General features: G+C 41.2%; 3 protein-coding genes and 1 pseudogene across 19 annotated transcripts; 3 read left to right on the top strand and 1 right to left on the bottom strand.

Annotated features, from left to right (window-relative positions):
* Positions 1 to 41,907: 41,907 nt before the first annotated feature.
* ZNF337 (zinc finger protein 337) lies at positions 41,908 to 79,923 on the top strand. Of its 13 annotated transcripts, none has more exons than XM_077951033.1 (6): positions 41,908 to 42,035; positions 54,686 to 54,761; positions 57,425 to 57,551; positions 57,887 to 57,982; positions 75,513 to 75,677; positions 77,105 to 79,923. In XM_077951033.1, exons 2-6 carry the CDS (start codon positions 54,714 to 54,716, stop codon positions 79,108 to 79,110), a joined length of 2,442 nt encoding a protein of 813 aa, XP_077807159.1. In that variant the 5' UTR covers positions 41,908 to 42,035; positions 54,686 to 54,713; the 3' UTR covers positions 79,111 to 79,923. The 13 variants fall into 13 exon arrangements, with proteins under 13 accessions (XP_077807159.1, XP_077807166.1, XP_077807160.1 ...); XM_077951040.1 differs by having other exon boundaries at positions 75,513 to 75,621; XM_077951034.1 differs by having other exon boundaries at positions 41,908 to 41,980.
* LOC114670419 (uncharacterized) lies at positions 74,619 to 108,106 on the bottom strand. Of its 5 annotated transcripts, none has more exons than XR_013399698.1 (4): positions 103,653 to 108,106; positions 94,025 to 94,129; positions 93,351 to 93,449; positions 74,619 to 74,737 (listed from the first exon to the last, which is right to left on the bottom strand). XR_013399698.1 is itself a non-coding variant. In XM_077951047.1 (3 exons), exons 1-2 carry the CDS (start codon positions 104,040 to 104,042, stop codon positions 94,046 to 94,048), a joined length of 474 nt encoding a protein of 157 aa, XP_077807173.1. In that variant the 5' UTR covers positions 104,043 to 108,106; the 3' UTR covers positions 85,495 to 85,525; positions 94,025 to 94,045. The 5 variants fall into 5 exon arrangements, 1 of the variants encoding a protein (XP_077807173.1); XR_013399697.1 differs by lacking the exon at positions 74,619 to 74,737 and adding an exon at positions 83,642 to 85,525; XR_013399699.1 differs by lacking the exons at positions 74,619 to 74,737; positions 103,653 to 108,106 and adding exons at positions 85,395 to 85,525; positions 98,428 to 98,555.
* LOC107000524 (mediator of RNA polymerase II transcription subunit 28 pseudogene) lies at positions 83,781 to 84,599 on the top strand (annotated as a pseudogene).
* On the top strand, positions 103,460 to 111,728 carry NANP (N-acetylneuraminic acid phosphatase). The gene is given in 2 exon segments (NM_001266157.1): positions 103,460 to 103,584; positions 110,726 to 111,728. Coding segments are annotated over 2 exon segments (747 nt in total). The 5' UTR covers positions 103,460 to 103,494; the 3' UTR covers positions 111,383 to 111,728.
* Positions 111,729 to 121,896: the final 10,168 nt, after the last annotated feature.

The raw sequence follows: 121,896 nt of genomic DNA on the forward strand, positions 1-121,896 counted from the left end.
CAAAACAACAACAAACAACCCCATTAAAAAGTGGGCAAAGGATAAAACAGACATTTTTCAAAAGAGTACCTACAAGCAGTCAACAAACATGAAAAATGCTCAATATTTCTAATCAGAGAAATAAAAATTAAAATAGTACAACATAATCTTATACCAGTCAGAATGGCTATTATTAAAAAGTAAAAAAAAAAAACCAGATGTTGGTGAGGATGTGAAGAAAAGGGAATGCTTATATACTGTTGGTAAAAATGTAAATAAGTACAACCTCAATGGAAGACAATATGGAGATTTCTCAAAGAACTAAAAACAGAACTACCATTTGACCCAATTCCATCACTGGGTATATACCCAAAGGAAAAGAAATCCGTATATCAAAAATATACCTGCACTCATGTTTATCACAGCACTATTCACAATTGCAAAAAAAGAAATAAACCTAAATGTCCATCATTGGAGAACTGGATATAGGAAATACTACTCAGCCATAAAATCACGTCTTTTGCAGCAATACTGGTGGTACTGAAGGCCATTATTGTAAGTGAAAAACTCAGAAACAGAAAGTCAAATACTACATGCTCTCACTTATAAATGAGAGCTAAACAATGGATACATATGGACAAACAGAGTGAAATAATATACATTGGAGACTACAAAAGATAGGAGGGTTGGAGAGAGGTGATAGTTGAAAATTTACCTATTGGGTACGGTGTTCACTATTAAGGTGATGGGCACACTAAAAGCCCAGTCTACCCAACAGTACGTAATATATGCATGTAAGAAATCTGCACTTGTACTACAGAAATGAAAAATAAAAATTAAAACATATAACACGTACAATTATGTAAGGTACATAATCTTTTATGGCGATTGGAGGCTCCCATTGAAAAAAACCATACGCCAGGATTCTCTTGCAAGATGGCCAAATAGGAACATGCTCAGGTCTGCAGCTCCCAGCATGAGCAACACAGAAGATGGCGATTTCTGCATTTCCAACAGACGTACCTGGTTCATCTCATTGGGACTAGAGAGACAATGGGTGCAGCCCATGGAGGGTGAGCCAAAGCAGGGTGGGGCATTACCTCACCTGGGAAGCATAAGGGGTCAGGGGATTTCCCTTTCCCAGCCAAGGGAAGCCAAGACAGACTGAACCTGGAAAATCAGGACACTCCCACCCAAATACTGTGCCTTTCCTACAGTCTTAGCAAATGGCACACCAGGAGATTATATCCCGCTTGGCAGGTCCCACGCCTATGGAGCCTTGCTCACTGCTAGCGCAGCAGTCTGCAATCGACCTGTGAGGCAGCAGCCTGGCAGGGGGAGAGGTGTCCACCATTGCTGAGGCATGAGTAGGTAAACAAAGCGGCCTGGGAAGCTTGAACGGGCAGAGCCCATCACAGCTCTGCAATGCCTGCTGCCTCTGTAGACTCCACCTCTGGGGGCAGGGCTTAGCTAAACAAAAGACAGCAGAAACTTCTACAGACTTAAATGTCCCTGTCTGACAGCTCTGGAGAGAGCAGTCGTTCTCCCAGCACAGTGTTTTAGCTCTGAGGATGGATAGATAGACTGCCTCCTCAAGTGGGTCCCTGACACGCATGTAGCCTAACTTGGAGACACCTCCCAGTAGGGGCCGACTGACACCTCCTACAGGCAGATGCCCCTCTGGGATGAAGCTTCCAGAGGAAAGATCAGGTAGCAATATTTGCTGTTCTGCTGGTGATACCCAGGCAAACAGGGTCTGGGGTGGACCTCCAGCAAACTCCAACAGACCTGCAGCTGAGGGACCTAACTCTGAGAAGGAAAACTGACAAACAGAAAGGAATAGCATCAACATCAACAAAAAGGACATTCACACCAAAACCCCATCTGTCAGTCACCAGCGTCAAAGACCAAAGGTAGATAAAACCACAAAGATGGGGAGAAACCAGAGCAGAAAAGCTGAAAATTCTAAAAACCAGAGCACCTCTTCTCCTCCAAAGGATTGTAGCTCCTTGCCAGCAATGGAACAAAACTGGATGGATAATGACTTCGACGAGCTGACAGAAGTAGGCTTCACAAGGTTGGTAATAACTTCTCCAAGCTAAAGGAGGATGTTTGAACCCATCACAAGGAAGCTAAAAACCTTGAAAAAAAGATTAGATGAATGGCTAACTACAATAAACAGTGTAGAGAAGACATTAAATGACCTGATGGAGCTGAACACCATGGCAGAAGAACTACATGATGCATGCACAAACTTCAATAGCCAATTGGATCAAGTGGAAGAAAGGGTATCAGTGATTGAAGATCAAATGAATGAAATAAAGCGAGAGGAGAAGTTTAGAGAAAAAAGTAAAAAGAAACGAACAAAGCCTCCAAGAAATATGGGACTATATGAAAAGACCAAATCTATATTAGATTGGTGTACCTGAAAGTGACGGAGAGAATGGAACCAAGTTGGAAAACACTCTTCAGGATATTATTCAGGAGAACTTACCCAACCTAGCAAGGCAGGCCAACATTCAAATTCAGAAAATACAAAGAACACCACAGATACTCTTCGAGAAAAGCAACCCCAAGACACATAATTATCAGATTCACCAAAGTTGAAATGAAGGAAAAAATGTTAAGGGCAGCCACAGACAAATGTAGGGTTACCACAAAGGGAAACCCATCAGACTAACAGTGGATCCATCAGCAGAAACTCTACAAGCCAGAAGAGAGTGGGGGCCAATATTCAACATTCTTAAAGAAAAGAATTTTCAACCCAGAATTTCATATCCTGCCAACCAAAGCTTCATAAGTGAAGGAGAAATACAATCCTTTACAAACAAGCAAATGCTGAGAGATTTCATCACCACCAGGCCTGCCTTACAAGGGCTCCTGAAGGAAGCACTAAACATGGAAAGGAACAATCAGTACCAACCACTGCAAAAACATGCCAAATTGTAAAGACCATTGATGCTAAGAAGAAACTGCATCAACTAACAAGCAAAATAACCAGCTAACATCATAATGACAGGATCAAATTCACACATAACAATATTAACCTTAAATGTAAATGGGCTAAATGCCCCGACTAAAAGACACAGACTGGCAAATTGGATAGAGTTAAGAACCATCAGTGTGCTGTATTCAGGAGATCCATCTCATGTGCAGAGACACACAGGCTCAAAATAAGGAGAAGGAGGAAGATCTACCAAGCAAATGGAAATCAAAAATAAACAGAAACAGACAAATCAGGGGTTGCAATCCTAGTCTCTGATGAAACAGACTTTAAACCAATAAGATCAAAAGAGACAAAGACGGCCATTACATAATGGTAAAGGGATCAATTCAACAAGAAGAGCTAAGTATCCTAAACATATATGTACCCAATACAGGAGCACCCAGATTCATAAGGCAAGTCCTTAGAGACCTACAAAGAGACTTAGACTCCCACACAATAGTAATGGGAGACTTTAACACACCACTGTCAATATTAGATCAACAAGACAGTAGGTTAACAAGGATATCCAGGACTTCAACTCAGCTCTGCACCAAGCCGACCTAATAGACATCTACAGAATTCTCCACCCCAAATCAACAGAATATACATTCTTCTCAGCACCACATCACACTTATTCCAAAATTGACCGTATAGTTGAAAGTAAAGCAATTCTCAGCAAATATAAAAGAATACAAATCACAACAAACTGTCTCTAAGACCACAGAGCAATCAAATTAGAACTCAGGATTAAGAAACTCACTTAAAACTGCACAACTACATAGAATCTGAACAACCTGCTCCTGAATGACTACTGGGTAAATAGTGAAATGAAGTCAGAAATAAAGATGTTCTTTGAAACCAACAAGAACAAAGACAGAACGTACCAGACTCCCTGGGATACTTTAAAGGAGTGTGTAGAGGGAAATTTATAGCATTAAATGTCCAGAAGAGAAAGCAGGAAAGAACTAAAATCAACACCTTAACATCACAATTAAAAGAACTAGAGAAGAAAGACCAAACAAATTCAAAAGTTAGCAGAAGGGAAGAAATAACTAAGATCAGAACAGAACTGAAAGAGACAGACACACACACAAAAAAATCCTTTAAAAAATCAATGAATCCAGGAGCCAGTTTTTTGAAAAGATCAACAGAATTGAAAGACCACTAGCAAGACTAATAAAGAAGAAAAGGGAGAAGAATCAAATAGACGCAATAAAAAATGATAAAGGGGATATCACCACTGATCCCACAGAAACACAAACTACCATCAGAGAATACTATAAACATCTCTATGCAAATAAACTAGAAAATCTACAAGAAATGGATAAATTCCTGAACACATACATCCTCCCAAGACTAAACCAGGAAGAAGTTGAATCTCTAAATAGACCAATAACAGGCTCTAAAATTGAGGCAATAATTAATAACCTACCAACCAAAAACACTCCAGGACCAGAGGGATTCACAGCCGAATTCTACCACAGGTACAAAATGAAGCTGGTACTATTCCTTCTGAAACTACTTCAACCAATAAAAAAAGAGGGAATCCTCCCTAACTCGTTATATGAAGCCAGTATCATCCTGATACTAAAGCCTGCCAGAGACACAACAAAAAAAGAGAATTTTATACCAATATCCCTGATGAACATCAACGTAAAAATTCTCAATAAAATACTGACAAACCGAATCCAGCAGCACATCAAAAAGCTTATTCACCACAATCAAGTCCGCTTCATTCCTGGGATGCAAAGTTGATTCAACATACACAAATCAATAAACATAATCCATCACATAAACAGAACCAACGACAAAAACCACATGATTATCTCAATAGATGCAGAAAAAGCCTTTGACAAAACTCAACAGCCCTTCATGCTAAAAACTCTCAATAAACTAGGTATTGATGGAACGTATCTCAAAACAATAAGAATTATTTATCACAAACCCACAGGCAATATCATACTGAATGGGCAAAAACTGGAAGCATTCGCTTTGAAAACTGGCACAAGACAGGGATGCCCTCTCTCACCACTCCTATTCAACATAGTGTTGGAAGTTCTGGTCAGGGCAATCAGGCAACAGAAAGAAATAAAGGGTATTCAGTTAGGAAAAGAGGAAGTCAAATTGTCCCTGTTTGCAGATGACATGATTGTATATTTAGAAAACCCCATCATCTCAGCCCAAAATCTCCTTAAGCTGACAAGCAACTTCAGCAAAATCTCAGGATACAAAATCAAGGTGCAAAAATCACAAGCATTCCTATACACCAATAGCAGACAAACAGAGAGCCAAATCATGAGTGAACTCCCATTCACAGTTGCTACAAAGAGAATAAAATAACTGGGAATCCAACTTACAAGGAATGTGAAGGACCTCTTCAAGGAGAACTACAAACCACTGCTCAAGAAATAAGAGAGGACACAAATGGAAGAACATTCCATGCTTATGGATAGGAAGAATCAGTATCATGAAAATAACCATACTGCCCAAGGTAATTTATAGATTCAATGCCATCCCCATCAAGCTACCAATGACTTTCTTCACAGAATTGGAAAAATCTACTTTAAAGTTCATATGGAACCAAAAAAGAATCCTCATTGCCAAGACAATCCTAAGCAAAAAGAACAAACCTGGAGGTATAATGCTACCTGACTTCAAACTATACTACAAGGCTACAGTAATCAAAACAGCATGGTACTGGTACCAAAACAGAGAGATAGACCAATGGAACAGAACAGAGCCCTCAGAAATAACACCACACATCTACAGCCATCTGATCTTTGATAATCCTGACAAAAACAATAAATGGGAAAAGAATTCCCTATTTAATAAATGGTGCTGGGAAAGCTGACTAGCCAAATGTAGAAGGCTGAAACTGGATCCCTTCCTTACACCTTATACAAAAATTAATTCAAGATGGATTGGAGACTTAAACGTTAGACCTAAAACCATAAAAACTCTAGAAGAAAACCTAGGCAATACCATTCAGGACATAGGCATGGGCAAGGACTTCATGACTAAAACACCAAAAGCAATGGCAACAAAAGCCAAAATAGACAAATGGGATCTAATTAAACTTAAGAGCTTCTGCACAGCAAAAGAAACTACCATCAGAGTAAACAGGCGGCCTACAGAATGGGAGAAAATTATTGCAATCTACCCATCTGACAAAGGGCTAATATCCAGAATCTACAAAGAACTCAAACAAATTTACAAGAAAAAAACAACCCCATCAAAAAGTGGGCAAAGGATATGAACAGACACTTCTCAAAAGAATACATTTATGCAGCCAACAAACATGAAAAAAAAAAGCTCACCATCACTGGTCATTAGAGAAATGCAAATCAAAACCACAATGAGATACCATCTCATACCAGTTAGAATGGTAATTATTAAAAAGTCAGGAAACAACAGATGCTGGAGAGGCTGTGGAGAAACAGGAATGCTTTTACACTGCTGGCGGGAGTGTAAACTAGTTCAACCATTGTGGAAGACGGTGTGGCGATCCCTCAAGGATCTAGAACTAGAAACACTATTTGACCCAGTGATCACATTACTGGGTATATACCCAAAGGATTATAAATCATGCTACTATAAAGACACATGCACATGTATGTTTATTGTGGCACTATTCACAATAGCAAAAACTTGGAACCAACCCAAATGTCCATCAATGATAGACTGGATTAAGAAAATGTGGCACATACACACCATGGAATACTATGCAGCCATAAAAGAGGATGAGTTCATGTCCTTTGCAGGGACATGTATGAAGTGGGAAACCATCATACTGAGCAAACTATCACAAGTACAGAAAACTAAACACCGCATGTTCTCACTCATAGGTGAGAATTGAACAATAAGAACACTTGGACACAGAGTGGGAAACATCACACACGGGGGCTTGTCATGGGGTGGGGGTGGGGGGAGGGATAGCATTAGGAGAAATACCTAATGTAAATGATGAGTTAATGGGTGCAGCAAACCAACATGGCACATGTACCTGCACACTGTACCCTAGAACTTAAAGTATAATAAAAATAAAAAAAGAAAAGAGAAAAACCATAAGCCTGTGAATCCTTCACCAGCAACCAAGGTACCCAGGTTCTCTCTTCAAAGTTGACTAGAAGGCTGGCGCGACTCAGGGAGAGAAAGAATAGGCAGTGTTCCAACCTGAGAGCCAGCCACACAGTGAAGGGGAACCCCCTCCACCCAGCCAAAGGAGGTAGTGAGTGAGCTTGCTACCAGCAGGGGAAACTGTACTGTTTCCACAGAACTGTGCAACTCACAGATTGGAATATCCCACTCACAAACCCATGCCATTGGTGCCTAGCATCTCAACCCTGAAAAGTACAGACTCTTACAGCCTCTTAGCTGGAATCTGCTTAAGCCCACCAAACTCCCGGCGGGAGGGGCAACCAGCACTGACTGCAGCTTCCTACTGTCTAAGCCATTTGAGCTCCTTGGGGGAGCGGCAGCACTGGGACTCACAAAGGCCTAACAGGCTAAGTTCCCTGGGTGTGGGAAGGGCTGCAAACATTTCTATAGCTCCAGGCTGCACTTTTCCCATGCTGGAGCCAGGGAGGCTGGATGGCTTGATCCCAAGAGTTGTCCTCACAGCCCAACACACCTGTGTGGCAATCTGCAGCCAGAATGCCTCTTCAGGCCTAACCCTGACCAATCCTTCCTCATCGGGTGGGCCTTCCCTGCAGGATCTCCAATAACTCCAGCCAGAGGCTCAGAGACAGAATTCAGATCTCCCTAGGCCTGAGCCTCTAGGGGCAGGAGTGGCTGTAGTCTCGGCAGATCAGCAGACTTACCCTCTCCTCCTGGTAGTTCTGAGGAATGCAGGTAGCCCAGATGAGTGGGTTTCCCCCAGTGAAGCACACCCTCTCCACCAAGGGACAAAGTGCTTTACTAAATGGTTTCTGCTTCCCAGGGTGAGCTGCAGAAACCCTGGGTGAGATCACTCAGAACTGGGTGAGACCCATTCAGAAGATGGGAAATAAAAAACTGCACTGAGCTAAAGGAGCATGTTCTAACCCGATGCAAACAAGCTAAGAACTTTGATAAAAGGTTAGAGTTGTCAGACACCCTATACAGGAGCAATCCTACTGGCATCAGGTTGGTGCCCCTCAAGGTCAGAGGTCCTGGAAGCAGGAGCAGGCATCCATCTTTGCTGTTCTCCAGCCTCCTTGAGTGACATCTCCAGGCACAGAAGCAAATCAGATGAATAGGGCCTGAAGTGACCCCCCAGCAAACTGCAGCAGCCCTACAGAAGAGGGACCTAACTACTGAAAGAAAAACAAAGAAGTAGAGAGTGACAACAACAGCATCAACAGCAACAAAAAAGGCCCCCACAAAAACCCCATCCAAGGGTCACCACCCACAAAGACTGAAACTAGATAAACTCATGAAGATGAGAAAGAATCAACAAAAAAATGCTGAAAACCCAAATGGCCAGACTGCCTCTTCTTGTCCAATGATTGCAACGTCTCTCCATCAAGGGTGTAGAACTAGACAGAGGATCAGATAGACAAATTGACAGATGTAGGATTCAGAAGATGGGAAATAAAAAACTACACTGAGCTAAAGGAGCATGTTCTAACCAGATGCAAAGAAGCTAAGAACTTTGATAAAAGGTTAGAGGAATTGCTAACTAGAATAACCAGTTTAGAGAGGAACAGAAATGACCTGATGGAGCTGAGAAATACAGCACAAGAACTTCATGAAGCATATACAAGTATCAACAGCCAAATCGACCAAGTGGAAGAAAGGATATCAGAGTTTGAAGACCACCTTACTGAAATAAGACATGCAGACAAGAATAGAGAAAAAAAAGGATGAAAAGGAATGAACAAAGTCTCCAAGAAATATGAGACTTTATAAAAAGACTGAACCAGCGATTGATTAGAGTACCAGAAGGAGATAAGGAGAACAGAAACAAGCTGGAAAACACACTTCAGGATATTATCCAGGAGAACTTCCCCAACCTAACAAAGACAGAACAACAAGCAAATTCAGGAAATACAGAGAACACCATTAAGATACTCCACTAGATCACCTCCAAGACACATAATCATCAAATTCTCCAAGGTTGAAATGAAGGAAAAAATGTTAAGGGCAGATAGAAAGGCCAGGTCACCTACAAAGGGAAGGCCATCAGACTAACAGCAGACCTCTCAGCAGAAATTCTACAAGCCAGAAGAGACTGGGGACGAATATTCAACATTTTTGAAGAAAAGAATTTTCAACCCAGAATTTCATATCCACCCAAATTAGGCTTCATAAACGAAAAAGAAATAATTCTTTCCAGAAAAGCAAATGCTGAGGGATTTCATTACCACCAGGCCTGCCCTGCAAGAGTTCCTGAAAGAAACACTAAATATGGAGGTGAAAAAAAAGGTACCGGCCACTGCAAAAACACACCGAAATATAAAGACCATGACACTATGAAGAAACGGCATCAACTAGGGTGCAAAATAACCAAACAGCATCATGATGAAAGGATCAAATTCATACATACCAATGCTAACCTTAAATGTAAATGGAATAAATGCCCCAATTAAAAGACACAGACAGGCAAATTGGATAGTCAAGACCTATTGGTGTACTGTATTCAGGAGACCCATCTTACGTGCAAAGATACACACAAGCTCAAAATAAAGAGATGGAGGAAAATTTACCAAGCAAATGGAAAGCAAAAATAAAGCAGGGATTACAGTCCTAGTCTCTGATAAAACAGACTTTAAAACAACAAACATCAAAAAAGACAAAGAAGGGCATTACATAATGGCCAAGGGAACAATTCAACAAGAGGAGCTAACTATTCTAAATACATGTGCACCCAATATAGGAGAACCCAGATTCACAAAATAAGTTCTTAGGGACTTACAAAGAGACTTAGACTCCCTCACAATAATAGTGGGAGACATTAACACTCCACTGTCAGTGTTAGACAGATCAATGAGACAGAAAATTAACAAGGATATTCAGAATTTGAACTCAGCTCTGTATCAAGTGCATCCAGTAGACATCTACAGAACTCACCACCCCATATCAACAGAATATACATTCTTCTCAGTGCCACATGGCACATATTGTAACTGGAAGTAAAATGCTCCTCAGCAAATGCAAAATAACTGAAATTATAACAAGCAGTCTCTCAGACCACAGAGCAATCAAATTAGAACCAGGATTAAGAAACTCACTCAAAACCACATAAGTTCATGGAAATTAAACAACTTGCTCCTGAATGACTACTGGGTAAATAATGAATTAAGGCAGAAATCAAGAAGTTCTTTGAAACCAATGAGAACAAAGAGACAGTGTACCAGGATCTCTGGGACACAGCTAAAGCAGTGCTAAGAAGGAAATTTTATAGCACTAAATGCCCACATCAGAAAGCTAGAAAGATCTGAAACTGACACCCTAACGTAACAGTTAAAAGAGGTAGAGAGACAAGAACAAACTAATCCAAAAGCTAGCAGAAGACAAGAAATAATTAAGATCAGAAAAGAATTGAAGATAGAAACACAAAAAACCCTCCAAAAAATCAATGACCCCAGGAGCTAATTTTTTGAAAAAAATAACAAAATAGACAGACAGCTAGCTGAACTAATAAAGAAGAAGAGAAAGAATAATCAAATAGACACAATAAAAAATGATAAAGAGGATATCACCAAAGGCCCCACAGAAATGCAAACTACCATTAGAGAATACTATAAATGCCTCTATGCAAATAAACTAGAAAATCTAGAAGAAATGGATAAATTCTTAGATGCATATACCCAACCAAGACTAAACCAGGACGAAGTTGAATCCATGAATAGACCATTAACAAGCTCTGAAATTTAGGCAGTAATTAATAGCCTATGAACAAAGAAAAGCCCAAAACCAGATGAATTCACAGCTGAATTCTACCAGAAATACAAAGCTGGTACCATTCCTTCTGAAACTATTCCAAACATTTAAAAAGGAGGGACTCTCTCATAGCTCATTTTATGAAGCCAGCATCATCCTTATACCAAAACCTGGAAGAGACATAACAGAAAAAAGAAAATTTTAGGCCGATATCCCTGATGAACATCAATGCAAAAATCTTCAATAAAATACTGGCAAACCAAATCCAGCAGCTCATCAAAAAATTTATCCACCATGATCAAGTTGGTTACATCCCTGGGATGCGAGGCTGGTTCAACATATGCCAATAATAAACGTAATCCATCACATAAACAGAACCGAAGACAAAAACCACATGGTTATTTGAATAAATGAGGAAAAGGTCTTTGATAAAATTCAACATCCCTTCTTCATGTTAAAAACTCTCACTAAACTAGGTATTGATGGAACATATCTCACAGTAATAAGAGTTATTTATGACAAACCCACAGCCAATATCGTATTGAATGAAAAGCACTCCCTCTGAAAACCAGTACAAGACAAGGATGCCCTCTCTCACCATTCCTATCCAACATGGTATTGGAAGTTCTGGCCAGGGCAATCAGGCAAGAGAAAGAAATAAAGGCCCAAAAACTTCTTGAACTGATAAGCAACTTCAGCAAAGTCTCAGGATACAGAATCAGTGTGCAAAAATCACAAGCATTCCTTTACACCAACCACAGACAATCAGAGAGCCAAATCACGAATGAACTCCCATTCACAATCATTACAAACAGAATAAAATACCTAGGAATACCGCTACCAAGGGATGTAAAGGACCTCTTCAAGGAGAACTATAAACCATTGCTCATGGAAATAAGAGAGGACACAAACAAATGGAGAAACATTCCATACTCATGGATAGGAAGAATCAATATTGTGAAAATGACCACACTGCCTAAAGTAATTTATACATTCAATGCTATTTCCATCAAACTACCATTGACATTCCTCACACAATTAGAAAAAATTAGTTTAAGTTTCATATGGAATCAAAGAAGATCCATATAGCCAAGACAATCCTAAGCAAAAAGAACAAAGCTGGAGGCATCACACTACCTGACTTCAAACTATACTACAAGGTTACAGTAACCAAAACAACATGATACTGGTACCAAAACAGACATATAGACTAATAGAGCAGAACAGAGACCTCAGAAGTAACACCACACATCTACAGCCATCTGATCTTCAACAAACCTGACAAAAACAAGCAATAAAGAATGGATCTCCTATTCAATACACGGTGCTGGGCAAACTGGCTAGCCATATGCAGAAAACTGAAACTGGACCCCTTTTTTTTATACCTTACACAAAAATTAACTCAAGATGGATCAAATACTTAAATGTAAATTCCAAAACCATGAAAACCCTAGAAGAAAATCTAGGCAATACCATTTAGGACATAGGCATGGGCAAAGACTTCATGACAAAAACCCCAAAAGCAATTGCAACAGAGGCCAAAATTGACAAATGGGATCTAATTAAACTAAAGACCTTCTGCAGAGCAAAAGAAACTAGCATCAGACTGAACAGGTAACACACAGAATGGGAGAAAATTTTTGCAATCTACCCATCTGACAAAGGTCTAATATCCAGAATTTACATGGAACTTAAACATATTTACAAGAAAAAAACAAACAAACCTATCAAAAGGTGGACAAAGGATATAAACAGACACTTCTCAAAAGAAGACATTTATGTGGCCAACAAAGATATGAAAGAAAGCTCAACATCACTGATCATCAGAGAAACACAAATCAAGACCATAATGAGATACCATCTCATGCCAGTCAGAATGGCAATTATTAAAAAGTCAGGAAACAATAGGTGCTGACGAGGCTGTGGAGAAATAGGAACGCTTTTACACTGTTGGTGGGAATTTAAATTAGTTCAACAATTGTGGAAGACAGTGTGGTGATTCCTCAAGGATCTACAACCAGAAATACCATTTGACCCAGTAATCCCATTACTGGGTATATACCAGAAGAATAAAAATCATTCTGCTGTAAAGACACATGCACACATATGTTTACTGCAGCACTATATACAATAGCAAAGACATAGAACCAACCCAAATGCCCATCAATGATAGACTAGATAAAGAGAATGTGGTACATATACACCAAGGAATACTATGCAGACATAAAAAGGAATGAGATCATGTCTTTTGTAGGAACATGGATGAAACTGGGAGCCATCATCATCATCAAACAAATACAGGAATAGAAAACCAAATACTGCATGTTCTCACTCATAAGTGGGAGTTGAACATTGAGAACACACAGACACAGAGAGGGGAACAACACACAACAGGGCCTGTTGGGTGGCGAGGAGTGAGGGGAGGGAACTTAGAAGACAGATCAATAGGTGCAGCAAACTACCATGGCAAGTGTATACCTATGGAACAAACCTGCACGTTCTCCACAGGTATCCCCCCGACTTTTTTTAGAAGAGATAAAAAAATAAAATAAAATAAGTAAGTTACTATGTTACTGGTTGGTGTCTTTACTTTGCTATAATAAAGTGTGCCCCTCTTACTTATAAAAATAAGTTAACTCTAAAACAGCCTCAGGTCCCCCAGAAGGTATTCTTGAATAAGACATTGTTATCATAGACGATGACGGCCCCATTCATGTTATTGCCCTTGAAGAACTTCCAGTGGGACAAGATGTGGAGGTAGAAGACAATGATGTTGATGATCCTGACCCTGGGTAGGCCTAGGCTAATGTTTGTCTTGTGTGCCTCAGTTTTTAAGAAAAAAGTTTAGAATGTAAGAAATATAAATATGAAATGTTTTAAATAGAAAAAACCTTTAAGAATATAAAGAAAATATTTTTAACAGTTGTATAGTATGTTTGTATTTTAAGCTAAATATTATTACAAAAGTCAAAAAAGTTTAAAATAATTAAAATGCTTATAGAGTTAAAAAGTTACAGTAAGCTAACATTATTTAAAAAAGAAAAAATTAAAGTAATTACAGTGTTACATAAGTGAAGAATGTTTATGAATTCTATAGTAGTGTCCTAGGCCTTCCCATTCCCTCACCACTCACCAACCTACTCAAAGCTGCATGACTCACTTTCAGTCTTGCCAGTTCTATTCATTGTAAGTGACCTGTATGGGTATATCGTTTTTAAATGTTATACCATGTTTTTACTGTACCTCTTCTATGTTTACATATGCAAATACTCACTATTGTGTTACAATTGCCTATTCAGTAGAGTAACATGCTATATAGGTTTTCAGCCTAGCAGGAATAGGCTATACCCTATAGCCTAGGTGTATAGTAAGCTATACCATCTTGGTTTCTGTAAGTACACTCTACGATGTTTGCACAATGACAAAATTACCTAACGACAAATTTGACAGAACGTATGCTCATCATTAATCAAAGTATGGCTGTATTTGGATTTATTTCTGGATTCTCTATTCTCTTCCATTAGTCTATGCATCTGATTTTATGTTAGTATTATTCTGTTTTGACTACTATAACTTTCTAGTATATTCTGAAGTCATGGAATGTGATGCCTATACCATTGTTCCTTTTGTTCATAACTGGTTTAGCTATTCAGAGTCTTTTTGGGTTCCCTATGAATTTGGGAATTTTTTCTATATTTCTATGAAGAATTTCATTAATATTTTGAAAGGGATGGCACTGAATCTATAGCTTGGTTTGGGCAGTATGGTCGCTTTAACAATATTAATTTTTTCAATCTATAAACATGAAATGTCTTGCCATTTTTTGTGTGTCCTCTTCAACTATTTTCATCACAGTTTTATAATTTTTATTTTACAGATTGTTCACAACCTTGGTTCAATTTATTCCTACGTCTGTTTTTGTGTGGCTATAGTAAATAAGATTGCTTTCTGGATTTCTTTTTCAGACAGTTCATTATTGGCATATAGAAACTATACTGATTTTTGTGGGTTTATTTTGTATCCTGAGACTTTATTGAATTCACTGATCCATTCTAAGGTTTTTTGGTGGACTCTGCAGGTCTTCCTACATACAAGATTATGTCTCCTGCAAAGAGGGACAATTTAATGCCTCCTTTCCAGTTTAGTTGCACTTTATTTCTTCCCTTGTGTGACTGCTATGGTGAGGATTTCCAGTAATATGCTGAATAAGAATGGTGAAGGTGGGGATCTTTATTTTTTTTTTCTCAGGTAAACTCTCAACTTTTCCCCATTCAGTAAGACATTAGTTGCGGGTTTTTCACATACGGCTTTTATTCTATTGGAATATATTCCTTCTATATTTATTTGGTTAAAGTTTTTATTGTGAGAGGATGTTGAATATTTTTTCCTACTTGCAAGCTAACAAGTTAATTTTCATTTTCCTTTCTTTTCTTTTTTTTTCACCCAGGCTGTAGTTCAATGGCATGATGATAGCTCACCACAACCTCAAACTCCTGGGCTCAAGCAATCCTCCCACCTCAGCTTCTTGAATAGCTGGGACTACAAGTGCATGCCACATGCCTAATTTTTTTTTTAAAAGACAGGGTCTCACTATGTTACCCAGGCTGGGATGTTGAATTTTATTAAATGCTTTTTCTGCATCATTTGAGACAATCATATGGTTTTGTCCTTAATTCTGTTCATGTGATATATCATATTTATTGATTTGTATATGTGGAACCATCCTTTCATTCCACTTGATCATGGTGTATTACCTTTTATGTGCTTTTGAATTTGGTTTCCAAGTATTTTGTTGAATATTTTTGTATCTGTGTTTATCAGGGGTATTGACCTGCAGTTTTCTTTTTTTGTTGTTGTGTCCTTGTCAGGTTTTGGAATGAGAGTAACGTTGGCCTCATAGAATGTGTTTGGAGGAGTTCCCTCCCCTTCAACTTTTTGGAATAATTTGAGAAGAAATGGTGTTAGAAATATTTGGTAGAATTCAACAGTAGTCATCTGGTCCTTGGCTTTTCATTGTTGGGAGATGTTTTTATTACTCCTTCAATCTTATTACTTGTTGGTCTGTTGAAGTTTTCTATTTCTTCCTGGTTCAATATTTGTAGGTTGTATGTTTCTAGGAATTTATCCCTTTCCTCTAGGTTTTCCAATTTCTTAGCATAAAGTTGTTCATAATAGTCTTAATGATCCTTTACATTCTGTGGTACCAGTTGTAAAGTCTACTTTTTTCAATGCTGTTTTTATTTATTTGGTTCTTTCTAACTATAATTTTGTGCACATTAAACAACCTTTCTCTCCCTCACCCTCCCCCTTATCCCCAGGCTCTGGTAACTACTCTTCTACTCTCTAATTTATGAGATTAACTTTTTAAACTTCCACATATGAGAATATGCAGTATTTGTCTTTCTGTACCTGGCTTATTTCACTTGATACAGTGTCTTCTAGGTTCATCCACATTGCAATAAATGACAGGATTTCATTCTTCTTTATGCCTAATAAGCAATTGTGTATGTATATCGCATGTTCTTTTTTTTCCTTTTATGTAGAGACAGGGTCTCACCATGTTGCCCAGGCTGTACTTAAACCCCTGGGCTCAAGTGATCCTCCCACCTCAGCCTCCCAAAGTACTGGAATTGCAGGCATGAACCATCAAGCCCAACCTATAGACCACATTTTCTTTATCTGTTCATCTGTTGGTTGATTCTATAGCTTGGTTATTGTGAATAGTGCTGTAATAAAGTGGGAGTGCAGATATATCTTTGGTATACTTACTAATTTCCACTCCCCTTGGCGAAATACCCAGTAGTGGTATGGCTGGACCACATGGCAGTTCTAATTTTAGTTTTTGAGAAGACTCCATACTGTTTCCCATAACAGCTATATTAATTTACCTTACCAAAGAGACTGTGTAAGTTACTATTTCTGTGTATCATTGTCAGAGTATGTTTTGTTTTGTCCTTTTTATAAGTGTCACTTTTATTGGGGTGAGATATGTCATTGTGGTTTTGATTTGCATCTCCCTGATGATTAGTGATGTTGAACATTTTTTCAGATACCTGTTGGCTATTTTCATGTCTTCTTTTGAGAAATGTTATTCAGAGTCTTTACAGATTTTTAAATTGAATTTTTTTTACTGTTGAGTCACTTGAGATTCTTATATATTTCAGGTATTATTCCCTCATTGGATGTACTGGAAGCTTGTTTTATATTTAATTAATTCTAGAAGATTCATCAGGAACCCTTCCAAGAAGTGTCTACAGTTACATGTTCCATGAGTGCTTGATTGAATTCTCCATCATTCTTTCAAGACTGGTGGCAGGTAGGAGTTATTAGATAGCATAAGGAAGAACTGTAATAGCATTGTTTGAAAATGAAATGGGCTGGCTTGGGAAGCTGTAAATTATCTGTTCCTGGGAAAAGAAAGCAAGGATTTGGAAGGAATGTACATGCCAGACAGGGGTTGAGTAAGATGAGCTCCTTCTAACTCACAGCTTCTGTGACTATGTGCACTGTCCATGTCTCCAGGATCCATCCAGGATGCTTCTAATTGCAGACATGTGGTCTCTGCATGGCCCAGCATTGATCCACATGTTCTCCTTCTGACACCTGGGAAAAAAGGTTGTGCCCCAGAAAGATGCCTGGTGTGGGATTCAGGACACCTGGGCTGCAGTACTGTCTCTGACACATGCCATGCAACACTATCCTCATTCTCCCTCTGATCTCAGCATTCTCTCCAGCAAAATGAGAGACCTGGATACTCCTAAGTGGTCTTCACTGTCCTGTGTTTCTCCGACAGTCTTTGGGCCCTCAACAAAGTAAGCAGATGCCAAGACAAAGATGTGTGAGGTGCCCAAGCCAGTATAGCACTTATACAGTGTGAGGTCCCTGAGTCAGTGTGGCACTTACATGGTGTGAGAGACCTGAGCAGCTTGTGGAAACCTGGCCAAAGCTCCATCACTGCAGACATAGAGGGGAGAACAAATATATTGCAACAGCTGTAGGTGTGACTATCCTTCTGTCAGTCCCAAAAGGGTGGCTGTCTTCTTTCTTTTTTATTTATTTATTTATTTATTTATTTATTTATTTATTCCATCAGTGACAGATTGGATTAAGAAAATGTGGCACATATACACCATGGAATACTATGCAGCCATAAAAAAGGATGAGTTTGTGTCCTTTGTAGGGACATGGATGCGGCTGTCTTCTTTCTAACCATCTCCAACTCACAGGCCAGCAGGCCAGGTGATAAGTTAGCAAAGACTGCCCTCCTCCCTCTTCAGCCTGTCCGAACACCTGTGTGATCTGTACCTATAACCTGCATGAAGTTATATGCTCAAGTTCACATCTCTCTTCCCCTCTCCACCCTTCACACTGCTCTTGGAGTCCTTCAAAGGCAAGACTCAAACTATGCTGTCTGTGTCACTGGGCCTTGCACATTCCTGGTAGACAATAGTGCTCAGTGGACTAGTAAGGAGTGAATGAGAGGAAAAATATGAGCCCAATGAACAAGACAGTAAATGGTTCTGCAGCAAAGATGGGTAGACAGGGTAGGGCTCCATCTTACAAGTAAAGGAATGGTCACCTACCAAATACAACAAACAGGTGTTTATTGAATGAAACACTCAAAAAACCCTAAAGGAGTCATGCAAGGGCAACCACAGTCCCCATTCAGCAGACAAGCAGTGAGCACTCTCTGACCCCCACATCCATCCCTGACTTCATGAAGCTTACTTTTCTATGTGAATGTGTGTGTATACACACACATATATATGTATACAAAAAATAATTTTTCATGTGGATCAATAATTTGCATGAAATGGGTCATGTTGTTGAAATAGAGGATGGCATAGAGATGGGGTACAAATCACACTGGGTATAAGGTGATGTGTATACTGACTGTGGAGAGGTGGAGGCTCAGGTAGTGGAAAGGGTAAAATTAATGCAGTTGTCCCAAGTTATTCCACATGTTAATGAATCACAGTTGATCCAATTATAGTATTACATAAAATGCTTCCTTTCATGTCAATCTAAAAATCAGACCAGCTCTTTGCTGTATCCTCCATAATTTTCTTTGAATCTTTTGCATAGAATTCTGGTGTGAGATTAGGTTGGACAATCCTAACTTGCATCTGTTACAAATGTTTACTCCAGTGATTTCAATTATAGCCTGTGCTTGGATAATAATTTATAGACATTCATTCAATACCTATTTATTGAAATTCTTTATAAGTTATGTTCCATTTTATACACAGAGTTTAAAAAATCAGTTACGATCTCCATGTTATTTCTATAACATCATCCCTAATATTTGGGAACATCTGGAGTTCACAATTTAAAATTTTTTCTCAGTTATTTGACATGGTATGTTGACATCCTTACTCTTTCAGTTAGTATTTAAAATCTTTCTAAGGATACTGTCTTGTTCTTTACTCCTGATAGTAACAAAATTAGATTGAATCAGACAAAAAGGCACACAATGTTTTTGCATTGGAAATCTCAATATTACTTGAAATGTCAATTTTCATAAATTTATAATTTTAGAGTCCAACAAAAATTCCAATAAATTTCTTTCTCTTGTTTTGAAACCATACAAGTTAATTATAACGTCCATATAGAAAAACGAAACATCAAAAGGGTAGAGCAAGGTAGCCAAATAGAACCCTCCAGCAACCATCTCCTCTCAGAAACACAAAACTGAACTATCCATGCAAGAAAACACCTTCATAAAAACAAAAAAAAAATTCAGGTCACTAATCACCGTACCTGGTTTTAACATAATATCAAGAAAAATGGCATTTATGGGTCATAGGAAAAATATTCTTTCACTGTCTGCACCACCCCTCCCTTATCCTGTGGCAGAGCAGTGCAGACAGAAAAATCTGTGTGCTTGCAGGAGAAAAAGCAAAGTGAGTGTGAGACTTTGCATTGGAACTCAGTACTGCTTTGTCACAATGGAACACAATTCAGGGAGGAATTCTGCTGGTACCCATGGAGGAAGCATTTTGACCAGTCCTGGACAGAAGAAAATCCTCAGCTCCAGTGGGAGGAACATGAGTCCGGCTGGATCCATGTCCAGTTGACTAAAGTAGCCTTGGGCCCCATACATTTGCGTAGCAGTCAGATTACAAGGACTATAGTCCTTGGGCAAGACTTGGGGCTGCACTGGTCTCAGAGGAGTGGACTTAGGGTGCATGTGACTTAGTGCAACACCAGCTGTCACAGATAAAAGAATGCTGCCTTATCTCTCTAATTCCAGGCAATGCAGCTCTGGGATAAAGATACTTTCCACTTGGGGAAAGGAGAGGAAAGTGTACAGAGAACTTTGTCTTATAACTTAGGTATTAACTCAGTCATAGGAAAACATAGCACCAGGTAGAGTCCTGAAGCTACTGATTCCATGCCTTTGCTCCTGGATGGCATTTCCAGATACACTCAGGGCAAGAAGAGAATCCACTGCCTTGGTGGAACAGACCTAACTCTGCTGACTACAGTGCTTTTGAGCCTTAAACATCAGTGGTAGCCAAGCATTGGTCAGCACAGGCCTTGGGCAAGACCCAGTACTGTACTAGTTTGTAAGGCTTCAGATGCAACCCAGCACAGTGCCAGCTGTGGTGGTCACAGAAGTGCTCATATCACCCTTCCCCCAACTCCAGGAAGGCTAGCATGTAGAAAGACTCCTGATTCAAAGAAAAGGAGGGAACAGACCTAGAGACTTTGCCTGGTAACCCAAGGAATTTTCTCTTATCTTACCTAAACCCACAAAGGCAGTGCATCTAAGAGTCAGCAAGAGTCACAGTGTTCATGGGCTTAGGGAACCCCACAGTGCTGATATGACTGCAGTGACCACAGGCTTAGGTCACAGCACTCAATGCCCTTTGAATATGTGGAAAGCCTTCTCAAAAAGGATGGATACAAACAAACCTACACTGTGAAGGTTGGAATAAATACCTAACTCTTCATCTACTGATATGCAGAAATTGATGAACATCCACAAGCATCCAGAAAACAAGACCCCATCAAACAAACCAAATAAGGCAATCCAGGAATGACAGAGATGCAGAAGTGATGGAGATATGTGACCTCTCAGACAGGGAATTCAAAATAGCTGTCTTGAGGAAGCTCAACAAACTTCAAGATAACACAGAGAAGGAATTCAGAATTCTATCAGATAAATTTTAAAAGGAGATTGAAATACTTTTAAAAAATAGAAATTCTGGAGCTGAAAAATTCAATTGCCAAATATACATTAATCGGCTGAAAAATACACCAGTCTCTCAAGAGCAAAACTGATCAAGCAGAAAACTTAGTGAGCATGAAGACAGGTTATATAAAAATACACAGAGAAGAAAAAAAGGATTAAAAACAGCATGCCTATAAGAACCAGACAATAGCCTCAAAAGGGCAAATCTGAAAGTTATTAGCCTTAAAGAGGATGCAGAGAAAGAGATAGCAAGATAGAAAGGTTATTCAAAGAAATAATAACAGACGGCTTACCAAATGTAGACAGAAAGATGAATATCCAGGTATAAGAAGGTCATGAGAAACAGCAAATGACTCAACCCAAATTAGACTATCTCAAGGCATAAAATAAACTTTCAAACTTCAAAGATAAAGAAGGGATTTTAAAAGCAGCATGGGAAAAGAAGCAAATAACATATAAAGCAGTTCCCATACATCTGGCAGCAGACTTCTCAGTGGAAATCTTACAGCCCAGGAAAGAGTGGGATGACATATTCAAAAACCTGAAGAAAAAAATATTCAATCTAGAATATTATATCCTACAAAAATATCCTTCAAACCTGAAGGACAAATAAAGACTTTCACAAATAAAAGTTGAAGGATTTTGTCAACATCAGACTTGTCTTACAAAAAATACTAAAGATAGTTCTTCATTCTAAAATAAAAAGATGTTAACAAACATCAAAAATCATCTGAATATATAAAACTCATTAGCAATAGTAACTAGACAGACAAATACAGAATACTCTAACACTGTAATTGCAATGTGTAAACCACTCACATATTTAGTAGGAAGACTAAGATACAAATTTATAATACAAAAAATAATAACTACAACATCTTTTTAAGAGATAGGCATACAAAGATAAAGGTAGACGCATCAAAAAGTGAAAATGCAAGGGGATGGAGTTAAAGTGTAAATTTTAAAATTGTTTTTACTTGTTTGTCATTTAATTTTCTTTGTAATTAGAGTTAAGTGGTCGTCAGTTTAAAATAATTGGTTATATTTGCAAGCCTCATGGTAACCACAAAACAATCAACCTATAAAAGATACATTAAAGGCCTGGCGCGGTGGCTCACGCCTGTAATCCCAGCACTCTGGGAGGCCGAGACCGGCGGATCACGAGGTCCAGAGATCGAGACCATCCTGGCTAACACGGTGAAACCCCGTCACTACTAAAAATACAAAAATTAGCCGGGCGCGGTGGCAGGCGCCTGTAGTACCAGCTACACGGGAGGCTGAGGCAGGAGAATGGCATGAACCCAGGAAGTGGAGCTTGCAGTGAGTGGAGATCGCAACACTGCACTCCAGCCTGGGCGACAGAGGGAGACTCCGTCTCAAAAAAAAAAAAGGATACATTAAAAATAAATCATGATTCCCAGGCAAGATGGCCAAATAGGAACAGCTCCGGTGTGCAGCCCCCAGCAAGACCAACGCAGAAGGCGGGTGATTTCTGCATTTCAAAATGAGATACCTGGTTCTTCTCACTGGGACTGGTTAGACAGTAGGTGCCGCCCAAGAGGGTGAGCAGAAGCAGGGTGGGCCATTGCCTCACCCGGGAAATGCAAGGGGTTGGGAACTGCCTCCCATAGCCAAGGGAAGCTGTGAGGGACCGTGCCATGAGGGATGGTGCTATCTGGCCCAGATACTACACTTTTCCCATGGTATTCACAACCTGCAGACCAGGAGATTCCCTTGGTTCCCTACAGCACAGGGCCCTGGGTTTCAAGCACAAAACTGGGCAGCTATTTAGGTAGACACTGAGCCAGCTGCAAGAGTTTTTTGGGTTTTTGTTTTTTGTTTTTTGTTTTTTTCATACCTCAGTAGCCCCTGGAATGCCAGCAAGACAGAACCAATCACTCCCCTGGAAAGGGGGCTGAAGCCAGGGAGCTAAGTGGTCTTGCTCAGCAGATCCCACCCCCACAGAGCCCAGCAAGCTAAAATCCAGTGGCTTGAAATTCTTGCTGCCAGCACAGCAGTCTGAATTCAAAATGGGGACACTTGAGCTTGGTGGCGGGAGGGGCATCTGCCATTACTGAGGCTTGAGTAGGCGGTTTTCCCCTCACAGTGTAAACAAACTCCCCGGGAAGTTCGAAGTGGGTGAAGCCCACCGAAGCACCACAAAGCCGTTATAGTCAGACTGCCTCTCTAGATTCCTCCCCTCTGGGGAGAGCATCTCTGAAAGAAAGGAAGGAACCTCAGTAGGGGCTTATAGATAAAACTCCCATCTCCCTGGGACATAGCACCTGGGGTAAGAGGCAGCTGTGGGTGCAGCTTCAGCAGACTTAAAAGTTCCTGCCTGCCAGCTCTGAAGACAACAGCAGATATCTCAGCACAGTGCTCAAGCACTGGTAGGGGAAATACAGCCTCCTCAAGTAGGTCCCTGACTCCCACCATGCCTCCTGACAGGAAGACATCTCCCAGCAGGGGTCGACAGACACATCATACAGGAGAGCTCTGGTTGGCATCTGGCAGGTGACCCTCTGGGACGAAGCTTCCAGAGGAAGCTGTAGGCAATAATCTTTGTTGTTCTGCAGCCTCCGCTGTGATACCCAGGCAAACAGGGTCTGGAGTGGACTCCCAGCAAACTCCAGCAGACCTGCAGAAGAGAGGCCTGACTGTTAGAAGAAAACTAACAAACAGAAAGCAATACCATCAACATCAACAAAAAGGACGACCATGCAAAAACTCCATCCAAGGTCACCAACAGCAAAGACCAAACGTAGATAAATCCACGAAGATGAGAAAAAAATCAGTGCAAAAAGGCTGAAAATTCCAAAAACCAGAATGCCTCTCTTCCTCCAAAGGATCACAGCTCCTCACCATCAAGGGAACAAAAATGAATGGAAAATGAGTTTGACAAATTGACAGAAGTAGGCTTCAGAAGATGGGTAACAACAAACTCCTCTGAGCTACAGGAGCATGTTGTAACCCAATGCAAGGAAGCTAAGAACCTTGATAAAAGGTTAAAGGAATTGCTAACAAGAATAACCAGTTTGGAGAAAAACATAAAAGATCTGATGGAGCTGAAAAACATAGTATGAGAACTTCATGAAGCATACACAAGTATCAGTGGCCAAATTGATCAAGCAGAAGAAAGGAGGTCAGAGGTTGAAGATCAACTCAATGAAATAAAGCATGAAGACAAGATTAGAGAAAAAAGAATGAAAAGGAATGAACAAAGCCTCCAAGAAATTGGGAATATGTGAAAAGACCAAACTCATGTTTGATTGTTGTACTTGAAAGTGACGGGGAGAATGGAACCAAGTTGCAAAACACACTTCAGGATATTATCCAGGAGAACATCCCCAATCTACCAAGACAGGCCAACATTCAAATTCAGAAAATACAGAGAACACCATAAAGATACTCTTCAAGAAGAGCAACCCCAAAACACATAATCGTCAGATTCACCAAGGTTGAAATGAAGGAAAAAATGTTAATGGCAGCTAGAAAGACAGCTTGGGCTACTCACAAAGGGAAGTCCATTAGACTAATAGCAGATCTCTCTGCAGAAAGCCTGGAAGCCAGAAGAGAGTGGGGGACAATATTCAACATCCCTAAAAAAAATTTTTTTCAACCCAGAATATCATATCCCACCAAACTAAGCTTCATAAATGAAGGAGAAATAAAATCCTTTCAAGACAAGCAAATGCTGAGAGATTTTGTCACTACCAGGCCTGCCTTACAAGAGCTCCTGAAGGAAGCACTAAACATGGAAAGGAACAACCAGTACTACCCACTGCAGAAACAAAATAAAATGTAAAACCATAGACACTATGAAGAAACGGCATCAACTAATGGGCAAAATAACCAGCTAGCAGCTGGGCATGGTGGCTTACGCCTATAATCCCAGCACTTTGGGAGGCTGAGGTGGGCAGATCACAAGGTCAGGAGATTGAGACCATCCCGGCTAACATGGTGAAACTCCATCTCTACTAAAAAAAATACAAAAAATTAGCCAGGTGTGGTGGTGGGCACCTGTAGTCCCAGCTACACAGGAGGCTGAGGCAGGAGAATGGCGTGAACCCAGAAGGCGGAGTTTGCAGTGAGCCAAGATCACGCCACTGCACTCTAGCCTGGTCAACAGAGCAAGACTCCGTCTCAAAAATAAATAAATAACCAGCTAGCATCATAATGACAGAATCAAATTCACACATAACAATATTAACCTTAAATGTAAATGAGCTAAATACCCCAAGTGAAAAACAGAGAATGGCAAATTTGATAAAGAGTCAAAACCCATCAGTGTGCTGTATTAAGGAGACCCATCTCATGTGCAAAGACAAACATAGGCTCAAAATAAAGGGATAGAGGAAGATTTACCAAGCAAATGGAAAGCAAAACAAACAAACAAACAAACAAAAAGCAGGGGTTGCAATCTTAGTCTCTGTTAGAACAGACTTTAAACCAACAAACATCAAAAAAGACAAAGAAGGGCATTACATACTGGTAAAAAGATCAAGGCAACAAGAAGAGCTAACTATTGTAAATATATATGCACCCAATACAGGAGAATCCAGATTCATAAAATAAGTTCTTAGAGACCTACAAAGAGACTTAAGACTCCCACATGATAATAGTGGGAGACTTTAACACTCTCCTGTCAATATTAGACAGATCGATGAGACAAAAACTTAAGAAGAATATTCAGGACTTGAACACAGCTCTGGACCAAGTGGAACTAATAGATATCTACAGAACTCTCCACCCCAAATCAACAGAATATACATTCTTTTCAGCACCACATAGCACTTATTCTATAATTGACCACATAATTGGAAATAAAACACTCTTCAGCAAATGCAAAAGAATAGAAATCATAACAAACATTCTCTCAGACCACAGTGCAATCAAATTAGAACTCAGAAATAAGAAACTCACCCAAAGTTGCACAATTACATGGAGACTGAACAACCTGCTCCTGAATGACTGCTGGGTAAGTAACGAGACTAAGGCAGAAATAAATAACTTCTTTGAAACCAATGAGAACAAAGACACAACGTACCAGAATCTCAGCTAAAGCAGCGTTTAGAGGGAAATTTATAGCATTAAATGCCTTCAAAAGAGATTGGGAAAGATCTACAATTGAAACTCTAACACCACAATTAAAAGAACTAGAGAAGCAGGAGCAAACAAATTTACAAGCTAGCAGAAGACAAAAAATAACTAAGATGAGAGCAGAACTGGAGATAGAGACACAAAAACTCCTTCAAAAAATCAATGAATCGAGGAGCTATTTTTTTTGTAAATATTAACAAAACAAATAGCTAGCCAGACTAATTAAAAAAGAGAAGAGAGAAGAATCAAATAGACACAATAAAAAATGATAAATGGGAGATCACCTCTGATCCCACAGAAATACAAACTACCATCAGAGAATACTATAAACACTTCTACACAAATAACCTAGAAAACCTAGAAGAAATTGATAAATTCCTGGACACACACACCCTCCTAAGACTAAACCAGGAAGAAGTCAAATTCATGAATAAACCAACAAGAAGTTCTGAAATTGAGGCACTAATTAATAGCCTACCAACCAAAAAAAGCTCAGGACCAGACGGATTCACAGCCAAAATCTACCAGAGGTACAAAGAGGACCTGGTACCATTCCTTCTGAAACTATTGCAAACAATAGAAAAAGAGGGAATCCTCCCTAACTCATTTTATAAGGCCAGCATCATCCTGATACCAAAACCTGGCAGAGACACAACAACAAAAAGAAAATTTCAGGCCAATATCCCTGATGAACATCAATGCAAAAATCCTCAATAAAATACTGGCAAATCGAATCCAGCAGCACATTAAAAAGCTTATCCACCATGATCAAGTCAGCTTCATCCCTGGGATGCAAGACTGGTTCAATCTACACAAATCAATAAATGTAATCCATCACATAAACAGAACCAATGACAAAAACCAAATGATTATCTCAGTAGATGCAGAATATGCCTTTGATAAAGTTCAACACCCCTTCATGCTATAAACACTCATAAACTAGGTATTGATGGACTACATCTCAAAATAATAACAGCTGTTTATGACAAACTCACCACCACTATCATACTGAATGGGCAAAAGCTAGAAGCATTCCCTATGAAAACCAGCACAAGACAAAAATGCCCTCTCTCACCATTCCTTTTAAACATAGTATTTGAATTTCTGGCCAGGGCAATCAGGCAAGAGAAAGAAATAAAGGGTACTCAAATAGGAAGACAGGAAGTCAAACTGTCTATTTGCAGATGACCTCATTGTATATTTAGAAAACTCTATCGTCTCAGCCCCAAAACTCCTTAAGCTGATAAGCAACTTCAGCAAAGTCTCAGAATACAAAATCAATGTGCAAAAATCACAAGCATTCCTATACATCAGTAATAGACAAACAGAGAGCTAAATCATGAGCGAACTCCCATTCACAATTGCTACAAAGAGAATAAAATACCTAGAAATACAACTTAAAAGGGATGTGAAGGATCTGTTCAAAGAGAACTACAAACCATTGCTCAAGGAAAAAAGAGAGGACACAAACAAACGGAAAAACATTCCATGCCCATGGATAGGAAGACTCAGTATCGTGAAAATGGCCATACTGCCCAAAGTAATTTATAGATTCAATGGTATTCCCATCAAGCTACAATTGACTTTCTTCAGGAAATTGGAAAAAACTACTTTAAACTTCACATGGAACCAAAACAGAGCTCATATAGACAAGACAATCCTAAGCAAAAAGAACAAAGCTGCAGGCATTACACTACCTGACTTCAAGCAATACTACATGGCTACAGTAACAAAAACAGCATGGTACTGGTAACAAAACAGATATATAGACCAATAGAACAGAACAGAGGCCTCAGAAATAACACTACATATGTACAAACATCTGATCTTTGACAAACTTGACAAAAACAAGCAGTGGGGAAAGGATTCCATATTTAATAAATGATGTTGTGAAAACTGGCTAGCCACAGGCAGAAAACTGAGACTGAACCCCTTCCTTATACTTTATATGAAAATTAACTCAAGATGGATTAAAGATTTAAACATACAACCTAAAACCATAAAAACCCTAGGAGAAAACCTAGGCAATACCATTCAGGACATAAGCATGGGCAAAGACTTCATGACTAAAACACCAAAAGTAATTACAAAAAGCCAAAATTGACAAATGGGATCTAATTAAAGAGCTTCTGCACAGAAAAGGAAACTATCATCCGAGTGAAGAGGCAACCTACAGAATGGGAGAAAATTTTTGCAATGTATCCATTTATCCACACACAAGGCTAATATCCAGAATCTACAAGGAACTTAAACAAATTTACGAGAAAAAGAAAACCCATCAAAATGTGGGTGAAGATATGAACAGACAGTTTACAAAAGAAGACAGTTATGTGGCCAGCAAACATACGAAAAAAAGCTCATCATCACTGGTAATTAGAGAAATGTAAATCAAAACCACAATGAGATACCATCTCATGCCATTTAGAATGGTGATCATTAATAAGTCAGGAAGCAACAGATGTGGGAGAGGATGTGAATAAACAGAAACACTTTTACACTTGGTAGGAGTGTAAATTAGTTCAACCATTGTGGAAGACAGTGTGGCAATTCCTCAAGGATCTAGAACTAGAAATACCATTTGATCCAGCAATCCTATTACTGAGTATACACTCAAAGGAGTATAAATCATTCTACTATAAAGACACCTGCACACCTATGTTTATTGCAGCACTATTCACAATAGCAAAGACTTGAAAACAATCCAAATGCCCATCAATGTTAGACTGGATAAAGAAAATGTGACACATACACACCATGGAATATTATGCAGCAATAAAAAAGGATGAGTTCATGTCCTTTCCAGAAACAAGGATGAAGCTGGAAACCATTATTCTCAGCAAACTAACACAGGAACAGAAAACCAAATACCACATGTTCTCACTCATAAGTGGAAGCTGAACAATGAGAACATATGGGCACAGGGAGAGGAACATCACACACTGGGGCCTATCAGAGGTTGGGGGGCAAGGGGAGGGATGTCATTAGGAGGAATACCTAATGTAGATGATGAGTTGATGGGTGCAGCAAACCAGCATGGCACGTGTATACTTATGTAACAAACCTGCACGTTCTGCACATGTATCCCAGAACTTAAAGTAAAATAAAAATAAATAAATAAATAAGAAATTGAAAAAAGTCAAGGCAATAAAAACCTCAAAACATAAAAACAAAAAAATAAATCACAAGGAAATTAAAACATACCACCAGAGAAAACCACTTTGACACAAAGGAAGACAGGAAGTAAGGAAGAAAAGAAGACAGGATTGATAAAGCAACTAGTAAATAAATAACAAAATGGCAGTATTGAGTTCTTACCTATAAATGCCAACATTGAATGTAAATGGACTAACTTCTGCAATCAAAAGACATAGAGTCCTTGAGTGGTAATAAAACAAGACCCAACTATATGCTCCTACAAGAAACTCGCTTCATCTATAAAGGCATGCAAAGACTGGAAATAAAGGGATGGAAAAAGATAATCCATGCAAAGGCAAGCAAAAAAAGAACAGGAGTAGCTATATTTATATCAGAGAAATAAATTTCAAGACAAAAATGGCAAAAAAAAAAGAGGCAAAGAATGTGTTGTATAATGATAAAGAGGTCAATTCAGCAAAAGGATATAAAAATTATAAATACATGTACAATCCATACCAGTGGACTGAGATATACAAAGCAAATGTTATTAGAGCTAAAAAGAGAGTGAAACCCTAACAATAATAGCTGAGGACTTTAACACCCCACTTTCAGTATTGGACAGACTATTTAACAGAAAATCAACGAAGAACATCAGACTTTATTGGCACTATAGAACAAATTAATCTAATAGACATTTAAAGAACATCTCATCTTTAAGCCCAACAGACCTGAAAGGTAAAAACAAACGTTTTTAAAGAGAATTTCATCAAACAGCTTCAAAATACACATTCTTCTCAGTACATGGAATATTCTCCAGGAAAGACCATGTGTTAGGCCACAAAACATGTCTCAAAAAAGTAAAAAATTGAATGGTATCAAGTATCTTTTCTGACCACAATGGAAAACTGAAAATCAGTAACAAGAGGAACTTTGGAAACTATACAAACTTGTGGAAAATACATCATATGCACCTATAAAATGACTTGGTCAATTAAAAACTAAGAACATTTTAAAATTTTGAAATAATGAAAATGGAAACACAACATCCCAAAACCTATGAGATAAAGCAAAAACAGTACTAAGAAAGAAGTTTATAGCAATAGATGCCTCCATCAAAAAAGCTATTAAAAACTTTAAATAACCTAATGATGCACCTTAAAAAGAACTAGAAAAGCAAATGCGAATGAAGCCTAAAATTAGTAGAAGAAAAGAAATACTATAGACAAGAGCAGAAATCAATGACTGAGACAAAAAAAAAAAAGACCAGTGAAACAACAAAAATGGTTTTTTGAAAAGAGAAACAGGTCGCTGGCAAGACGGCCGAATAGGAACAGCTCCAGTCTGTAGGTCCCAGCGAGATAGACACAGAAGACGGGGTGATTTCTGCATCTCCAACTGAGGTACCCAGTTCATCTCACGGGACTGGTTGAACAATGGGTGCAGGCCACGGAGGGTGAGCTGAAGCAGGGTGGGGCATCACCTCACCCAGGAAGTGCAAGCATTCAGGGCATTGCCCACCCCTAGCCAAGGGAAGCTATGAGAGACTGCACCGGGATGAATAGTGCACTCCATCCCAGATACTGTGATTTTTCCATGGTCTTCACAACCAGCAGACCAGAGATTCCCTCTGGTACCTACACCACCAGGACCCTGGGTTTCAAGCATAAAACTGGGAAGCCGTTTGGGCAGACACCGAGCTAGCTGCATGAGCTTTTTTTTTTTTTTTCATACCCCAGTGGCACCTGGAATGCCAGTGAGACAGAACCATTCACTCCCCTGGAAAGGGGGCTGAAGCCAGGGAGTCAAGTGGTCTGGCTTGGCAGTCCCACACACACGGAGCCCAGGAAGCTAAGATCCACTAACTTGAAATTCCCACTGCCAGCACAGCAGTCTGAGGTCAACCTGGGATGCTTGAGCTTGGTGGGGATTGGGGCGTCTGCCATTGCTGAGGCTTGAGTAGGTGGCTTTACCCTCACAGTGTAAACAAAGTCACGGGGAAGTTCAAACTGGAGGGAGCCCACTACAGCTCAGCAAGGTCCCTGTGACCAGACTGTCTCTCTAGATTCCTCCTCTCTTGGCAGGGCATCTCTGACAAAAAGGCAGCAGCCTCAGTCAGGGACTTAGAGATAAAACTCCCATCTCCCTGGGACACAGCACTTGGGAGAAAGGGTGACTGTGGGCACAGCTCCAGCAGACTTAAACATCCCTGCCTGACAGCTCAGAAGAGAGCAGCGGATCTCCCAGCACAGCATTCAAGCTCGGATAAGGGAGAGACTGCCTCCTCAAATAGGTACCTGACCCCTGTGTATCCTGAATGTGAGACATCTCCCAGTAGGGACCAACAGACATCTCATACAGGAGACCTCTGGCTGGCATCTGGTAGGTGGCCCTCTAGGACAAAGCTTCCAGAGGAATAAACAAGCAGCAATCTTTGCTGTTCTGCAGACTCCACTGGTGATACCCAGACAAACAGGGTCTTGAGTGAACCGCCAGCAAACTCCAGGGAACCTGCAGCAGAGGAGCCTGACTGTTAGAAGGAAAACTAACAAACAGAAGGCAATACCATCAACATCAACAAAAAGGACAACCATGCAAAAACTCCATCCAAAGGTCACCAGCGGCAAAGACCAAAGGTAGATAAATCCACGAAGATGGGGAGAAACCAGTGCAAAAAGGCTGAAAATTCCAAAAAACAGAATGCCTCTTTTCCTCCAAAGCATCACAACTCCTCACCAGCAAGGGAACAAAACTGGGTGGAGAATGAGTTTGACCAATTGACAAAAGGAGGCTTCAGAAGGTGGGTAATAACAAACGTCTCTGAGCTAAAGGAGCATGTTCTAATCCAATGCAAGGGAGCTAAGAACCTTGAAAAAAGCTTAGATGAGTTACTAATTAGAATAACCAGTTTAGAGAAGAACATAAATGACCTGATGGAGCTGAAAAACATAGCATGAGAACTTCAGGAAGCATACACAAGTATCAATAGCTGAATTGATCAAGTGGAAGAAAGGATATCAGAGATTGAAGATCAACTCAATGAAATAAAGTGAGAAGACAAGATTAGAGGGAAAAAAGAGTGAAAAGAAATGAATAAAGCCTCAAAGAAATATGGGACTATGTGAAAGGACCAAATAAATCTGTGTTTGACTGGTGTGCATGAAAGTGATGGGAAAAATGGAACCAAGTAGGAAAATATTCTTCAGGATATTATCCAGGAGAACTTCCACAACCTAACAAGGCAGGCCAACACTCAAATTCAGGAAATATAGACAACACCACAAAGATACTCCTTGCGAAGAGCAATCCCAAGACACAAAATCGTCAGACTCACCAAGGTTGAAATGAAGGAAAAAATGTTAAGGGCAGCCAGAGAGAAAGGTTGGGTTACCCACAAAGGGAAGCCCATCAGACTAAGAGCAGATCTACCAGCAGAAACCCTACAAGCCAGAAGAGAGTGGGGGCCAATATTCAACATTCTTAAAGAAAATAATTTTCAATCCAGAATTTCACATCCAGCCAAACTAAGCTTCATGAGCAGAGGAGAGCGAAGGAGAAATAAAATCCTTTACAGACAAGCAAATGCTTAGAGATTTTGTTACTACCAGGCCTGCCTTACAAGGGCTCCTGAAGGAAGCACTAAACATGGAAAGGAACAACCGGTACCAACCACTGCAAAAACATGCCAAACTGTAAAGACCACTGATGCTAAGAAGAAACTGCATCAACTAACAAGCAAAATAATCAGCTAACATCATAATGACAGGATGAAATTCACACATGACAATATTAACCTTTTATAAATGGGCTAAATGCCCCAATTAAGAGACACAGACTGGCAAACTGTATAAAGAGTCAAGACCCATCAGTGTGCTGTATTCAGGAGACCCATCTCATGTGCAAAGACACATATAGGCTCAAAATAAAGGGATGGAGGAATATTTACCAAGCAAATGGAAAGAAAGAAAAAAAAAAAAGCAGGGGTTGCAATCCTAGTGTCTCACAAAACAGACTTTAAACCAACAAAGATCAAAAGAGACAAAGAAGGGCATTACATAATGGTAACGGGATCAATGCATCAAGAAGAGCTAACTATCCTAAATATATACGCACCCAATACAGGAGCACCCAGATTCATAAAGTAAGTTCTTAGAGACCTACAAAGAGACTTAGACTCCCACACAATAATATGGGAGACTTTAACACACCATCGTCAATATTAGACAGATCAACAAAACAGAAAATTAACAAGGATATCCAGGACTTGAACTCAGCCCTGGAACAAGTGGAACTAATAGACATCTACAGAACTCTCCACCTCAAATCAACAGAATATACATTCTTCTCAGCACCACATCGCACTTATTCCAAAACTGACCACATAGTTGGAAGTAAAGCACTCCTCAGCAAATGTAAAAGAACAGAAATTATAACAAACTGTCTCTCAGACCACAGTGCAATCAAACTAGAACTCAGGATTAAGAAACTCACTCAAAACCGCTCAACTACATGGAAACTGAACAACCTGCTCCTGAATGACGACTGGGTACATAACGAAATAAAGGCAGAAATAAAGATGTTTTTTGAAACTAATAAGAACAAAGACACAACATACCAGAAGCCGTGGGACACATTTAAAGCAGTGTATAGAGGGAAATTTACAGCACTAAATGCCCAAAGAGAAAGCAAGAAAGATCTAAAATTGACACCCTAACATCAAAACTAAAAGAACTAGAGCAGCAAGAGCAAACAAATTCAAAAGCTAGCAGAAGGCAAAAAATAACAAAGATCAGAGCAGAACTGAAGGAAACGGAGACATAAAAAACCTTCAAAAAATCAATGAATCCAGGAGCTAGTTTTTTGAAAAGATCAAGAAGATAGATAGACCACTAGCCAGACTAATAAAGAAGAAAAGAGAAAAGAATCAAATAGACACAATAAAAAATGATAAAGGGGATATCACTACTGATCCCACAGAAATACAAACTATCATCAGAGAATACTATAAACACCTCTATGCAAATAAACTAGAAAATCTACAAAAAATGGATAAATTCCTGGACATACACACCCTCCCAAGACTAAACCAGGAAGAAGTCAAATCCCTGAATAAACCAGTAACAACTTCTGAAATTGAGGCAGTAATCAATAGCCTACCAACATAAAAAAGTCCAGGACCAGAAGGATTCACAGCCAAATTCTACCAAAAGTACAAAGAGGACTTGGTACCATTCCTTCTGAAACTATTGCAAACAATAGAAAAAGAGGGAATCCTCCCTACCTCATTTTATGAGGCCAGCATCATCCTGATACTAAAACCTGGCAGAGACACAACAAAAAAAGAAAATTGCAGGCCAATATCCCTGATGAACATCAATGTGAAAATCCTCAATAAAATACTGGCAAACCAAATCCAGCAGGACATTAAAAAACTTATCCACCACACTCAAGTCAGCTTCATCCCTAGGATGCAAGGCTGGTTCAATACATGCAAATCAATAAACATAATCCATCACATAAACAGAACCAATGACAAAAACCACATGATGATCTCAAAAGACTTTCAACAAAATTCAACAGCCCTTCATGCTAAAAATTCTCAATAAACTAGGTATTGATTGAATATACCTCAAAATAATAAGAACTATTTATCACAAACCCACAGCCAATATCATACTGAATGGGCAAAAGCTGGAAGCATTCCCTTTGAAAACTGGCATAAGACAAGGATGCCCTCTTTCACCTCTCCTATTAAACATAGGATTTGAATTTCTGGTCAGGGCAATCAGTTAAGAGAAAGAAATAAAGGGTATTCAATAAGGAAAAAAGGAAGTCAAATTGTCTCTGTTTGCAGATGACATGATTGAATATTTGGAAAACCCCATCATCTCAGCCCAAAATGTCCTTAAGCTGATAAGCAACTTCAGCAAAGTCTCAGGATACAAAATCAATGTGCAAAAATCATAAGCATTCCTATACACCAATAACAGACAGATAGCCAAATCATGAGTGAACTACCATTCACAATTGCTACAAAGAGAATTAAATACCTAGGAATACAACTTACAAGGGACGTAAAGGATCTCTTCAAGGAGAGCTACAAATCACTGCTCAGGGAAATAAGAGAGGACACAAACAAATGGAAGAACACTCCGTGCTCATGGATAGGAAGGATCAGTATCGTGAAAATGGCCATACTGCCCAAAGTAATTTATAGATTCAATGCTATCCCCATCAAGCTACCATTGATTTCTTCACGGAATTGGAAAAAACTACTTTAAATTTCATATGGAACCAAAAAAGTGCCCACAGAGCCAAGACAATCCTAAGAAAAAAGGACAAAGGTATCATGCTGACTTCAAAGTATACTACAATGCTACAGTAACAAAAACAGCATGGTACTGGTACCAAAACAGAGAGATAGACCAATGGAACAGAACAGAGGCCTCAGAAATAACATCACACATCTACAACTGTTGCGGGAAGTCAGGGACCCCAAACAGTGGGACTGGCTGAAGCTGCAGCAGAAGAACATAAATTGTGAAGATTTCATGGACATTTATTAGTTCCCCACATTAATACTTTTATAATTTCTTACGCCTATCTTTACTGCAATCTCTGAACATAAATTGTGAAGATTTCATGGACACTTATCACTTCCAATCAATACCCTTGTGATTTCCTATGCCTGTCTTTAATCTGTTAATCCCATCATCTTCTTAAGCTGAGAAGGATGAATGTCACCTCAGGACCCTGTGATGATTGTGTTAACTGCACAAATTGTTTGTAGATCATGTGTGCTTGAACAATATGAAATCTGGGAACCTTGAAAAAAGGAACAGGGTAACAGCAATGTTCAGGGAACAAGGGAGATGGCCTTGAACTCTGACTGCTGGTGAGCTACGTGGAACAGAGTCATATTTCTCCTCTTTCAAAAGCAAATAGGAGAAATATCGCTGAATTATTTTTCTCAGCAAGGAACATCCCTGAGAGAATGTGCCCTGAGGGTAGGTCTATAGATGGCCCCCTTGAGATGGCCGCCTTTTACGTTGAAGCCGAAGGGATGAAATAAGCCCCGGTCTCCTGTAGCGCTCCCAGGCTTATTAGGATGAGGAAATTCCCGCCTAATAAATTTTGGTCAGACAGGTTGTCTGCTCTCAAACCCTGTTTCCTGATAAGATGTTATCAATGACAATGCATGCTCGAAACTTCATTAGCAATTTTAATTTCGCCCCATCCTGTGGTCCTGTGATCTCACCCTGCCTCCACTTGCTTTGTGATATTCTATTACCTTGTGAAGTATGTGATCTCTGTGACCACACCCTATTCATTCACTCCCTCCCCTTTTGAAAATCGCTAATAAAAACTTGCTGATTTTAAAGCTCCGGGAGCATCACAGAACCTGCCGATGTGTGATGTCTCCCCCGGACAACCAACTTTAAAATTTCTCTCTCTTGTACTCTTTCCCTTTATTTCTCAAACCAGCCGAGATGCTTAGGGAAATAGAAAAGAACCCACAGTAAATATTGGGGGTGGGGTTTCCCCCAATATACAACCATCTGATCTTTGATAATCCTGACAAAAACAAGCAATGCGGAAAGGAATCCGTATTTAATAAATGGTATTGGGAAAACTGGCTATCCATATGCAGAAAGCTGAAACTAAATCCCTTCCTTAAACCTGATACAAAAATTAACTCAAGTTGGATTAAAGACTTAAACATAAGATGTAAAACCATAAAAACCCTAGAAGAAAACCTAAGCAATACCATTCAGGACATAGGCATGGGCAAAGACTTCATGACAAAAATCCCAAAAGCAATGGCAACAAAAGCCAAAATTGACAAATAGGATCTAATTAAACATAAGAGCTTCTGCACGCAAAAGAAACTATCATTAGAGTGAACAGGCAACCTACCAAATGGGAGAAAATTTTTGCAATCTATCTATTGACAAAGGACCAATATCCAGAATCTACAAAGAAGGTAAACAAATTTTTTAAAAAACCAAAAATTGGGTGAAGGATATGAACAGAAACTTCTCAAAAGAAGACATTTATGCAGCCAACAAACTTATGAAAAAAAAGCTAATCATCACTGGTTATTACAGAAATGCAAATCAAAACCACCATGAGATATCATCTCATGCCACTTAGAATGATGATCATTAAAAAGTCAGGAAACAACAGATGCTGGAGAGGATGTGGAGAAATAGGAACACTTTCACACTGATGGTGGGAGTGTAAATTAGTTCAACCATTGTGGAAGATAGCATGGTGATTCCTCAATGATCTAGAACTAGAAATACCATTTGACTCAGCAATCCCATTACTGGCTATATACCCAAAGGATTATAAATCATTCTACTATAAAGATACATGCACTTGTATGTTTATTGCGGCAATGTTCACAATAGCAAAGACTTCAACCAAACCAAATGCCCATCAATGTTGGACTGGATAAAGAAAATGTGGCACATATTCACCATGGAATACTATGCAGCAATAAAAAAGGATGAGTTCATGTCCTTTGCAGGGACATGGATGAAGCTGGAAACCATCATTCTCAGCCAACTAACACAAGAACAGAAAACCAAACACCACATGTTCTCACTCATAAGTGGGAGTTGAACTATGAGAACACATGGACACAGGGAGAGGAACATCACACACTGGGGCCTGTTGGAGGGTGGGGGTCTGGGGGAGGGATAGCATTAGGAGAAATACCTAATGTATATGATGGGTTTATGGCTGCAGCAAACCAGCATGGCACGTGTATACTTATGTAACAAACCTGTACATTCTGCACATGTACCCCAGAACTTATAGTATAATTTTAAAAAAGATAAAATTCACAAACCTTTAGCCAGACTAAGAAAAAAGAGAAGACCAAAACAAATGAAATCAAAAATGAAAAAAAGAGACATTACAATTGATACCATAGAAATTTGAAGGATCATTAGAAATGATTATGAGCTACTATATGTTATTAATCTGGAAAATCTAGGAGAAACTGATACATTCCTAGATACATAAAACTTAAGACTGAACCATGAAAATATCCAAAACATGAGTAGACTAATAACAAATGAGATAGAAGCAGTAACAAAAAGTCTCCCATCAAAGAACAGCCCAGGACCTGATGGTTTCATTGCTGAATTCTACCAAACATTTTAAAAAGAACTAACATCTATTCAAACTATTTCAAAAAAAAAAGAAGGATACTTCCAAACTCATCCTATAATGTCAGTATTATCCTAACACCAAAACCATACAAAGATGTAACAAAAAAAGAAAACTATAAAGCAATATCTCCAATAAACAGAGACACAAAAATCTTTAACAAAATGCTTGCAAACCAAATTCAACAACACATTAAAGAGATTACTCATCATGACCAAGTGGAATTCATCCCAGGAATGCAAGGATGGCTCAACATATGTAATTCAGTAAATGTTGTCACATCAGAAAAATAAAAGACAAAAACTATATGATCATCTCAATGGACTCCAAAAAAGCATTTAGTAAAATTCAACATCCCTTCATAATAAACCAAAAAAAAAAAACCTCGGTGTAAAAGGAATATACCTCAATATGATAAAAACCATATATGACAAACCCACAACTGAAAAATTGAAAGTCTTTTCTCTAAGATCTAGAAGAAGACAAGGATTCCCACATTCCCCACTTTTATTCAATGTAGTACTAGGAAATCTTAGCTAGAGGAATTACTGAAGACAAAGAAAAGGTATTCAAATTGGAAAGGAAGAAGTGAAGTTATCCTTGTTTGCAGATGATATGATCCTATATTTAGTTAAACCTAAAGACTTCAGCCAAAAAACATTAGAATTGATTAAGAAATTCAGTAAAGTTTCAGGATACAAAATCAACATACAAAAATTGGTGGCATTTCTATATGCCAACAATAAACAATCTGAAAAAGAAATCAAGAAAGTAACCTATTTATAACAGTTGCAAATAAAATACCTAGGAATAAAATCAACCAAAGATGTGAACGATCCCTACAACAGAAACTATAAAACATTGATGAAAGAAATTGAAAAGGATAGAAAAAATGGAAAGACAGTCCATGTTTATGGACTAGAAGAACTAATCTTACTAAAATGTCCATTCCACCCAGTCTACAGATTCAGTGCAATCCCAATCAAAATATCAATGACATTCTTCACAGAAATAGATAAATTAATCCTAAAATTTATATGGGACCATGGAAGATCCAAAATAGCCAAAGCCACCCTGAACAAAAGTAATAAAGCTGGAGGAATCACATTATCTGGCTTCAAATTACACAAACTATAGTAATCCACACAGCAAAACTGGCATTAAAAATAGGCACACAGACCAATGGAACAGAGTGGAGAGCCCAGAAATAAGTCCACGCATTTATAGTTCAACTCATATCCCACAAAGGTGCAAAGAACTTACATTGGGGAAAGACAGTCATTTCAATAAATGGCACTGCGAAACTGGATATCCATTTGCTGAAGAATGAAACTAAATCCCTATCTAAAGTAAACCCCTAACCACATATAAAAATCAAATCAAAATGCATTAAAGGTAAATCTAAGACCTGAAACTATAAAACTACTAGAAGAAAACATTGGGGAAACACTCCAGGACATTGGGGTGGACAAAGGTTTCTTGGTAAGACTGCAAAAGCACAAGCACCCAAAGCAAAAGTGGACAAATGAGACCACATCAAACTAAAAATCTTCTGCACAGCAAAGGAAACAATCAACAAAGTGAAGTGACAATCCACAGAATGGGAGAAAATATTTGCAAACTATCCATCTGAAAAGAAAGTAATTGCCAGAATATATAAGGAGCTAAAACAATTCAATAGGAAAAAGACAAATAACCTGGTATTTTAAATGGGCAAAAGATCTGAACAGATCTCTCTCAAAATAAGACATACGAACAGCCAAGTGTATGAAAAAAATGCTCAATATCACTAATCAGCAGAGAAATGTACATCAAAACCGCAATGAGATATCATGTCACCCCAGTCAAGATGGCTTTTATTCAAGAGACAGGCAATAATTAATACTGGTGAGGGTGTGGATAAAGGGGAACCAGCATGCACTGTTGTTAGGAATGTAAATTAGTATTACCACTATGGAGAGCAGTATGGAGGTTCCTCAAAAGAATTAACAAATATATACGATCCCGCAATCCCACTGCTATCCCACTGCTGAGTATATATCCAAAAGAAAGGAAATCAGTATTTCAAGAATATATCTGCACTCTCATGTTTACTACAGCACTATTCAAAATAGTAAAGATATAGAATCAAAGTGTCTATCAACAGATGAATGGAAAAGGAAAGTGTGGTACAAAAACACAATGGGATATTAGCCAGTCATTAAAAGAATGAAATTCTGTCATTTTCAATAGCATGTATGAAAATGGAGGACATTATGTTAAGTGAAATAAGGCACAGCATGACAAATATCACATGTGCTCACTCACTTGTGGGAGCTAAAAACATGAACTCATGGAGACGGAAAGTAGAATGAGATGGTTAATAAAGGTTGGGAAGGATGGTGGGTAGAGGGGATAAATAGGGACTCGTTAATGGGTACAAAAATACAGTTAGAATGAATAAGTTCTAGTAGTTGGTAGCACTATACAGTGACTATAGTTAAGAACAATTTTATTATATATTTAAAAATAAAAGAGAGAACTGGAAAGTTCCTAAAACAAAGAAATGCTAAATGCTTGAGGGGATGGATACCCCAATCACCCTAATTTGACCATTAAACACTGTATGCCTGTATCAAAATATAACATGTAACCTATAAATATGTACAACTAATATTTATCCTGAATAATTAAAAATTTAAAAACCAAAAGAGAAAAAGCAAACAGAAAGTATACCTAGTAAAGGCCTGAAATATAAAGTCTAGGTGGTTTGGCAAGCCACAAAAGATATCGGCATATTATACACACCACATAATGAAAGAATTGTGGCACTGATGCATAATTAGATATATGGGGGAAAATTAGAAATTGAAATGCAAATGTAAATTGTGAGTATACTCAGTGATGTAGCTGAAACCTTAAATTATGTGGTAAAAGACTATATTTTTAATAAATTTAATGGGAAAATAAAATACTGGAAAATTTTAAAAATAAGTATATATTCACAGTGTATACCTGGAGAAAAACCATTGAGAGATCTAAATGCGAATGATAAAACCACAAAATCCGTAGGAAAATCTCTCAGAGATCAAAAGGACTACATAGCAAAAAAAAAAAAAAAGAAAAAAGAAAAGAAAAAAAGATATAACCATAATCAAAAGACAGTGGGAAAATTATTTACCTATATCATAGAAATGGACAAATATTCTTATTGTATGTACAGGGCTACATAAATAAAAGAAATCGCCGGTTCTGAAAGGATCCCTCCGCGTCCAAAAGACCACAGGGTCGCGGCGCCTGTCAGGGGAGTCCTTCCAAGGATTCCGGGTCGCGCAGTCCCCTGTGGACGGCTTTGACCAACATTCTGGGGCGTGTACCTGGACGACTCGCCGAGGACTCTGGGGAGCGTAGTCCACTGTGGGGATGCGAAGCGGAGGGTCGCAGAGCCACGGGTCGCGCCGAGGATTCTGGGTAGCGTAGTCCCGGCCGCGCAGAGGCTTCTGCGTAGCGCAGCCCGGGCGGCGCCGAGCGGTCCAGATCCCTGGGCGTCACCGAGCCGTGAGGTGGGTAGTCCACCGTCGGTGACCTCACCTCCTCGGTTCGCCGTCAGCCGCCTTGGTGAGTCGCGCTCCTGCGGGTCCCTCTCTCCAGCGCGCCCTTCCTGCGCAGGAAGAAGGGCCGGGAAGGCCTGGGACGCCAGGGCGCTGCTGGGGCCGTAGCGCGCCCTCCCTCAGGCCCGGCGTCTCCATGTTCTGGGGAGGGGCGGAGACCCAGGCCGCGCCTTGGAGTGGGCTGTGGTGCTGCGGCTCGCCGAGCGCCTCGGGTCTGGGCCGCTACTCCGTCTCCGTCCCCGGTTGCGTGTAGTGGCGGTTAGGCAGCCAGGATTTCACAGGGGCGCCGAGCAACCCAGGTCTCCGTGTGCCAGGGTCGCCGCTCCTCGAGTGGGGACGGGCCAGCGGCCTAGGTAGCTGCCACGGGGGTCGTTTGGCTGGAGGTGGTGGGGGACTCGGCCACAGACTGGGTCCACCAGTTGGGTGGGGGTTACAGCCCAGAGACTGATGGACTAGGTCCGACTCGGGTTCCCTCCGACTCTTGATGCTCCAGACTTTGTTGTGGGAGGCGGGACCGGGGAGGACTTCGCCCGCGTGTTTTGGGGAAGGGTCGCTGCTTTGGGTTGGGGGCAGCCCGCCTTGGGACTATCTTCCTTGGGTGGGAGGGTAGGCCGGGACCAGATGTCCTGGCACGGGCACTTCTAGACGTGTGTGGGGGGCTCTGCGTGGGGCAGCGTCCGCGGGAGGTGAGGTAGCTGTGGGGACCCAGGTGGCCTCTTCCCTGGAGCCCTGCTAATGATGGCAAAATATATTTAAAGAGGTTTATTCTGAGTCAGTGTGAGTGACTGTGGCCCAGGTTATTCAGTCTCAAGAGGTCCTGAGAAAGTGTCCGAGGTGGTCGGCTTGCAGGTTAATTTTATACAATCCAGGGAGACAGGAATTTCAGGTAAAATCATAAATCAGGCTGAGCACTGTGGGAGGTCAGGAGTTCCAGAGCAGCCTGGGCGGCACAGCGAGACACCCTGTCTCTACGTGAAATTAGAAAAATAAAAAATTAGCAGAGCGTGGTGTCCCATGCCTGTGGTCTCAGCTACTTCGGTGGCCCAGTCAGTTGAGTCCGGGAGGTGGAGGCTGTAACGAGCTATGTTGGCTGCACTGCATGCCAGCCTGGGCAACACAGCGAGATCCTGCCTCAGAAAATCATAAATCAATATGAGAAAGATACACGTGGGTTCCTCCCAAAAATCCAGTATCTCCAAACGGGTTTACACCTCATGGGGGCACTTAGGTATTCTTTAGTGGACAATTGGTTGAGAGACTTAAGCTGTTGCCTAAAGACTGGAATCAGAAGTATGCCAGAGTTAAGGGGATTGCATAGATCAAAGTTCTTGTTATGTAGATGAAGCCTCTTAGTTGGCAGCCCACAGAATAGATGGTAAATGTATGTTTTCAGTTATTTTTGTTTCTTTCTTTGTTTTTGTTTTTTTGAGAGAGAGTCTTGCTCTGTCGCCCAGGCTAGAGTGCAGTGGCGTGATCTCAGCTCACTGCCACTACCACCTCCCCGGTTTGAGCAGTTCTCCTGCCTCAGCCTCCTGAGTAGCTGGGACTACAGGTGCCCACCACCACGCCTGGCTGATTTTTGTATTTTTAGTAGAGATGGGGTTTCACCATGTTGCTCAGGCTGGTCTTGACCTCGTGACCTCAGGTGATCCACCTGCCTCGGCCTCCCAGAGTGCTGGGATTGCAGGTGTGAGCCACCATGCGTCAAACTGGCTGTCTCTTCCAGACCTAGGAAAGGCTTAGAACGAAGGAGATCTGGCTACATTAGTGGAGATTTGCTACAGATGCAAATTTTCCCACTAAAGGCAGCTTTGCGGGGCTATCCATTTCAGTATGTTGCGCCTGTGGCAGCCACTTCAAAACTTGTCAAAGAAGTATATTTTGGGCTAAAATAACTTCCTTCAGCATCTGCTGTCATGTGATGCTGTACCAGAGTCAGGTTGGAAAGTGAGCCACATTATATAAGAGTAATAAAACTCGTCTGATTAGATGTTATGGTTTCTAGGGCAGGACTCCCCAAGCCCCATATATACGCATTTGGGCAAGGGAAAAAAGGTGAGTTTCATCCTCACCAGGTTGGTAGGGCTTCCTTGGTTATTGGAGTGGGAGTAACAGCAACCATTGGGCCCAGCAGTTTTTTTAAATGCCTCTGGGGCTGTGGACTGGCCAAATAACTGATTTTAATCATTTCATTATGGAAAAATTGTAAGCAGAACCCCAAGGTAGAGAGACCCATCAGTCAAGATATACCTCATGACCTTGCAAGCTAATCTAGCTTGACCCAGATCCCCTTCTAACCTGTGCAGATTCATTGAGAAATGTCAGAGCCCTGCCTACTGGTTAAGACATAACCCTTTACAGTGAGAACTGAAACCCAGGCTCTATCACTTTCTTGGCTGTGTTGCTTTGAGAAAGGTATTTAAATGTTTTGTGCCTGTTTCATCATCTGAAATTGGTGGGTAATAGTCACTTCATAGGACATTTGTGAAGATTGAATGCAGAAAAATTTGTGCCATGCCTGGAACCGTCCCTGGCATATATTAAATTCTCAATGTGTTAAATATTATAATGAATATCAACACTTCCTTATTCTGGAAGCACCGACAGGATAAGCTGTGTTTAGTGTAAGCATCGTTTCAGGACAGGCTCTGTTGTGATGCCCACACTCGGGATCTGTTCCCAGGAACCTGCCTACAATGGTTTTCTTCTCTGGAAGACTTTGGGTCCTTTTTTTTAACAAGGAGAGGCTCTACCCTGGTACTGAGGATTTCCAAGGCCACCTTTGAGGATCACAGAGCTAATTTTAGAACTATTTTAGTCCCCAGCTCCTCTTCCTCCACTCCCATGTTACCCATGAGAGGACTGCCTGCAGGGTAAGGGAGGACAGCCCAACCCCAGGTGGGGACTTCTTATGTATTGCCTTCCTGCAGTGCCTTCTCTGCCCTAAACCATCGTGGGTTTCCTTTGCTAATGTCTGACATCTTGTGCCCTACACTGTCCCGTCTGAGGCTCAGAACCTCTCAGCTGGTTCTCCTCGTGGGGAACGTTCCCCAGATCTGATGCCCTCATTCAGGGCACTTCCATCATTGTCCCTACATTTCTTCTCTCAGTGCTTTATTCAGGCTGCTGCATTCATGGTGCAGACCAGGTCTTGTAAAAAATTATTCTGTCAGCATGTGCTGAGCCATTGTCCTGTCCCAGGGACAGGGCTTTATAGTCATTGCCATATTCATCTCTTCAACCAGTGTGGAATCCCCATTTCCCAGACTAAGAAGTAGTGTGTTAATCAGTTGAAATAATTTTCACGACTGAGCATGGTGGCTCACACCTGTAATCCCAGCACTTTGGGAGGCTAAGGTCGGCAGGTCACCTGAGCTCAGGAGTTCGAGACCTGCCTGGCCAACATGGTGAAACCTTGTCTCTACTAAAAATACAGAAATTAGCCAGGCATGGTGGCTCACGCCGGTAATCCCAACTACTCTGGAGCCTGAAGCAAGAGAATTGCTTGAATCCAGGAGATGGAGGTTGCAGTGAGCAGAGAACATGCCACTGTACTACAGCCTGGGGGACACTGAGACTCTGTCTCAAAAAATAATAATTTTTACTTTATGTAACATATCTGGGATCAAGTGGACTGGGTTGTGGAGCAAGCTGGGATTTTGGGGGTTTCTGTTAAGAATTAGCTTCACTGAGGTATAATTGAGACAAAATTTCTCACATTTTAAGTTCTAGTTAATGAGTTTTAAGAAATGTATATAGTGAAGTCTTGATCATCAAATCAACATATGAACATTTTTCATCCCCAAAAATGTAGGAGCTGTTTTTTTATCTTAGGAAAATTTTAATGAAATGTACGTGGAGGAGCTAAATGTTTCAAGTTTGCCTTATGTTCATATCTAATTTATTGGTAACTAATTTAAACCACTTTCTTCTGGCTCTCAGTTTCTGTTCCTACAGGATATTAAGTCCCACAGATGTCAACAGATGGCAGGAGTGAGACCAAACAGTTTGCAGTGTTCTCCACTCACACCCTGGAAATGAAAGTTTTCTCTGTTTTTCCTCTCCAAATTATCTTGGAAGGGATATTCAATTTTTTTTCAAATTTACAATGAAAAATATTGAAGAAGGAACTAAAGTAGAGAGAATATATAACAAATCTCTCTGTTCCCTACTTGCACCTTAACACTTTGCTCTTCTTATTTCATCCAACCCCCTCCCCACCCCACGCTTTCTGTTTTCAGGATAGAGCATCTTGAAGCCAATCCAAGACACCATTTTATCTGTAAATTTACTGCAGCTGCTTCTCTGAGGACTATTTTTGTTGTTATTGTTTTGCTTTTTAACATAACTAGAGTACCAGAATCACACTCAACAAAATTAGCAATTTATTAATTTCACCCATTACCCAGTTTATGCGGAAATTGTCCAGGTCTCAAAAATTTCTCCTCACAATTCAGATTTCACACTCAGGTTCATTAAGATGGGAAGCATGAGAGAAGAAACATCTAGAAACCAGCTCAGTAGTGCCCCCTGTCTGTTTTACTTCTCTCTTTGTGATCTAGGTAAAGGAAGTTTCCCTACCTTGGCAAACTTCCCATCTGCTTGCTTAGGTGCTGAGGCTTGTTCATGCTTTCCTTGTCATGGCTTTTTCCTCCGCTTCCTCCTTCTAGAATTAGGCTCATCTCCTAATTCTACTTCTCCACTGTCTTTTGCCTCTCTGCCCATGAGGACAAATAATGATCACAGCCACTTACCTAATTGCCTGGCCCTAGTTCTGGTTCCAACTATAATCAGAAATGTGGATTCTGGAATGGCAGTGAGGAGCTATGTGGACTATATCTCCAGTAAACACCATAACTTGTAATTTAGAAAACCAAAAACAACCATTTAAACTACACAGAATTTGTCTTAAGACCACTCAGGAATTTAGAGAAACATTTATTCAGAAAAATCAACCGAGCCTTTCTGAGAACAGTGAGAGTCTGTAACATTTGACACACAAACTTGCTACCCTCCCCACCCCCATTTTGGTCCGCTCTGAGAGAAACTCCACTATGGGCTGTGAAAATGACAAGATGGAACCCTCTCCCTCTCCAGTTCTCAGTCTATTGTGACAGTTTTTCCCTGAGAGAGGCATGATGCCACTATTCTTAACTTCTCTCCCCCCGCCAGTCCTGTGTTCCTGAAGCTGGTTTCATGTAAGCGTAGTTGAGAAGTGTGGGTAGGGACCTCCTTGAATTTATTCTTGGAGTTTGTTGAGTGTGCTGGCCTTGTAGATTCATGTCTGTCTTCAAATTTTGAAGTGTTGGCCATTATTTCTTCAGTAATCTATCAGCATCTTCTCCTAGACACCCATATATATGTCCAGTTAATGGTGCCTTATAACTCTCTTGGCTCTGTTTACTTTATGTCATTGTTTTCTCTTCCTGCTTCTCTGTCTCTGTAATTTCTTCTCTGTATGTTTACTGATTTTTTTTTTTTTTTTTTTGCCTGCTCATCTGCTGTTAAACCCCTCTACTGAATTTTTCAGTTACTATGTTTTCAGGTCCAGAATTTTCGTTTGCTTCCTTTTTGTAATCTCTGTTGATATTTTTATTTTGTTCATATATATTCTCCTGATTTCCTTTTCTCTATATGTGTTTACATGAGTTTTTGAGAATATTTTAGACAGTCTAAAATCTGTCTAGTATGCCTGAAGCTTATGTTTCTCCAGGGAAGGTTTGCATCACTTTATTTTCTTCCACTATTTGTCCATGTTTTCTGAGTTTTTGTTGTTGTTGTTGTTGTTGTCTGAGGAGAAGGTTTAAGATTTTCTCAGGCCTTTTTTGAGCATGGATCTTACCTTTGCTTGTGGCTTTTTCCATTTGCTCATAGGCAACTGCTTTTAAAGAGTCTCTCCTCTGGGCCCTTGATGGTCTGTTGTATGTCTCTACCCATAATATCTTGCCCCAGGCATCTGCTCTTCAGTCTGTCTCTGCATCTTTGCCAAGCATGATCCAGTGCTTTTCCTCCCTAAGGTGTGAGATCCTCAAAACAGAGAGAGCAGTCCCTCAGGCAGCCTCCAACAGCTTAGAACCTTGTAAGAAAGGTCTACTCTGCTTTCTCGGGTTTGAGGGAAGGAAGTGGAAACTGGGATGCTGCTTTAGAAGCTCTGTTGTATTCTGCACCTGTAATTTTTTGCCCCAGGGATCTATAGGCAAGTTCACCATGAGATTTTTCCGTTAGGCAGCACTTGGACAGGATAGAACACTGGGAATAAGGAGTATTGGGATGCAAATATGACTGTCTCCTGTTTTGTTTTTGTTGTTGTTGTTGTTGTTTTGTTTTGTTTTCCTGAGACTATGTCTTGCTCTGTTGCCCAGGCTGGAGTGACAAAGCTCATTGCAGTCTCAACCTCTTGGGCTCAAGCCAGGAGTAGCTAGGACTACAGGCACGTGCCACCACACATGGCTAATATTTATATTTTTTGTAGAGACAAGCCTTTGCCATGTTGCCCAGGCTGGTCTTGAACTCCTGGGATCAAGCGATCCACATGCATCAGCCTCCCAAAGTGCTGGGATTACAGGAAAGCCACTGTGCCCAGCCAACTGCCTCCAGTTTCTAATGTGGCTTTTTCTTGATTGGGCAGTTTCTTGAATGCTGGGGACTTTTGAGTATTTTCAAATGAAGTTTGTTCCTATAAGATTATTTTAGGCAATTTTTTGGTAAGCATAGAATTAGCAATATGATTAATGCTTTTTCTGTAAACTAGTATTATGAAAAATCTCAAATGGGTAGCAAAATTGGGAGAATGGTAATATGAATCCCCATGTTGCCTTCATCCAGATTCGATAAATTTTAAAACCATAGATAGTTTTGTTAGATTTATCCCTTCCCCCTGTTTATGTGCCAAAGTATTTTAAACAAATCCAGATGTCTTGTTATTTTACCCATATATATTTGGTCTCTGAGAGGATTTTTAATCAATGTTGAGGTGTAACTTGGGTACCATAAGAAGCACTGCTTTTAACTGTATACTTTAATGAGTTTTGACACAGGTCACTTATCACCTCAATCAAGATACAGAACATTTCAACAGAGTTCTCATGTGCCCTTATATGTAATCACTCTAGAGGAAAATAGTCAAGAATTCTCACCATAATATGGACAAGTAGTATCCAGCAATGCATGAAAAGGATGATATATTCTAGCCAAATGGAGTTTGTTCCTAAAAAACCAACGATAGGGTGTGAACATAGAGTAAGCTACCTGTGGAGATATTTAACTTTTTTTTTTTTTTTTTTGAGACGGAGTCTTGCTCTGTCCCCAGGCTGGAGTGCGGTGGCGCGATCTCCACTCACTGCAAGCTCCACCTCGTGGGTTCACACCATTCTCCTGCCCCAGACTCCCGAGTAGCTGGGTCTACAGGCACCTGCCACCATGCCCTGCTAATTTTTTTTTTTTTCTTTGAGACTGAGTCTCTGTCGCCCAGGCTGGAGTGCAGTGGCACAATCTCTGCTGACTGCAAGCTCCGCCTCCCAGGTTCACACCATTCTCCTGCCTTAGCCTCCTGAGTAGCTGTGACTACAGGCTCCCGCCACCACTCCCGGCTATTTTTTGTTTTTTGTTTTTTGTTTTTTTTTTTTGAGACGGAGTCTCGCTCTGTCACCCAGGCTGGAGTGCAGTGGCGCGATCTCCGCTCACTGCAAGCCCCGCCTGCTCCCGGGTTCACGCCGTTCTCCTGCCTCAGCCTCCCTAGAAGCTGGGACTACAGGTGCCTGCCACCACGCCCAGCTAATTTTTTTGTATTTTTAGTAGAGAGGGGGTTTCACCGTGTTAGCCAGGATGGTCAGGATGGTGACCTCGTGATCCACCCGCCTCCGCCTCCCAAAGTTCTAGGATTATAGGCGTGAGCCACCGAGCCCGGCGGAGATATTTTACCTTTTATCTGTGGTTCTCAGCTCAGGAAGGAAAGGAAAGGCAGCTTCTTGCATGAATCAGCTTTCAGCTTAATATTTTTCTTTTGGCAGAGTGGTTTGAGTTCCCACGTTTTTATTTTCCTTTCACTGCTTTCAGGGAGCAAAAGAGAAAAACCTACATGACTATCTTAATGCAGAAAAATATTTGATAACATTTCACACCTATTCAGGGTAAAAATTCTCAGCAGATGAGGAATAGAAAGAATTTCCCTTAATAAAACAAGGTTATGTGTGACAGCCTGGCTGCAATCATCATATTTAATGGTGAAGTGTGTTCACACTAAGATCAGGAACAAGCATTAATGTTGATTTTCATCACTCTTTAGCATTATCCTAGAATATCAAGGTAATTTGTTAAGGTATTAAAAAGGAATAAAAGGCATAAACATTGAAATAGAACAAGAAAAACTTTTTATTCACAGAAGATGTGAGTGTGTACATGGAAGAATCTGTAGTTAAACAACTACATACTAGTAACACACAGTTTAGGAACTTGAGAAAATAAGGTCAGTATTTTTAAAGAGCACTTGTATTTCTGTAACCTAGCAGCAAACAGTTAAAAAATGAAATACATATTTATACTACCACCAAAAACAAAATGTTTAAACTTCTAAGACTGAATGTAGGAGAATATCTTTGTGACTTTGGAATAGGTAAAGATAGCACAGATGAGACATGCAAGGATGTAAACTATTTAAGTGTACAGAAATAACAAAAATAAATGTTATAAATCGCCTTTCAACTGCCGTCAGAAGAAGAAATTTCACTGCTTTTCTTCTCTAACTGCGTGTAAACCAAAAAGTATCAGAATCAAGTACCAATTTAGATGGGTTTTTTTTATTATTATTATACTTTAAGTTCTAGGGTACATGTGCATAATGTGCAGTTTTGTTACATATGTATACTTGTGCCATGTTGGTGTGCTGTACCCATCAACTCGTCATTTACATCAGGTATAACTCCCAATGCAATCTCTCCCCCCTCCCCATTATAGGCCCCTGTGTGTGATGTTCCCCTTCCCGAGTCCAAGTGATCTCATTGTTCAGTTCCCACCTATGAGTGAGAACATGCGGTGTTTGCTTTTCTGTTCTTGCAATAGTTTGCTGAGAATGATGGTTTCCAGCTGCATCCATGTCCCTACAAAGGACACGAACTCATCCTTTTTTATGGCTGCATAGTATTCCATGGTGTATATGTGCCACATTTTCTTAATCCAATCTGTCACTGATGGACATTTGGGTTGATTCCAAGTCTTTGCTATTGTGAATAGTGCCACAATGAACTACATGTGCATGTGTCTTTATAGCAGCATGATTTATAATCCTTTGGGTATATACCCAGTAATGGGATGGCTGGGTCATATGGTACTTCTAGTTCTAGATCCTTGAGGAATCACCATACTGTTTTCCATAATGGTTGAACTAGTTTACAATCCCACCAACAGTGTAAAAGTGTTCCTATTTCTCCACATCCTCTCCAGCACCTGTTGTTTCCTGACTTTTTAATGATTGCCATTCTAACTGGTATGAGATGGTATCTCATTGTGGTTTTGATTTGCATTTCTCTGATGACCAGTGATGATGAGCATTTTTTCATGTGTCTGTTGGCTGTATGCATGTCTTCTTTTGAGAAATGTCTGTTCATATCCCTTGCCCACTTTTTGATGGGGTTGTTTGTTTTTTTCTTGTAAATTTGTTTGAGTTCTTTGTAGGTTCTGGATATTAGCCCTTTGACAGATGAGTAGATTGCAAAAATTTTCTCCCATTCTGTAGGTTGCCTGTTCACTCTGATGGTAGCTTCTTTTGCTGTGCAGAAGCTCTTTAGTTTAATATAGATCCCATTTGTCAATTTTGGCTTTTGTTGCCGTTGCTTTTGGTGTTTTAGACATGAAGTCCTTGCCCATGCCTATGTCCTGAATGGTACTACGTAGGTTTTCTTCTAGGGTTTTTATGGTATTAGGTCTAACATTTAAGTCTCTAATCCATTTTGAATTAATTTCGTTTAAGGAGTAAGGAAAGGATCCAGTTTCAGCTTTCTACTTATGGCTAGCCAATTTTCCCAGCACTGTTTATTAAATAGGGAATCCTTTCCCCATTTCTTGTTTTTCTCGGGTTTGTCAAAGATCAGATGGCTGTAGATGTGTGGTATTATTTCTGAGGACTCTGTTCTGTTCCATTGGTCTATATCTCTGTTTTGGTACCAGTACCATGCTGTTTTGGTTACTGTAGACTGGTAGTATAGTTTGAAGTCAGGTAGCGTGATGCCTCCAGCTTTGTTCTTTTGACTTAGGATTGTCTTGGCAATGTGGACTCTTTTTTGGTTCCATATGAACTTTAAAGCAGTTTTTTCCAATTCTGTGAAGAAAGTCATTGGTAGCTTAATGGGGATGGCATTGAATCTACAAATTACCTTGGGCAGTATGGCCATTTTCACGATATTGATTCTTCCTATCCATGAGCATGGTATGTTCTTCCATTTGTTTGTGTCCTCGTTTATTTCACTGAGCAGCGGTTTGTAGTTCTCCTTGAAGAGGTCCTTTACATCCCTTGTAAGTTGGATTCCTAGGTATTTGATTCTCTTTGAAGCAATTGTCAATGGAAGTTCATTCATGATTTGACTCTCTGTTTGTCTGTTACTGGTATATAAGAATGCTTGTGATTTTTGCACATTGATTTTGTATCCTGAGACTTTGCTGAAGTTGCTTATCAGCTTAAGGAGATTTTGGGCTGAGACGATGGGGTTTTCTAAATATGCAATCATGTCATCTGCAAACAGGGACAATTTGACTTCTTCTTTTCCTAACTGAATACCCTTGATTTCTTTCTCTTGCCTGATTGCCCTAGCCAGAACTTCCAGCACTATGTTGAATAGGAGTGGTGAGAGAGGGCATCCCTGTCCTGTGCCAGTTTTCAAAGGGAATGCTTCTAGTTTTTGCCCATTCAGTATGATATTGGCTGTGGGTTTGTCATAAATAGCTCTTATTATTTTGAGATACATTCCATCAATACCGAATTTATTGAGAGTTTTTAGCATGAGGGGCTGTTGAATTTTGTCAAAGGCCTTTTCTGCATCTATTGAGATAATCATGTGGTTTTTGTCTTTGGTTCTGTTTATATGTTGGATTACATGTATTGATTTGCATATGTTGAACCAGCCTTTCATCTTAGGGATGAAGCCCACTTGATTATGGTGGATAAGCTTTTTGATGTGCTAATAGATGTTTATTTTGCCAAGGTTGAGCACATGCCCCAGAGAGAGGTCAGTAGCTTTCCCCAAAGATGAGTTTGAGAGCTTCATTGTTTAAAAGGGAAAAGTAGGCTGGAGGGGAAAGAGGGAGGGTGTGGTAATCCACCTGTGGCAAGAGAAAAGGAGCAGGTAGGAGAATAGTCAGTTATGTATTCATCTTACACTCAGTAAATCAGCACTTTATGTAAGATAAGGTGTGCATAGAGCAGCTACTATGGAGATACTTAACCTTTTATCTGTAGCTATCTCCTTTGGAACAAAAGAAAAGGCAGCTTCTTACATGTTTTCCTTTTGGCATAGTGGACTGGGGTCCCTAGTTTTATTTTCCTTTCATAACACCGTAGTATTTGTTCACGTCTTCTGTCTCAAAGTTGCTGGCCAGTGGATGTATGCTGTGTTCATCATAATCACCACGATAGCATCTTTGTTCCTTCACATTTCCGTCTTTTCACCCCTGTATGTCTGTTTTTACTTTTACTTTTTTTTATCAAAACATTCACTTAAAAGTATAGTGAGTACTCTAATGAAATCATTGTACCCACCACTTTAATTTACAATTCTTTTCCTGTATTTCTACTGGAATTATTTTCCAAAAATTCAGAGAAAATAGTACAATGAACCCAGTACACATTATTCAGTTCTAAGATATCAAGTGTGGCCAATAATGCTCAATTGACTTTTGAGGGTGAGAAGGGGTGTTTAAGCACATCCAGACATCATTTTCACTCATGAATGTTCTGAAAGTTTGTATACAAGGAAGGGCTCATGCTTTTAAAACCCAAAATATTTTTATAATAACAAAATCAATGTTTGATAATCTAATATCCAATTCGTGTTCAGATTTCACTGGCTGCTAAAACTCCTCACGTATTCTTTGTTGCAATCAGGATCCAAATTGCATTGGATCACTCACTGCCTTAGATTGACCACATGTCTGAGGACTTTTATTCTTGAAGGCTCACACTCCCCATGCTATTAATTTGTTACAGGCTTTGGTGTTGTACAGTACTTAATAACTGCCAGTGCCATCTGCCTGTGGCCTTCTTAAGTTTGTCTGCCCCTGTGATTATCCTGACTTTAAACCCAGGTAGACGGAGGCTAGAAGAGGCAGACAGCTTTTGTGTGTTCTGTCCAATGCAAAGAACACCTGCAACTCTGAGCCCTAACCTTAAACTCAAGACCTCATCTGCAGGTGTTGCACATCCTTTTAGCCCCTCAGTGATGTAAGCAACAAACCTCACCCAGCTTCTGGGACACAGGGTCTTCACTCCCAGATGAGCTTGTCCTGGATTTGCAGGGAGCCTGGCTCCCTAGACCTTTTGGCCAGACCCCCACAGGGGGATTGTGCAGATGTGCTCTCCCCAGATCCCCAGTTGGTATTGGAATCAGGCCTGTGTCACATGTGGGGAGGGCAGCTGCACCCAGCCACCCTCTGACTTCTCTCCTCCCACAGATCAGCCATCTGCAAGCTTCCCTTCTCCATGGAGAGCAGGAAGACAGTCATGGGACCCCAGGGAGCCAGGAGACAGGTGAGACTTCCCAGAACTGTCCTCCTTGCTGTCACAGGATGGGCCCATTTCCTTCACTGGCCCTAGCAGTCACATTGTTAGCACAGGACCAAGGCCAGCACCACTCCTGGGGAGTGATCTGTCTTTCCTGGCGTCCTCCAGCAGGTGACTGGCCTGTGGGTGTCACTTATCAAGTAGTGATCTGTGTACAACACCCAGGGAGCATTTACAGCCAAAGACGGGAATCTCCACACTCAGGTGTCCAGTGATGATGTTGGGTTGGTGTCAATGAAGGGTAGGGCAGAGAGGGAGGTCACAAAGGCCTCCAGTGGGAGGGGCTCCCTGGGCAGTTGCGAGAGATGTGGCAAGTACAGGAGATGGGGAAGAGGCAGAAGTGTGCTCAATCTCAGGCCGCCACTGGGCAGACCGCTCAACTGCAGGGACGAAGGGTTTTAGCAGTCAGCGTTCTCACAGACGGCTGGTGGATGAATCCAGGTCCTAGGAGAAGCAGATCCCAAGATGCAATGAGATGGGCTGGGCTCATGTTAGAGGAAAGGCCTGCAAGAGAGAAAAGGGGATGACTGGAGCCTCATCAGACTCCAGTGAGGAGAGAGGGATAAAATTGCGTGGAAGTGTCAGAGACCAAGTACAGCCTTGGGAGGCTCAGCCAGGCCAGCAGGTCTTCAAGCCATAGTGGGCCATCAGAGGAGCGCCTGGATCGGAAGGGGCTTGCCTTGATGTCCTTAAAATGCATGGCCACTGCCTGGAACAGCTGCGAGAAGCATGGCCTAGATGTGGGTGCAGGAGTGGACTGTGGTCCCTTAGGCTCCCAACTCAGAAGTCTGCCAGGTGCTGGCTTGGGGTGGCCACAGCTGATTTTCTGTGTGTTCTAGTGGAGGTGCAGAGTCACACAGGGCACCTGAATATCTCTGGTTTGGCAGACAGCATGTTGGATGGTTAGATGGGCTTTCAGCATTACCAAACTGGGAGATTGCACCTACAGCCCTGGATCGGCCACGTCTCTGAGGAGCAGTCACTGCCCTGTGCCGAGCCTGCATTGTCAGTTGGCCACAGATGCCCAAGCTTACCAGGGTCCTCACGGTTTGACAGTGTAGGATTGCCACCTCCCATAGCTCTGCCACTTCCTGCAGACTCCTCACAGCGTGGCCTAAACTGCTGAGATAGCTCCCACCTACCTCCCTCATTGGCCCCTGTCATCTGATTATTCCTAAAGACTGCTGGCTACCTCTGACCCTCCTGAGGACAGAGGCCTGGATGCCAGCCTGAGGAGCCCAACTTGGTCTTTAAGCTGTCTGGGGTTTTCTTGGTTTTTCTTTTGGGTTTTTTGGGGGGATGGTGGTCAGGGTCTCACTGTTGCCCAGGCTAAGTGCAGTGGCACAATAATAGCTCACTGCAGCCTTGACCTCCCAGGCTCAAACAGTGCTCACACCTCAGCCTCCCAACTAGCTGGGACTACAGGCACTTGCCACCATGCTCAACTAATTTTTTATTTTTGTGTATGTGGAGTTGGGGTCTCGCTATTTTGCCCAGGTTGGTCTCAAACTCCTGGATGCAAGCAATCCTGCATCAGCCTCCCAAAGTGCTAGGATTATAGGCATGAGCCAGCATGCCCAGCCTGCCTGGATTTTGAGGATCTTTACAGTAGGTGTGACATGATAGATCAGTGCTGGGGGAAATAGGGATTGACAGTTAAGGGTCAAAGGAGAGGCTTTCTGACTCATGAGTCTAGTAGTCTGATGAGCTTCGTGAATTGATTATTTATTTATGAGACAGAGTCTTGCTCTGTCGCCTGGGCTGGAGTGCTGTGGCACAATCTCAGTTCACTGTAACCTCCTCCCAGGTTCAAGCGATTCTCCTGCCTCAGCCTCCCAAGCACCTGAGATTACAGCCATGCACCACCACACCTGGCTAATTTTTATATTTTTAGTAGAGACAGGGTTTCACCGTGTTGGCCAGGCTGGTCTCAAACTCCTGACCTCAAGTCATCCGCCCGCCTCAGCCTCTCAGAGTGCTGGGATTACAGGCACAAGCCACCGTGCCTGGCCACAAATGGAATTTAAATTCATCAGGCACCTACAGAGATGCCAAACTGGTCACGTGCGTAGTTGCAGAACAGATGTACTGTGAGAAGGGCTCTTTCAAAAGTGCTCCATCCACTAATTCAGATGTGCTCAGACTGCCCTATACAGCACTGGATTTTTGGTAGAAATCAGATCTAACCTGGATCTGAATTCTGGGATCCTGCAGTGGAGATTTACATTTTCCAGCGCAGGTCCCAAATGATGGGTTGTCATTTTATCAGAAGATCCATGAGAGCTGTGTCTTGCTCATTTAGAAATTCATGGAGTATCTAACTCAGAACATGGCTCGGGGTACCGTAAAACTTTAGTAATGTGTTATTTACTGTTCATATGTTTGTAGGAAACACTGTTACTTAATTTTTTGAGTTTTCCTCTTCTCCCTGCCTAGGTTTAAAGCTCCACGCAGTTGAAACTCTCTGTGCTTCTAGGAAGCCCCATTAAGACTACCTAGCACCATAAATACTGGGGCCAGGCAGAGACGGAGGTCTTGGAACTCCAGGCACAGGTGGCAGAACCTGGAATCCTCCAACTGCCTGAGTGCAACACTGTCCCTGGTGAGCATGCCTGGGTTTTGTGTTACAGGCTTTCTTGGCATTTGGGGATGTCACTGTGGATTTCACCCAGAAGGAATGGAGGCTGCTGAATCCTGCTCAGAGAGCCCTGTACAGGGAGGTGACACTGGAGAACTACAGCCACCTGGTCTCACTAGGTAAGCGTGGCTTCCCTCGAGCCTAACATTTGACCTGTGGCGCCTCTGATGTTGCCATAGGGTTAGGTTCAGAGACAAGAATGTTGTTTTCTCTATTCCCCTGAGGAAGGTCTACCTTTGGTAAAGTTTCATACTGACTGCCACTGGGCACCTGCAGGCCTCTTTCCCCACCCTGCGGCTCCCCCTGGGGGTTTGTACTCTGAGCATGGTAGACAGGGTCCTCCTGAGCCTTCCCCCTCTGAGTCTCCCTCCCTTCCTGCCCTGGGTGGTTCCAGCAAATGGCCCCTGGAGCCTACAACCAGGAGTCACCTTATGGTTTTTTTCCCTGTGAGCAGGAATTCTCCATTCTAAACCAGAACTCATCAGGCGGCTAGAGCAAGGGGAAGCGCCCTGGGGAGAAGAGAGAAGATGCCGGCCAGGCCCCCGTGCAGGTGAGGGGATAGACAGGGCAGACAGAGCACAAGGCACTCAGCCTTTCAGGAGGGAGGAGGCTTCTCTGAGGCCAGGGGACCTGGAAGCTGTTCTGGCCTCCTTGGCTGCTCTTCAGACCACCTGGCCCTGCCTTCCTTTCAGTCCTTGCTGAGTGAGGGGTTCTCTTGGGGCCCCTGGACTCCTTCTCCCGGGAAGCCTCCTTTCCCCCTACTTGCTAGGCTTCTTTCTCCCACTCAGTCTCCTCATTTGTGACTTTCCTCGTGACTGCCCGACTGCAAGCCTAAGTCTGTCGCCCCTTCCTGATACTGTCAGGGTATTCCTATGTTAGCTTCTTTTTGTTTTGTTTTGTTTTTTATTTATTTTTCCGTATAAGTAAATATAAATTTTTTGACATAATTTGGATCTCATTCTTCTATATACTGATTTTCTTTTTTTTTTTAATTTAAGTTCTGGGGTACATGTGCACAACATGCAGGTTTCTTACATAGGTATACATGTGCCATATTGGTTTGCTACACCCATCAACTCATCATTTACATTAGGTATTTCTCCTAATGCTATCCCTCCCCCTGCCCCCCAACCCCCAACATTCCCCAGTGTATAATGTTCCCATGCCTGTGTCCATGTGTTCTCATGGTTCAACTCCCACTTATGAGTGGGAACATACAGTGTTTGATTTTTCTCTTCTTGTGTGACTCTGCTGAGAAAGATGGTTTCCAGTTTCATCCATGTTCCTGCAAAGAACATGAACTCATCCTTTTTTATAGCCACATAGTATTCCATGGTATATATGTGCCACATTTTCTTTATCTGGTCTATCATTGATAGGCATTTGGGTTAGTTCCAATACTTAGCTATTGTGAACAGTGCTGCAATAAACATACATGTGCCTGTGTCTTTATACTAGAATGATTTATAATCCTTTGGGTATATACCCAGTAACGGGATTGCTGGGTCAAATGATATTTCTAGTTCTAGATCCTTGAGGAATCGCCACACTGTCTTCCACAATGGTTGAACTAATTTACACTCCCACTGACAGTGTAAAAGCGTTCCTATTTCTCCACATCCTCTCCAGCACCTGTTGTTTCCTGACTTTTTAATGATTGCCATTCTAACTGGCATGAGATGGTATCTCATTATGGTTTTGATTTGCATTTCTCTAATGACCAGTGATGATGAGCATTTTTTCTAAGTTTGTTGGCTGCATAAATGTCTTCTTTTGAGAAGTGTCTGTTCATATCCTTTGCCCATTTTTTGATGGGGGTTTTTTTTTTTTTAATTTGTTTAAGTTCTATTTTAGCTTCTTAAAACCTCTGTCCATTATGCTTCTTCAATTCCCATAGCTTTTTTCCTTGTCTTTTAATGTTTTAAGCAGTACTACTGTTGCCAGAGGTCACTTCACCTTCCTCCTTCCCCCATTTCCCCCAGAAGTACTGCATGAGTGGGGCTGTGGTCTAGAATTGTGCAGCCTGTTAAGTCCCAGTAGTCACTGCAGTGGTTCATCAGGACTCATGATGATGATGATGATGATGATGATGATGATCAGGACTCATGATGATGATGATGATGATCAGGACTCGATGATGATGATGATGATGATGATGATGATCAGGACTCATGATGATCAGGACTCATGATGATGATGATGATCAGGACTCGATGATGATGATGATCAGGACTCATGATGATGATGATGATGATCAGGACTCATGATGATGATGATCACGATGATCAGGACTCATGATGATGATGATCACGATCAGGACTCATGATGATGATGATCACGATGATCAGGACTCATGATGATGATGATGATCAGGACTCATGATGATGATGATGATCAGGACTCGATGATGATGATGATCAGGACTCATGATGATGATGATGATCAGGACTCATGATGATGATGATCACGATGATCAGGACTCATGATGATGATGATCACGATCAGGACTCATGATGATGATGATCACGATGATCAGGACTCATGATGATGATGATGATCAGGACTCATGATGATGATGATGATCAGGACTCGATGATGATGATGATGATGATGATCAGGACTCATGATGATGATGATGATGACTCATGATGATGATCAGGACTCATGATGATGATGATGATGATCAGGACTCATGATGATAATGATGATGATCAGGACTCATGATGATAATGATGATCAGGACTGATGATGATGATGATCAGAACTCATGATGATGATGATCAGGACTCATGATGATGATGATGATCAGGACTCATGATGATGATGATGATCAGGACTCATGATGATGATGATCAGGACTCATGATGATGATGATGATTATCAGGACTCGATGATGATGATCAGGACTCCTGATGATGATGATGATGATGATCAGGACTCCTGATGATGATGATGATGATGATCAGGACTCATGATGATGATGATGATCAGGACTCATGATGATGATGATCAGGACTCATGATGATGATGATCAGGACTCATGATGATGATCATCAGGACTCATGATTATGATGATGATGATCAGAACTCATGATGATGATGATCAGGACTCATGATGATGATAATGATCAGGACTCATGATGATGATGATCAGGACTCGATGATGATGATGATGATGATCAGTACTCATGATGATCAGGACTCATGATGATGATGATCAGGACTCGATGATGATGATGATCAGGACTCATGATGATGATCAGGACTCATGATGATGATGATGATCAGGACTCATGATAATGATGATGATCAGGACTCATGATGATGATGATGATGATCAGGACTCATGATGATGATGATGATAATCAGGACTCATGATGATGATGATGATCAGGACTCATGATGATGATCAGGACTCATGATGATGATGATGATCAGGACTCATGATGATGATCAGGACTCATGATGATGATGATCAGGACTCATGATGATGATGATGATCAGGACTCATGATGATGATGATCAGGACTCATGATGATGATGATGATGATCAGGACTCATGAAGATGATGAGGACTCATGATGATGATCAGGACTCATGATGATGATGATCAGGCCTCATGATGATGATGATGATGATCAGGACTCATGATGATGATGATAATCAGGACTCATGATGATAATGATGATCAGGACTCCTGATGATGATGATGATCAGGACTCATGATGATGATAATGATGATCAGGACTGATGATGATCATCATCAGGACTCATGATGATGATGATCAGGACTCATCATGATGATGATGATGATGAGGACTCATGATGATGATCAAGACTCATGTGATGATGATCAGGACTCATGATGATGATGATGATGATCAGGACTCGATGATGATGATGATCAGGACTCATGATGATAATGATGATCAGGACTGATGATGATGCTGTTCAGGACTCATGATGATGATGATCAGGACTCGATGATGATGATCAGGACTCATGATGATGATGATCAGGACTCATGATGATGATGATCAGGACTCATGATGATGATGATGATCAGGACTCATGATGATGATCAGGACTCATGATGATGATGATGATCAGGACTCATGATGATGATCATCAGGACTCATGATGATGATGATGAACAGGACTCATGATGATGATGATGATCAGGACTCATGATGATGATGATCAGGACTCGATGATGATGATCAGGACTGTTGATGATCATGATCAGGACTCGATGATGATGATGATCAGGACTCGATGATGATGATCAGGACTGTTGATGATGATCAGGACTCATAATGATGATGATGATCAGGACTCTTGATGATGATCAGGACTCATGATGATGATGATGATGATCAGCACTCATGATGATGATGATGATCCGGACCCATGATGATGATGATGATCAGGACTCATGATGATGATGATGATGATCAGGACTCATGATGATGATGATGATCATCAGGACTCATGATGATGATGATAATCAGGATTCATGATGATGATGATGATGATGATCAGGACTCCTGATGATGATGATGATGATGATCAGGACTCATGATGATGATGATGATGATGATCAGGACTCATGATGATGATGATGATGATGATGAATATCAGGACTCATGATGATGATGATGATGATCAGGACTCATGATGATGATGATGATGATGATGATGATCAGGACTCATGATGATGATGATGATCCGGACTCATGATGATGATGATGATGATAATTATCAGGACTCATGATGATGATGATGATGATGATCAGGACTCATGATTATGATGATGATCAGGACTCATGATGATGATCAGGACTCATGATGATGATGATGATGATCAGGACTCATGATGATGATGATGATGATGATGATGATCAGGACTCGATGATGATGATCAGGACTCATGATGATGATGATGATAATTATGAGGACTCATGATGATGATGATGATGATCAGGACTCATGATGATGATGATGATCAGGACTCATGATGATGATCAGGACTCATGATAATGATGATGATGATCAGGACTCATGATGATGATGATGATCAGGACTCATGATGATGATGATGATGATGATCAGGACTCATGATGATGATGAGGACTCGATGATGATCAGGACTCATGATGATGATGATGATAATCAGGACTCATGATGATGACGATGATGATCAGGACTCCTGATGATGATGATGATCAGGACTCATGATGATGATAATGATGATCAGGACTGATGATGATGATGATGATCAGGACTCATGATGATGATAATGATGATCAGGACTGATGATGATGATGATCATCAGGACTCATGATGACGATGATCAGGACTCATGATGATGATGATAATCAGGACTCATGATGATGATGATGATGATCAGGACTCGATGATGATCAGGACTCATGATGATAATGATGATCAGGACTGATGATGATGTTCAGGACTCATGATGATGATGATCAGGATTCATGATGATGATGATCAGGACTCATGATGATGATCAGGACTCATGATGATGATGATCAGGACTCATGATGATGATGATGATGATCAGGACTCGATGATGATCATCAGGACTCGATGATGATGATGATCAGGACTCATGATGATGATGATCAGGACTCATGATGATGATGATGATCAGGACTCATGATGATGATGATGATGATCAGGACTCATGATGATGATGATGATCAGGACTCATGATGATGATAATGATGATCAGGACTCCTGATGATGATGATGATGATGATCAGGACTCCTGATGATGATGATGATGATGATCAGGACTCATGATGATGATGATAATTATGAGGACTCATGATGATGATGATGATCAGGACTCATGATGATGATGATCAGGACTCATGATGATGATGATGATCAGGACTCATGATGATGATGATCAGGACTCATGATGATGATGAGGACTCCATGATGATCAGGACTCATGATGATGATGATGATAATCAGGACTCATGATGATGATGACGATGATCAGGACTCATGATGATGATGATGATCAGGACTCATGATAATGATGATCAGGACTGATGATGATGATCATCAGGACTCATGATGACGATGATCAGGACTCATGATGATGATGATAATCAGGACTCATGATGATGATGATGATGATCAGGACTCGATGATGATCAGGACTCATGATGATAATGATGATCAGGACTCATGATGATGATGATCAGGATTCATGATGATGATGATCAGGACTCATGATGATGATGATCAGGACTCATGATGATGATGATGATGATCAGGACTCGATGATGATGATGATCATCAGGACTCGATGATGATGATCAGGACTCATGATGATGATGATCAGGACTCGATGATGATGATGATCAGGACTCATGATGATGATGATGATCAGGACTCATGATGATGATGATGATGATCAGGACTCATGATGATGATGATGATGATGATCAGGACTCGATGATGATGATCAGGACTCATCATGATGATGATGATGATGATCAGGACTCATGATGATGATGATGATCAGGACTCATGATGATGATGATGGTGATCAGGACTCGATGATGATGATGGTGATCAGGACTCATGATGATGATGATGGTGATCAGGACTCATGATGATGATGATGATCAGGACTCATGATGATGATGATGATGATGGGGACTCATGATGATGATGATGATGATCGGGACTCGATGATGATGATGATGATCAGAACTCATGATGATGATGATGATAATTATGAGGACTCATGATGATGATGATTATGATCAGGACTCGATGATGATGATCAGGACTCATGATGATGACGATGATGATCAGGACTCATGATGATGATTATGATCAGGACTCATGATGATGATGATGATGATGATCAGGACTCATGATGATGATGATCAGGACTCATGATGATGATCAGGACTCATGATGATGATGATGATAATCAGGACTCATGATGATGATGATGATAATCAGGACTCATGATGATGATGATGATGATCAGGACTCCTGATGATGATGATGATCAGGACTCATGATGATGATAATGATGATCAGGACTGATGATGATGATCATCATCAGGACTGATGATGACGATGATCAGGACTCATGATGATGATAATGATGATCAGGACTGATGATGATGATCATCATCAGGACTCATGATGATGATGATCAGGACTCATGATGATGATGATAATGATCAGGACTCGATGATCAGGACTCATGATGATAATGATGATCAGCACTGATGATGATGTTCAGGACTCATGATGATGATGATCAGGATTCATGATGATGATGATGATCAGGACTCATGATGATGAGGAGGACTCATGATGATGATGATCAGGACTCATGATGATGATGATGATCAGGACTCGATGATGATGATGATGATGATCAGGACTCATGATGATGATGATGATCAGGACTCATGATGATGATGATGATGATCAGGACTCATGATGATGATGATGATGATGATCAGGACTCGATGATGATGATGATGATCACGACTCATGATGATGATGATGATCAGGACTCATGATGATGATGATGGTGATGGTGATCAGGACTCGATGATGATGATGGTGATCAGGACTCATGATGATGATGATGATCAGGACTCATGATGATGATGATGATGATGGGGACTCATGATGATGATGATGATCAGGACTCATGATGATGATGATCAGGACTCATGATGATGATGATCCGGACTCGATGATGATGATGATGATCACGACTCATGATGATGATGATGATCAGGACTCATGATGATGATGATGGTGATGGTGATCAGGACTCGATGATGATGGTGATCAGGACTGATGATGATGATGATGATCAGGACTCATGATGATGATGATCAGGACTCATGATGATGATGATGATGATGGGGACTCATGATGATGATGATGATGATCGGGACTCGATGATGATGATGATGATCAGAACTCATGATGATGATGATGATAATTATGAGGACTCATGATCATGATGATTATGATCAGGACTCATGATGATGATGATGATCAGGACTCATGATGATGATGACGATGATGATCAGGACTCATGATGATGATTATGATCAAGACTCATGATGATGATGATGATGATCAGGACTCATGATGATGATGATGATGATGATCAGGACTCATGATGATGATCAGGACTCATGATGATGATGAGGACTCGATGATGATCAGGACTCATGATGATGATGATGATAATCAGGACTCATGATGATGATGATGATGATGATCAGGACTCCTGATGATGATGATGATCAGGACTCATGATGATGATAAGGATGATCAGGACTGATGATGATGATGATCATCAGGACTCATGATGACGATGATCAGGACTCATGATGATGATGATAATCAGGACTCATGATGATGATGATGATGATGATCAGGACTTGATGATGATGATCAGGACTCATGATGATAATGATGATCAGGACTGATGATGATGTTCAGGACTCATGATGATGATGATCAGGACTCATGATGATGATGATGATCAGGACTCATGATGATGATCAGGACTCATGATGATGATGATGATGATCAGGACTCATGATGATGATGATCAGGACTCATGATGATGATGATGATCAGGACTCATGATGATGATGATGATGATGATCAGGACTCATGATGATGATAATGATGATCAGGACTCGATGATGATGATGATCAGCACTCATGATGATGATGATAATTATCAGGTCTCATGATGATGATGAATGTGATCAGGACTCATGATGATGATGATCAGGACTCATGATGATGATGATGATGATGATGATCAGGACTCATGATGATGATGATGATGATCAGGACTCATGATGATGATGATGATGATCAGGACTCATGATGATGATGAGGACTCATGATAATGATGAACAGGACTCATGATGATGAACAGGACTCATGATGATGATGATGATGATGATGATGATCAGGACTCATGATGATGATGATGATCCGGACTCATGATGATGATGATGATGATAATTATCAGGACTCATGATGATGATGATGATGATCAGGACTCATGATGATGATTATGATGATGATCAGGACTCATGATGATGATCAGGACTCATGATGATGATGATGATGATCAGGACTCATGATGATGATGATGATGATGATCAGGACTCGATGATGATGATCAGGACTCATGATGATGATGATGATAATTATGAGGACTCATGATGATGATGATGATGATCAGGACTCATGATGATGATGATGATCAGGACTCATGATAATGATGATGATGATCAGGACTCATGATAATGATGATGATGATCAGGACTCATGATGATGATGATCAGGACTCATGATGATGATGATGATGATGATCAGGACTCATGATGATGATGAGGACTCGATGATGATCAGGACTCATGATGATGATGATGATAATCAGGACTCATGATGATGACGATGATGATCAGGACTCCTGATGATGATGATGATCAGGACTCATGATGATGATAATGATCAGGACTGATGATGATGATGATCATCAGGACTCATGATGACGATGATCAGGACTCATGATGATGATGATAATCAGGACTCATGATGATGATGATGATGATCAGGACTCGATGATGATCAGGACTCATGATGATAATGATGATCAGGACTGATGATGATGTTCAGGACTCATGATGATGATGATCAGGATTCATGATGATGATGATCAGGACTCATGATGATGATCAGGACTCATGATGATGATGATCAGGACTCATGATGATGATGATGATGATCAGGACTCGATGATCATCAGGACTCGATGATGATGATGATCAGGACTCATGATGATGATGATGATCAGGACTCATGATGATGATAATGATGATCAGGACTCATGATGATGATGATGATCAGGACTCATGATGATGATGATGATGATCAGGACTCATGATGATGATGATGATTATGAGGACTCATGATGATGATGATGATCAGGACTCATGATGATGATGATCAGGACTCATGATGATGATGATGATCAGGACTCATGATGATGATGATGATGATCAGGACTCATGATGATGATGAGGACTCGATGATGATCAGGACTCATGATGATGATGATGATAATCAGGACTCATGATGATGATGACGATGATCAGGACTCATGATGATGATGATGATCAGGACTCATGATGATGATAATGATGATCAGGACTGATGATGATGATCATCATCAGGACTCATGATGACGATGATCAGGACTCATGATGATGATGATAATCAGGACTCATGATGATGATGATGATGATCAGGACTCAATGATGATCAGGACTCATGATGATAATGATGATCAGGACTCATGATGATGATGATCAGGATTCATGATGATGATGATCAGGACTCATGATGATGAGAATCAGGACTCATGATGATGATGATCAGGACTCATGATGATGATGATGATGATCAGGACTCGATGATGATGATGATCATCAGGACTCGATGATGATGATGATGATGATCAGGACTCATGATGATGATGATGATGATGATGATCAGGACTCATGATGACGATGATGATGATTAGGACTCGATGATGATGATGATCAGGACCCGATGATGATGATCAGGACTGATGATGATGATCAGGACTCATCATGATGATGAACAGGACTCTTGATGATGATCAGGACTCGTGATGATGATGATGATGATGATCAGGACTCATGATGATGATGATGATGATCAGGACTCATGATGATGATGATGATCAGGACTCATGAGTCCTGATCATGAGGATGATGATGATGATCAGGACTCATGATGATGATGATGATGATGATGATGATCCGCACTCATGATGATGATGATGATGATCAGGACTCATGATGATGATGATGATGATGATCAGGACTCCTGATGATGATGATGATGATGATCAGGACTCCTGATGATGATGATGATGATGATGATCAGGACTCATGATGATGATGATGATGATCAGGAACCATGAGTCCTGATCATGAGGATGATGATGATGATCAGGACTGATGATGATGATGATGATCAGGACTCATGATGATGATGATGATCAGGACTCATGATGATGATGATGATCAATACTCATGATGATGATGATGATGATCAGGACTCATGATGATGATGATGATCAGGACTCATGATGATGATGATCAGGACTCATGATGATGATGAGGACTCGATGATGATCAGGACTCATGATGATGATGATGATCAGGACTCATGATGATGATCAGGACTCATGATGATGATGATCAGGACTCATGATGATGATGATGATGATGATCAGGACTCGATGATGATGATGATGATGATCAGGACTCATGATGATGATGATGATCAGGACTCGATGATGATGATGATCAGGACTCATGATGATGATGAGGACTCATGATGATGATGATGATGATCAGGACTCATGATGATGATGATGATGATCAGGACTCCTGATGATGATGATGATAATTATCAGGACTCATGATGATGATGAATATGATCAGGACTCATGATGATGATGATGATGATCAGGACTCATGATGATGATGATGATGAGGACTCATGATGATGATCAAGACTCATGATGATGATCAGGACTCATGATGATGATGATGATGATCAGGACTCGATGATGATGATGATCAGGACTCATGATGATAATGATGATTAGGACTGATGATGATGATCAGGACTCATGATGATGATGATCAGGACTCATGATTATGATGATGATGATCAGGACTCATGATGATGATGATGATGATGATCAGGACTCCTGATGATGATGATGATGATGATCAGGACTCCTGATGATGATGATGATGATGATCAGGACTCCTGATGATGATGATGATGATGATCAGGACTCCTGATGATGATGATGATGATGATCAGGACTCGATGATGATGATGATCAGGACTCATGATGATGATGATCAGGACTCATGATGATCATGATGATCAGGACTCATGTGTCCTGATCATGAGGATGATGATGATGATCGGGACTCATGATGATGATGATGATGATGATGATCATGACTCATGATGATGATGATGATGATCAGGACTCATGATGAAGATGATGATGATGATCAGGACTCATGATGATGATGATCAGGACTCATGATGATGATGATGATGATCAGGACTCAATGATCATGATGATGATGATGATGATCAGGCCTCATGATGATGATGATGATGATGATGATGATCAGGACTCATGATGATGATAATGATGATCAGGACTCGATGATGATGATGATCAGCACTCATGATGATGATGAGGACTCATGATAATGATGATGATGATCAGGACTCATGATGATGATGATGATGATGATCAGGACTCATGATGATGATGAGGACTCGATGATGATCAGGACTCATGATGATGATGATGATAATCAGGACTCATGATGATGATGATGATCAGGACTCCTGATGATGATGATGATCAGGACTCATGATGATGATAATGATGATCAGGACTGATGATGATGATGATCATCAGGACTCATGATGACGATGATCAGGACTCATGATGATGATGATAATCAGGACTCATGATGATGATGATGATGATCAGGACTCGATGATGATCAGGACTCATGATGATAATGATGATCAGGACTGATGATGATGTTCAGGACTCATGATGATGATGATCAGGATTCATGATGATGATGATCAGGACTCATGATGATGATCAGGACTCATGATGATGATGATCAGGACTCATGATGATGATGATGATGATCAGGACTCGATGATGATCATCAGGACTCGATGATGATGATGATCAGGACTCATGATGATGATGATGATCAGGACTCATGATGATGATGATGATGATGATCAGGACTCCTGATGATGATGATGATGATGATCAGGACTCCTGATGATGATGATGATGATGATCAGGACTCATGATGATGATAATGATGATCAGGACTGATGATGATGATCATCATCAGGACTCATGATGATGATGATCAGGACTCATGATGATGATGATCATCAGGACTCATGATGATGATGATGATCAGGACTCATGATGATGATGATGATGATGATCAGGACTCCTGATGATGATGATGATGATGATCAGGACTCCTGATGATGATGATGATGATGATGATGATGATCAGGACTCATGATGATGATGATGATCAGGACTCATGAGTCCTGATCATGATGATGATGATGATCGGGACTCATGATGATGATGATGATGATGATCAGGACTCATGATGATGATGATGATGATCAGGACTCATGATGATGATGATCAGGACTCATGATGATGATGATGATGATCAGGACTCATGATGATGATTATGGTGATCAGGACTCATGATGTAGATGATGATGATGATGATGATCCGGACTCATGATGATGATGATGATGATGATGATGATGATCAGGACTCATGATGATGATAATGATGATCAGGACTCATGATGATGATGATGATGATCAGCACTCATGATGATGATGATGATAATTATCAGGACTCATGATGATGATGAATATGATCAGGACTCATGATGATGATGATGATGATCAGGACTCATGATGATGATGATGATGATCAGGACTCATGATGATGATGATGATGATCCGGACTCATGATGATGATGATGATGATGGTGATCTGGACTCATGATGATGATGATGATGATGATCAGGACTCATGATGATGATAATGATGATCAGGACTCATGATGATGATGATGATGATGATCAGCACTCATGATGATGATGATGATGATAATTATCAGGACTCATGATGATGATGAATATGATCAAGACTCATGATGATGATGATGATGATCAGGACTCATGATGATGATGATGATGATCAGGACTCATGATGATGATGATGATGATGATCAGGACTCATGATGATGATGATGATGATTAGGACTCATGATGATGATGATCAGGACTCATGATGATGATGATGATCAGGACTCATGATGATGATGATGATCATCAGGACTCATGATGATGATGATGATGATCATCAGGACTCATGATGATGATGATCAGGACTCATGATGATGATGATGATCAGGACTCATGATGATGATGATGATGATGATCAGGACTCATGATGATGATGATGATGATCAGGACTCATGATGATGATGATGATGAGGACTCATGATGATGATGATGATGATCAGGACTCATGATGATGATGATGATCAGGACTCATCATGATGATGATGATGATCAGGACTCATCATGATGATGATGATCAGGACTCATGATGATGATGATGATGATGATGATCAGGACTCATGATGATGATGTTGATTAGAACTCATGATGATGATGATGATCAGGACTCGATGATGATGATCAAGACTCATGATGATGATGATGATGATGATGATCAGGACTCATGATGATGATGATCAGGACTCATGATGATGATGATCAGGACTCATGATGATGATGATCAGGACTGATGATGATGATGATGGTCAGGACTCATGATGATGATGATCAGGACTCATGATGATGATGATGATCAGGACTCATGAGTCCTGATCATGAGGATGATGATGATGATGATGATCAGGACTCATGATGATGATGATGATCAGGACTCATGATGATGATGATGATGATGATCAGGACTCATGATGATGATGATCAGGACTCGATGATGATGATGATCAGGACTCGATGATGATGATGATGATCAGGCCTCATGATGATGATGATGATGATGATCAGGACTCATGATGATGATAATGATGATCAGGACTCGATGATGATGATGATCAGCACTCATGATGATGATGATAATTATCAGGTCTCATGATGATGATGAATGTGATCAGGACTCATGATGATGATGATGATCAGGACTCATGATGATGATGATGATGATGATGATCAGGACTCATGATGATGATGATGATCAGGACTCATGATGATGATGATGATGATCAGGACTCATGATGATGATGAGGACTCATGATAATGATGAACAGGACTCATGATGATGAACAGGACTCATGATGATGATCAGGACCCATGATGATGATCAGGACTCATGATGATGATGATGATCAGGACTCATGATGATGATAATGATGATCAGGACTGATGATGATGATGATCATCAGGACTCATGATGATGATGATCAGGACTCATGATGATGATGATCATCAGGACTCATGATGATGATCATCAGGACTCATGATGATGATGATGATCAGGACTCATGATGATGATGATGATGATGATCAGGACTCCTGATGATGATGATGATGATGATGATGATGATGATCAGGACTCATGATGATGATGATGATGATCGGGACTCATGATGATGATGATGATGATGATCAGGACTCATGATGATGATGATGATGATCAGGACTCATGATGATGATGATCAGGACTCATAATGATGATGATGATGATCAGGACTCATGATGATGATTATGATGATCAGGACTCATGATGTAGATGATGATGATGATGATGATCCGGACTCATGATGATGATGATGATGATGATGATCAGGACTCATGATGATGATGATGATGATGATCAGGACTCATGATGATGATAATGATGATCAGGACTCATGATGATGATGATGATGATCAGCACTCATGATGATGATGATGATAATTATCAGGACTCATGATGATGATGAATATGATCAGGACTCATGATGATGATGATGATGATCAGAACTCATGATGATGATTATGATGATCAGGACTCATGATGATGATGATGATGATCCGGGCTCATGATGATGATGATGATGATGGTGATCAGGACTCATGATGATGATGATGATGATGATCAGGACTCATGATGATGATAATGATGATCAGGACTCATGATGATGATGATGATGATGATCAGCACTCATGATGATGATGATGATGATGATCAGGACTCATGATGATGATGATCATGATGATGATCAGGACTCATGATAATGATGATGATGATGATGATCAGGACTCAGGATGATGATGATGATCGGGACTCATGATGATGATGATGATGATCAGGACTTGATGATGATGATCAGGACTCATGATAATGATGATGATGATCACGACTCATGATGATGTTGATGATGATCAGGACTCATGATGATGATGATGATGATTATCAGGACTCATGATGATGATGATGATGATTCTTGCCTCGACGACGATGATGATGATGATTCTTTCCTCTAGGGTGGACTTGTTCTCTCTTGGAGCAGTTTTAGTTCACAGTTAGGCCCTGTGTTCCTCTCTTCTCTTTTCATGCTATTTTACTGGCTTCCCTCACTCCTCACAGTGGGACCACAGGAGACTGCTAAAAAGTGATGTTAGGTTTTCTGCTTATGACAACGATAAATTTAGTTTTCTCTGTCTTGTTTTGTGTCAGTTTCAGGGTCATCTGTTTCTATTGATCTTTATATCCTATTTAGTGAATGTGTGGACAGATTTAGCCTTACTTAGCTGCAGTTCTCCTCAAGTACTTAGAAGTCTCTTTTATGTCTTGTTTAAGAAACTCTTCGTAGATCAAGTTTATAAAGATACAAAGATTTAAAGATATAAAGTTTTGTTTTGTTTTGTTTTGAGACGGAGTTTCACTCTTGTAACCCAGACTGGAGTGCAGTGACGCGATCTTGGCTCCCTGGAACCTCCGCCTCCCAGGTTCAAGCAATTCTCTTGTCTTAGCTTTCTGAGTAGCTGGGATTACATGTGCTCACCACCACCCCTGGTTAATTTTTTTTGTGTTTTTACTAGAGATGGGTTTCATCATGTTGGCCAGGCTGGTTTTGAACTCCTTACCTCAGGTGATCCACCCGCCTCGTCCTCCCAAAGTGCTGGGATTACAGACGTGAGCCACCATGCTTGGCCAATTATACATAAAGATTTTTGTTGTTGTTGCTTAACTCTTCTGTGTCTTTACAGATTTTTTTTAGGGAGGGCAGTTTGAACTATCCAATACTTGAAAAGATGGTTTTTACATCTTCTATATTCATAGTGGATTGTTCTATATCTACTAAGTTTTGTAGGACTTACTTTATATATTTTAGTCTACTATTAAATACATGCAAGGTTAGAATTATTATAATTTTATTGGCTTACAGGGAATCTTGTGTCCTCTGTACTTTCACCCTCATCTCCCATTCCTGGATTATTTTGAAGCAAATCCTGGTCATCATATTTCATCTGTAAAACATAATAATAGTTACTATATTATTATCTATTTCATTTAATGTTAATATTAGTTCTTAAGATTTTTTGGTGACTGTAATGCTCATTTAACTTTCCTTATTTCATGGCATGTATATTTTGAGTTTACATCCTATAATACTTTCTTTCTTCCAGCATTTTTTTGTGAAGCAAATGTTAAACAATTATATTTTGGTGGATACTAAAAAGTTGAAAGGCTTATAGAATGAACACCTGTCAGTCTACCACCTACAGTCAGCATTTAGCTCTGTGCTCCATATTCTTTATCACTTACTTATCCAGCTGTACATTGCTCTCTCCATCCATAAGTCCATCTTCCTTTTGATGCTCTTTAATATTGGAGACATCATTATCCTTTACTGATAAACACTTCAGCATGCATATCAATAAGTAATATTACAATGTTTCTTTGTGGTTCTTCTTAGGACTTATGTAAGATGCATAAATCTTAAGTGTAACATTCAGTGAGCTTTGACATATGCATAACTTTATGTAATCTGGACCCCTATGACAACACATAACAATTACTTTCACCCCAGAAGTACTCTTATGCCTTTTTCCAGTCATTTCCTGCCCCCACATCCACCAGAGAAAATCACTATTTGGATTTTGTTCAATATGCCTTAATTTCACCTATCTTAGAACTTCTTGTAAGTGGAATTACACAGTATACTCTCTGTCAGAAAATTAGCAGGTTGATTTTTTTTTATGGTTATTGTTGTTGACTTTGTCCTGTTGTTTCCCAAAAAAGCAGGTTCATACAGACTGTGGAGTTCTTTCCCATTCCTTGCTTCCCACCACCCCATAAAAAATGTGGGGGCATCCACTGAGAAATTTGGAGCCGGTGTGAGTTTTCATGGGTATGAGGTCTCTGCTTTTGGATTTATGATCGGTGCCACTCCCTCAGTTTGCATAGGTGGGAAGAGACTCCTTTCTTAGTCATCTCAAATATCATAGACATGACAAAATATCATAGACTGGGAGGCTTAAACAACAGACATTTATTTCTTACAGTTCTAGAATCTGGGAATTCCAAGATGAAGGTGCTGGCACCTTTGCTTCATTGTGAGGGTCCCCATCCTGGCTCGCAGGCTGCCACCTTCTTGCTGTGTCCTCTCATAGTCACCCCATGATCTCAACTAAACCTGTTTATCTCCCAACAACTCCACCTCCAAATACCATCACATTGGAGGTTAAGGCATCAACATATGAATTTAGGGGGGATGCTAATGTTCAGTCCATTATCAACTCCCTTCTCTCGCCCCCATATTAATTGCTTGCTGATTTGTCTGTCAGTTAATTAAAATAAAAGGCTTCTTGTCTACCACTGACTTCTGAAAGTGTGAATGTTTAATGTAATGGGAGTACATGTTAGGATTTTATTTAACTCATAAGTGAGGTTACTGGCAGAATGACAAAGCTGGTTCAGTGCAGGTATGAGAAGATGGGGTGTATGTGGGTAGTGCCAAAATAACACCATTGTAAGTTACCCTGTAACTTTACAGAATCAGCAAACTTAACTCTCATTATCTGAGTGATCAGAAAAATTAGAAATTATACAGATGATGTAGGAAAGCTCATGTAATCATATATCCGACAAGTTTTGGAGTACTTTTCCTGGACAACATGGCGAAATCCCCTCTCTACAAAAAATACAAAAATTAACCAGGCAGTGGCGCCTATGGCTTGACTACAGGCAGGCACCTGGAGTTCAGCTATTCGGGAAGTTAAGGTGAGAGGATCGTGTAAGCCTGGGAGGTCGAGGCTGCAGTGAACCATGATCATGCCACTGTACTCCAGCCTGGGCAACAGAGTGAGACCCTGTCTCAAAAAAACAAAAGTATTTATCATAATGGGATTTTGAATTATATCAAATCCTTTTCTGTATCTGTTGAGATGATCATGTGTCTTTTGGTCCTTCACTCTGTTGATGTGATGTATCACAAGTATTGATTTGTGTATGTTGAATCATGATTGCATACCTGGGATAAATCTCATTTGGTCATGGTGTATTATCTTTTCTGTGTTACTGGATTGGGTTTGCTAGTATTTTGTTGAGGATTTTTCCATTTAGCGTCATCAGGGATATTGGCCTGTAGTTCTCTGTTTTTGTTGTGTTCTTGTCTGTTTTTGGTATCAGGATAATGCTGGTCTTGTAGAATGAGTTAGGAAGAATTCCTCCCTGCCCCGCTTCAGGTTTTTGGAATAGTTTGAGAAGAATTGATGTTTGTTGTTCTTTATGAGTTTACTAGAATTAAGCAGTAAAGCAATTGGGTCCTAGGTTTTTCTTTGATAGAAGACCTTTCATTACTGATTCAGTCTCATTGTTGGTCTGTTCTCCAGGAATATATGCAGAACATGTCCTGCGGCCCAAGAATCTTGGACTTGCACATCAGAGGCAACAGCAACTACAATTTTCTGATCAAAGCTTCCAGAGTGACACAGCTGAAGGTCAAGAGAAAGAAAAAAGCTCTAAGCCCATGGCATTTTCCAGCCCACCCCTAAGACATGCAGTAAGCTCAAGGAGGAGGAACAGCGTAGTGGAAATAGAGTCTAGTCAAGGCCAGAGGGAAAATCCTACAGAAATAGACAAAGTATTGAAAGGAATAGAAAATTCAAGATGGGGAGCATTCAGGTGTACAGAGCGTGGGCAAGACTTAAGCCAGAAGACGATAGTAATCATACACAAAAAAGCACATTCCAGGCAGAAACTTTTTACATGCAGGGAGTGTCACCAGGGCTTTAGAAATGAGTCAGCATTGCTCTTGCACCAGAAGACACACACAGGAGAGAAGTCCTATGTATGCAGTGAGTGTGGGCGAGGCTTCAGCCTCAAGGCAAATCTCCTCAGACACCAGAGGACACACTCAGGAGAGAAGCCTTTTCTGTGCAAGGTGTGTGGACGAGGCTACACCAGTAAGTCATACCTCACTGTGCATGAGAGAACACACACAGGAGAGAAGCCTTATGAATGCCAGGAGTGTGGGCGAAGGTTTAATGATAAGTCCTCATACAACAAGCACTTGAAGGCACATTCAGGGGAGAAGCCTTTTGTGTGCAAGGAGTGTGGGCGAGGCTATACTAATAAGTCATACTTCGTTGTGCACAAGAGAATACACTCAGGAGAGAAGCCTTACAGATGCCAGGAGTGTGGCCGAGGCTTTAGCAATAAGTCACACCTCATCACACACCAGAGGACACACTCAGGGGAGAAGCCCTTCGCGTGCAGGCAGTGTGAGCAAAGTTTTAGCGTGAAAGGAAGTCTCCTCAGACACCAGAGAACACACTCAGGGGAGAAGCCTTTTGTGTGCAAGGATTGTGAGCGAAGCTTTAGCCAAAAGTCAACTCTCATCTACCACCAGAGAACACACTCAGGGGAGAAACCTTTCGTTTGTAGAGAATGTGGGCAAGGGTTTATTCAGAAGTCAACTCTCGTGAAACATCAGATCACACACTCAGAGGAGAAGCCTTTTGTGTGCAAGGACTGTGGACGAGGCTTTATCCAAAAGTCAACCTTCACATTACACCAGAGGACACACTCAGAGGAGAAGCCTTATGGATGTCGGGAGTGTGGGCGAAGGTTTCGGGATAAGTCCTCGTATAACAAGCACCTGAGGGCACACTTGGGAGAGAAACGTTTTTTCTGCAGGGATTGTGGGCGAGGCTTTACCTTGAAGCCAAATCTCACCATACATCAGAGGACACACTCAGGAGAGAAACCCTTCATGTGCAAGCAGTGTGAGAAAAGTTTTAGTTTGAAGGCAAATCTTCTTAGACATCAGTGGACACACTCAGGGGAAAGGCCATTTAATTGCAAGGATTGTGGGCGAGGCTTCATCCTAAAGTCAACTCTCCTCTTCCACCAGAAGACACACTCGGGGGAGAAGCCTTTCATCTGTAGTGAATGTGGGCAAGGATTTATCTGGAAGTCAAACCTTGTGAAACACCAGCTTGCACATTCTGGCAAGCAGCCTTTTGTATGCAAGGAGTGTGGGCGAGGCTTCAACTGGAAGGGAAATCTCCTCACACACCAGAGGACACACTCAGGGGAGAAGCCCTTCGTGTGTAATGTGTGTGGACAAGGCTTCAGCTGGAAGAGAAGTCTCACCAGACACCACTGGCGGATACACTCAAAGGAGAAGCCTTTTGTGTGCCAGGAGTGTAAGCGAGGCTATACCAGTAAGTCAGACCTCACTGTGCATGAAAGAATACACACAGGAGAGAGGCCTTATGAATGCCAAGAGTGTGGACGAAAGTTTAGCAATAAGTCATACTACAGTAAGCACTTAAAGAGACACTTACGTGAGAAGGGTTTTTGTACAGGGAGTGTGGGTGAGGCTTCATCTTGAAGCCATATCTCACCAGCCATCAAGAGGACACACACAGGAGAGTAACTTTGCTTTGTTACAAGCTTCAGTTGAGGCTGCATAACTTGTTTGTGAAGATATAACAAAGGCAGACAGAATCCAGAGGGCCACAGAGAACCTGAATTCAACTCATGTGTCCCCAAGAGATTCGGAGAAAAGAGGTCAATGTTTAAGGAACAGAGATGCCAGTTGAGGGGAGGGCATTATCTGGGCTATTGGGGAAATACGGTCTCTTTCCTACTGAGCACATGTTCTTGTATTTGTGCCAGGCTGTGCTTTCTAAGGACTGCTCTTAGCCAGTGACTGCAGAGCAGGGATACCAAGGGAGGTCTGTTACTGACAATCTCCCCAACCTCCTTGGACTGCAGGCAATCTAGGACACCTCCACCAAACCTCTTCTTGCACTTTCCTTCCCTCTGGCTGCCCTCCCAGCCTTCCTTGGTTTGAATGTCCTTAATTTATGTTGAAACGCTACATAAACTGTTTACTGTTGAAATAGTGTGACAGTATTAGGAAGTGGGACCTTTGGGAAGTGATTAAGTCAAGTCATGAAGATAGAGTTTTTGTGAATGGGATCAGGTGCCCTTATGAAAAGGCTTGATAGAGGGAGTTTGTCCTGTGGCCCTTCTATTTTCTGCTCTGTGAGGACACAATGCTCCTCCCTTCCAAAAGATGCAGCATGAAGGCATCATCTTAGAAACAGACATGAGCCCTCAACAGACAATTGAACCTACTGATATTTTGATGATGAACTTCGCCTCCAGAACTCTGGGAAAATAAAGTCCTCTTTATACATTTCCTAGCCAGTGGTATTTTGTTATAACAGCTCAAATAGACTAAGTAACTGCTCCCCTCATCATTCTCTCACAATCATATCTTGAAATAAAATCTCTGTACGTGCACTCCCATCTTGGTCTTTGCAGAGAACTCCCTCCAACATAGCGATACCAAGAACAGTCTGACAAAACAGGTGGTAAAATAGGGATCTGGGGACCACTCACCTGCCTGGCAGGAGTAAAGCAGGTTGGCTAGTGGGGCACAGGTAGGTGGTTAGCTGCAAAATATTTCACAGGTGATTTCCTGAGAAAATGCTTCAATGATAGAGAATGCTGTGGCATGTGTGATGATGCGGGCCTTGGAAAATGTAGGGAAAGTGCCTACAAAGAGCGGAGTAGACTGATTATCGCTGATCTGCATTACCACCTGCAGAAGGACCTTGAGAAATTGAAGACGTCATTCAGCCATTAGCAAACAGTGGTTAAGTAAACCAGGACTCCTTGGTGAGTGCTTACGAGGCCTTTATCTTCTTGGATAGAAGGCAGAATCATTGCCCAAATATGTGGGCTGAAGGCCTTGTGGCAGAGCTCTACAGATGTTGGAATGCTTAGCCAATGCATGTCTATTTTGTAGAGGTCAGACCCTTTGTGAGGAAAATCTGGGATCCTGAAAAATGATACAGGAACATCTCCATGGATGCCCAAGATTGCCTCTGCCATGCTCCCAGCCACAGACCATCTGAGTGTGTAGAAATGGCCCATCCTTCCTTATGAATAGCATTTCCACCATTCATTACCACAGAACCTTCACAATTAAGGCCAGCTTAATGCACATGTGCCCTACATAGCTGTACACAACCCCTGTCCAGCACAGGGAAGATACATGCAATATGCCTATCCTTTTGTAAACGGTATTTGTGATGCTTGTCCTTCAACTTCCATAACTTTCCTCATACTCATTTTGAGTTTCACTATACATTGTGGGTTCACCAGAATTCTGTGCTTCTCTTCCATATTAAACACATTTACATCTGAGTAATCAGGGACACTGACAGCCCCAAGAGACACCACTGTCCATTTGGACCCAGAATTTGATTTGAATTCAGAAGACAACATCTTAGCATAAACAGCCAAGGAACCTGGTCAACGCATTTCCTGCTCAAGTTCCTTTTGAGCAGGAAAATGATCACACAGATGGGATTGGAAACATAAGGCAACTCATAGCTACTTTTTCCCTGTTTCTTACTCAACATGAAGTTAGTGCACTGGTAGAATGTGCATATGGAGAAGTGAAGTAAAACAGTTGAATTAGAGATTAGACACAGTGGTTCATGCCTATAATCCCAACACTTTCTGATGCCAAGTTGAGTGGATCGCTTGAGTGCAGGAGTTCAAGACCAGCCTGGCTAAAGTGGCAAAATCCCATCTCTACAAAAAACTAGCCAGGTGTGGTGGCACATGCCTGTAGTCCAAGCTACTTGGGAGGCTTAGATGGGAGGATCACCTGAGGCTGGGAAGTTGAGGCTGCAGTGAGCTGTGACCACACCACTGCACTCAAGTCTGGGCAACAGAGTGAGACCTTGTCTAAAAAAGCAAAAAAAAAAAAAAAAAAAAAAAAAAAGGTTGAATTAGTTTCTGCAACATTTCTAACATTCTAAAAAAAAAACACACATCCTAATAGGAGCAACAAAGTAGAAACTGTCATTTCACTGATTGTGCTGATTAAATGGGCAATGCACAATATAATGATGAACAGGAAAGCTCGACAAATACATATGCACACACACACACACATATATATATAATATAATTATATAAACACATAATTATATTTGGGATTACACTTGTAACCCCAGCACTTTGGGAGGCCGAGGCAAGTGGATCACGAGATCAGGAGATCAAGACCATCCTGGCTAACACGGTGAAACCTAGTCTCTACTAAAAATACAAAAAATTAGCCGGGTGTGGTGGCAGGTGCCTGTAGTCACAGCTACTCGGGAAGCTGAGGCAGGAGAATGGTGTGAACCCGGGAGGCAGAGCTTGCAGTGAGCCAAGATCGCGCCACTGCACTCCAGCCTGGGTGACAGAGCGAGACTCCATCTAAAAAAAAAAAAAAAAATTGCCAAGAACTACCCAGCAGAAAGTTGAGTCCCTAATATGACAGTATTCCTCAAGAAAATAAACTATTTACCTGGGGACAAACTGACTACATCAGCCACCTGCCAGCCTCTAAAAAACAGTGATTCAGCCTCACAGGGATAAATACCTGGATTTATTCCAAACATGGATTTGCCTTTCTAGTGCTGTAAGGCTCAGCCAGCACTATTGCTCATGCCTGATCCAAAGACATGAAATACCAAGTAATATAACATCCAACCCAGGAGATTCACTTCATAGCAAAAATGCTATCGGAGTGTAAGAGTAGATAACAACTCTAAATATATATGTATCCAACAACAGAGCACTCAGATACATAAAGCAAATACTATAAAAAATAAAGATTCCAAGACAATAACTATTGAGAACTTCACTCCACTGTCAGCATTGGATCATCTAAACAGAAAAAATCAACAAACATTGGATTTAAACTGCACTTTAGACCAAATGGACCTAACAGATATTTCAGAATCTTTTATCCAACAGCTGTAGAACACACATTCTTCTCATCAGCACATGGAACATTCTCCAGGGTAAACCTAATACATTAGGCCACAAAACAAGTCTCAACATTTTTTTTTTTTTTTAAAGACAGGGTCTCGCTCTGTCATCCAGGCAGGAGTGCAGTGCTGTTATCATAGCTCACTGCAGCCTTGAACTCTTGAGCTCAAATGATCCCCTCTTCAGCCTCCCAAGTAATAAGGACTACAGGTGCATACCACAATGCCTAGTTAATTTTCAACGTTTTGTAGAGACAGTGTCTCACTATGTTGCCCAGTCTTGTCTCAAACTCTGGGCCTCAAACAATCCTCCCACTTGAGGAGCTTCAGATTCCCAAAACACCAGGATTACAGGCGTGAGCCACCAAGCCTGGCCTCAACAAATTTTTAAAAATTGAGGCCTGTAATCCCAGAACTTTGGGACGCTGAGGCGGGCAGATCACAAGGTCAGGAGTTCAAGACCGTCCTGGCTAATATGGTGAAACCCCGTCTCTAGTAAAAATACAAAAAATTAGCTGGGCGTGGTGGCGGGCACCTGTAGTCCCAGCTACTCAGGAGGCTGAGGCAGGAGAATGGCATGAACCCACGAGGTGGAGCTTGCAGTGAGCCAAGATCCGCCACTGCACTCCAGTGTGGGCGATAGAGCGAGACTCCATCTCAAAAAAAAAAAAAAAAAATTTAAATCACATCTAGTATCTTCTCAGGCAACAATGGAATAAAACTAGGTATCAATAACAAGAGGAACTTTAGAAACTACAAATACATGGAAATTAACATATTCCTGAATGATGGTCAATGAAGAAATTAAGAAGGAAATAAAAACATTTCTTCAAGTAAAAAGTGTTGGAAACACACATCTCAAAACCTATGGGATACAACAAAAGCATTGCCATGAGGGAAATTTGTAACAATAACTAGAGTCAAAAAGCAGAAAGACTTCAAATAACCTAATGAGACACCTCAGGGAAAGAAAAACCAAACCCCAAATTAGTAAAAGGAAGACAGAATAAAGATCAGAGCAGAATAAAACAAAATAGAGACAAAATCTACAAGGAAACAATCACAGGGAAAGTTGTGTGGTTTTTTTGTTTGTTTGTTTTATTTTTTTTTAAGATAAAATCAATAAACCAGTAGCCAGACTAACCAACAATACAAAGAGGAAGCTCAAATAAATAAAATTAGAAATGAAAAAGAAAACATTACAACTGATTCCACAAAAATGCAAAGGATCATTAGAGACTCTTATAAGCAACTACACACTAACAAAGTGGAAAACCTAGAGGAAACGAATAAATTCCTAGATGCATTTTATATAACAAGATTGAATCATAAAGAAATACAGGCTATTCAAGACATGGTGGCTCCACTAGGTGATATGTTCTCTTAGCAGCTACCAGGGATCCCACCACCCACACTGGAGCTCCGGGGCCAGGCTTCACTTCTTCAGGCAGCACCAGATACTCTGAGACCTTCTAACAGTACCGGGTGAATGAGTTGGAGTCATCTTTCAAGGCTTGCTTAGCTTCTCTGGTGAGTGAGGACTATGTCAATGGCATTGATCAGGAAAACATTTAAACTGGTGTTGATCAGTATATCTAGGAGTTTCTGGATATTGCAACACAGGCAGAATGTTTTCCTACAGAAAACGATTGCAATTATTTGTCCAGACACCAGAGCAAGTTACCAAAGAGGATGTCTCAGAACTAAGGAATGAATTACAACAGAAACACACACTGTCCAGAAGCACTTGACAAAGCTGAGGCATTGGCAACGGGGGCTGAAGGGCATCAAATGTGCAGCACAGAACACCAGCCAGCAGCCCTCAGGGCTCCTCCGTGTACCTCAAGCAGGCATCTGCCAACATCCCTGCACCCCAGAAGCTGACCTGAGCACAAAGGTCAAGGCCATCAGCCCAAGATTGGGCTGGTGTCTGAGGCCGCCCTGTGCAGACAGTTTGTCACAAATCCCTTCTCGTGAACTTGGGATTTTGAATGAAGGAGTTAGTTTTATGCTCCCACCTAAATTTTTTTCACTATTTTTATAAGCTGTTAATGTCTTAAGTACTTTACAAAATGCCCAGAGCTTGAGTAAACCAAATTCTTTTTCTCTTTAGCACAGTTAAGACTGTCAGTGTGGTGACACTTATAGATTCTGTGTTTTTATGTTTGTATGACTTTTCATTTTTTTGTGTGTATTTCCTATTATTTGATCTGAGGGAAAAAAAAAATTGCAATAGCCTGAGAATCAGGGGATTAGGATTTTGGTTGTAGGCCTTTTATGATAATTACCCTTCAGTGGTAGTATAGAAAAATATGTAAATTTGCTGTTTCAAGACTTCAGAATACTTCAGAAGAGGAATCTAATGCAACCATGTTTGTAATGCTTCCAAAGCTCTTAGAATGGGGATTTTTTGTGTGAATAGGTCAGAATAGGATTAAGGTTTCCTGGGTTAGGGTAGTCACATTACAGTAGGATCCTTAGGTTGAGGCTGACTTTTATTCAGGGTAAGGTTATATTTTGTGTGGTGTTGGTTTACTTTTTTTTTTTTTTTTTTTTTATAGGGAGGGACATAGTAGGATCAGTGATATGCTAAATTTTGTCATGTTCTGCAATAAGGAATCCATTTAAGTAATGGGGCAGACCCTGTTCTCAGTAACATGGCAGTTGGGGCATAGGTGAAGTATGAGAGGCTAAAGCTTGCTCTGATTATCTTTTTTTGTTTTCAGTTTTGTTTGCTTATATTGTTTTTATTTTACATTTTGGGAAGAGAGAGATTTTCCATTAAGGAAGATTTTTGCTGTGGATTTGATTCCAAGGGACTGGGCTCTCAGGGTGGAGGTGGGCTTGCGGGTGCGATCCTTGGCTACTTAACCTCCACCAAGAGCATGCGGCGCCTCTGCCTTTGGGAAGATATTTTACTCTCTCGTTCGTTCCACAGGCCACCTCAGATACTCTGTTGAATTGCTGTTAAGAAATACAAGCATTGTTTCAGGCTCTCATTGCGTGAGGTTTTCCAGTGTTTTATGCAGTCTTTTATTAGATTACATCTTTTTACTCAGAACAAATGCTTCACTGTCATCTGAGCAGGGAGTACTCCTGTGGCTCAGTGTTTGGCTCACTTTGTTTTCTCCAGCCTTGAAGGTCCCTCCCACACACACTGACATCCATTCATCTCTTGATCTGATCTAGATGCCACCTGGTCCCTAAAGCCTCCCAGCACCTTTTCTGCTGCATCCCTAGGGCACAGGACTTTTATCTCTTCTATCGTCCTTTTTAGGTTCTCCCTTGTGGGTTAGTCATTTGTATCTGTCTCCCTGCCCATCACTAATTATACACCCATAAATATTAGACATTATTCCCTTTGAATATACCAGGACCATATGTTATTTATCCTTATAAATGATAGCTATTACTCTGTTTTGTCTGTGTATATACAGTATCTGGCATTGAACCTGTGATTAATTGCCTGAGACCAATGAATCCCCTCTGTGAGAATGTATAGTTTAAACAAAGCTTTTAAAACCCACATTATATTACCTCAAGGTTGTTAGCCTAGTCATCTAATGGTGATTCAAAACTCTGATTAGCAGCTTTAGATTTCTTGATTAAAGACCTAAATAAACTAAGTTTTAGGCTTTTTTTTTTTTTTTTTTTTGAGACAGAGTCTCACTCTGTTGCCCAGGCTGGAGTGCGATGGCGCGATCTTGGCTCATTGCAACCTCCGTCCCTCCAGGTTTAAGCAATTCTCTGCCTCAGCCTCCAGAGTAGCTGGGATGACAGGCACGTGCCACCACGCCTGGCTAATTTTTTGTATTTTCAGTAGAGACGGGGTTTCACCATCTTGGCCAGGCTGATCTTGAAATCCTGACCTTGTGATCCACCCAACTTGGCCTCCCAAAGTGCTGGGATTACAGGCATGAGCCAACGCACTCGGCCTTTCTTTCTTTCTTTCTTTTTTTTTTTTGAGACAGAGTCTCACACGGTTGCCAGGGCTGGAGTGCAATGATGCCATCTCGGCTCATTGCAATCTCAGCCTCCCAGGTTCAAGCAATTCTGCCTCAACCTCCTGAGTATCTGGGATTACAGGTGCCTGCCACTATGCCCAGCTAATTTTTTTTTTTTTTGTATTTTTTAGTAGAGATGGGGTTTCACTGTGTTGGCCAGGCTGGTCTCAAACTCCTGACCGTGATCTGCCCATCTCAGCCTCCCAAAGTGTTGGGATTACAGGCCTGAGCCATCGCACCTGGCCAGTTTTAGGCATTCTTTAAAAGGGGTTTTTAGTGAAAAGATTGGAAACTATTCTATTTAGTGCTCAGTGAAAATATTTTGAATTAATGTATATACCAGTTATTGCCATTTCCCTATTTAATTCAGAAGTTTTTTTAAATAAATAGCAATTTTTCAATCTTGAAAAAAAAAAAGGCATACAAAACCTGAACAGACTAATAAGTAACGAGATTGAATCCATAATAAAAAGTCTCCCAAGAGTGAAAAATCTAGGACCAGATGGCATTGCTGCTACATTCAACTTCAAAAGAACAACTAACATTAATTCTCAAATTATTCCAAAAACATGAAGAGGCAGAAATTATTTCAAACTTAATCTATGAGACCAGCATTACTCTAATACCAAGGAAACAACAGCCAAAACGTCCCTTATGAACATACAGTAAAAATCTTCAAGAGTACTAGCAAACTGAACCTAGCAACACATCAAAAAGATACCATGATCAATGGGCTCTACCTCAGGGATGCAAAAGAGGTTGAACATATGCAAATCAATAAATGTGATATATCACATCAACAGATTGAAAGACAAAAACTATGATCTTCTCAATAGATGCAGGAAAAGCATTTGATATAAGTTAACATTCCGTCCTGATAAAAACTGTCAACAAATTAGGCATAGAAAAAACATACCTCAACATAATATAGGCCACATATTACAAACCCACAGCTAACATCATAATGAATAGGGGAAAGCTGAAAGTCTTTCCTCTAAGAACTGAAACATGAATCAAATGCCTACTTTCACCTCACTTATTAACATAGTAGTGGAAGTCTTAGAATCAAGCAAGATAAAGAAATAGGCATCCAAATTGGAAAACAGAAAGGCAAATTATACCTTTTTACAGACAAGATGATCATTCTAAAGCCTTCACCAAAAAACTTAGAATAAACAAATTCAATAAAGTGACAAAAAAAAAAAGGCAAGATGTGGTGAAAAGGCAATTCTTATACACTGCTGCTGGGAATGTAAATTAGTACAGCCATTATGGAAAATGATACGGAGGTTCTTTTTAAAACTACAAATCGAACTGCCATACAATGAAGCAATCCTACAACTTGGTATCTATTCAAAGGAAAGGAAATCAGGCGGGGTGTGGTGGCTCAAGCCTATAATCCCAGCACTTTGGGAGGCCAAGGTAGGCGGATCACAAGGTCAAGAGATCAAGACCATCCTGGTCAACATGGTGAAACCCCGTCTCTACTAAAAATACAAAAATTAGCTGGGTGTGGTGGTGCGTGCCTGTAGTCCCAGCTGCTCAGGAGGCTGAGGCAGGAGAATCGCTTGAACTTGGGAGGCGGAGGTTGCAGGAAGCCAAGATTACACCATTGCACTCCAGCCTGGGCGACAGAGCGAGACTCTGTCTCAAAAAAAAATTTAAAGAAAGAGGGATGTTTAGAACACACCAGAAAGTCCAAGTCATGAACAGTCTGTGTAAGTCACAATAAGAAGATTTATTTCCCAAAAAAAGAAAAAAAGAAAGAGGCCAGGCAAGTGGCTCATGTCTGTAATCCCAGCACTTCAGGAGGCCAAGGTGGGCAGATCACCTGAGGTCAGGAGTTGGAGACCAGTCTGGCCAACATGGCAAAACCCTGTCTCTAATTGGCCGGGCGCGGTGGCTCAAGCCTGTAATCCCAGCACTTTGGGAGGCCGAGGCGGGCGGATCACAAGGTCAGGAGATCGAGACCACAGTGAAACCCCGTCTCTACTAAAAATACAAAAAATTAGCCGGGCGCGGTGGCGGGCGCCTGTAGTCCCAGCTACTCAGGAGGCTGAGGCAGGAGAATGGCGTGAACCCAGGAGGCGGAGCTTGCAGTGAGCCGAGATCGCGCCACTGCACTCCAGCCTGGGCAACAGCGTGAGACTCCGTCTCAAAAAAAAAAAAAAAAAACCCTTTCTCTAATAAAAATACAAAAATTAGCCAGGCATGGTGGTGCACACCTGTCATCCCACCTTTTTGGGAGGCTGAGGCAGGAGAATCACTTGAACCTGGGAGGCAGATGTTGCAGTTGCAGTGAGCTGAGATCACATCACTGCACTTCAGCCTGGGCGACAGAATGAGACTCTGTCAAAAAAAAAAAAAAAAAAAAAAACTTTTATATGATCAAGTTGTCTATAATTAAAAGGAAATTATAGTGATCTTTCTAGAGATTGGGCTTGATGCAAAAAACAACACTTATATATTAAATAATTGCTTCGAACAATGAAATTTTCCTAAGGGATTGATTTACTCTTAATAGATTATAATATATTTTAATTTTTTTTAACCCAAAGTTCAACTTTTATTGCACCTCACCATTTTTTTGTTTTCTCTCCCTTCTGAAATAGTAATGCCCTCCTTCAACTCATTTTCAGCTCATATATGTTTTTTTCAAGTTCTCTTTGTTGAGGTCTGATGCTAACAATATTTTCTTAAGGTCTAAACAAAATGTTTTCTTCCAACGTAATATTCAGTGCAGTGAGGAAGGTATTTTCTTTTGCCTTTTGGTAACTGGCCTAACAGATTTTACGATTTATTGAAACAATTCCTATGCCATTATTACTAAGTTTTGCTTTGCTTAGGAAAAAACTGAGATTAAAACAGCTTTTTAAATTAAATTTATTACATCCATATATCTTTCTGTATGTGCTTTTACAGTCCTTGTGACATTGATTTATAAGGCCTTGACTCCTGGGTCTAAAAAGGACACCAAGTCCCACTAAATCTTAAAAACTGACAGCAATTAAAGCCTCATCTTCAGGCCTGGTAAAAGATGCCAATCAAAATAAACTACATTTCAAACTACAGAAATGAAAGCTATTCAACTCCTCAAGACCAAGAGACTATCAAGGAAGAGGTGGGCATGTGAGATTGTATGGGCTGATTTTGAGAGATAAAATAGTTCAGTTTCTTTAATGTCAAAGACACACAAATGCAAGACCAGCATATAGGCCCCTGTGTCAGATTAACAAGGTTTTCTTAAAGCATTAACTGACTCCCTAATAAAGGTTATAAATGGTATAAAAAGCTTATGGAAGTTATATCTTATGGTTAACATTAAAATTTTATAGATTGTTTATAAAATTTTGAAAAACAAATCTAATTGGCTTCATCCTGTTTTTATTAGGGCTTATTTGGAAAATTAAGTCTCCTCTCTGAAAGAATGAAGGTTTTCACCCTTTTTTGAAATCTTTATGTTATCACTTCAGTTAAATGAATAACATATTTTACAATGACCTGTAATCTCATTTTGTAATATTGAGTGTTTAAACCTTTGATATTTGACAAACTTTCCAAAGTGAAATTATAAATTATGTCTTTTTCTGACCTAATGAATCCTTTAAGGTATAAAGTTCCCTAAAGTCCAAAAATGACATATATGGGGTTTTTTTGGTACAAAAATTATACAGGAAACATTGTCAAATATGAAATGCTATTTGGTTTTCTTTGGGCTGCATTGTATAAATATATTATTGATGTGTTCCAAAATTATGAAAAAATCCTATAATTCTGATAGGACTTAGTGTACGTTATCAGTAATAATTATAATTATGTTAGTGTGTCACAGAGGTAACAAGTTTTCTTGTCAATTGCGTCTTTGACTACGACTGCTCTAAAATTTTTTGTCATCCATGGACAATTGTTGTTTTGGTCCTCTTTAGAAGGTGGTTTTATAATCAGCTATAAAACTCTGAATAGGTGCTCCTCAATGCAAGTTTCTGATAACTTTGGAGGCTGTGACATCGGAATAGAGGAAAAACTTTCAGGACTCAGAGAGCTGAAATGCTCATGAATATCAAGCAAAACAAAAATTAACTGCATGGACTGAACTAATAGAAGACTGAAGTAATCTTTTTGACTTTTTACTTAAAATGTTGCTGATCCTTTGTTCTGTTTTTTCAGTCAAAGAAACCTTTCTTTTGAGCTATTGACAGCTTTTAACAATTAAGTATACACCTATGAACAAAATCTGGAACATATTTGTTTCTCTCTACCTGATTTCTCCAGAATTTGGAAGTTATTTGTGAATATTCTTAACTTATTGGCAATATAGCTATTGCATACGCAGAGTAAGAATCTGTTTTCATTTGTAACAGGACACAATTTGAGAATCTGGTTATTTTACCAAGGCTTTGACTTGAATGGTATACTTTCCTTTAAGGAATCAAACTTGACATACAGAGCCAATAAAAGCTCCTTGAGAAAACTGGCCCACACCTCATCTACACAGTCCCTGCACAGGGCTCCTGACCTGTAGTAAGTAGAGACTGTCATTTTCTGACAGGCTCAGGGCCCCAAGTTATTTTAAAGCCTCAAGAGGAGAATTCACACAATTCATGAGTATTTGATAGTACAAATCCATGGCTGTGCTTGGCTTTAAAAAGTCTTATCTGAGATTCCTTCTATGAAAAAAGTTCCATCAAAGCCAATTTTAAAAACCTATTGAAAAAATCATTATTCTTGCTGTACTTTATACAAATAATCTGGCCAAATATAATAAGCCAAATTGGTCCTATCATGATTTGTCTTTAGTAAAAATGGGAAACTAGGAGAGAAAAATTATGTTTCAAAAACTATAGTACACCTGTTCTTAGATTCTAGTCTTGCTTGTTTTCAATTTTTATTATTTTCAACAGTTTGAACTGAATTCTAATTTTTCCTGGTTACTGGTCTCCAAAATAATGTTTTCAATACTTTTCTTCTTTCTTTTCCTTTTTTGCCACATTTTTCCTAATTTGAAATCACTGAAAACTAAGATGTGATTTCTTAAAGCCCTGCAAAATGAATCTGGACAACTTAATGTCAGAAGAAAGTAACAGCAACCTATTTACATACATAAGCCACTTTCATACCTGCCTACTGATGTACAGACTTCAGAGTAATGTGGTCTATATTGATTTTCCAGGATTGTTCTTTTGTTTGTTGTTGTTTTTCTCCCTTTTTCTCCTGGTTTTCTCTTCATAGAACATGAGAATTCTCAACCTGCTACAAATGAGTTTTCTTAACTCAGGACCTGCACATCTAGGAGTAAACCATCCTACTCGTGAATGATCAGAGAAAACCTGAGACCAGAGACTCACTTTCTTCTAAAATGCTTTCTCCAAAATATTTTAAAAAAAGAAAAGGGGGGAAATGTGAAAGGAAAATAAATCTTAGAGACCCAAAAATCACTAAACTAAAGGGAAAAGTCAAGCTGAAAACTGTTTAGGGCAAGCTTGCCTCCCATTCGATTCAAAGTCATCCCTCTGCTCACTGAGATAAATGCATATCTGATTGCCTCCTTTGGAAAGGCTAATCAGAAACTCAAAAAAAATGCAACCATTTGTCTCTCACCTACCTGTGACCTGAAAGCACCCTCTGTGCTTGAGTGGTCCCACCTTTCCTGATGGAATCAATCAATGTATGTCTTACGTATATTGATTAATGTCTTATGTCTCCCTAAAATGTATAAAACTGGCCAGGTGTGGTGGCTTATGCCTGTAATCCCAGACTTTGGGAGGTTGAGGCGGGTGGATCACAAGGTCAGGAGTTCAAGATCAGCCTGGTAAAGATAGTGAAACCCTGTCTCTACTAAAGTTACAAAAATTAGCCGGGCAAGTGGCGGGAGCCTGTAATCCAAGCTACTTGGGAGGCTGAGGCAGAGAACTGCTTGAACCTGGGAGGCAGAGGTTGTGGTGAACCAAGATTGCACCACTGCACTCCAGCCTAGGCAACAGAGCGAGACTCTGTCTCAAAAAAAAAAAAAAAAAAAACCAGCTATGCCCCCACCACCTTGGGCACATGTCATCAGGACCTCCTGAGGCTGTATCACAGGCGCACATTTTCAACCTTTGCAAAATAAACTTTCTGAATTCACTGAGACCTGTCTCAGATTTTTGAGGTTGACACATGAAATCAGACATACCAGCAGAACAAAATAGAGCCCAGAACTAAACCAATACATTTATGGTCAATTGATTTTTGACAAAAGTGCCAAGAATACACAACGGGGAAAGGGCAGTCTCTTCAATACATGTTGCTGAGAAAACTGAATAACTACATACGGTAGAATGAAATCAGAACTTTGTCTCACACCATATCCAAACATCAACTCAAAATGTATTGCAAACTTAAATGTAAGACCTGAAACTAAAAAACTACTAAAAGAAAACTTAGGGGAAATGCTCCATGATATTGGCAAGGATTTTTTGGATATGACTCCAAAAGCACAGGTTACAAAAATATATAATGAATTACATCAAACTAAATAGCTTCTGCACAGGAAAGAAAGAAAAAAAAAATCAACAGAGTGAAGACACAACCAAAAGAATGGGAGAAAATATTTGTAAACCACATATCTGATAAGAGGTTAACATCCAAAGTATATAAGAAACTCAGGCTCATGCCTGTAAACCTAGCACTTTGGAAGGTTGAGGTGGGTGGATCACCTGAGGTCAGGAGTTCGAGACCAGCCAAGCTAACATGGTAAAATCCCATCTCTACTAAAAATACAAAAATGAGTGGGGCAAGGTGACACACACCTGTAGTCCCAGCTATTTGGGAGGCTGAGGTACCAGAATCACTTGAACTCTGGAGGTGGAGGTTCTCAGTGAGGTGCCATTATGCCACTGCACTCCAGCCTGGGTGAGAGAGAGAGAAAAAAAGAATATGACAAATAACAGTTTCAGTATGGGAAAGACATATACTTTCTTATACTTCTGCCATTGTCCACTGCATGATTTATTCACATATTTTGGAGTGTAGGGAAGGCAGGATTCTGCAATTCTGAATAATGGAAACTGTGGCCAAGTATATAAAGCCCAGGTAGCAGTTATTAGGTATTCTGATAATACTTTGACGACCTTGTTTGTCAGCTGGTATTAACTTGAATGTGTTCTTGTTTAGTTATTATTCAATTGGTGTCTTCTTATTTTCACTTCTGACTTCAACAAATACCTGGAAACTTATTCTGTATTTGGCACAGATCTATGCTGTGGAAGAACAATAAATATAGTAGTGCTCTCAAAAACTTGCAATAAATGGGCCAGGTGCAGTGGTTCATGCCTGTAATACTAGCACTTTGGGAGGCCAAGGCAGGCGGATAACTTGAGATCAGGAGTTGAGACCACCCTGGCCTACATGGTGAAACCCCATCTCTACTAAAAATACAAAAATTAGCCAGGTGTGGTGGTGGGTGCTTGTAATCTCAACTAACCTTGAGGCTGAGGCAGAAGAATCACTTGTGACTGGGAGGTGGAAGTTGCAGTGAACCAAGATGGCGCCAACACACTTCAGCTTGGGCAACAGAGCCAGACACCATCTAAAAGAAAAGAAAAAAACCTGCAATAAATGCAGGATGATAGATGCAGGCTGGTAATTTGGGGATACTGTTGAGAACTAAAGAAATAAAGTGCTTGGGATCATAGGATATAAAAAATACTTCATGGAGAAAGTGGGCCTCAAGAATGGCTGTGACTAGACCAGTAATTAAGGAAGCAGGGGCCTCCGCATTTTATCCTCCTGCACTCACTCTTCAGTAATAAGGGGACAGAAAAGGAGGGGCATGAAAGGAAGTCTTTTTTTATCCTACTTCTAGGGAAACTGCCCCAAGAAAACTTTGGTCAGCAGCTTCTATAAATCATTGTGAATCTCATGATCCATAACATGCAAAAGAAACTCCTTTGTTTACATTTTTAAGTCTCATAGTATTCCATCTTGCAGATACACCAAATTTTATTTTGTGGTCCCTGGAGCACCCAAGGGTGGTTTCCATTTCCACCCTTTTGAATTTACAGTGCTGCAGGAAATGCTCTAGTATCTGTATCCTGTAAAAGTTGTGAAAGTATTTCCAAGGGTAAATTTCTAGCAGTGGGAATGATTGTTCAAGGGATAGATTATGCCAAATTATTCTCAAAGGAGGCTGCACGAATTTATATTCCCTCCACCAGTACACAATGGCCTGTTTTCCTACCTGGTCACCAGCTCTGACTGTCAAACGTTAAACTTTTGCTTATCTCATATATGTAGGTGGTATCTTCTTATAGTTTGGATTTGCATTTCTTAAAATGTGAGTATGACTGACCACCTTTCCGGGACTAATTGGCTGTATTTACTTTTCTATCCTCTGGCCAAGCTAAGTGTTAAGAATCCAGGGAAGATATAATTTTGAGTCATCAGCATATACATAGAGATGGTATTTAAAGTCATAAAAGTGAATGAGATCCCCAAAGGAGTGAGTATAATTAAGCAGCCCTGAGGGAACTCCTATATCAGAAAGTCAGGGAAATGGGAGGAACCAGAAAAGAGACTATGAAGAGTAGTCAGTGAGCTGGGGAGAAAATGAAGGAAGTGTGATGTCCCAAAAGCCAAGTAAAGAAAGTTTATCAGCTGGGCACAGTGGCTCATGCCTGTAATCCCAGCACTTTGAGAGGCCAAGGTGGGTGGATCACTAGAGGTCAGGAGTTCGAGACCAGCCTAGGAAACATAGTGAAACCCCGTCTCTACTAAAAATACAAAAATTAGCTGGGCATGGTGGCACTCGCCTGTAACCCCAGCTTCTCAGGAGGCTGAGGCAGGAAAATCGCTTGGACCCAGGAGGCAGAGGTTGCAGTGAGCCAGGATTGGACCACCGCATTGCAGTCTGGGCAACAGGCAACAGAGTGAGGCTCCGTCTCAAAAAGAAAAACAGAAAGAGAAAAAAAACAGTTTCTCTAGGAGAAAGCAGTGACTGGCTAGTTCAAATGCTACCGATAGGACAAATAAGAAGAGGCCAGGAAATGGCAATTGAAGAGCAAGGTGAAGGTCATTGGTGGCCTGACAAGAGTAGTTTCAGTGGAGCGGTGTCGGTGAAATGCTAAGTGGAGTGGATTCAAAGGGTGGGAGAACTTTGAAGATGCAAATCCAAGGAGGAAAGAATTGCTGAAAGATGTCCCTCAGTGAGGATGGGATCCAGCAAACAACAGAAAGGGCTGGTGGTAGCTGGGTAGATGTGGGAGCCTAAGATTCTCTTCTGGTTGCTTCTGTTTCATCCCTATCAACCTGGCAATGCCCTAATCTGAGAAAACTTTAAACCAGAAGGCACACTTGCTCTTGAGGCCATTCAGTTGTAATAAATTTGCACAGGAGAGGTAGGTGGGAAGGGCCAGGGAACTTCCCCTAAGGTAGGAGACAGGCTCAATGCTGGGCATCAGCATCTGCACGACAATGGTGCCATTCTGCAGACGGAAGAATGCAGGAGAAACATCACTACAGTTTCATTTCCATTCCTTCCTTGATTAAGTCTCACAGTCACAAATCTTTTTTCTTTTTTCTTTTTTTTTTTTTTTTTTTTAGGCAGGGTCTCATTGTCGCCGAGGCTAAAGTGCAGAGGCAGGACCACAGCTCACTGTAGCCTCAACCTCCTCAGCTCAAGCTATTCTCCCACCTCAGCCTCCCGAGCAGATGGGACCACAGGCACACACCACTACACTCAGCTAATTTTCAAATTTTTTGTAGATATGGGGTCTCACCATGTTGCCCAGCCTGGTCTCAAACTGCTAGCCTAAAGCAATCCGACTGCCTCAGCCTCCCAAAGTGCTGAGGTTATAGGCATGAGCCATTGAAAACAGTGACTTACAAATCTTCTATTTGGACCTTGTTTCCTGCAAATTTGAAGATGTCCTCTAACTACTAGTGTTAATCTATCAAAATGGCAGTTTAAGTACTGTACTTAGCAAACTGAGCTCCATTTGGAATGAGTCTGTACATCTCACCTCCTTAAAATGCTACAGGAAGAATCATTCATCCACAAATATTAACTGTAACATTCTAAAGTTTCCAGACATTTAATTTAGAAGGAATTAAAGCTGTCAGGCAGGGTGTGGTGGCTCATGCCTGTAATCCAAGCACTTTGGGAGGCTGAGGCAAGAGGATTGTTTGAGCCTGTGAGTTTGAGACCAGCCTGGGCAATATAGGGAGACCTCCTGTCTACAAAAAAAGAAGGCAAGAAATAACCAAGATCAGAGCAAAACTGAAGGAGACAGAGACACAAAAAAAACTTCAAAAAAATCAATGAATCCAGGAGCTGGTTTTTTGAAAAGATCAACAAAATTGATAGACCACTAGCAAGACTAATAAAGAAGAGAAGAATCAAATAGATGCAATAAAAAATGATAAAGGGGATATCACCACCGATCCCACAGAAATACAAACTACCATCAGAGAATGCTATAAGCACCTCTATGCAAATAAACTAGAAAATCTACAAGAAATGGATAAATTCCTGGACACATACACCCTCCAAAGACTAAACCAGGAAGAAGTTGAATCCCTGAATAGACCAATAACAGGCTCTGAAATTGAGGCAATAAATAATGGCCTACCAACCAAAAAAAGTCCAGGATCAGATGGATTTACAGCCAAATTCTACCAGAGGTAAAAAGAGGAGCTGTTACCATTCCTTCTGAAACTATTCCAATCAATAGAAAAAGAGGGAATCCTCCCTAACTCATTTTATGAGGCCAGCATAATCCTGATACCAAAGCCTGGCAGAAACACAACAAAAAAAGAGAATTTTAGAACAATACCCCTGATGAACATCAATGCAAAAATCCTCACTGTAAAATACTGGCAAACTGAATCCGCCAGCATATCAAAAAGCTTATCCACCACAATCAAGTTGGCTTCATCCCTGGGATGCAAGGCTGGTTGAACAATCGCAAATCAATAAACGCAATCCATCACATAAACAGAAACAACGACAAAAAACACATGATAATCTCAATAGATGCAGAAAAGGCCTTCAACAAAATTCAACAGTCCTTCATGCTAAAAACACTAAAAAAAACTAGGGATTCATGGAACGTATCTCAAAATAATAAGAGCTATTTATGACGTTCTTATTATTTTATACAAACCCACAGCCAATATACTGAATGGGCAAAAACTGGAAACATTCCCTTTGAAAACCAGCACAAGACAAGGATGCCCTCTCTCACCACTCCTATTCAACATAGTGTTGGAAGTTCTGGCCAGGGCAATCGGGCAAGAGAAAGAAATAAAGGGTATTCAATCAGGAAAAGAGGAAGTCAAATTGTCCCTGTTTGCAGATGACATGATTGTGTATTTAGAAAATCCCATCGTCTCAGCCCAAAATCTCCTTAAGCTGATAGGAAACTTCAGCAAAGTCTACAAGCAGACTTCATTGATGTCACCGTAAACGATGAATGCTGTCACTCTTTTTTATATATAACAAGAAGATATGCTGCTGCATCCAGACCTCATTGTAGAAGCTGTCAGCCTCACTGAAATGGCATTGCATAAGCTATTTATAATGATATGAGGAAAAATACAAGGTTAAGAGATCTTTATCTGCTATCTATGGAAATGTGCTTCCACACAAAGGCGGTACATGAAATAACCTTCCGGATAACCCATGACACTGGGGGAACTGTAAAGTGAGATTAACTAGCAGACACAAATCTGCATTCAAATTATGTTTGTGCTCAACCCTGATGCCTTGGCCTCTTGAACACACAGTTGTTTTTCTAGCTTTCTCTATGTAAAATCCCACTCCGAATTTTACAGCACTCATTGGTGTGACAGATTCACAAGTGATCCAACAAAAAATTCATGCCTCACCTTCCAGAAGATAGAGGGGCTGCTGGGAACAGCTGTCCAGCCACAAATGACATCTCTCAGCCACCCTTGCCTTTGTTATGGCCAAACCATAGGCTACAAGCAGAGGAGAGGTGGTCATGTCCAAGGCAGGGTTTTTCAAAATCACGTGTGCTTCCCCGATGATCTCTCCAGGTTTCCAGTGCCCGGGAGGAAGAGGATTCCCAGGCTCTAGGAGATGGTAAAGCTATGACAAGAAAAACCCTGGGCCCTGCATCACCCCATGGAGAAATGACACCACCAACCCAGGACCAACCCACATCGCACTTTATATAAATGAGAAGTGAACTTGTATTTCACTGCCCAGCCAACTAAAATTTGCAGTGTGTTACAACAGTTAGTGTTATGTTTCCTAGTTGATATGGTTTGGCTCTGTGTCCCCACTCAAATTTCATGTCGAATTGTAATCTCCAGTGTTGGAGGAGGGGCCTGGTGGGAGATGATTGAATCATGGGGGCAGACATCCCCCTTGATGTTCTCAAGATAGAGTTCTCATAAGATCTGGTTGTTTGAAAGTGTGTAGCACCTCCCCTCCTCCTCTCTCCTGCCGGCCATATGAAGACGTGCTTGCTTTCCCTTCACCTTCCACCATGATTGCAATAAGTTTCCTGAGGCCTCCCCAAAAGCAGAAGCCTGTATAGGTCAAAGAACCATGAGCCAATTAAACCTTTTTTCTTTGTAAATTAAAAAAAAAAAATGTAATCCCAGCACTTTGGGAGGCCGAGACGGGCGGATCATGAGGTCAGGAGATCGAGACCATCCTGGCTAACCCAGTGAAACCCCGTCTCTACTAAAAAATACAAAAAAATAGCCGGGCGAGGTGGCGGGCGCCTGTAGTCCCAGCTACTCGGGAGGCTGAGGCAGGAGAATGGTGCAAACCCGGGAGGCGGAGCTTGTAGTGAGCTGAGATCCGGCCACTGTACTCCAGCCTGGGCGACAGCGCGAGACTCCGTCTCAAAAAAAAAAAAAAAAAATTAGCCAAGTGTGCTGCCACATGCTGGTGGGAGGACCACTTGAGCCCAGGAGACAGAGGTTGCAGTGAGCTGAGATTGAGCCACTGCCCTCCAGCCTGGGCAACAGAACAAGATCCTGTCTCAAATAATATTAATTTAAAAAATAAAGCTGGCTGGGTGCAGTGGCTCACGCCCATAATCCCAACACTTTGGGAGGCCAAGGCAGGCGGATCAACTGAGGTCAGGGGTTCAAGACCAGCCTGGCCAACATGGCGAAACCCCATCTCTACTAAAAATATGAAAATTAGCCAGGCATGGTGGCATGTACCTTTAATCCCAGCTACTAGAGACCGGGGCAGGAGAATCGCTTGAAGCTGGGAACCGAGATCATGCCACTGCACTCCAGTCTGGGCAACAGAGTGAGACTCTGTCTCAATCAATCGATCAATCAATCAAGATGTCGGCCAGGCACAGAAGCTCATGCCCGTAATCCCAGAACTTTGGGAGGCGGAGGTGGGTGGATCACCTGAGGTCAGGAGTTTGAGACCAGCCTGGCCAATAGAGTGAAACCCCGTCTCTATTAAAAATACAAAATTAGCCAGGCATAGTGGTGCATGTCTGTAGTCCCAGCTACTTGGGAGGTTGAGGCAGGAGAATTGTCTGAACCCAGGAGGTGGAGGTTGCAGTGAGCTGAGATCACGCCATTGCCCTCCAGCCTGGGCGACAAGAGCGAAAATCCATCTCAAAAAAACAGTTAATAATAAAATAATAAAGCTGTCAGGTTTTACTGCATCTAGCCATTATTCAAGTAGCAAAGTTGCAAGGAGCTGAAGACCCATGGGACACGACCAACTCAGCATTCCTCTGGAGGCTATATGATCAAACAGCAAACTGTTCATCATGAATGCAGGATGTGGGCAAATTCACACTGCCCCGCCACCAAAAGGTTTGCTGAAGGACATCACCTCCTGGTGCCAGGCTCCTTGAAGTTATCTATTGAGAAATCTAGTGCCTATTGTCCAAAGGATGCAGTCTCGCAATCCTGCTATGAACCAAATGGCCGACTATTACCTGACAACCAAGCCCTTTCTCGCTATCTCTTTTGACTAATACGGAGGGCTATGTAAAGCTCAGGCCCCTTGTCCACTGGAGGCAAGGTGCCCTCTGACCCCTTCTTCCAAATATACTTTTATCTCTTGTCTTTCATTCCCGTGTTCCCCTCTTTTGTTCAGTCCCCCTAGGTCCGTGCTGGTTATAGTAGAGCCTGGACAGGGACTGATAGCTGTAGCGTATCCTCTGTCCCTTTTCCTATCTATTGGGGAGGAGGCTTAGGTAAGACCTGTTTCCTCTTTGTTATTTTGGCCCAGTGATATTGGGGCTGAGGGAAGAGGAGGTGATAAGGCAGGTGACACTTTCTTCTCCTTCCTCTTTTTAGGATCTTCTGTGTGTAACTGTGCCAGGGCTGCTCAAATTAAAGCCCATAACATTAAAGACTTCATCAGGACCTGATGCCTTTGCGCCTGATGTTGTTTAAGGTTTCTCCCCACTTGTTCCCAGAGTTCTACGTCTAGCATTCCTTCCTCTGGGAACCATGGGCTTTGTACTCCATTATTGACCACACTAGTTTTTAATTCCTTCAAAAACTTAAATTCTTGTGGAGTGTGTTTATGAATAACCTACTGTGGATTATTTGGATCAGGCCTTACCGAAAGAGGAAAAGCGCAAGATCCTAAGGGCTCTCCAGCTATGACAGCAGAGTGTAAAATTCTTTGTATTGGGATTTTTTTTCTACCACCGAAGGAGGCGGTACAGATGTTTCTGCAATTGGAGGAGGCAGTATAGACCAATTTTTATCCTCCCTCTCCTGTTTTTTATTTTCAATAGGTGCTGCGGGTGGGACAACAGATTCAGATTTTTATGAACAGCAACAGAATAGGGTGCTCTACACAAAGTTGGATAGGTCATGGAATGCCATTAGACAACTTGCCACAAAAAGAAATCTGTCAAACAATTCATCCCCTTAAAAGGATTATACAGACTGCTATGTCTCATCTAACCTTAGATTTGTGCCTAAATCAACAAACTCTGCATGCCAGTCAGAAAAAAAAAAAAAAAAAAAAAAAAAAAAACCTGCTCCAATCCTAACAGCTTCGTGTGCCTATGGTTTTATGTTAAATTGATTCTGACATTTCAGGCAATTAAAAGTCTAACTCCAATTAATGCATTCATAATTTTGGCTGATTGCTAATCTAAATGTCCACAATTGATAGGCTAGCCCTATACATCAACGAGGTAAGCACAGAAAGGAGTCATGGTTTTGAAGAATGCATATGGGTTTATTCTTCACCCCAGCAATGAGATGTCAACTGTGATTGTGCTCCATAAAATACAGAAACTGTAGGTAGTCTAATACTGCAGAAGAAATTCCTATTAATATAAAGATAAACCAATTAATCTAACCTACTGAACATCAGTGATCTGTTAAGGAGTTCCACCAGCGAGGCGAGAGAGTGGCAATTTTTTTCTCTAAAGAGCTAAATAATGAATACTTTAGGATTTCCAGCCATGTGATCTCACTTGCAATTACTCTGCTTCCGTATGGCAAAAGCAGCTGCAGACGATACAGAAATGAATGAGTGTGCTGTGTTCTAATGCAACTATGGGCACTAAAATTTACTGATTTTTGTGTGCAACAAAATACTGTTATTTTGATTTTTTTTATCCATTTTTAAAATCCATTTACAAATGTAAAAAATCACCCTTAGCCAGGCTCGGTGGCTCACGCCTGTAATCCCAGCTCTTTGGAAGGCCAAGACTGGTGGATTACAAGGTCAGGAGTTCGAGACTAGCCTGGTCAACATGGTGAAACTCCGTCTCCACTAAAAATACAAAAATTAGCCGGGGGTGGTGACATGCGCCGGTAATCCCAGCTACTCAAGAGGCTGAAACAGGAGAATTGCTTGAACCCGGGAAGCAGAGGTTGCAGTGAGCGGAGATCACGCTACTGCACTCCAGCCTGGGTGACAGAGCAAGACTCCATCTCGAAAATAAAAATAAATTTAAAAATAAACCACTTAGCTAACTGGCTAAACAAAATCAGGTAATTGGCCTGTAGCTCTGTAATACCTGACAGTCAATTTCTGGTCATTAAAGATGACCACATATCCAAATTACAGTAAAGTTACCCAAGAGAGACAAAGATTAGAGATTAGGGTCACGATCCCCGTTCTGCCAGCATTAGGAGGCAAGAGCTGCTACAGCCCTTCCGCGGGTTTAACAAGCGGTCGACGCCCCTCAACCTCTTGCTGAGCCTGAAAACAACCGAGTAAAAGGCATCCAAAAACCTGAGAACTCAAGGTTTCAGGAAAGCAATCAGGAAGGGCAAAACATGGGGCAGCCACCACACAGTCCCTTCGTCTTCGGGCACAGGTACTCAACGGGTTGTAAGAGACCCAAGTCACATCTTTCTTTCAAAAACAGGCTGGCGCGGGCCCAAGCTGACAGGGATTCCACCCCGGTGAAGGCCGCAAACGGCGCGAGGTGGGAAGGCGCAGGCTCCACCTTCTGCCATCCCCGGATCGCCGACAGTGACCTGCACGCACAGCCAGGCTAGGACCGCGGGCGCTCACGGCCGACACCGGGCCCGCAGACGACTCCGCGCCGCCCGTCCGGCCACCCGGAGAGCCCGCTGCCCAGCGCCTGGCAGCGCAGACAACCTCCCTAGAGGCAGCGATGACGGTCCCTCGCGCCGGACGGCCCAGGGAGGTAAGCAAGAAGCAGAAAGACACCAGGAAGAGGACCACGCTTCGGACCAACCCCAGCCACAGCCACTGAGAAGTCGCGCCACGCCGCCGCGCCCACGCACGCTTCCAGCACTCTTGAGAGACCGGACCCCGGGAATCTCGCGGGATCTCACTTTTCTCGGCGGCGCAGGGAATGAACCGATCGCGGGAATTCCCCCGCCGCCTGGAGAGGGTCTGGTGACCTCGCGGCTCCTCCCACGTTTCGCGGGGCAGCCCGCCTTGCGCATGTGCAGGCGGCGGCGGCGAGGCTACGGGTCGCGCGAGCGGCCGGCGCTATGGGGCTGAGCCGTGTGCGGGCCGTTTTCTTTGACTTGGATAACACTCTCATCGACACTGCCGGGGCGAGCAGGAGAGGCATGTTGGAGGTAACGTCCCCTCCAGTGGCGCTCCTCTGGGCGGGGTCAGTGCGCCCCGCAGCGTCCTGCGCGCTCACCTCCCCGTGACCCCACTTCCACCCTGGCGCCTTGGGCCGCTCTTGCTGGTTGAGACCTCGGGAGCGTCCGGGTGCGGAGGTGGCTGGAGGTGCGCGGGCCCTGCGGGTCTGCTTTCCCTGACCTGGCCACCGCTCGCCACCCAACCTCGAGCCCCGGGGCGGCCGCTGGCGGGTGCCTCGGCGCTCGGGACGCGGAAGGGCTCCGTGACGGCTGCCACGGTGGCGGAGGTGCCCGTGGGCGTGGGAAGCGACAGCAAAGCCGCGAGACCAGGCGCTGGGCCCGCCCCCAGTCAGGGTGTCGGTGTGGGGGGTGCCGGGAGGAGACTTGGTAGACTTAGCCCCAGTGTTGCCCCAAGAAGGGACACGGCTGTCAGTACCGAGCCTGGACATAAGCCCTGCTTTAGAGAATTGTCCCCACAGAACTCCTTCTGGCCTCCGTGGCGGGGTGGTGGTCCCCGTGGCTTTCTGAGGTGACACAGCAAAAGCCCGTGCTGCGAGGGCATGCCTTTCCCGAGGCGCTGCTTCGCGGCACCGCTCCTCTACACGCGCGGAGGCAGTTTCAGACCTTCCCGTGTTCCAGCCCGAGTCCACCCCGGCTTCTCTTTCTCTTTCTTCAGCTTCAAGGGGAAAGCAAAGGATTTATCAGATGTGGAAAACCCACTTTCAAAAGCTAATTCGTCCAAACCTGAGCTCCCCGTCCTCTTCATGCTTCATCAGTTTTTGTGTCCCTGGTTCTTCCACTACCTCATCCGTTTTCTTTTTAGCTGCATTCCACTCCTGCCGTATATTCATGTTTACCCTATAGTTTTAAAAAAGCTGTAAAAAGGATGCCTCCCTTTGGGCTGTTCTTCCTGCTCTAGATGTTACCTGTCTCTCTTGACAACCATGTTTTCCCGGAGAAATCCATACCCGTTATCTCCTTATCTCTACCTCCTATTTATTACTAAATCCATGGTAATGTTGCTTTATCTTCACCACTAGACTGAATAGACTTGGTGGGTCACTAGGCAATCCCAAATTGCCAGAATCCGTGGACATTTTTGAAGTCTGTCTTCATGACTTTACTGAGGCATTCCCCACTTTTAACTGTCCCTTCTATATAACGTTGGCCTCCACCTCCGGGGTACCACCCTGTGCCATATTGCCTCCAGTATCTCTGGCTGCGGACGTTGCATATTTACCTGTGTGTTATTAGTAAGCTGAGCCCTGTGCATTCCAATTAAATTACTGCTTTAGGCCAATTCTTGCTGTAGTTCCAGAGTTTGGGCTTTAAAAATCAGACATTTGAATATGAATCACAGCTCTCCGAAAACCTAGCTGAAAGTGCCTCAAGGAATTAACCAGTCGGAGCCTTATATCTTCATAAAATGTGAATTATATTAGTCCTCAATAACCCTGTAATGCTTGGGAAGCCCATGGGTGCAGTGTCCACTCAGCGAATTACAGCACCTTCCACCCTCGTATGCTGCCTGTCCACCACTGCACATTCCCCGTGCATGTCTCAGTTACAGCTGAACTCATCTCTCACCTAGACTGTTGCTGTGGGCTTGTCTCCAGGTTTACCACATCCAGTGTGTCCTCCACATTCTTGCCACAGCAATATTTTTAAAACAAAGACTAAATCGTATGTCTCCCTGGTCTTTACACCCTCACTTATACTAGTGCTCTATTTTGTTCAGATATTTCTTAATGCATCTGTCAAAGGATATTACAATTAATTTTGAAAGTCAGGTGCCTACAACTAAATAGTGAGCTTGGGAGGGAACAAACTGTCTTAATTCTCCTCGTTTGACACATGGCAAATGTTGAATAAATGCTGGATGGATGGATACAAATTTTTACTTCGAGACATGGTTCTATTACTGCCTCCTTTGTAATTAGCCTGTAATAATAAATTAGCAGGATAAGAAATTAGCCTAATAATAAATGAGCAGAATCGAACTGTGTGCTCTTGGCTATACAGGGAATACTTTATCACGTAAGGAAACAATAACATTCATAGATGTTGACCTGTTCAAAAGTAACATGCCAGCTTTCATAAATCATTGAAAATAATTTATGAATGGAGGAAGAGGGAAAGGTCCAGCTATTTATTGCCTTGGGCTTGGGGACAAGAGGTCAGATACTGACTGTATGTATGAACTTTAATTTTTTTAATCACCTAGGTAAGTTATTTTTTTCCTCCCTCTTTAGACCTGTTTTTTCATGGTAATTACTCAGGAACTTTTCTACAGAAACCTGGAGTTTCTCAGTGAACAAAGCAGAAGAGATTTTTGCATTTGTGAATTTACTTCTTAGTGGGCATGGCAATGAACATAATAAATATTTACAGGTGTGGTAGAAAAAGCAGAGAGGGTAACAAATCAACATTTTAAATAGACTGGTCAGATTTGGCCTCATCGAATAGGTGATGTTTGAGCACAGACTTGAAATAGAAATAACAGAAGGGCTGCTTGAATTGCTAGGCTGAGTGCAGGTCTCATTTTGTGAGTGTGTTTTTAAAGTATGAATAGTTTTATTTGGGATTCATCCCCTTCTGTCGTGCTGGATCCCTGTTGATTTCAGTAGGGATAGCACCATGTTCAAGAGGCTGAAGTTGAGACTCGAAGCCAGCAAATGAGAACGGGTTTTTGCGGGAACTTATATACAAGATGGTCCATTGGCAGTGGGCTGGACAGAACTGCAGCCGCTTGTAAAAAGAATGCAGTTTATATAGCATTTTCACTTAGCACCCTCCCTGCAGCATTCTCCTCCTGGCCACGTTCGTTTAATGGAAAGGAAAAAAAAAGGGCCTCTATCCCCTCTGCAACCTGAGTTCCACAGGATGGGATGGGCCATGGTCCAGATCTTCCTCCTAAATAAGAGATGAATCTCCGGATTGGACACTCCTGAACCCCTTATCTTGGAACCCAAATACACATTCCTCATAGACCACAGAGTCATTCTAAGGTTGTGCGTAAGTTAGTGCTGTCAGGTGCACCTGCCATACACTTCATATCCAAATGATTAGTATTCAGAATACACTTTTCTTAAAGTGTTGTAAAGTATTAGATAGTTCCCAAACTAAGCCCTCAAAAAGTCTTTTAAAATCAGTTAACTAAAGTATTGATGATACTAACGTTAGTTCTGGATCTAGGGAGCGGACAGTAGAAGAATAGAGTTTCCTTTTTTGTATATGTTCAGAGCCTTAAGATAGAGTTTTGAAGTAAGTGAAGTTTGAGTTCATATTAGTCTACTAACTGATAGCCCATCTATCAGAGCAGGGCCCCTTTCTTCAGGCCAGCGAGCACCTGGTGGGCTCTTCATACCAAAATCTTTTTCAGCCCTGCCTTACCAGTCACACACAAAGTATCCTCACACCTGCAAGTTAGAGAACTTTTTCCTTCACCTCCAGTTCAATCAATACTCCCATTTTCAGTGCAGCTGTTAGAAGAGTTTGTAATAACGCATACTAATTCAGGGTAGGTGTTAATTTCTGTTTGAACTAATAAATGAATGCTGATAAGCTTTTTTCCTAAAGATGTTAATATTGTTAAAATGCTACTTACTGTCCCACACCAACCTGTAATTACTTGCTGTGTGACAAAATGAGGAAGTTAATTGAAGGGATAGAATAGGAAGAGATTTTGAAACTTGGGAGTGGCATACCATGCCTTTACAAACATCCCCCTTTTAAGGTGAGCAAATCCTACTTTTTCAGAGCCCCAAGAATGTGCTTAATGAAGCACCAGTGGAAGTAACAGGAAATTGAGTCTGTATTGGGAGCTCTTTGTTTACTTGTTATGAGCCAGCCCCTATTTGAGCTCAAACTCTGTGGAGTCCTAGAGGCATGTGTCCTTGCGCTGCTGTAGGGTTGCTGAAACTTTGGAGCTCCTGTCAGTAATAGCTTAAGAGTCCTTCAATTGATGTTGCTAGCAAAAATGGTGAGATAAACATGGAGATTGAAAATGTTTTATTAATAGAAATTTATAAAGCAAAATTTTACAGTGTTTTGCCTCTACCTAAAATTCCTAGGGCTGTTATATTTTTCTTGGGCAGATAAGATTTTTCTTAATGATTACATTTTCTTTTCTTTTTTCTTAAAAAAATTTTTTTTTCTGATATGGCCGAGTCTTCTGATACATTTTCTGATTAGCACAAATACCTCAAAAAATGTTTTCCTTTCAGCCAGGCACAGTGGCTCACACCTGTAATTCCCAGCACTTTGGAAGGCCAAGGCAGGAGGATTGCTTGAGGCCAGGAGTTAAAGACAATCCTGGGCAATACAGCCAGACCCGTCTCTACAAAAAAACTTGTTAGCTAGGTATGGTGGTGTGCACTTGTAGTCCTAGCTCCTCGGGGTACTGAAGGGAGATGAGCCCAGGAGTTTGAGGCCACAGTGAACTATAATCATTCCTCTACTGCACTCCATCCAGCCTGCGTAACAGAGCGAGATCCTGTTTGGGGGAAAAAAAAAAAAAGACCCTTTTCCTTTGTTGTGATTCTTTTACTCTGAGGGAAGAAAAAGACGTGCGTTTTTCTCTCAGTAGGTGAGTTGAGTTTTTGGTGTGAGTAGCATACTGCTTATTCTCTAATCCTGTTACAACAGATATATTTTAGCTGTAGCTGGGTGCATTTCAAAGAGCCAGCATTGCCCAGCCTGTTTGACTTTCCTCAGGTGCTCACCTGAACACAGGACTTCCAGTGCAGGCAGTTTATGAGGTGATCCCAGGATACACGTTAAGGGGTCAGGGAGACAAGAAGGGGAAGGAGTCCAGCACAGGTTAGAGCAGGGTTACTGCTGTGAGCAGCTGGAGATCTCTGGGAGACAGTACACAGAACAGGGTTCAGTTGCGCTCCCCAAGGGGCAAGGAAGCTGTGATATTTATTCGCCAGTTTCTAACCTACATTTGTTGAGGGCTGCTCCCAGGGCAATACTTTTTAGCCCCTTCCTGTGTGTATAGATACCCTGTATGTGGCCAAGTAAAGCCCACAAGCAGAGAGGCCCACACTTGAGTGGGAAGCCACTGGCGAGTGAATATAGTGTGTGCCAAGGGGATTTAAGCAGCACCTGCTATAGCATGGGGTTCAAGGCGCTTCACAAACTATCTGCAAACAGGTTCCCCAATTGCATCTCTTGGCATCCTCCCTCACGTGCCTCCATTTGGGCTCAACTCAGCTTCTTGCTTTTTCCACAAAATTTTGAACTCTTGGCCTTTGTTCATGCTGTTCCTCTGTCTGGAATGATTTTCTTCTCTTCCCATACCCACTTTTTCTGCTTGTTTACTCCTTGGTCTCAATGTGACTTCCTATGCCAGCTACCCTGTGGAATGACTTCCGTATTATTCCCACAGCTTGTTCAAACTGTCATGGCATGCCCCCCCCCGCCCCCCGCCCCCCGCCCCATCATTTGTAGTGGCTGTATATTCCCCAGCAGATAATGCCCCAAGGACAAAGGCCATTCTCCAGCGCTTAAGACATAGTGCAAAGGCAAGCATGTGGGCTTTGGAAATAAGCAGGTATGGATGCAGATCCCAGATGGGCAAGTTATTAAGAGTTCTGCACTTCCCTGCCTCATTTGGAACATGGAACTGTCTTGCAGGATTGTAGAAAAGATTAGAAATAATGTATGTAAGTATGTAGTACAGTGGTTGCCACATTAGGGGTTTTTGGGAAAAGTTAGAAGACAGGCCAAATGGATTAGTGTTATAAAAGCACACATAAAGAGCCTTGGGAAGACGGGAGAGGGAGTATTTAACTCAAAAGTACAGAATTGGGGCCCAGCACAGTGGCTCGTGCCTGTAATCCCAACACTTTGACAGGCAGTAGCAGGAAGATCACTTGGGGTCAAGAATTCAAGGCTAGCCTGGCCAACATGGTGAAACCCCGCCTCTACTAAAAATACAAAAATTAGCCAGGCATGGTGGTGGGCACCTATAGTCCCAGCTATTCGAGAGGCAGTTTATGAGGTGATCCCAGGATACACGTTAAGGGGTCAAGGAGACAAGAAGGGGAAGGAGTCCAGCACAGGTTAGAGCAGCTTAATGAGCAGGTTACTGCTGTGAGCAGCTGGAGATCTTGAAGGAGAATCACTTGAACCCAGGAGGCAGAGGTGAGATTGTGCCAATGCACTCCAGCCTGGGCAACAGAGCGAGCCTCTGTATCAAAAAGCAAAAAAGTACAGAATTGGGCCATACAAAGTGGCTCACACCTGTAATCCCAGTAATTTGGAGGCCGAGGCGGGCAGATCACTTGAGGTCAGGAGTTCGAGACCAGCCTGGCCAACATGGTGAAACCCTGTCTCTACTAAAAATACAAAAATTAACCAGGCGTCGTGGCGGGCACCTGTAATCCCAGCTACACAGGAGGCTAAAGCAGGAGAATCCCTTGAGCCTGGAGGTGGAGGTTGCAGTGAGCTGAGCTGGTGCCATTGCACTTGAGCCTAAGCTACAGAATGAGACTCTGTCTCAAAAAAAATAAAAGTGTAGAATTCAATCCCATTATAGGTGATAGTCAATTTAGGTCTTCAAAATATGAAATGGATATAGATGAGAAAAAATTAGATGAACTAGGTGTTATTTTTTTCTGATAATAGTCTAAATAGTGGTTGTCAGAAATTTTAAATGTTTTACCAAAAATAAGTACAAGGATTTTTTGTTTTGTTTTTGAGATGGGGTCTCGCTATGTTGCCGACACTGGTCCTGAACTCCTAGGCTCAAGTGATCCTGCCACCTCGGCCTTCCAAAGTGCTGGGATTACAGGCATGAGCCACCACACCCGGCCCAATAAGCACAAGTTTTATTTTCATGTCTTCGTGACCAGAATGAAAGATGTTGGACTCTAAACTACCAAACAAAGGATTGTTATTAGCTATATATGAAGAAGTTGGTTTTAAAAAATGAGTGAGTTCTAGAGAGGTTGGGAGAGCCTCACTTTGTTGTCTCTAAAAATAAGGCCAATTCCCACCAGAAATAGCTGCTTTAAAGCAGAGGAGTGGAGTTGGAATCTCTCAGCCACTTGTAGGATCACAGCTTCCTAGGGCATGACTATTAAAGACATGCAATGTGTTAATGGAGTTATTTTCCATTATTTAGGTGATAAAACTCTTACAATCAAAATACCATTATAAAGAAGAGGCTGAAATCATCTGTGATAAAGTTCAAGTTAAACTCAGCAAGGAATGTTTTCATCCTTACAATATATGCATTACTGATTTAAGGACTTCACATTGGGAAGAAGCAATCCAGGAAACAAAAGGTGGTGCAGCCAATAGAAAATTGGCTGAAGAATGTTATTTCCTTTGGAAATCTACACGTTTACAGCATATGACACTAGCAGAAGATGTCAAAGCCATGCTTACTGAACTTCGAAAGGAGGTCCGCCTACTTCTCTTAACGAATGGGGACAGACAGACCCAGAGGGAGAAGATTGAGGCTTGTGCCTGTCAGTCCTATTTTGATGCTGTTGTTGTAGGTGGAGAGCAGAGAGAGGAGAAACCAGCACCGTCCATATTTTATTACTGCTGCAATCTTCTTGGAGTACAACCTGGGGACTGTGTGATGGTCGGTGACACATTAGAAACCGACATCCAAGGAGGCCTCAATGCAGGATTGAAAGCAACAGTCTGGATCAATAAAAATGGAATAGTGCCACTGAAGTCCTCCCCAGTTCCGCATTACATAGTTTCTTCTGTGCTAGAGTTACCTGCTCTCTTACAAAGTATAGACCGCAAAGTCAGTATGTCCACTTAAAGCACATAAAAGGGCATGATTATGAATGTTAGAGTCAATTTGCAGAGTATGAAATAAGAAAAGTTAGGGCACTCCATTTACGATAATCCAGCTCTAAGAATAATTTTACTTACGATTTAATGGCCAATATTTTGAAGGTCTTCCCAACCCTATTGCTTCTAAGTTGTAACAACCAACCATTGAGTAGTACTTCTATCTGAAAATTCAGATTGCATTAATACAAGTCAGTAGTGTAGCCCAGAAAATTTGAGGAAATATATTATTTGTTAGTCTGTAACTGGAGCATTTAAAATTATGTTATTAATCTTTTAGTATCTTGGCTGCATAACGCCAAGCAGGATTGCTTTACATATGGATGCACAAATGTAAGGTTTATCTTTTGGCTTAAAAATAGATATTCTAAAACAGATTTATCAAAGCAACTGAATCTGGTTAATATGAAATAAGTACTAAGTCACATGCAAATCAAGGTATTTTATAGTGAAATTATTTTGCATATTTTGAAAGCATAAACCATAGTTTTTGCCTACTTTGGATGTATACTTTCTTTTATGAATCTGATTTTTCTGTATGACATTTTTTTTTTCAGAAGGCAGGGAGCAATTTTTCTATGGCATGTGACAGATTCCTCCAGTTAGAAAAAGCTATTAAAATCAACACGTGGTGCTCCCTTACCATGACATTTTCTCACCTGTGCACAGTGAGCTGGTAGCTTCCTTGTAGTCTTCACCTCTCCAGGAAATGTTTTCACTATCTCTTCCCGGACACACAGTGGGGTTGAGGGAGCTAGACTGTTTTGCTATAGATAATTGCAAGGCACATGGCACTAAAAGTCATTTTTCTTTTGTGAATCCATAAGAGGAACATTTCCTCAGTGTAGCCTAACCATGCAGCCCCAATCTGTTCCTTTTTTTTTTTTTTGAAATGGGATCTCTGTCACCCAGGTTGGAGTGCCGTGGCGCCGTCTCGGCTGACTGCAACTTCTGCCTCCTGAGCTCAAGTGATCCTCCCACCTCAGCCTCCCAAGTAGCTGGGACTACAGGCACACACTACCACACCAGCCAATGTTTTGTTTTGTTTTGTTTTGTTTTTTTGTAGAGATGGGATTTTGCTATGTTACCCAGGCTGATCTCAAATTCCTGGACTCAAGTGATCCTCCCACCTCAGCCTCTTAAAGTGCTGGGATTACAGGCATGAGCCACTGTGTCCGGCCCCCTCATCTGATAGAAAATTAGATTTTGCTATGAGCCATTTCCAGCGTGCCAATTTAATACTTGTGTGACTCTTCTTAGAGTTACCATCTGCCTTAAATTTCCTCTGTTTTTCACATTCTTGGAAATATTGTTTTGCAAATTTCTATATCTAATTCAGGGTTTACTAGGAGCTTAATAATTAATGGCTACATAGCAAGGCATCATCTTGGAACCGGAGAATTTTCTCTAGACTATTAGGCTAGCCAGTCTTGTAATTATACTAACCAAACCTGGAGTAAAGTGGTTGAAAAAAAGAAAGTATAAAGGGGTTTATTAAAGTGGTTAATATGATTTAGGTTGGTTTTTGATACGTTTTTCTTCCAACTGTTATATAAGAAACTACTAATGTAAAATAGTAGGCTGTATGTTGGGATGTGTATAGCTATGTCTTCAAGACTAATACTCAGAATCAAATTGTAGATTGTACGTATCTGTGAGCCTATTTGTTTAGCCAGTTTTCTGTCTACTGCCAAGAAACAGGATTCTCTGCCTCATGCAAATGCCCTTTTGTGTTTACTTTTTGCTCTTGATTTTTAAAAATGTGATTGTGCCCTTGATTGTCCCAAAGTGCTGTTGCTATAACAGTGAACATTTGTGAACAGAGGATGTTTGTAGTTCCAAGTGCAGTACCCATATGACCTTGATCGTATTTTAGCTATTTAAAAATTAAGTTGGAGGATTTTGGCAGAAGTCATGTGCATGATTGCTCTGATAGATTGGTTGGCGTGTGCTGCAGGGGGGTTGTCCTTTTAACTCTCACACAGGATGGATGTAGGCAGTGTCACATTCATTGTGCTGAGAGTGAAGGTTCATCACTCCTATATCGTGGTAGCAAATCTCAACAAGATAGCTTCTGGGATGTTGAGTGAGCAGTTCTCCAGCAGAAATGGTGTAGGAAGAAAAAATTGAATAATTGAATTTCCTTGTCTTCACAGTTTGTATTCTACAGAGTACAATAATATCTTACATTCCATTTGCACCCTTCCTTAGGGAAGAGCTTTGTGGTTATCTACCTTCTGAGTGGAATGTTACAGAAAATATTTTAAAATATTGGAATAAACCTATGATTTTATTAATAATATTTTTTGTTTTAGAATAATATTCCTTAAAATTGTAACAGTGATGTTTTGTCATCTTTATTTTTTTTCAAAGTTTCCCTGTAGTGACCTTCTCACACATAGCCAGAGGCCCTCCCTAACACTGTTTACAGAGGTGGGCCTAGAACAGACATGAATGGACACTGCACCTGGAATTCCAGCACCAGGTGGGGATGTTTGGTTCCATGTGCACCTCCACATACAAGGGCACAAACATCTCAGATCTGGGATTGCCCAGGACCTAGTGGATGCTCAGTATTGTAGGAAAGCAGGTCTCTACCAGAGTACTTGGTTTATTGTTTTCAAAGTTCTTTGCAACCTTCAGTAAGAAACATTTTCTATCATAACCTCTTTAACACATTTATAGTGTTAGATAACATTATAAATATATATAACTATAAATATAACATTTATATAAAAGTATTTAAATATAATACATTTATATTTATAGTATAGCACAATATGTATATGGAATCTAGTTTTATATGTTTAATTTTCATAAAACATTCTTGTTAAGTATGGTGATCAGATATTTTTCATTCCATTCTTTTTTGAATTAGGAAATATATTCATTGTTGAACAAGTACTACTTGTTTTTTTGACACAAGTCAAAAAAAATAAAAGGGTGAATGGTGAAAAGTCATTCTCCTCATCTCTTTGCTAGGGGCCCACAACCCACTTGCCCTAAAGGCCACTACTGTTTAGTTTTTGTTTTATTTTTAAAAATAGAGACAGGGTCTCACTATGTTGGCCAGGCTGGTCTCAAACTCCTGAGCTCAAGCAGTCCACCTGCCTTGGCCTCCAAAAATGCTAGGATTATGGGTGTGAGCCATGTCACCCAGCCAAGGCCACTGCTGTTACCAACTTCATGTAGACTTGCATATAGAAGTATATAAGACTATATAGAATCATTTGAATTCAGGCAGATTTTTAATTTCTGTATTTCAATTTGGGAAACAGTGCTCTTGCTCAGATAATCTAAGAGTCATGCAGCTTGTGTTTAAGCCATTTGTGTTAGAAACATAATACCTTCATGGTCTCAGCCATGAGCAAGATCTCTGTAGTTCCATTGACTTTTGCATACCACCACCCTGGTGATTCCCTTTGCCTCTTATGTTAAATTTCCTATTTTCTGTGTCCTGTGTATTCCTATTTTGACTTATTCCCTCTTTTTGGTGGCATGCATCCTTGAATAGATTCCCAGTAACGTGTAGGAGGTAAAACTTTTGAGATCTGAAATGTCTGAAAATGTCTTTATTCTCTTCTCCCATCATTGATAGTTTTAACAGCCTGTATTTAGATAACATTTTTACTTGAAATTTTGAAGGCATTGGTCTGTGGTCTAGCAGCCATTTGTATGTGACCACTTTCTTTCTCTCTTGTAACTCTTAGAACCTTATTTTCTTCCAGTGGTCCATGATGACATGCCTTGAAGAGGGTGTTTCCATCCTCTGTGCTTGGCACGCTGAACCCTTTCAATCAAAATCATATTTTCTTAGTCCTGGGGAATTTAATGACTTCATTGATAATTGCCTCCCTTTGTTTTTTTTTTTTTTTTTTTTTTGGTTTCTCTTACTGTTATTCAGATGTTAGAACTCCTTTACCGACCTTCCACTTTGTTTTATCTTTTCACTCCCGTTTTTCCATCTCTGTTACTCTGCTTCTTCAACTTTACCTTCCAATCCTTCTATTATTTTTTTCCTCTATTATCATACCTTTTAAAGATTTCCAAGAGCTTGATTTTCTTTTTTTTCTTTTTTTAGACAGGGTCTTTACTTGGTCACCCAGTGAGGAGTGTGGTAGCACAGTCATGGCTCACTGCAGCCTTTAATTCCTGGGCTCAAGCGATTCTCTGACCTCAGCCTCCAGAGTAGCTGAGACTACAGGCACATGCTATGATACCCAACTAATTTTTTTGTATTTTTTGTAGAGAAAGGGTTTCACCATGTTCCCCAGGCTGGTCTCAAATTCCTGGCCTCAAGCAATTCACTCACCTGGGCCTCCCAAAAGTGCTAAAATTACAGGCATGAGCCACCATGCCCAGCCCCAGTGCATTTTTTAATCACTTGAGTTCAGGTGTTCCTGACCAGCCTGGCCAACATGGTGAAACCCCATCTACTGAAAATACAAAAATCAGCTGAGCATGGTGGCACACACCTTAAGTCCCAGCTACTTGGGAGGCTGAGGCAGGAGAATCACTGAAGACAGGAGGTAGAGGTTGCAGTGGGCTGAGATCACACCACTGCACTCCAGCCTAGGCAACATAGTGAGACTCAGTCTTTTTTTTTTTTTTTTTTTTTTTTGAGACGGAGTCTTGCTGTGCCCCAGGCTGGAGTGCAGTGGCGCGATCTCGGCTCACTGCAAGCTCCGCCCCGCCGGTTTCACGCCATTCTCCTGCCTCAGCCTCCCAAGTAGCTGGGACTACAGGCGCCCGCCACCTCACCCGGCTAATTTTCTTGTATTTTTAGTAGAGACGGGGTTTCACCGGGTTAGCCAGGATGGTCTCGATCTCCTGACCTCGTGATCCGCCCATCTCGGCCTCCCAAAGTGCTGGGATTACAGGCTTGAGCCACCGTGCCCGGCCGAGACTCAGTCTTAAAAAAAAAAAAAAAAAAAAAGGGCTTTTGTTTTATTTTAAGAAAAAAAAACAAGAAAAAAAATATATATAGTATATAATAATTAGCTGCCATGAAGTAGGTGGCAGGGCCTTAACCATATGTGTGTTGTGAGGCGCAAGGGCCTCCTGAGATCTTTTTTTTTTTTTTTTTTTTTTTTTTTGAGATGGAGTCTTGCTCTGTCACCAGGGTGGAGTGCAGTGGCGCCATCTTGGCTCACTGCAGCCTCTACCTCCCAGGTTCAAACGCTTCTCCTGCCTCAGCCTCCCGAGTAGCTGGGACTACAGGCGCGCACCACCACACCCAGCTAATTTTTGTGTTTTTAATAGAGACGGGGTTTCACCATGTTGGCCAGGATGATCTCAATCTCTTGACCTCATGATCCACCTGCCTCAGCCTCCCAAAGTGCTGGGATTACAGGCGTGAGCCACCACTCCTGGCCCCAAGAGCTTTTTTAAAAAATTTTCTAAACATTCTCGAATTTTTTTGTTTGTTTGTTTTTTGTTTTGTTTTTGAGTGGAGTATCATCTCTGAAAAAAAAAATTAAGTTTTAAAAGAATCCACAGCATATATACCATTCTAAGTTTCCCTAATCTGTTTATTTGGGTTTGTTTATTCATACTAGAGGCTTTCCTCCAGTGCCCATTCACCCTTGGTTATTTATGATAAAGAGAAGAGAGATGGAAATGCTGATTGGAAGTTCCACACAAATGCATGGGCCTTCTCAAATCAGAGGTTCTTTTATTGTGGGGTATCTGGATGGGCTGTTAGTTGAGGGATCCCTGAGGTCAGTGTGTTAAAGTCTTTTCACTTGGTTGGTCTGCTTTCCTAGAGATGAATCTTCAGACTGGAGAGTAGAGGTCTGATGTCAGTATTAGGAGCTGAGTGGGAACGGTGTGTGTGCATATAGTCACCTGCTCTCTGTTTCTGGTTGCACCTGAGTCCAGCTGTGCTTGGTATTCCCCAGGTTAGAGACCCCTCTGTCTTACCCTCCACAGAGAAGCATCCCAATGTCTGCTGAGAGAGAACAAGTTGGAGTGAGGACAGGGATCTAGGGGTTCGTTTGTACCCTGAGCACCTTTTTACCCCAGCCTCCTTAATTCAGCTGCTCCTTTCCTCTCCTTCAGGACCGCAGCATCTGGGGATGTCAGTGTCCACGTCTTTGGAGGAGTCTGCTGCGTACCTCATTATTTCTCAACCTTCCCCATTGCTGGTCAGGACACGCTTTCTTTAGTCTACCAGATCCTTTGCCACTTGTCCATATGCTTTGCAGCTTCCAAAGTTGTGTTGTGGTTGATGCCTGTCTTCCTGGTCCTTGTGGGTTTGTGTGTGTGTGCTTGTGTGTGTGAATTCCTTTACTGTAGTTTTAACTGAGTTTGGGGTACAAGCTATCAGATGTGTATTCCCATCCACCATCTTGACGTGGAAGTTCTTTTTCCACTTTGTGTTCAATGTTGGTCAAGACCCATGAAACTGACCCCATGCCCGATAGTCTCTACTCACAGGTCAGAAATGCTCATTTGAGGTGGAGATTTACAGCATGCCTGCAGCTTTTTTCTTCTTTTAATTTATTGTTTTGAATTACCTAGTTTCCTTTTTCTCTATGTCCTTGTATGTGACACTCTTTGACACAACTCTTATCGTGATGGGAGTCTCCTTGTTGTCCTGTGTTTGTGAACTTTTGCCATTGCTTAGACATAGATGTTTATTGACATGCTTGCACAGTCTGACTGGGTCTTTGGCCAACATCAGCAACCCTATTCCCAAATCACTTCTAAAACAGTTACACTCTCTTAGATTTCTTTAAAATTAAAATCATTTTTACTGGGATACATTAGATTTGTACTTTGTTTTTTTCTTAGATTTAGACTTTTAAAAAATTAACTTACTCCTAGCAATAGGACTAAAATTTAGCCAGATAAAACCATAAATTTTTTAAACCAGTCTTCATTCATGTATGATAATACAGTTATTTCCAATGGATTTCTTAGAAGATGTCATTGTGATCAACCTGACCTTCAGATAAGATCTTCAGGCTGGGTGCGGTGGCTCATGCCTATAATCTCAGCACTTTGGGACGCCAAGGTGGGAGTATTGCTTGAGCCCAGGAGTTCAAGACCAGCCTAGGCAACAAGGAGAGATAATGTGTCTACACAAAATTTAAAAAAATTAGCCAGACATGGTGACGTGTGCCTGTGGTCCCAGCTATACAGGAGCTTGAGGCAGGAAGATTGCTTGAGCCCAGGAGGTCGAGGCTGCAGTGAGCTGTGTTTCCACTACTGTATACTGTGTTTTTGTCACTGTCTGCCTGGGTGACAGAGCAAGATTCTGTCTTTAAAAAAAAAAAAAAAAAAAAAAAAAATTTCCAATACTCAATTTTTTTTTTTTTTCCAGACAGAGTCATGCTCTGTCACCCAAGTGGGAGTACAGTGGTGCAGTCTTGGCTCACTGCAACCTCTGCCTCTCTGGTTCAAGCAAGGCTCCTACCTCAGTCTCCAAAGTAGCTGGGATTACAGGTGCCTGCTACCACGCCTGGCTAATTTTTCTATTTTTAGTAAAGACAGGGTTTCCCCATGTTGGCCAGGCTGGTCTTGAATTCCTGACCTCAAGTGATCCGTCTGCCTTGGCCTCCCAAAATGCTGGGATTACAGGTGTGAGCCACTGCGCCTGGCCAATACTCAAATTTTAGAAGTCATGGAAGATAACCAGGCATGGTGGCTCACACCTGTAATCTCAGCACTTTGGGAGGCCAAGACAGGAGGATCACTGAAACCCAGGAGTTGAAGACCAACCTGGTCTTGACCACGTCTCTATTTTTTAAACAAAATTAATAAAAAGTAAAATTTTTTAAAAAGTCACAGAAGATAAAGTGGTTTTAACCACCAGACAACTAAAGAAATAATACTCAAATAGTTCCTTTTTAAAATTACATGTTTTAATTCTTAAAGGAGTTATATTGACTATTTTATTGAAGCTTAGAGGTTAAGCAGATCAGCCAATTTGGATTCTCAGATATGTGTCCTCAACCCACTTGGCATCTCTGCGTAGATGTCTAATGGACATTACCAAAATAACTCCCCTCCAATCAAACTCCTGGATTTCTCTCACAAATCTGCTCTTCCTGCTGTCTTCCACATCTCAGTAATGGCAATGCCACTTTTTTTTCAGGATATGGCTTTATCTTGCACTTAGGAATATTCCTGACCCATGGTAAGCACTCAGTGAATATCTGTTAAATGAAGCAGTTATTGGCTATTTCTGTGAAAATTAATTGAAATTAAACACATTTTAGCAACAAAGGATAACTCATCAACTCGTTTTTGTTCAAATTTTACTTTTCCTTCCTTTCACATGCAGAATTATCCTTTGCACCATGATAAAGCAGAATGGGAATTCTGTGTTGAGGACTGCAGTGATGATGCTAGTTCACTTCCTGTAATGTGCCTTTTTCCAAGCAGCAGCTAATAACCTGTACCACACTGTTGAGCTGATACGGAAATGACAGTTGTCGGAATGGTCACAAATCTCCATTTATTTGACATATGTATTTAATGAAGAAAATCTTTCTGAAGTACATATACTCCAGCAGCAACTGTCATTATGATGGAAAATATTCATAATATTCATGTTCTGTTCCTGTTTTTGTTTGTTTGTTTTTGTTTTTGAGACAAGGTCTCACTTTGTCACCCTGGGGTGCAGTGGTATGAACATGGCTCACTGCAGCCTCGCCTCCCAGGCTCAAGCGATCCTTCCACTGCAGCTTTCCGAGTAGCTGGGACTACAGGTGAGCGCCACTACGCCTGGCTAATTTTTGTATTTTTTGTAGAGACGAGGTTTTGCCATGTTGACCAGGCTGGTCTCAAACTCCTGAGCTCAAGGGATCTGCCCACCTTGGCCTCCCAAAGGTTCTGGGATTACAGGCATGAGCCACCATGCCCAGCCAGAAAATATTCTTAATACAGTTTGAAATATGCCTTTACTTGGAAGGGCTTTTTTAAAAAAGGATGCTACAGGCTATTTACTGAATACAGTGCTGAAAGCTTCTATCACACAACAGAAAAAATGACAAAAGTAGCTGGAGTCAGTAGAAGAGGGGCTAGAAGACAGCAATAGAAAATCAATTACTTATTGGGTCGGGCACAGTGGCTCATGCCTGTAATCCCAGCACTTTGGGAGGCTGAGATGGGAAGATCACTTGAGTATAGGAGTTCGAGACCAACCTGGTCAACATAGTGAGACCCCCATCTCTTTAAAAAGAAAGAGAGAGAGGGAGGGAGGGAAGGAAGGAAGAAAGGAAAGGAAGGAAAAGAAAAGAAAGAAAAAATCCATTACTTATTGTTTCAGTAATCTATTGCTGAAAAAAATACACCCCAAAATTTAGTGGATTAAAACAAAAAATCACTTATTGTGGCATCACCTGGAGTACTGGCTTCTCTGAACTATCCAAAATGGCCTCACTCACATGGCTGGCAGTTCATTGCGGCTGTTGACATGGGTCAATGTGGATGCTTGCACAGGATGGCTATAACAACTGGACCACTCTCCATGTGGTCCCAGAGCCTCTCCATGGGACTGGCCTCTACATGGTGGCTGGCCTCCAATAAGGAGCATTCCAAGTGGGCAACCCCCAGCGTATAAATACTTTGAAGCCTCAGTTTGCATCATGCTTTCTAATATCTTAGCAAGAGCTACTCAAACTATTACACTTGTGAATGAGGTAAGTACTGTTTTGGTTACATAACTGGGCAGGGAACAGTCCCAAGAGAGACAGGAGGTGAGGTGAAGATAAGAAGGGAAATGTTCCCTCAAAGTGAACAAGCAAGAGGCATTCTGGCACATCCTGAGCTATCCCTTTATTATTTATTTATGTTTCCACTGATATTTATGATAACGAAATAAACCACTGAGCTCATTTTCTTGTCTAAAAGAACAGCTGCTACATTTGATGTACTCAACCACTAGCTCTACAGTTCAGTTACTTTTTTTTTTTTTGAGATGGAATCTCACCCTGTAACCCAGGGTGGAGTGCAGTGGTATGAACATGGGTCCAGGCAGCCTAGACCTCCCTAGCTCAAGTGTCCTCCTACCTCAACCCCCCAAGAAGCTGGCACTACAGGTGTGCACCACTGCTTCTCACTGATTTTTGCATTTTTTGTAGAGACAGGGCTTTGCCATGTTGCCCAGGCTGATCTCAAACTCCTGGGCTTCAAACAATCCTCCTGCCTCCCTCCCAAAGTTCTGGGATTATAGGTGAGAGTGTGAGCCACTGAACCTGGCCTCATTACTTCTTTTATTTTTATTTATTTATTTATTTATTTATTTATTTATTTTATTTATTTTTTTTTTTGAGACGGAGTTTCACTCTGTTGCCAGGCTGGAGTGCAATGGCGCGATCTTGATTCACTGCAACCTCTGCCTCCCAGGTTCAAGCAATTCTCCTGCCTCAGCCTCCCGAGTAGCTGGGACTACAGGCACCCAGCCACCACGCCCAGCAAATTTTTGTATTTTTAGTAGAGATAGGCTTTCATCATATTGGCCAGGATGGGTCT

This window comes from Macaca mulatta, chromosome 10, assembly GCF_049350105.2.
Source record: "Macaca mulatta isolate MMU2019108-1 chromosome 10, T2T-MMU8v2.0, whole genome shotgun sequence".
Lineage (NCBI taxonomy): Eukaryota > Metazoa > Chordata > Mammalia > Primates > Cercopithecidae > Macaca > Macaca mulatta.

Bases quoted from the DNA above. Each gene is read 5' to 3' on its own strand.
- ZNF337 (XM_077951033.1), top strand. From the start codon at position 54,714: ATGGAGAGCAGGAAGACAGTCATGGGACCCCAGGGAGCCAGGAGACAG. The intron at 54,762-57,424 runs GTGAGACTTCCC...TTTGTGTTACAG, and splicing joins CCCAGGGAGCCAGGAGACAG to GCTTTCTTGGCATTTGGGGA. The intron at 57,552-57,886 runs GTAAGCGTGGCT...CCCTGTGAGCAG, and splicing joins CAGCCACCTGGTCTCACTAG to GAATTCTCCATTCTAAACCA.
- LOC114670419 (XM_077951047.1), bottom strand. From the start codon at position 104,042: ATGTCCAGGCTCGGTACTGACAGCCGTGTCCCTTCTTGGGGCAACACT. The intron at 94,130-103,652 runs GTGAGCGCGCAG...CTTTTCTTTTAG, and splicing joins GGAAGTGGGGTCACGGGGAG to ATGGTGTCTGGCTCTGTTGC.